This window comes from Balaenoptera musculus, chromosome 15 (assembly GCF_009873245.2).
Source record: "Balaenoptera musculus isolate JJ_BM4_2016_0621 chromosome 15, mBalMus1.pri.v3, whole genome shotgun sequence".
Lineage (NCBI taxonomy): Eukaryota > Metazoa > Chordata > Mammalia > Artiodactyla > Balaenopteridae > Balaenoptera > Balaenoptera musculus.
The window spans coordinates 49,922,414-50,063,071 of record NC_045799.1 but is presented as its reverse complement, the minus strand read 5'-3'; the positions used below and the strand labels follow the sequence as shown (position 1 = coordinate 50,063,071).

The following is a 140,658-nucleotide window of genomic DNA, read 5'->3' as shown; positions in this document are numbered from 1 at the left end:
TAGTACATGAAAAGATGCTCAACATCATCACTCATCTGGGAAATGCAAACTAAAACCACTATGAGATACCACCTCACACCCACAAGGATGGCCAGGATTAAAAAACAAAACAAACAAACCCCAGAAAATGACGAGTGTTGGGGAGGATGTGGTCGTGGAAGCTTGTGCACTGCTGGTGGGAATGGAAATGGTGCAGCCACCAGGGAAAAGAGTACGGCACTTCCTCCAAAGGTTAAACACAGGATTACCATGAGATCCAGCAATTCCACTTCCAGGTAGTCACCTGAGGTAATTGAAAACATATGTCCACACAAGAACTTGTGCACAAATGTTCATAGCATGATTCACAGCAGCCAAAAGTGGAAACAACCCAAATGTCCAACAGAGGAATGGATGAGCATAATGTGGTCTATCCACACAACGGAATACGATTTAGCCATAAAAAGGAAGTACTGACGCACACTACAACACGGATGAACCTCAAAAACATCACGCTCAGTAAAATAATCCAGATACAGAAAGACACACACTGTACGATTGTCCCTTTATGAAATGTCCAGAACAGGCAAATCCACTGGGGCAGAAAGTAGATTAGTGGTTATCTAGGGATGGGGGCTGAGGGAGGGATGGCCGAGGGGTATGGGGTTTCCTTTAGGGGGTTCCGAAACGGATTGTGATCCTGGTTGCCCAACTCCAGTATCTGTAGTGAGTATCCTAAGAACAATTGAATCCTGCACTTTAAAATGGCAAATCTTGGGACTTCCCTGGTGGTGCAGCGGATAAGACTCTGCACTCCTGATGCAGGGGGCCCGGGTTTGATCCCTGGTCAGGAAACTAGATCCCACATGCATGACACAACTAGAGTTCACATGCCACAGCTAAGAAGCCTGCTTGCCGCAACTAAGGAGCCCACCGGCCACAACTAAGACCCGGAGCAGCCAAACAAACAAATAAATAAATATTTCAAAAAATAATAATGTAATGGCAAATATTACTGCAGGTTAAGTAATCTAAGAAAAGTGATTATAAAAAAATGAATAATGAGTGAAGAAAGGAAGAAGAAGTACCAAAAGAAACCAAGATGTCCAGAAGGTGCCCAGAGCCCCCAAGGCAGTTGAGGTGGGTCACACTCTCTGCTTGGAACTTCCCAGTAGGCAGAGCAAAGATGGAAATGCACTCACAATGATGCCCTTTGCCTCCGTGATCACATTCCAGGAACTTCTCACCTGTCAGCCAAGTTCATCCCCAGCAGAAACAGGCAGGAGGCTGGCTTTACAGATGAGAGCACCGAGGCAAGGCCAAGGTCACCAACTGGCGAATGACAGAGACCAGATAGGCACCCAGGCACTCTTCACTCCCCACTGCCTCCCCACCTGCCCGTTTGTGTCCACAGAGATGTGAGCAGTCACCACCAGCAAGAGCGGCCACACATGGCCTTTCCAAAGGAGGTTCTGTAACCTGTTCTTGAAGACGGGGTGTGGGGGGGTTCACCCCCACAGGGTAACACACACCAGGACCAGCCAGGTGTCCCTTGCAGACAGAGGGCAGGATTGGGGGCAGCCCCGGGGAGCACATCCAGGGCTCATCACAGAAGGATGCTGGCCAGAGAGGCGGATCCTGGCCACCACCATGACTAAAGTTTAAAGAATGTTTGAAGCCTTGAGGATTTTATGAAAGGGCCCATTCCTGAGGGCATCTGGGAGTGTCTTGGTCCCTGGGCAGGGAGACCTTGCTTCCCGAGGTTGTCGGCCTGGCCCCCCCCCCGACGTGCACACAGAAGCACGCACGCCCGTGGATTTGAGCAACGCTCCAGACATGCCTGTCTCTCCAAGGCCCCAGGCCCTGGGGGTTCCAGGCTTGTGGTCTCGGTGGTGTCTTCCTCTTTACCACTTTTCCCTGGGGCGACATTGAGGGGGGGAGCGGGCGCCACAAGACCACAGTTCCCACGGCCAGCGGCCCCTCAGAAGACCTGGCTGGGGCCCCAACAGAGGGGGAGGCCCGGGGGTCCCTGCAGCCTGTGCCTGGCTTGCTCTTTCCTGGGACCCTCCGCACTGGGCTCTGCCCGATTCTCAAATGCCCAGCGTTGCAGTCCTGGGAGCGATGTGCCAGGCTCAGGTCTCCTGCAGAGTTCAGCTCGGGGGCTGGGAGTCTCAACCCCCGCAAATCCTGAGGCCCTTTGCCAAAGAGAACCATGTCGCTGCCTGCGCCTCACTTCCCTGTACTGGACCCCGGGAAGAGGGGGCGCCCGGCCCTGCAGTGACCCTGCCTGGAGTTTAGACAGGTGGTCGGGCCCTGCCTCTGATGTCAGAGTTCCAAAAAGGGCCCCTGGGGCGGACAGGAGTGCAGGGGGCTCCCCCGGGGGCACTGCAGGATCTGTCCCGGCCTCTATCCAGCTGCTGGCGGTTCCTGGGCGCCGGGCAACGAGTTGCCAGTCTTCACGGGCACTCTCTCTGAGTGCGCTGTGTCCACACCTTCTCTGAAGGATTCCAGTCCCATTGGGTTAGGGTCCACCCCACTCGGGAATGACCACATCTTACCTTCACTAACTATAGTTGCAATGACTCTGTTTCCAAATGAGGTCCCCCTTGGAACTACTGGGGGTCAGCACTTCAACACAGGAATTTTAGAGGGTCACAATTCAACCCTTAACATCCCCAACAGAATTCCACCATCAACACGACTCGTGTGAGGCTGAAATGTGTGCTGGGGAGTGGACCGCACTCGACAACACTGTTGGCCTGGGTGCAGGTTCTGGGTGTGGGGGCAGCTCTGCAGGGCCTGGCTGGGGGAAGGGGTGGTGGTTCCGAGGGGTTCCAAGGCCCGATGGGCTGCACTGGGAACAGAGAGCACAGAGAGTGGGGTCCCTGGGGTCCTGCCACATGGGGCCCGGGGCCGTGTTACGAATTTGCCCACCAGCTGACCTGAGATGGGATCACCCTGGGTTATCTGGGTGGGCCCAGTGTCATCCCAGGGGTCTTCAGAAGTGGACGAGGAGGCCAAGGAGATGTGAGTGAACATGGAGGAGGGGGCTGAGCCAGGGACGTGGTGCCTCCAGAAGCTGGAAAATGCAGGAAACGATTCTGCCCTGGAGCCTCTGAGGAGCCGGCCCAGCAGACACCGTGATTTCAGCCCGCGTGGGACTCCTGACCACCAGACTGTGAGAGAATAAAATGTCACTGTCTTAAGGCACTGAGTTTGTGTGATTTGTTACAGCAGCCACAGGACACCAGTACGCCCCTGTCCCTACCCCCGCCCGGAACAGGGGGTTCCAGGAACGAGGCCCAGAGCCCTGTGCCACCAGGTGGATCCAGCTAACCAGCCACAGAGGCTTTTGACTGAATGCTGGTCTAGTGCCACAGAGAGTTCCCCAGAAGGACGAGAAGGAACACAGTACGGCCACACCTGTGACAGACGCTGCACATCTGATGCCACGAAAGGCCCCGCCCTGTGAGCTCCACCTCGATGAAGGACAGCTCACTTTGATGGGCGACCAGAGCTCTGAATGTGCCTGTCCTCGTGGCCTAAGGCCTGGGGCAGCCTTGGGGGACCTGGAGCTCATGGGAGGCCTGAGGGACCCTGACAGGGCTATGTGCCCCCCGTCCCACCCCAGGCCCTGGAGGCCTCTGTCCTCTGCCAACCCCGGTCCAAGTGGCCAGCCTGTCCAGCTGCTCCGAGCAGACGCAGCCACAGAGAGTGGGCCCAGCCCCAATACACACAGCCCAGAGCCCTGGCCGAGAGCAGCCTCCCAGTGGGAGCGGCCGCCAGCTGTCCAGAGCGCCGTCTCCGTCGCTGAGACTGGTGGGGTTGTGCCACCCCCAAACACTGTCCCTAAACTTGGACAGCATGTACAGTGCTCCGTGCCACCCCACTGCTCAGACGGGGAGACTGAGGCTCAGAGGGCCAGGGGCCACCAGCTCTGAAGCCCACACCCAGACCCCCATCCTAAAGGGACAGCTCACCCATCCTATTCTGTGGACAGACCTGGGGAGGGGCCAGGAGGGGAATAGACACCCACTGGAGCTCAGGCTGCCACTGGGGTGGGGCGTCTGGACCTCAGCCCCCACCTCTCCCGGAGCTGGGAATGGTAGCCCACGAGAACTGTCAGGCCTGGAGGAACCCCAAGCCCCTGGCCCATCTCCGCCCTTGGACCACTGCATCCCCCTCCAAGAAGTGCAGCCCGGGTGGGTCTCCAGAGCCCACACCTCATCAAGTGAGTAGGAGCTCCCTTGGGGGCCCTGCAGTGTGGATGGGGTCCCTCAAGCCAGCCACTGGCCATCCCTGCAGCCCTTGCCCATCTTGCTCACCCCAGGGTCCTCCGGGGTCACGGCGCCTAGGACCTCACAGGTGCTCAGAGACAGAGCTTCACCCCAGACCCAGGGCCCCGCCTCTTGGCACAGCTGCTCAGAGCCCAGCACACAGTAGAGTCTCCCTAAACACCTGTCAGATGCAGGTGGAGTAAGGGGCTCCTGGCCGGCAGCAGCTCCCCCTGCCCCCGGCCACTAGGACTCCAGTTAGAGCTAGACCGCTGCCCTGGGCCAGGCTCGGCCCCACCAGCCTCCACTCCCCAAGCACCCGGCCGGCTCCTCCTGCAGCTCTGTGTCCCCAGCACAGCCGGGACTGCACTGGAGCCAGTGGAGGTTGGAACAGCCCACAAGGAGCCACTAGGGGTCCGGACACAGAGTGGATCCAGGGGAGGTGGGGCTTTCGAGCAGGAAGACCCCGGCACCTGCTTCACAGGCAGATGAGGGGGCAAAGAGGACATGTATGAACCTGTGCCTGCAACCTGCGTGTGTATGAGCACCACACATGTCCGCGTGCACGTCCCTGTGTGTGTACGAGCACGGCAGTGTGTGCACATGTGTGCACTTCTGTACGTGTGCATCTACCTTGTGGGGTGCTCCTGTGAGCTTTGGGAGCCATGAAGAGCCCAGCCCAACCCCAGGATCCCTGTGGGCCACGGCCATCTGTCCTCCCTGGACACTGTTGGAGCCAGGCCCTGGGCCTGGGGTGGAGCTGAGCAGGTCCCTCGGCCCTTCCCACCTCAGATGCCCACCCCCCCACCCCCCACCCCCCACTCTGTGACTGTGGGGAGGGACTGTCAGGCAGGACAATGGCGCGGACAAAGGCAGGGAGGTGGGACCCAGCGCAGCCTGTTCCCAAGACTGGGCAGCATCGGTGGAACACCCCAAGGCCGAACAGCCAGGACCAGAACGGTGGCCTGAGCGCAGGCGTCCCAGGACCCAGGGCAGCCCCTCCCAGCGCTCTGCAGTGACCCTGGGCTGCCTTCCCAAAAGTATGGATTCCAGAGCAGCTGTTCGGCTATTGAATCACCTTGGGAAATACAGACAGACACTGCCTGGCAGAGCCGGGGTAATCCACGCCTTCCTGGGGACACGGTGACCACCAGGGAGCCCTGAAGACTGATTTTCCACCCGATTTAGCCAGCTCCTCTGTCCCTCCCAGCGTGGCCCCCACCGTGCTCTGGGCAGGGCTGCCCTGGACCTCCCCCTCCCCCAGCCCCAGCCCCGCCTTCCTGTGTGGGGCTCCTGGGTGTCAGTGAGCTGAAGGGTGTGGCTCCCCCATCGCCCCCCAATGGGCCCCACACTGAGGATTCATGTGCCTTGGGTGAGAACCTTTCTTGCCGGCAGGTCTGTGCTTCTTCCAGTGTGTGTGGACCGGAAAGAGAACTCCACCAGCATCACAGACCTGCCTCAGGAAACCTCTTTTCAAACAGGCTTGAAGCTCAAGTGGATTTATTTTGAAGAAAAGTAGGTCACTAGCGGCACAGGTGGCCATGGGTCCAGCAAGGCAAACAGTGTTGACAACAACCTCCTTGAGTGCGCGCACGTCTGAACAGGTATCGGGGAGATAAATTGGGTTAACAGGTGTCTTTCAGCACCTACTATGCACCCAGCTCCACGCTACCCACCAGTTGAGTATCTTTAAGCAGAGAGAAGTGCGTCATCCCTGAGGCCCAGGAGTTGTGATCCCCGCTGAGAGTGGGCCAGGGGCAGGGGCAGGACAAGCCCTGGGGTTTCCTGACCCACGGGGGGAGGAGGGTGAGGCCACTGGCCGGAGGGGGAAGGAGCCGTGTCCCTGGCCTCATGGACACCCGGCTGGTCAATCATGGAGATGGTTTCTTCCGGCTCCCCGGGCCCGCCGGCCACCACACTCCTGCTCTCTCCATTCACCAGCTTCTCTCTCCTCCCCAGGGGGTTGTGGTCCATCAGAATCAGGACAGAGTCAACCCCTGCGGAAGCCTCCTCTACCATGTGGGACAGTCAGGTAGCCGGTGATGGACGGAGAGACCAAAGGGATGCGGCCACTAGCCAGGAACACCACAGATTGCCGGCAACCAGGAGGCTGCAGGAAACCAGTGCAGACAAGGGTCCAGGAACCCAGGACCACAAATGGGTTAAAACAACAGGAACGTAATCTCTCACAGCTCTGGAGGCCAGGTCGAAAATCAATGTGTCAACAGGGTTGAATTCTTCCTGAGGCTCCAGGGGAGGATCCTTCCTGCCTCGTCCAGCTCCTGGTGGCCCCGGGCCGTCCTGGGCTCCTGACCACGTGCCCCAGCCTCTGCCTCCGTCCTAACACAGCCGTCCTCTCCCCATGTCTTCTTAACGTCTGCCAGGGTAGGGCAACTCCGGGCCATGCCCAGTCCTGCCCACGGGACGGAGCCCGGTGCCCATGGCGCTAACCTGATTGCTCCCCAGCATTCCTGGAATCATGTCCTCCTGGAACCTTTGTCTCCGGACACGCTGGGCTCAGGCCATCTCCCTCGATACCCGGAGATCACTGAGGGGAAATGCTGGCTGCAAGACGCTCACGCGGAGAACACCTGCCTCACCTTTCTGCGTTTCTCCTCCTGTGGAGGTGAGGGTCTCCTGCCCGTGGATGGGCCACATGGACGCATAGCTGGTCACCCCGAGCAGAAGCAGCCTCGGCCTAGCAGTGTCATGGCAACCACCGCGGCTGCACACTCGCCCCCACATGCCTGGAGCCCCATCCAGCCGCGGCACTGCCGAAGGCCCTCTGGTTTCCGTGTCGTGGCTCAGGCTGCCCTGCTTGTTAACAGGCAGGTTTTAAATTCGGGGTTAATACCACGGTCCAGCACTCAGCACCTCAAATTTACAACAGGAAGTCCTCCGAGGTCCCTCTGCACCCAGCCTTATTTATGGCCTCACACTCGAGATGCCGGATGCCCCCGCCCACCCCACCCCAGGGAGGCTGGACCTGGGCACAGGATGGGGCGCAGGATGGGGCGGCGGTTGCCTAAAGAAGCATGACTCGGGCCAGGCCTTGCCGGCCAACAGCTGTGCCTGAAGCAGCTGCTGGCCAAGGCAGCCCGGTCGGGCCTGGAACAGGCGGGCCAGCCAGGTGCCCTGCAGCCAGGCCAGGGCCTCCACCTGTGCAGCCCCCACGTTCCTCCCTCCTGATGGACGAGGAGACCGGCTTGGTGGATGCTGTGCCCGCCTGTCCCTCCGTGGGTGCCCCCCAGGCCGGGTCCTTAATGTCCCAGCAGTAGGCACATAACCTGCAGGGTGTGCTAGGAGGACGGAGGCTCAGACAGCGGCCTTGAGTCTCCCTCTGCCAGCATCAAGATGGCATTTCAGTCCTGTTTCTGCAAAGCCCTTTCCGTGGACATTGTCTGAACACCTACTGTGCGTTCAGCCCACAGACCAGCCTCTGTGTTCAGCCTCAGCCCCAGAATGCCTCTGTGCCGCCCGCCGGCCTCCCATCCCCGACAGGACCTGTGACCTCCCACCCTCATCCCCAGGGAGGCTCTGTTCTCAACTACCCCCCTTCCTCTATTAAAATCACAGGCCAAATCACACCTCAGAATGGGCTCTGGGGTTGCCTTTCTGCGTGGTCTATTGGGACCCACCAGCTGCCCCGCCTCCCAGACCCCCCAGTCCCCCAGGAGGCAGGTCCCTGGACGCCTCTTTCCCTGTCTGGCAGCTCCTTGGGCACCCACCTCCAACCAGCTCATTCCCCTCAGCGCCTGGGGGTTCCTTCCCATCCACAGGCCCCTGTGCCCCCCAGAGCAGCCCCCACCACAGGAGTTGGCCTGGATCTGGGGGCTCCCCCACCTCTCTGGGCATCAACTGCCTGAGCTAAAGTAGGCGCTGCCCTGGGCGGGTAGCATCCCAAAAATTCACATCCGTCGGAACCTCAGAATGAGACCTTATTTGGAAATAGAGTCTTCACAGATGTAATTAAGTCAGAAGAGGTGGTCCTGGATTAGGGTGAGAGTTAATGGTCTGACACGTGCCCTTCTAAGCAGAGAGGACAGACAGAGGGAAGAGGGAGTTACACTGGGGTGAGGGGCTCTGACCTCAAGCTCTGGCCTCCAGAACCTGCAGACAGTGTTTGCTGCTCTTCTAAGCCGCCCAGTTTGTGGGGGGTGGTTCCCATGCCCAGGACACTGACACAGGCACCTCATCTCTGCCCCTTCTCCCATGGGGATCAAGAGCCCACCGGCCCCATGGTCCCACCCTGAAGGACAGTCTGTGAGCAACGAGGTCCTGCCTTCCCTCGGGCGGGCTGAGTCGGGGGCAAGGGCAGGACGCCAGCCATGAGGTCCCAGCCGTGGGTGGACACGGGAGCCATGGGTGGACACGGGAGCCCTGGGTGACGGGGTCTGCGGGAGCCAGGCTGGAGGTCCCTGCCGAGAGTCTGCAGGCCCAAGTCGGGGGGCCTGGGAGACCCTTGGGCCTTTGGGGAGCTGCAGGGCCTCAAGGATCCCAGGGCCCCGGGGAAGGGGGCAGTAGGGAGTTACAGGAAGTCCGGCAGAAGCTGGCCAGGTTCCCTGCCAGGGCCTGGCAGAGCCCGCAGGGGTGGGAGGAAGACGTGGAGCCTCATGGGGAGGAGTGGGGACAGCCAGCCACCCCCTGCTGTTTGCACAGGGCCAGAGGGGTGTCCCAGGCCAGGCTCTGGTTACCTGGCCTGGCAGAGCTGCCCGAAGCTCCGGGCACATTCATCCTGCTGGGCATCCACGCTCTCCTCCCTTGCTGGACGCCTCTAGGGCTATTTCAGGCGCCTGGTGAAGACACGACCCGTCTGGCCAGACAGGGGCATGGCCCCCGCCCACTGGGCCCTCCCTGCCCAGGCGCCCTGGCCCTGCATGCCGTGGTGACTCATGCCCACCATCAGGCCACCAGCCATCTCAGGGCAGGGTGGCCCCCAAGGATTCTGCTCTCCCAACCTCCACTGCAGGGAGACCACGGTGCTGCAGCCACCGGGCCTCTCCTTCCAGGTCCCAAGCCAGCCTTCTGCCCCCTGGGCACTGAGCCACTTCCCCACCTGGAAGGGGGAAATCAGAGTTCCACCGCCATCCTCACACTCCCTTGGGGTCCACACCACCCCCCACCTCACACCACACCATCCTGCTCTGGGCCAGGTCTCAAAGCCCCCACATTGCCAGGTGATTGAGCTAAGGGCCCACCGCTGAGGTCCAAGGGGCTGGGACAACCGTGGGTGACGGTTTCCCTGTGGATGGCGGCAGGAGTGACCAGCTCCCGGGCTGTGGCCACAGTGGGAGGGTCAGACGCTGAGACTGGCCCCAATGCCCTGCCACAGGGGATGAGACCAAAGACTGTCTGAGTCTACGCCCACTGGGGCCAGGGTGAGTTCACACTGGTGGTACCAAGACCCCAGCCCTCACGGGCACCTGGCTGGGTGCAGGGAGGGGGTTCTTGTCCTGAATCCAAAATGCCACTCTACATGCCAAGCCCTTCACAACGCATGTGCCTGCTCCCTGCAGAGCGACCCCAAACCTAACAGAAGCCCCATACATCATGTGCTGTGAGCACCAGCACCCCTGTTCCCGACAAGGGGGTTCAGCACACGGGGCAGAGCTGAACATGGACCCCCCCACTGCCACCTCCCCTTCGTCCCCACCATGTTTTCCAAAAATTCAAATATGCACAGAACCCAGAAAATGAAATTGCTTCTGCCCGTTTCATGCTGCAGTTCCCATTCTACCCCCTATGTACCGGTTACTGGAAAGCAAGTTTCACAAACGGCTTTCTGTAAAGGACTTGTTTTTGGAGAGTTTATACAGCTACCTTTGTTCATATAAAAATCTGGAAGCTGCCTTCTGTGAGCTGGGCCCCTCCCCCTTGGACACTTAGGGAGGTATTTCTGCATGAAATACAGTCCCTGCTCTGAGGCAAAAAACGAGCAGGCACAGTAAATTCTGAGGTGGAATTTGTTTAACCTATCACCACCCCCCCCGACAATAAGTGTGACACTGGGCGGCCTAGAGCACTGAGGTATTTTTATGACGCTTGGCAAGTCCACTTGGGAGGCTGGAGAAAACCCGCCAATAGGAGCTGCTGCAGGGGTGGGCTCACTCCCCGGCTGGCTCCTCTCTCAGAAAAGGTTCTGAAGCCTCACGGGTCTCTGCAGCAAACCATTTAATCATAAGTTCATTCGTTCATTCATTCATCCATTCACAGCCAACTTCGCTCTCTAGCCAGGCTGCCTGCTGCTGGACAGGACCATGAAGATACTGCCCCCAGCCCTGGTCTGCCCTGACATGGTGGGACAGGCCATGGGGAGCGAGGAGTTTTGTAACACTCCCAGGAGGAAGGGATGAAGGAAGAAGGAGGGTCCCAAGAAGCTTTGCTGCCCCTCGAGCAGCACATGCAGGTGGCCTTCACAGAGGGTGAGCCCCCCGGCTCTGGTCGTAAGCAAGGAGAGGCTGGGGAACCCCAGAGAGTGGGCTGGGCATCTCCAGGAACGCCCCATCTCCCTGCTTGCTCACACACAGCGTGCTCCATGGGCTTGAGTCTGCAGCCGCAGGGCAGAGCTGCTTCTTCCTGCCAATGGCAAGGATTTGGAAGGAGGTGATGGGCAGACCAGGAAGGTGGGAACTTGATCCGACACACACGACCACACTGGAGACACAGCCCCTCACCAAGAGAGGCCCAGCTCATCACCTCATGGCCCTGGGTTTTGTGAGACTCTGACTTTTCGGCCCCAAAGCGCGATTAGGGCCCGATGACCATCCCATGGAGAGACTGTCCCTCCATGGCCATCAGCCCCCAGGGGCTGCTACAGGGTCTGGGATCAGCAGGGCACTCAGGGAAATGGGGACACTTTCACTGCCCGAACGCCCTCCTGAAATTGAAGTTTCATCATCTGAGTCTTAATTGAAATAAGTTAGGAAAATTCTCCCCCACTTAGTTTTGCAAAGAAAAGGAATCGACCTATGTGAAATGGGGGGTGCCCATGCAGGTGCTGCAGCCCCCTCCCAGCTCACAGCCCCCATCTCTCCCCTCAGCCCCATCTCTGCCCACAGCCCCCTTCTCTGCCCAGCCTGAGGGCTCTGTCCAGCTCAGGCCCTGGGGCCTCAGGCAGCATCCCCACAGTCACCCTGCAGGCTCCCTCCACCCTGGAGGCGCGGCGGGTGCCACCTCTGCTCTGCATCAATATTGACCCAGCCCGGTGGGAGTGGGGGGCCCGGTGGCCCGCAGGGGGCTTGCAGAGTCAGTCATGCCTGCCGTGCTCCCCGGGCCCCTGAAATGTTTGTGGAAAGTTGGAAACCACCCTGGGCCCCACATTTACATTGGGAAAAATAACAGGTTTTTTTTTTTTTTCATGAAAAGTTCGTTAATGGCTTCTGGAGGGGAAAGAAACCTTGAAAACTTGGTATCAAACTTACCAGGAGTGTGAACCTCACCGTTGTGCCTGCCACGAGGCCCGGCAGGCGTGGAGCCAGGGCGGAACATTCCAGGGCGGCTTCTCCTCAGAGCACTGATGCCAAGGTTTGGTTTGGGGGAGGGCCAGTGCGAGACTGGGCACTGTGTGTGTCCAGGCTGTGCTTCCTGCAAAGGGGGACTTGCACAGGTAGCGTGGAACCCTGATGGGTAGACAAGATCACAGAAGCTTCTGGAACCTCTCCCAGGATGTGGACACAGCTGCCTAAGTCACACTGCACTTGACCTGCAAGTATTTCAGTGGCTTTTGTCTGCTCAGGTGGTCAGAGAACAGAGCCCCACTGACAGGGGGACTCAATAGCAGGAATGTGTCTCCTCCCAGTCCCGGTGCTGGACGTGGAGATCAGGGTGTGGGCAGGGCTGAGTCCTCTGGAGGCCTGTGTCCTCGGCGTGCACACGACCGCCTTCTCCCTGTGTCCTCCATGGTCTCCCCTGTGCGCGTCTGTGTCCTGATCTCCTAAGGACACCAGGCACGTTGATTAGGGCCCATCCTAACAACCCCATTTTACCTTCACCACTTCTGTAAAGACCCCCTCTCCAAATACAGTCACATCCTGAGGAACTGGGGGCTGGGGCTTCAACACAGGAACTTGGGGGACACATTCTGCGCATGAGAGCTTCAGTCTCTGACAATCGCCCTGGGGTGATGGTGAAAATAAAAATCACTGCCCAGACGCTCAGAGCTTTGTAGGTGCATCATCCCCCTTCAGCCCCACAGACAGGGGCACCGTGATCCCCCCATTCCCAGGCCCAGGGGTGGGGTGTGGAGATGGGGACACACTCGCTGTCCAGGGATCCCAGGCCTCTGCCATGGGAACCCCAGGGGACATGCAGGACCACAGCATTGGTGGAGAGGCTGGAGATGACTTGTAGCTCACTCTGAACAGCCCCCAGGAGTCCTGAAGCCACACCTACGCTAGGCGCATCACCTCCCTGAGCCTCAGTATCCCCATCTATAAAGTGGGTACAACCAGAGTCCCCACCTGGAGGTCACGTGTGTCAGCGCTTTGGCTGGCGCTGGAGGAGAAGGTTTCCTTTCCATGGCCACTGTCATTACCACCAACGACACCACAGATTGGGAAATCACATCCAGGTGCAAAGGTGGGCAGAGGGCACACAGCTCCTGCCAGAGGCAGCACCCAGATGGGCCTGAGCGACTGGTGCCCTGGAAAGTTTCTCCTCCCCACCTCCCCCAGGAAGGTTGCTGCCTGTGCGTACCCCTGACACACGGGCCCGGCCCCCACACGCCCGCCCCAGCAAAGGTGGGGCCTGGCCACGGAGGAGCACGGCCTCCTGAGATGCCACGGCCTCTGGGGGTACCAGGGGCCACTGCCTGGGGCCAGCACTTCCTGGGGGACCAAGGCCTTCCCGCTCCCCATGGAGATGCACCAGCCTTCCGCCTGACCGTTAATGGGGCCTGATAGCTAACAAATAATGAGAGGGGACAGTATGTAGGTGGATTTTCAGTGGGGAGTTTGCCTCGTGTGCTGTCTGGGGAGGGGGGTAAGTGGGACCCTGGGTGACCAGCGGCCACTCCAGCCCCTTCTGGGGCATGTCTGGGGTTCTAGCCCAGCTGGGCGGTGTGAGGGGCCCACCCCTGACTCCAGCCATGGGCAGCACTTTCCATGAAGCCTGGAAAATCTCCTTGGGGCCCACCCCTTCCCCAGAGAGTGGTGGGTGACTTGGGGAGGAGGGTGAGCCCCTGGGCCCCACAGGACCGCGTGGACGAGTACAGGGTATGTGTGCACGCAACCTGTGGGGCCCGGACGAGGAGCACCAGCTCCTCACTCTGAGCCACAGTCCTCGGCTCTGGGCAGGCCCCGTCCACACCCCCAGGGGGACCACATCCCCTCCTGCACCTCTGCAGTGTCTTATCCATGCCGGCTTCTCCCAGGAAGGCCAAAGGCTGTCCGGGCTCCTGGGCCCACACCCCCGGCCTGGCCCAGGCCCCCCGCGCCTCCTGCTGGGCCCAGCCCTGACAAGGACTTTCATTTCTCCAAACTCAAAGCCACTCCCTGACCTGGGAGGGCCAAGCCTGCATCCACTGCTTGCATGACATGGCACCTGAGCTTCAGTTCCCTCCTGCCTAGGAGGAAACCCAGCCACCTGGCCGGTGAGGCCCCTGCTCAGCCAGTGTGCCTCCGCCCGAGCGACCTCACTTTGGTCTTTCAGTTTTTGGAAAAGTTCGGATTTGTCTTTGAATGACCACAATACAAATGGTCTGGATGAGTCACCCCCAAACCTGGGTCATCTTGGTTGCCATGAATCTTTCTATTTTAATTTATTGAGTTGAGATTCACATAACATAAAATTAACCATTTTAAATGTACATTCTCAATGCGGTGCAGCCACCACTTCTATGGAGTTCCAGAACTTTTCTACCACCCAGAAGGAAACCCCAGCCCCATCAGTCACTCCCCATGCCCCTCCCCCAGCTCCTGGTGACCACTGATCCATTTTCTGTCTCTGTGGATTTGCCTGTTCTGGACGTTTTGCATACATGGAGTTACACACTATGTGGCCTTCTGTGTCTGGCTTCTCTCACTAGGCATCATGTTTTCAAGGTGCATCCGTGTTGTAGCAAGTGTCCGTGCTTCATTTCTTTTCATGGCTGAGTGATATTCCGAATGTGGATGGACCACACTTGTTTATCCCTTGGCCTGGCCCTTGTCACCCGTTGTCCCAGGACCACGGGAGCAAGCACTGCCAAGCCTCCACATTTGGTCCCAGCCCACATAGCCGGCCACCACACTTCAGGTGTCGGCTTTGCAGCGGTTTATCCTGGGGACAGGCTCTCCAAGGACAGGTTGGATTTCACTAATATATATATTTTTTTTAACAGTGATATTTAATTATTATTTATTTATTATTATTATTTTTTGGCTGTGTTGGGTCTTCGTTTCTGTGTGAGGGCTTCCTCTAGTTGCGGCAAGCGGGGGCCACTCTTCATCGCGGTGCACGGGCCTCTCACTATCGCGGCCTCTCTTGTTGCGGAGCACAGGCTCCAGACGCGCAGGCTCAGTAGTTGTGGCTCACGGGTCTAGTTGCTCCGCGGCATGTGGGATCTTCCCAGACCAGGGCTCGAACCCGTGTCCCCTGCATTGGCAGGCAGATTCTCAACCACTGCGCCACCAGGGAAGCCCTAGTATTTTTTTTAAGTGAGCTTTTTTTTTTTTTTTTGGCCACACCGCACGACATACGGGATCTTAGTTTTCCCTGACCAGGGATCGAACCTGTGCCCCCTGCAGTGGAAGTGCAGAGTCTTAACCACTGGACCACCAGGGAAGTCCCTGGATTTCACTCATTTTAATCAGCCCCGGTGTGGCGTATCAGGGCCCCAGGGCCGTACCAGCTGCCCCTCTGTGCAGAGACACTAATTCCCTGTTCACAGAGGTCACTCACGTCTGCCGTCCCCACCAAAGGGCAGCCCCCATCATTCCAGAAGCAGGCTCTGAGGCTGGTGTAAAGGGGCCACCTGTGTTCTGTCACCTGATCACCGCAGAGCCCCCACGTGAGGAGCAGTGCCCAGACAGGCTAAGAAGCATATCTCAGACTGCATGGCCATGGGCAGAGCGGGAAGCCAAGCCCCCCAGCCCGCCCAGGCTTCCCTCTCCACTCTCCTGAGCTCAGCTTCCAGCTGACTTTCCTGCTGGCATTCCGAGGAAAATCCAGTCCTCCTGGGTGGAAACGGCATCTGTCCAAATGAGTTTTCCGAGTCTGGTTGAAAACACTCTGGGAAGCTCCAGGAGAGAAAATGTGGTTTTGATTTTCTGGGGCAGCCAGGCCCCCAAACTCAGCCCACGTGGCCCAAGCACGAGTCTCTCCGATTCTCAGCCAGACAGCGCGTCACTGAGCAGGAGCTTGCTGACAGGTGGCCTCTCCCCGGGGCCTGGGGCTCCTGTCCTAGGGTGCTGCTCCCTCCGGCCTCACCTCAGACAAAGCCAGCGTCTGAGCTCTGACTGGTCACTTCTCAAGGTCACTAAGAAACTTGGGCAGGGAAAGAGCTGACCCCATGGGGCTTCCAGGACATCCCGACCAAGCCTGGGTTCACAGCTGCTTCCTCCTACCTGGGACTGTCCAGCTAGGTAGTGAGCTCCTCTGCGCAAGAAGGTTGCCAGGGCAACCACATGAGCTGGGCACGTGGACAGAGGCGAGGTCCTCCCAAGCGCCCATGCCCATTCTTGTCTGAGGTCAGAGGTGTTGGTTGTGTCCACCTCTGGCTGGAGGATCCCAAGCCCGTAGGCAGCAGGGAGGGTCCGGCCACCCAGAGTCCATGGAGAGGGTCTGTGGGGGGCTCCTGCTTCCTCTCCCAGGCCAGACTCTTGGAAGTCCACAGGAGCACTTTGGGGGAAACCCGTTGGCCTCCTGGGGCTGAGGTCATGGGGAAAAGGCCCTCCTGCTCCCAGGGGTCCCTGGGGTTCTACTCACTTCCCTGTACCCCACATCAGCTAGAGAGCAACTCAAGAGGCCTTACCAGTCTCTGATGCCTTGTAACACGGAGACCCCAGTTCCCCATCGGCAGAGCGGGGAGACCCCCGCCGGGCAGGGAGTCTGAGCGGTATCATGAAGGGGGTCGGCAAGTTCCAGGGCTCAGCCGGGGGATGGGACTGGGAGGTACCCGAGCGCCCCCCACCCACCCAGACTCTGCCTCCGGAGCCCCTGTCCACCCCTGATGGTCAGCTCATGTGCCTGACATGAGGCGCTGGGGTCAGCAGTGACCACAGTGGGCCTACCGCTGCCTTCTCGGGGCTCATGGTGTGTGGGCAGGAGTCCCACCTGTCGCGATGACAGCTGACGGTGACCTGGGCTACTGGGGAAATAATCAGATAGGCTCACTGTGTGGGGTAGTGCAGAAGGCTTCTCGGAGGAGGAGGCATCTGGGCCGAGGGTGACGGGGCCAGCAAGGGAGAGGCAGGGCAGGCACGTTTAGGGCTGAGGGCACCACTCCCCACTTCTCCCAGGAGGGGAGATGTCCCCTTATGGCAGCAACTTGTAGGACGGTCTGGCTGGTGCACCTTCCCCTTCCTCCCGACAGTGGAAGCAAACAGGTAACCCACTCAGTTCCCGTCAAGTCTCCTGGGAAGCGGCAATGCCCATTCCGGCCTCTCCTTCTTCCCCCATCTCTCTGTCTTTAAGTCTGGTGCAGGGACATTCTGGCAAGCCAGCCCGGCTCCCCTCGTTGAACCCTCCCTCCCTGCCCATCTCCTCCACCTCCCCTGCAGCCCCCACCCAGGGATGGCTCCTTGGAGTACTCACCAGGCCAGGCTATTTGCATCCCCGCTTGACACCCACCCAGGAGCCAGGCGCTATACCTGGTTAATTGTTTCCTACCGCTGTTGGGAGCCCCCACCCACACACCTCCCCCAGGCTGCCCCCTGCCTGCTCCAGAGCTCCCGGAGTCTGTGTGCACCCCCGAGGACCCAAGGGCAAGGTCTCTGGGGCAGCTGGGCACGCGTGTCTCCGTTTCGTGGGCCTCCTCCCCAGGGACCACCCAGCCTCGCAGCCTGGCCCCAGCACTCATGGCTCTGGCTTATCCACCCCATGGCTGCATAGGAATCTCCCAATTTAGTCCATTGCTCAGGCTCCGTGGGGCTCAAGCCTCTGCTCACTCAAGCTGACCTCCTGGCTGCCCATGGGGGAAGCTGCTCCTCTCTTTCCCCATTGGTTCCCTCGCCGCTCTGAGGTGCCCAGGCAGGTGGACTTGGGTGCCCATTTCCCAGATGGGTAAACCAAGTCTGAGCCTTCCCGATATGCCCAGCCCAGGGGAACCAGCAGGGACCATGAAGCGGCCTCTTGCTGGGGTCCCAGCACCCATCTGGGTGGCGGGGGTGGGAGGGCATTTTGCAGACTGGAGCTCCAGGGGCTCAGTATCAAGGAGGATTTGGGTGGGGCCTCTCCGGGGCTTCATGCAAATGAGCCTGCGCTGGGGCTGTTTTGTAACAGCCTCGCCCACACTCCGGATCTGCCGCGCCCGCTGCCGCCCACAGACCCTGCGGAATTAGCTCGCAAATGGGAGGAACAGGTGACAGGGAGCCCGCGTGAGGGGAGTCAGCCCCGCCAATCTCACACCCGGGTGTGCGGAGCGGGAGGCAGGCGGGGGCGAGGGCTCGCGACCCCATCAACCCATCACAATCAAGATGTAGTTTGTCTCCTTTCCAAAGGCACCGAGCTGGCTGCATCCCTGCTTTGCAAGAAAACGACTTTCCTGCCAGCTGGGAGCAGGACACCCACCTCCCCAAAGCTCCAGCTCTGTCTTCCTCCACGACAGCGCCTGCTCCATCCACACTGCGGGCATTCCCGAGGCGATGAAAACCCCCGCTCAGCCTGGCCTGTGACATCCATCTGCCCGGCGGCGGGCGGGTGGGGCTGGGGCTGGTGTTTCATGGAAGGAAACACTCCAGCCAGCGCTTCCTGCTCAGGTTGCCTTCTGTCCCTGCCTCTCCCTCTGGGCCTGGCGGTCACGGAGGCAGGGCTGGGCCAGGCTCCGCGTCCAGCAGCCCCCAGTGTGCACCCGACCCCCACCCACCACTCAAGCCAGCTCCCAAGGGTGCCTGCGGGGCCTCCCTGGCCTCAGGGCCAGCCTGAACATCCAAATGTGCTGGCCGCCCTCCTGGGGTGTCCAGAGGGGTCCAGACCTTCTCTCAGCCTTAGATCATCCTCTAACTAGGACACCCAAGAATGCTTCCCTCTGTGGGTGATGCCAGAGCATTCGGGTCCCCTGGCAGGCCAGCTTGGGGGCTGATGGGGCAGGGGCACCTCCGGCATGACCCGCCGAGGCAGAACCCAGGAGGAGCGTCTGAGCCCACAAGCCCCTTCCATCCAGCTGACAGAGTGAAGGCCCTTTCCCTTCCCAGCGAGGAAGCCCACACTGCTCAGAGGGCAGACAGGTGTAGGGTGTCCCTCTTTAGGGCAGCAGATCCTGGCGCGTCCTGCCACTGGGGCCTTGCCCCAATTTGCTCTTCTGCCCAGGGTTTGGCCTGGGGCCCCGGCCAGCAGAGTGACCACGGGAGAATCACAGACCCTTCAGGCCTTTGCTGAGATCACACTGGCTGAGCACAGGCCAGCCCAGTGCCCAGCGCACACTGTACAGTCGCCGCTGTCCTCATGACCCCTACTCTCTTCTGCACACCCGCCTGCCCCCCCAACCCCTTACGAATAGATGCCTCCCCAGGTCCTCACAGAGCATGTAGGTTTCCTCTTTTAACAGGACCACGCTCCCCCCCACCCCAGACGTTCCTCTCCAGGGACCTGGGCAGCTGTGAGGGGCTCCCGCCCGCCTTGCCCTCCTCACCCTCAGCAGGAGAAAGGCGCTCTGGACTCCCTTTTACCATTGTTGTCTTCACCATCACTTACCTGTTTCAGGATATTTTCTTTCTGTCTGCTGAATAGAGTGGAACATTCCACAATGTGGAAACGTGCGGACATGGGTCCCCTGACTCTGGGGAGAAAAGTTCCAGAGACCCCACCTTCCATAGAGTGATCAGCAGAACTTTGGGTTGATTTTGGAAGAAATCCTCCTACATGTTTTTCTCACTGCCCTACCTTAAAAAACAACAACAAAACAAAACACAAAAGCCCTTATCCTGGATGTGAATGGAATCTCCCGGGTGAATGGAATCTCATGGTGCTCCATGCCTTGGGAGGCTCCGCGATGCCTGGCTCCTTCTCCCAGCCGTGCTGGACCCCAATGTGTGTAAAGATCATAATTCACTTACTTACTCAAAGGGCACTTGGGAGGCTCCCAGTTTGCAGCCTACAGAGAACCTTCTAGTCTTGTGAGCACAAGAGCTTTTGGCTGGGTGTGCACACCCCAGGAGCGGGACTGTGGGGTTGTAGGGCACCTATGTGTCACCTGCAGACAGGACTAAAGCCGTCTGGAGAGATGAGGCCCTGGTTCCCCACATCCTTTCCAGCACTTGGTGTTTTCCCTCCTCTTAATTTTGGCCTTTCTGGCAGATGCCACCCCTTCTGGAGAAGGGAGTTCACACACGCTTCAGCTGTTTCTTGATAATTCAAGGTCTCTATCATCAATGTTACTCACGGTTCTAGATTAAATAGCTCAGAGCAGACCAGCCCTCCCCATGTTGTGTGCTTAGCACCCCCCTCACAACAGCTCACCGTGCATGGACCACCAGACTGCCAACCAGAGTGCCCGGGGCTCCCAAGGCCTCCTTTGTGCCCTGTCAGCCACCCCTTTTCACTCCCTGCCACTCCTGTACAAATATTGTCACTATCTGAGACATATTGAAAGAGAAAACAGTGAGTCCCTGGGCATCCTGCCATGCTGCTGCCCTGCCCTTCTGTGACCACTGGGCCTTCGTCCGGCTTGAGGCTTTGGAAGAACTGAGACTCACCTCATCTTCCTCTGTTCATTCACGGATTCACAGTCAGCAAATACTCCCTGAGCATCTGGTCTGTGTCCAGAACAGCCTATGTCATGGATGAGGCTCAAGCACAGCCACAGTCCTGACCCTGTTGAGCTCGTAAGGCCACCCAGGGGCACACTGCCCATGCTGGGATGGGGTTGCTGCCCCAACACTGCCCCCACCCACAACCCAAAGTGTGTGTTTTCCACAGAGAGGCGTGGGCAGTGTGGGACCTCCTACACCTGTTTATTGGGTGACCACCGTCCTGGTTCTCCAGGGACAGAGGGCCTCCCAGGATACATGACAGTCAGTGCCAAAGCTGGAAATGTCTGGAGAAATTGGGGTGAGTTGTGGGGGCCTGCACCTGGGTCCTGGCCCAGACACTCTGCCTGCCTTGGGCATGGCTCAGGTCTGCCCCTGTGTCTTCTCAGTGCTGCTGCCCACTCAGGTCCAGTGAGAAAAGAGCCAGCCAGGGCTGCCCAGATGGGCTCCTGAGGCTGAGTGAAGGAGCGAAGGATGATGCCGTTTACCAGGATCTGTACTAGGCAAGGCTGAGGTCACAGATCCCTGCTCAGAGGCAAGACCCTGTGGAGGGGATTTACCGGGTGGTGCAGTAGTTAAGACTCCGAGCTCCCAATGCAGGGGGCCCAGGTTCGATCCTGGTCAAGGAACTAGGTCCCACAAGCATGCAGCAACTAGGAGTTTGCATGCCACAACTGAGGAGTCCATGTGCCTCAACTAAGGAGCCTGCGAGCTGCAACTAAGGAGCCCACCTGCCGCAACTAAGACCCGGCGTAACCAAATAAATAAATAAATATTAAAAAAAAAAGACTCGGTGGAAACATCTCAGGGAGACGCCTCCATGACAACCCGCAGAGGAGGCTGGCCCCTGTGTAGGTTCCTACAGTCCCCTTCACTTGTCCTGTGTGACCCTTTCTTGCTGCACTGAGAGGGGGGCAGGGCTAGGTTAGTCTCCTTCTCCTTTAAAGCCCGGTACTTGGTGTCTGATGGTCATTGGATGGATGGAGGGATGGATGGGGAGCATGTTGGCCGTGTCCAGCAAGCAGGCCGACTCCTTGCTGAGGTGTGAGTCTTAACTCCAGCTCAATGACAACTTTGGGTGATGTGTATTTAGTGGCTGCTCCTAACCAAATCCTGTGCTAAGGGCTCATCTCCTATGCTTCTGAACACCGTTCCTGGGGAGGTACACACCATCCTTCCCATCTTACCGAGGGACCTCAGAAGCCAGAGAGGCCTACCAGACGCCAGGCACCGTGACCCTGCCTTGATAACCCCCTTCCTGTTTGGAAAAATGTAGAAGACTCAGGTTTCTAGAGCTAGGGTCGGTCATCCAGGCCCTCTGGCCACCTTCATCCCACCCCTCCCTCTCCCTTTAGTGAACAAGCTCCTCAGAAGACCCATGTGACCCCAGGAAACTGGGGAGAAGGAAGGGGAGGCCCCCCCTTTGGGGGTGATGCCCAGAGTGTCCAGGCCCGCCTTAGTCCCATACTTGTGTGTGAGAGGGGACGCACACACAACCATCGGGGATACAGGGTACAGAAGCATCAACAACGTTTCCCAGTGGTGTCCAGACGCCCTGCCACCGATGGGACACTTGTTATCTGGAAATGGATGTGGCCTCTGCTCCATGCAGCCCTGGCTTGATGGAGCTTCCCCCACCCAGGGACACCCAGTACTTGCCCTCTGCCTGCACGAGGGGCTGTCCTCTGGACAGAGCAGCCCCTCATCCTCCATCAGCCGGAATCTGGAGCTGGTCCAAGTGTCCCAGTGGTGGTGTCACCTGTCCCTTAACATCCAGCCCGGGAAGGGGCATTGACTGCCTGGTCACACACCCTGCTTATTCTCCCACATCCCCATCGCCCCGCGGCAGGGGGACCCCTCTCCCAACTTGTCTGGCATTTCAGCCCCCTCCCTTCCACCCCCGAGATGACACCCAGGGGGCACAAGACATGCCGTGAAGGAGCAGGAAACCAGGGAGCCAGGCACCGGCTCCTCCAGGCAGTTTCCAAATCCAGCCCCCCAGGGGGTCGCAGGGAGGAGCCGGCTGATCCTCCCCCGCGATGCACTCCTAAGTCACAGGCTCAATTTTTCTGGGTGGAAGAGCTAGATCTGTGGGTGGCACTTTTTTTCCTGGTGACGTCTAAATAACCATGACAGCAGCAGCAAAGGATGGCGGAGCCTGGCTCTCGGAAGAGTTTCTTCTGGGTCTTCCAGGTTCCCTCTGCCCTCCCCCACTCCTCTTCCCCTCTTCTCTCTTTTTTTCTCCCCTCCTTACCTCACCTGTCTCCTCTTTCCTCTCCTCTCAGTCTCTCTCCTCACCCCCCTCCCTGTCCCTGCCTTCTGCTTCTCACAATGCAGGGAGCACCCCCACTGCCGGCCTCTGTCCCCTGAGCCCAGGAAGTAGAGTCCAGGGGCCAGGATGCCCACCCGCCAAAGTCCCCTCTGTATCCAAATATTTACACTGTGTCTGCACACAAAAATTAATACATCGATTTTGTCAGCCGATTCCCACTGCCCGCTTGGCCCCTGGAGAGTCAGGCCGGCGCTGGCCCGTCCTGCCCGCCACAACAGCAGCGCCCACAATGCTGCCCAGAGGCCGGCTGGTAGCGCATACAAAGCACCCGTCCGGCCATTATCATTCCGGAGCCGAAATCCACCCCGGCGTGCATCTCATCGGTCATTCAGCAGCCCTTAATGACTTGTCAGTTCCTTGCCCTGCCATTTTCTGTCTAATTAATTCTTTTATTGTGCACCGGATAAAGCAAGACAAAGGCCTCCCCGGCAATAATGATTCATTAAAATGCAGCGCCTTCGCTGGCGCTCTTGGCCCTGCACCAGCCCGGCTGCTCTGCTTGGCCGCCTGCACTCCCGCCAGGCCTCCAGCACCTTAACCCTTTGCGGGGTCCTGCAGGTGGCACCCTGGCACAGGGAGCCGGCGAGCAGGGCTGACCTGACCCGGTTAGGGACCTCTTGGAAAGGCCCAGCAGCAGCCTCAGCAGACCGAGCCCTGCATTCTGGCCCCAGCCCCCTGGGGACGGCAGGGGCTATGGAGAGCTTGGGGGGGCGGGGGCGAGGTATCCGCTGTGCACAGGACCCTGCTGGGGACAGCCCAGCCTGGGCAGGGGAGGCAGGAAGGCTGTGCAGGCCTCCACCGCTGGCCATTCTGGGGCTGAGCTGAGGAAGTCACTATGAGGCTGGGGGAGATGAGGGGAGGGAAGACCCCAGGGGTCCGGGGACAAGTCTGCCAGCAGGATGGGGCAGGAAGGTTCCCGTCCCGTGTGTCCAAGTGCTGGTCTCAGGCTCACCAAGTAAATCCTCAAGGCACCTCGGTGAGACCATCATCACCCCATGGTCGTGGGGGGAAACTGAGGCACAGAGGGGTTGACGGGCAAGTGACAGAGCTTCTATCCACCGGCCCAGTCTGCCTTACTGCAGGGAAGCTTGGAGGACACCTCGGTGAAGCGGGAGGGGTCCCAGAGGCGGATGCTGGGAAGGGGGCATCCCAGGCCCCTGGCCTTTGAATGCACATTCTCTGCCCATTTCACTTTTACTTAATTTTCTTACCGGCAAATCCACCTTATTCTGCAGATGAGCAAGAAGCAGCATCATGTGATTGAAGGTGGTAATAATAGCACCAAGAATTCTCTCAGGCATCTGTGCAAATGCTCCATCGCGGGCAGATCCTAATCTCACTGAGTCCCCCCAATATGTCAGGGGGTCTCTTCCATCTTTCCTCCCTCCCAGAGGGAGGCCAGGTACCCCAAAGCCAGCCCGAAGAAGCAGAAGACAGGACACCCCTCACAGCCTGGTTGCCCAGGCACGCAGCCAGGGGTGCGCAGTGCTGGGCTCTCAGGGCCAGTCCTTGGCCCCACTCTCTGCTCCAGGACGTTCCTCACATGAAGGGGGGGCTGGAGCCCCATGTGCATCTCCCTCTTTTGCTCCTTCCCTCCCTGACTTTTCCCCTTGGAAGCCTCCTGCAGCCCCATCCTTGGGGACATCTGTACATCTGCTCCCTCCTGGAGGAGAAGTGCCCGGGCCAGGGGGCCCAAGTTTGGGGGCAGAGTGCGGCTACAAGTCTCCTTCCTCGAGAATGATTCCTTACCCCCAGTGCCTGGCGGAGCAGCCCATCTCCCCTGTCTTGGGGTCTATACTGTCTCTGGGGTGAGACTGGGGGATTTAGCATCACGGGCTTTGTGGCCTCCAGACTAGGTCCTGGTCAGCACAGGTTTTCCACGAAGCCTTTTGGAATGTGTCCAAGGAGGCCGTCCACACAGGGTGTGAGGGCTTGCCTAGTGTCTGGTGACCATCGAGTCACCACCTGGAAACACATCCCCCAAGCCCCACCTGATGCCATGGACCGCAGCCCCTGCAAACCTGGTCAGCCAGAGATGGCGTCCACAGAGACCCTCTGTCCTGGGCTGGGCTGGAGACCCCAGCTACACACTGGGGAGGAAAGAATGGGTTCCATACCAGGCCAGGACTCTAAGTCTGTGATGCCCATCCTGAGTGCTGTCCCCCTAAATGTGGCCCAAATTCGCAGCAGGCTGGGTGGGTCCTGAATCTGACCCTCGGGATCAGCCGGGTGAGAGGGCCTTTGGGCCTCTCCCAGGCAGCTGCTCAGAGGACACGGGCCTTCCCCGAAGCTGACAGCTACACTGGCTATGAACTCCCATTCAAACAGAAAATCCACTTCTGAAAGCCAATATCATCCCAGGAAGAGTGATTGTGAACCAGAAGGGGCCTTTCCAACCCATCAGAGCAGGGCTAGATCATAAATGCCATTTCCCCTTTCTCCCTGAACAGGGCACTCTGTTCATCTGAGATCAGAGGCAACGCTCTCTTTTCTGCATGAGGAAATGAAAAATGAGGAACTTTTCCTGCCAGCCTGGCCCTGGGATGGGCCAATGGAACAGTCTAAATGAGAACAGGACTCCGGACCAGCTTGAGCAGACGCTCTCTTAGACTTGGGGCGAGGCGGGGCGAGGCCGACCTTGGGAGTAACCTTGTCAGCTGGGCTCTCCTCAAAAATCTTTCACCAGCCTGAGGATCAGGGTAGCCCAGGGAACCCTCTCAGCAGCCCTGACCCCCCGGGGGGCCATCCCAGCTGCCTTCTCAGAGTGTCACTGAGGGACCCAGCATTTGGGGAGACAGAGTCCCCACCACTTCTAGGGTCCTTGGCTGTGGGCTCGGCCTGCGATGCCTGCCTGAGAATGCTCCCAGCGGGGAAGCCACCAGCCCAGGCCCCAAAGAGGGGAGGGGGCCCTGGAGGGGCAGGGACAAGGTGCAGGGCACTGGGTCTCCATGCCCTCGGCCAGGCAGGGTGTGGTTGCACCAGGACCATGTGGCTGTCCTTCCTCTCCCTGGAGCGTCACGAGCTCAGATGTAGGAAACCCATGGGAACCTTGCCCAGAACCCGGGGCCATGGGGGCTGTCACACAGGGTGGGTCAGCGGGAAAAGACCGGGACCTGGGGAGTTAATACGCAGGAGCCCCTCCAACTCCAAACAAAGCTGGCAGAGCCTCCAGCCCTCGGGAACCTGGCAAGGCCTGAGCGATCCCAGAACAGCAAAGGCGAGGCCTTGCTCCATCAGCAAGCTGGACGCTGGAGGCTTTCCTTGGTTTGGGGTGTCAATGCGAGGGCTTAGAGGGCCATATGGACCCGGACAGCCCTTCGCTGGATGCAGGGCAGGCTGGGTTGGCTCCTCGCAGGCGGCCGGCTGTGAAGGCCGCGGGCCTCCGTGAGCCTGGATGTCTACATCCCCCCACCCCAGACCCGCCTCACTGGGGAAGCTTGGCACACACTGGTCTCACGAACCCTCATAAATCCGGGCAGCTCTTCCCAAACGCTGCTCTTGGCAGGCCCTGGATGTGGCTCCCCAGTGCCGGGTGAGGGACGCGCCCTGGATTGCAGCCACGCGAGCGGCTGGGCAGGCGAGGGGATGGGTGCGTGGCCCCATACCCAGGCCACCCCATTAAAATTGCATAGGCAGCTGCCTTGCGTATCTGGGCTCTCTTGAGAAGCATAATCTTCCTCTCACCCCCAGATGCATCTGCACAGCTCAGAGGTGGGTGCCCCTAGGCCCGTGTGCTGGGGAGGCCCAGCCGGGAAGTGAGGCTGCCCCTCGCTTGCTGTCGCTCCCACAACCGTTTCTTCCTAGAAACCCTTTCTGCCAACCAGACAGTCCTGCCCGGGGCCTGCAGGGCGGCTTTTATCCAGCTCCCAGCCTGGCTCTGAGCCAGTGCCCGAAAAATGTCGTCAGCCACCCAGAAACCAGCTCTGGGATTCGCCTGGGAGGAAACCACGGCCCAAATCTGGCCCATCTGGACCCATTTTGCCCACTGGGGAGGTTCCCCCGCCCCGCAACACACACCAGGAGGAAGATGCATCCCCGGCTTCCTGGAGGCTTCTGAGATCTATCCTTTTCAAATTCAGATGCAGCACCCAAGAGGGAGGGTGGTCTGGCCAGCCGGCCCCTCCCCCTGGGGAGCCTGGGGTTAACCCTCACAGAGCCCACTCCTGCCTTGGCCAAGCCCCTTCAAAACAGGACCCCCATGGTCTCGGAGACCCACAGCCCCCACGCTTATGGAAAGCAACACACAAAATGCAGCCCACGTAGATAAAAAGCATTTTTTAATTTTATCAAATTGATCTGTACAAAAGTTAGCATTGCTTGGTCAGAAAGTAGCGAAACACAGCAGGTAAGTGACAGCGAAAGTCCAAACTTGACACCGAAAAATAGATTGCATAAAAATGAGTTTGCTGTAGTTCCCTGCCCCCACCCCCAGGAAGAGATATGCAAAACAAAAAAATTTTTTCTAGAAAATGGTAGGAAAAAGTAGAAAAAGTAAAAAGAAGCAACATCTCAGATGTACTTAAATTTACAAAGTTTTAAAGGCACAATTTTCCATGAAGTAGGCGGTTATCATCGCTCAGCACACAGCGGAAGCAGGACGGGGAAATCAGGTATTATTCTTCTAAAACTAAGAATCTAAAAGCGCTTAGTGGAGGTTTTAGTTTCACAGCTTGTAGGTGGCGCCTGGTTCCTAAGAGCCGAGATTAATGCATTTCTGGAGCCACCACGTCCCAGGAAATTCCCGCCTCCACCACTTGGCACGGTTGTGAGCAGGAATGAAATTCAGCGACCCTGCCTTCTAAACCTTCTTAATGCCGGGTGCCAGGGGCACCCCAAGCTGATCAGAGACACCACAAGACAAATCCCTTCTCCTGCCTCGGGGTTCCGGCCACCTCCAGGGGGCCTGGAGCTGGGGCTCTGCCTGATGCCTCCCAAACAGCCAGGCTCCCAAATGCCTGGAGCAAGGGCCCCACCCCATCTGCCTCCACCCCCGGCCTTCACCCTCAGCTCTGCGGCTTCCGTTTTGTCTTAAATTCTGCTCTCTGCACAGATTACTTCATTAATTAAAGATAAAATAATACAGAACATAAATACATTTTAACAGCTTTCAAAACAAATCAAACACATTGAAGCTTCAAAAATAAAAATTTTAAAAATAAAATAAAAAGAGAGAAGTGTTAATCACAGCCAAACCTTGCTCGGAAGAACCCTAACTACAAGGAACACCTCAGGTCTAAAGGGCTGGTCCCGAGAGGTGCTCCCGCGGACACATCCCCGCCAGGCTGTGGGTGACGGGTGATGACCGGCCTCAGGAACATCATCCATTGGTCCTGGGGAGTTCTCAGCGCCGAGGCTGGCCAGGACCTCGGAACACGGGTGGCCTGGGGACCTCACACTTCTTCCCTCCTTTTGTCCTTTGTGCTGTGGCTGCTGCTTTGCAGACACTGAGATGCAAAACCCAGACGCTGGCGTCTGCTCAGAAGAGGGACCCAGTGACTGTCCGTCAGAGTCGCAGTCCCCGCAAAAAGAGAGAGAGAAGGGAAGGAGGGCTTTGTCCATGGACGGGAGTTTGGAAGTCTGGAAGCAGAGGGGACTCGTTTACAAAGCCTGGCTTCCCGCGGACCTCAGCAGGCACTTGACGGAGCCGCGGCTCCTCCCCACGTCACACACCTTCTGGAAGCCCTCGGAGGTCTATCTTTGCCGCGATCAAGGTTGTCCTCGGCCGCAGCCCGTCCACGCGGCTGCACCCTCAGGGTCTGGTCAGGGTGGTGTACACGGGCTGCTCCCAGTTACTGGGGGGGCTGTGGGCAGGCGGCACGGAGAGGCCACTGAGCAGGGGCGAGGCGTAGGGTCGGCGGGGCGAGTGGAAGTAGGGGTACTGGTAGAGGCCAGATGGGTAGCCGGGGTAAGGGCCGTAGTAGTTGGGGGCCTGCAGGTCGGTGTAGTCGCACTGTGAGCTGGTGAAGGAGCTGGCGGCCGCGGCGGAGGCGGCCGTGGTGACACTGGCCTGAGCGCTGTAGGAGCTGTAGTCGGTGTGCCCCGGAGAGCCGTGCGACTGGTCGCCGTAGTGGCCGGGGCTCAGCTGCTCCGTCTTGATGTGCGGCCTCGGGGGCCCTGCCTCAGTGGGCGACGCAGAGGCCGACGGGGCTCCCTTGTGGGCCCACACGGGGGACGCCCCGATGCCACCCGCCCCGGAGTGTGAGTAGGAGGTGCCTCCGTAGGAGCTGGCGGCCGCGGGCTGGCCCGTCTCTGTGGGCAGGGCTGAGTGGCCGTTGAGGGGCAGGTACTGGTCGAACTCGTGGACGTCAAAGGTGTCCATGTTTCCGATGACCTCACTGCTCAGCTCAGAGATGTCCACGTTGCTGAAGTCGATGTTCTGGCGCCCGCTGTCCACCAGGCGGCGGCCTTCCAGCTTCAGCTCCTGCTTGCCCCCGTGGTGCAGGTCAGTCTTGGGGGTGGTGGGGGGGGTGGGCGGCCCATGGGTCTGCCCTGGGGACAGAGCACATTTCAGGGATGAATGCCCCTTCTGTAGGGGGCAGCCAGGCTGGTGACGTGCACACAGGAGGAAAACCAGCCCCGCTAACTGCCGCAGGTAGGAATCAACGGCTTTTTGTTCCTGTACATTTCCCAGAAATTCCAGCAAAGCCAGACCTAGACCTCACTCCTCGGCCGAGGAAATTCCGTTAAGCGCTGTTCTAGGGGAAGACCTGGGGCCAGGGAGGCCCCATGGTGAAGAGCAAGCTGGAGGGGTGGGGAGGAGAGGAAGTGCCCAGCCCCTCGCCCACGGCAACACAGTCCACACAAAACCTGTTTCCCCAGGCCCGTGGCTGTAGCCAGCGTGACTAAGACTGCTCAGCTGGCCGGGATTCCACCCGGGTCAGTCTAATCCTGAAACTGGGCTGCTAACCACCAGGCCGGTGGCATGAGTGAATCCTAGGTCAGAAGCAGCAAAAAGGCCAGCGGAGCAGAAACGCCTTCGGGAAGGACAGAAAACACCCAGGTCACAGGGCGCTGGACCAGGGCAAGCTATCAGGCCCTCAGTCTCAGAGGGGACTAAGCAGGCCCCCGTGGGCATCGGAAACAGCTGCCTTTTGGGGCTATGGGGCCTTTTCCCGGGTACCCGGGGAAGGTTTGGTTCTCTTGAGGGCGCCTGCCCTGGGAGTGAGCCCCTGCTCCCACCCCCAGGAGCCCACCTGTGTGGTCACCGTGGTGGTGTGCGTCACCGAGGCCGGCGTCAGTCTTGTAGACAGCACCGCCCGGGTGGTGGCCCAGCTCGGCGCCTGAGTCTGAGTCGCTCTGGCCAGTCTTCACGCTCTTCCTCCGGCGCGGCTGGTACTTGTAATCTGGGTGGTCCTTCTTGTGCTGGACCCGCAGCCTCTCTGCCTCCTCCACGAAGGGGCGCTTCTCACTCTCACTCAGCAAGCTGCAGGGCAAAGGGCAGGAGCAGGATGACGAGGGGGCCGGCACCACCCCAGGGGTTGGCCCGCGCATCAGGTGAGGCACTGGGGAGGACCAGGGAAGCCCGAGTGCATGCCCGCGACCTGGTGGGCACCAGGCAGGTGCTCCCCTTCTCTGAGGACAGGAGGGATCAAGCCGGGGGTGAGGGCATTAGGTGAGGTCAGAGGAACAAGCCAGAATAAGACCCAAACCTTCCGGCTTCCATCTTCCTCCTCTGACTTCCCCCCTCCCTGAACCTGTCCCCTCCCTTTGGGACTTTCTAAGGCAGGTGGGTGAAGAGGCTAGGACCCAGCTGAGAATACACTGTGGACAAAGGGAGGCTTCCGGGAACCAAGCCGGGACTCTGTGGGCAGCTGGGCTTCCCAGACTTCCAGAAACACTGGCAAAACCCAGTGGTCCTCGCTGAGGCACAGAACACACACCGGCCCCCCATACCCTTCCAGAAGCTCATGTCTGCCTGCAGGACAGGGTCTAGGGATACAGAGGCACGGGGCTGCCATGGGTCCATAGCACCCCGACTGGACAGAGGCCGGAGCACAGAAGACATAAACACAAGCTTTGAGTGCCCACTCATGAGGTGAGGAGCAGGAAAGGAGACCAGCGCCCTGGACCCAGAGCCATTCACTTTAAACCCCAGCAGAGAGCGTTTGGTGGGGATGGGCTGTCCCAAGCAGCAACCCTGTCACTGCTGCCCACTGCTTGACGTCCTACTTTCTGCAAAATGGCCAGCCTCATCACACCAAAGTGCACACCAGTGCTGAACACCCCCTCCATCCCCCTCCTTCCCTGGTGAGGGTGCAGAGGTGGCAGAGCATTGGGAGAAGCTGTGGGGAAGGTGCCGAAGGTGCCGGTGGGGCAAACACACACCGTTCCATCTGCCTTCTGGACTCCCTCCACAGGGTGGTCGGGGAGTCCTTTCCAAGGAGAGGGCACCTCCAGAGAGTTGTGTCCTGCTTCCAGAAAGAGGCCACTTTCCTCTGGGAGGGACAAGCCTCCAGGCTCTGCGGCCACTCACAGCTGGCGTCCCCAACTCGGCCTGCCATTCACTGCCTAGAGAAGGCTGCTTCTGGGCTCAGGGAATGTGCTAGGGGCTGCACACTGCTCCTGCTGCCCTCTGCGTGCCCAGGCCGTCCTGTACCCCGCGTCCCATCCGTCTGGCCAGATCGGGTTTTTCCACTACGACTCGCCCTGGGAACAGCCACTGGGAGCAGGGCCGAGGCCGGGCGCTGCGCCACCGCCCAGCTCCACGCACCCCAGGACCCGCTCCCCGCCCCGGCCTGGGGACAGTGCACTCACCGCCACAGCTTGCCCAGCGTCTTGCTGAGTTCGGCGTTGTGCAGGTGCGGGTACTGATCCGCCAGCTTGCGGCGCGCTGCTTGCGCCCACACCATGAAGGCGTTCATGGGCCGCTTCACGTGCGGCTTGGCCTTGAGCGCACCGCCGCCGCCGCCTCGCACCGGCATGGGCACCAGGCTCCAGTCGTAGCCCTTGAGCACCTGCGACACGGCGTCGCGGATGCAGGCGGGAAAGCGCTCGTCCGCCGCCTCGGCTGCGTCGCCCCGGCCGCCGCCCCCCGCGCCCGCCGCACGGCCCAGACCCTCGGAACCGGCAGGCGACGGCGGCGCGTCCGAGTCCGAGTCCTCCACGTGCGACATGGAGCTAGCAGTGCCAGATGGGCTGCAGGGCGGCTGGGCGCGGATCTCGCTCATGTCCAGCATCGGGGCCGCGCGCGGAGAAGCGCGCACCAGGGAGGTGCACCGAGTCCGATGCCCGGCTGCGCTGCAGCCTCTCTGGGACCCGAAGTTGTCGCGCGGTGGCCCGACCCGCGTCCCGCAGCCTCCCAACCCCAGCCCTCTTGCTGCCGCCGCCGCCGCCGCCGGAGCTCAGTCCCCGCTGGGCTACACCGCAACAAGTTTCTTTAAGCGGCGGCCACAAGGCTCCTCCCCCCGCCCGGCTCCCCATTGGCCGGCGCGCAACCCACTGCCACCGGGGGCGGAGCTTGGCCGCCCCCCGCCCCCTCCCCCCACCTTAAAGAAAGCGCCGCAGTTCCCCCTGCGCCCCCTCCCACCCCGCCTGGCGCCGCACCACGTGGGGCCGGCGCGCCCGGCAGCCGAGGACCGGATCCCGGGCTGTGTAGCACGCCGCGGGCCCCCCTTCCAGGAGGGGCGGGAAGGAAAAACGGGGCAGAGACGGGTAGAGGTGGGCGCTCCGGGGTGCCCTTTGCCTGCTGGGGTTCTCCGCTGCGCTCCCTCTGCTGGCTCATAGCTGCTCCTGTGCGTCCGGGCCCCGGTCCCATTACCCAGCCTCGGCCTCCCGCTGCGCAAGGAGGCGGGTCCTCAAGAGCCTCCCCCACAGCTTGCGTTGAGCCCCGATGTCTTGCCCACAGCCCAGAGGCGCCGGGGTCAACTGCTGCCAGCCTGCGGCCCAGGGCGGGGGGTCGGCTCCCCGCCCGCAGGGCCGGCGCGACGTGCAGGAGCCTCCCGCGCGCCAGTCTGCACGCCGCGCACGTCCAGGTAACGGCGCGCCCAGGGGCCACGGCTCGGAGCTGGGCGATCCCAGGACCCCGATCCCGTCCGGGCGTGGAAAGTGCGGCGGGGGCGCTGCCGCAGGAGCCGCGGCAGCCGAAGGGGGCGGGAGCGCTGGGCGGGGCCTGGGCTGACCCTAGCTGTTGAGTCCCTAGGGCGGCCCGGCGGATGGCGTGGCCGGACGCGGGGGCCCAGGGCCTTCCGGGCGTGACCCGGGGGTTGGGGGCACCGAGGCCGTCCGGCGGGGCGGTCCTGGGTGGTCTGGCGGAGGCGGAGGCCGCTCCGGGCGCCTGGAGTGGAGGAGGTGGGCGCGCCAGCCAAGGAGAGAAGGGGGCGGGGTGTGCCGCCCTGTTGGGGGCGGCGGGGTCGGAGAAGGGACATTTCCCCGGAGGCAAGCGCCGGGCCGCGGCTCCGAGTCCCCGCCCGAGGCCGCCCCCGCGAGTTGGCCGTGGGCCCGGCGGTCCCGGAGGGCGGCTCGGATTCTTTCGCCAAACCCGCCGAGAGGCGACGGCCCGGCCGCCCAGAACTTCGCCAGACTCCCCCACCACCCAAGACAGCCAACTCGGAACACGCGCGTCTCCGACCTTGTGACCCGGGTGACCCTAGTCTAGGGCGCCCAGTTCCCCAACCACGCACCTCCTGCCGAGTCATGGATTCCCGGGCGAGTGGCCACGGCAGCCTAAGGAGTAGAAGGGGCGGGTCTGTTAGCAGAAAACACCAAAGCTGAAGAGTCTCCCCTACGTGCTTTTACCAACCCAGGGGCTGCCACCAAGGCTCTGACCTCGCAGGGAGAGCCTCCTGCCCTCACCCCGCCCCCACACGTGAGACAGGGCTCCAGCCAGTTTGCAACTGAGTGCGCCATCGCCTGGGCTGTGAACTCCTTGGTTAGGCCTTGGAGCCAGTTTCTGCCCGACGTCGAGTGGGCTCTGGGGGATGCCGGGGATGCCCGGGACCCCCGCAGCCTTGCATCTGGAACAGCTGGCACAGGGCCTAAGAGGCAGGGGCCAGCGCCCAGGCTGCCCTGTTCCCCACCACCTTCGGGTGATGGAAGGGCTACCCCCCTGGCCCAGGTCAGGGAACCCAACCTCCAATCTTCCAGGAAAGCACCATGAGGAGCCTTGCTGTAAGGCGTAACAGTGTGCTGGGAGGACGCCCTGATACCAGCGGGAGAGCTGGCCTCCAGAGTGGCCTGTCCCCTTGCCTCCCCTCCTGTCATCTGCCTGCCTTTGCAAGGTCACTTGCCAGGAACATCCTTCCCGCTGGTCTGCGGTGGCTTCCCTTCGGAGGTCCTGCCCTCCTCTCGGAGTCCCACCCTGCAGTCGGAGGACACCAGGGAGGCCCAAGTGAGGGCTTCCCTAGGGGCATCCAGCGGACTTCCTGGCCCATAGGGACCCATGCAAATAAATTCAGGATTAAAGTGGGGGGAAGGAGGCAAGGATGACAGACCTGGCCCAAACTGTCCTGACTCCAACCCTGTCCTGGGGATCAGATCCCACCCCTCCCTGCACTGGGCGTGCCGTTGGGCACCAGGTCTGCGTTTCCATGAAGAGCTCTGCTTTGCCAGGGAAAATGGAGCACAGGTTGCATTGGGTACACTGGGCAGGGCAGCCTCTCCCCGCTCCCCACTGACCCATGGTGGGGCACCACACAGCTATGTCCCCTAGGACACAGTCAGGTAATCGCTGGGACCCTTGGAGGAAAAGAGGCTGAGCTAGGAGAGTCCAGTGCCAGATCCAGGTCACAGTGTGTGACATGTGTGGTCCTAGGCCCCACCTTCAGCTCTACCGGGCTGCAGTGACCACCCCAGGGACTGATGGGGTCCTGGTGGGCAGCTTCTGTCATATATGTGCAGGCCACCATTCCCAGGGGATGGGCAGGCAGATCCCTGCCAGGGCTTGGCTCAGGCTGGCTGCTGACACGGAGGGTGGCACCCAGAAGTGCCCCAAAGCTCCCTCGTGGTCTTGAAGGCTGTAAAATTTGCCATGTGCTATCCGGCCCCACCCATTAGTGCTGACCTCGATTCATATCCTCATCTGCTAGGCAGCCCCTGAGTGGACACCAGGACGTAGCCTTCAGAGGAGGTGGTGGCCACAGTTAGTTCCTGTGTTTACCAGTACTGATGAAGTGCCCACTGTGTGCCGGGGCTTTTCTGGGCAACACAGCACAGAACCACACTACACCATCCTAGCCTAGAAGATGCTGGCGTTTGAGGAGGGGGCCAAAAGTGAACACACCAAGGGGCTGAGACATTCACCATGGGCGGCAGGGGGTGGTGGTGGTGGGGTGGTCCAGGAAGGCGGCTTTGAGGAGGTGACAAGTTGGGGCCTGACACTTCTGACCAATCGAAGAGAGAGGAAAGAGCATGGCGGGGGGCGGGGGGGGGAGCATGTGCAAAGGCTCTGTGGCAGCAAAGAGCACAGGTTATCTGAGAACAGAGTGAGGCTGAGGGGCGGCTCTCAGTCCACCCCCGGCTCCCCTCTTCTCTGAGCTCTTCCTTTCTGTCCCCACCCACCCCAGTCCACATGCCTCTACCTTCATCTGTGGGCTCTGCAGTTTCAGGGAGATGATCTGATTGGCCAAGTTTGGACCAGGTACCTTCCCCGGGACTATCAGCCTGGGACGTGGGAAAGCTGATACAAGCAAGGTTTCTAGACCCACACCCCTGGCAGAGGCTCCAAGGGGACCTGCAAAGAAGGAGGTGTGGGCTGCCAGGCACCCCCCGTGCCTATGAGACCTGGCCAGTGGAGGGCTGGAGAGCTCCAGGGAAACCTCTTCCAGGTGCAGAGACACCCCCCAGCCCATCCACTTGTTGGCTTCTAGGCCGGCTCGGGAAGTCCGTGTGAAGGGGCTGCTGAGGGCCAGATCACCACGGAGAAGGACACCTGCCCATCCTCTGCCCGTCCCCTGCCTGGCTCTTCTCTCAGACAGTCAGGGCGGCCATGTCTGTAGTTGGTACAGTCTTTTAAGAGAAAGGCCTTGGGGGCAGGTCATGTGGGCCCATGAGCCCCAGGCCGATGTGTGCCCTGTGTGTCCGCAGCCCTGGCCTGGGCCTCTTGGCAAGCCAGCCTGAGGCAGTTGGCATCACATCCTGGCAACCCCGGCTCAACCTCGGGGATTAATTGGTACTTTTAATTACTGGCCGGTCTGCAGAACCAAACTTCCAGGCCAAAGATGAAGGGACAGCTCTGAGCAGAGGCCCCATAAAGGCAGCCTCGTCCTGGCCCACCAGGTCTCCAGAGAGAGAAGAGAGGGGGCTCCCAAGGGTGCCAGGGGTCCAGCATCCCCCGGTAACAGACTCTCGGGGCTCTGGGCCAAACCTTTTGCTGAAACTCCCCTCCCCAACATAGTTGCCAGCTGGTGTGGAAGCTCTGGTTTGGGTGGAAGCCGGCTCCTTGGTTGGGCTAATATCCCGTCGGGAGCTGGCCGTAGCTGTTCCTTGTCCTGTGCAGAGGACACTGGAAGATCACGCCCAGATTCCTCCCCTCTCTGCCCGCAGGACCAGGGTGTTGGGGGCCAGCCCGTGGCAGGTGCTGGTCCCATGCAGCTTGCTCCTGATCCCTGTCACCGCTTCCAGTGGACACCTCCTCAGGATGCCTCCCCACCTCCAGGTAGGGAGAACCTGCTCCAGGCTGTCCTTCTGCACCTTTTCATCAGCTCTAAGGCCTCCTGATAAGTAAACCCATACTGCCTGGGGGTGACTGCTGACTGCTGGTGGGACCCCCTGCTGTGGCTGTTCTTCTCTGGGGAGGGGGCAGTGCTTAACCCAAGGACCCCAAAGCACATTGTCTGCCCAGTGAGATGTGTGTGCACAGATGTGTCGGAACAGCTGTGGTCTCTGCTCTGGCCTCCACTCACCCCCTCCTGGTAGTGGTCCCCGAGCCTCCGGCTGTGCCCATCCATCTCTCTCCTGCCAGTGGGCTTGGAGCTGACTCCACCAGCAGCCATTAGGTCTCTTTGACTGCGGGAAGAGGGTGATTCTGCAGCCAAAAATGTCTCCAGGCAGGGTCCCGGGGGTACAGGGAGCACCAAGGGGTCCAGGCCAGGCACCAGCAGCGTCTTCCACAGAGCAACTGAGTGCTGAGGCGTTAGCATTTCGGCATCGGGGTGTGCCTTCCTCTGGCTCCCCCGTCAGCCAGTAAATTCCATTCCTTGTCCCTGCAGAAGGGCTCTGCGTGCTACCAGACTCCTGGGTCCCTGGACCCCAGCCCCATGCTGGGCCCTCACTCCCCTGGGCCCTGGACTCCACCCTCATGTTGGGTCTTCTTCAGTCTCCTGAACTCCCAGACCCCACTCTCATTCTGGGCCTTCGCCCCCTGGACCCCAGCGATGGGGCCGGGAGAGACTTTCTCAGCCCCCCTGCAGGAGGGGACCCAGGACGTTGAAGCTGACTCTCACTTCAGAAAATCAGCTTTCTGAGCCCAAACAGGCTGCCAAGAGCTATGCTTGTCCTTCCAATCTTGGCTTTCAGATTAAATGAGGCCTCTTGTCCAAGTTGAACCCCTCAAAGTGTGACTGGGACGGGCCAACATGGCTGGAAGTAGACACGTCACAGAGAAAATCCCTTTCCGAATAAGGGGCTCCGGCCGGCAGGGACCTGGCTGCCTCTACCACAATGGAAGGTTCCAGAGACCCACTAGTGTCAAAGGCAAGTTAAAACACACACTGTCAAAAGATTTCCACCCAGGTCTCCCAGGTACTTGTTTTTCTGAACACAAAGTAGGAGGTTTAATTAAGATGCTCTCAGGCGGGCACATTGGGGTTCTTCTGCAGTGAGGTGAGAGCCAGCCTGCAGGAGCTCAGACATGAGTGTGGCAAAGCTTTGCCTCTGGGGGTGATGGGCTGGGGCAGAGGTGCAGGAAACTCCTGGTCTTCTCTTCATGGGTCCCTTGGTCCCTCTGGGCCTGGCACGGGGAGCTGGAGGGGCAGCCGCTGGCAAGAGCAAACCCAGCCTCCTCGGCTGCAAACCCCAACGTCTCCTTCCTCTTGGGACATGGCGTGTGTAGAACAGGACAGTCAGCCACCTGCTCCCGAGCCCCAGGACCTGAGGACTTCAAGATATGGGCCAACTTTGCCACTCAAACTGGTGATTCCCACCCAGTCACCTGGTGTTGGTTTGAGAAGGAACGGGCTCCTTGGCCAGGTGCAAGCAGGAGCCTGGCAGGTCATCAGAGGAGGTAGCTGGCACCCCGGGGGCAGGTATATTAGAGCCTCCTGATGGCTGGGGGCCTGCTGCTCCCTCTCCGTTCCCTTGGACAGAGGGGCCCTGAGCTGGCTGTGTGGAGGTGGGTGCCGGAGTGGCCTGGATGAGCCAGCTCTGAAAGCTCTTGATCATGTGACCCCTGCGCGTTATCTGGAAGTACAGTAATGAATTAACCCGAGCGGTTAGAAGCAATTTCTGGCAGCTTTCAACATTCCCTGTGACCACGATGAGATGGAGAGCCCCCCATAGCCGCTGTGCAGGTCCATTAGACTAGATGGGTTGGGGGAAGTAAGCGTTCTGTATTCTGTAGCTCATTCTGAAAACACTTTTGGGGCTTCCAGGCCAGACCTGTGTTGGTGCTGGGACAGTGGGTGACGTTCACAGGGCCTCTGCCCTGTAGAAGCTTATGCCGGCAAAGCGTTCCAATAAAGTGTGGAAGGAGGTTTCCCAGCTGGTTTGTGAACTGGGGCTGCACGGTGGTCCCTGCCCCTGCCTCCTGCCCTTGGGCTGTGGAAAGGGGCAGGAGGGAGTTGTGGGGCTCCCCCGAGAAGGTGCTGGAGTTCTAGAAAGGAGGGCGTCTCCAGGTCACGGGTTCTGATGCCGTTCTCTGTGGCCTCTAGCTTTGGGCAAGTTACGGGGTTACTCTGGGCAGCAGAGGGTCTGGAGTACTTGTCTGTCCCGGGGGCCCCACCAGACCTGCGTGAGTTGATGTCCATAGGATTCTGGGTGTGCTGTAGACAACACCTGATGTGTCCTGCATTTTCTCAGTGACCTCACCATCATGCGAAGCTGGCAGAATTCTGAGCACATCTCCCACTGTCAGGCCCACTGGGTGTCCTACAGGAGAACCCGTAACAGCAATGCTGCCCTCTCTTTCCAGAAATGAATCGTCTGCTTTAATCACGGGTGAGTCTTAAGAAGGTAAGACCTGGTGATGGATGGCATTGGGCACAAGCTCCCTCAGCCCAGCCCTCAGCACCCCCCAGGTTTGGACCAAATCAGGGGTCTTGGATGCAGGTGCCTTCAGGAGCCAGGCAGGGCGAGGCTGTAAGGAGTGATGCGGCCTGTGGGTGGCCGGAGAGAGGCCCTAATGGCCAGCCAGGGCCCTGCTGCTACCCAGACCTCAGCTGACTGCAGAGGCATACCTGAGCCAGGCTGGATGGGAAGCACTGCCCAGCGACACAACAACTTGTGGCTTTGAGGCTGTTTCTTACGTGGCATTATCGTGGTGATTGGTAAATGATACAGTTCTGTGGGCCGAATTCACCTACAGGCCTCCTGATTGTGACCTCAGCAGTTTTCAAGACTTCTTCCAGTTCAGAATATGCTTCCATGAGAAAAACATAACTGTACACTCTTTTCCCCCATAGGGCTCTACAACCAGAGAATGTCACTGCACTGGGATTATTTGCTTTCCACTCTGCCTGGCAGTCATGGCTCACCAGCTTGCAGGTCCACACAGGGTCACATCTCCTTCTGGGGAGCAGGGGTAGGAGTGCTCGTGGCCCGGAACCGAGGTGCAGGGACAGGAGACGGGCGAGCCAAGCAGAACAGCCGTCCATGAGTCATGGTTCCAGAACAACCAGCAAATGGCCAGCACCTGCTCACCCACCCCCTCCCACACCTGCCAGCCTCACCAGGGGGTTTTGGCCGCTGGACAGTCAGGGTGGGGCCGGCCCAAACTGACCACCCCTCCAGAAGAAAGTGACAGATGTTAGCACCAGCAGGTCCTGCCCTCCCCATCAACAGATGTCAAGACATGAAAAATTGGGGTAAATGAAGGGTGCACGATTAGATTTGGGCCCAAGCTGGGTTCCTGTGGGTGCCAGAGACAGCTGCAAAGGCACGTCAGGGACAATCACCCTGATGCGGTGGGGGCTGCCAGGCCCGTGTGCCCAGGGACAGCTGGACGAGGTGCTGACACGGGGCTCCTTCCTCTGAAGCCGTCCCGCAGCTGCTGGGAGTGCCGCCAGCTGTGAGCTTGTGCGCCTCGGCTCCAGGGCCGTGCTGGGGGAGCTGCAGGCGGGCCCACCTAGGGGTTCCTGGGACACTAGCCCATCTTGAGCTGATAGCTCCTCTCAGGGGAGACCCCTTTCTCCCCTCCCCTCCCCTTCTTGGCCCTTTCTGGCTCTGTCCAGGTGGGGCTCAGCTCCAGGTCTCTTGAAACCAGCCCGGAGGGGTCAGGCCTCCTCTCAGCACCTCTGGCCTCTCCCGTGTCTTGGCTTGTTTTCATATAGTTTTTTGCTTGAAAATGTAGGTTCAGGAGCCTTCCCCAGGCTCCTGGTGTTGGTGAACAGCTGCTTCGTAGAGACCCCAGCATGCAGGCGCTGAGCGGTGGGGCGAGAGGAAAGCATCTCGGTGCCCCGACCCAGCACCAGGCCCCAGCCCTCCGGCTTGGGGTTTGCAGAAGAGGTTTGTTTTAGAGTGGGGCATCTTCGTGGGGCACAAGATGTACCCATGTCTAAATATTATTTTAAAACTGTTAGTTGGGCTTCCCTGGTGGTGCGGTGGTTGGGAATCCGCCTGCCAATGCAGGGGACACGGGTTCGAGCCCTGGCCCGGGAAGATCCCACATGCCGTGGAGCAGCTAAGCCCGTGCGCCACAACTACTGAGCCTGCGCTCTAGAGCCCACAAGCCATAACTTCTGAGCCCATGTGCCACAACTACTGAAGCCGGTGAGCCTAGAGCACGTGCTCTGCAACAAGAGAAGACACCACAATGAGAAGCCCGCGCACCGCAATGAAGAGTGGCCCCCGCTCGCCGCAACTAGAGAAAGCCCACACGCAGCAATGAAGACCCAATGCAGCCAAAAATAAATAAATAAAATAAATAAATTTTTAAAAATTAAAAAATAAAAAAATAAATAAAACTGTTAGTTGCTCTCTAGCATGGATGAAGATACAAGTTTAAATGAAGATGTAAGTATAAATGACATGACTTATTCCAACAGGTAAAAGCAATGCCTTTTTAGGTGATTCTGAAACAAGGACCAGAGCAGATTTTTTTTTTTTTAATTTTGGTGAAATTCACATAGCATAAAATTAAGTATTTTTAGGTGTACAATTCAGTAGCATTTAGTACATTCACCATGTTGTGCAAGCATCACCTCTATTTAGTTCTACAATATCTTCATCACCCCACAAGGAAACCCTGTCCCTGTAAGCAGTCACTCCTCATCCCCCTCCCCCAGCCCCTGGGAACCACTGATCTAATTTCTGTCTCTGTGGATTTGCTTATTCTGGATGCTTCATATAAATGGAATTGTACAATATGTGGCTTTGTGTGTCTGTCTGGCTTCACTCACTGAATATGTTTTCAAGGTTCATCTATGTTGTAGAATGTATCAATATGACTCTTTTTTATGACTGAACAATACACCAGTGCACTTTTGATTAAATTCAGGCTGAAACAGGCACGAACTGAGCCACTGGCCAGCCTTTCCATGGCCAAGCCCTGCTCGATGGGGTTCATTCCCGTGAAGGTTCTAGACCCTCAGATGGACTGGACCTCTGCAGTCAGCTCAAAGGAGGACCCTGGAGGAGACATGAGAACATGAGCTCCCGGTGGACCCTCTGATGGCCTCGCCCACCCTGTGCAAACCCAGGGAGGGAGCCCAGAGCCCATCGAGCTGGAGGCTGGACAAGGGGCCCCTTTCTGCTCTGCACAATGTCCCATTGTGCCCTTCTCAGGGGTGAACAATGCAGCCCCAGCCAGGGGAAGCTGAGGACAAAGGGCCCTTTGTGAAAACTGTCCCCACCTGAAAAGCAGCACCCGGGGTCACACCTGACAGCAGAGCCATCCTTCCTTGCCTCCGTCCCCTGTGCAGCTCCCACATCCAGGCGGGGACCCAGGGAAGCTCAGGCAGGCTTGGGCTGGGGGCCCTGGACTCTCCCCACTCTTCCCAAGTGGCTGTGTGGGCTCATCCCGAACGTGGCACCCGGACAACAGCGGGTATGGGGGGTAGGTGTGGGTTGTGGGTTCCTGTGGAAGGACCCAGAAGCAGGGTACGGCCAGGTCTCCCCAAGGCTTGAGCCCTCGGGCACACACTTCCTGCTAGGGGCTCTCCAGCCTACAGAAGATGCTTGCACCCTCCGTTGAAAATCTCTTATTGGTCTTAGAGATGGGGTCCGAGGGAGGGTTTTTCATGGACAAGAAAAGGGAGCTTTTAAAAAAAATCACACTATAAGATACATGTAAATGCTATTACCCCAACAATGGGAGGGTGGGGCGGCAGCTGGGGGCTGGAGGGGGGTGGTTCCAGAAGTTCCTGGTCAAGCCTAATTTGGGAGAGCCTATGTCCAGAGGCAACCCCTGCCCTCATGGGGCTCATACTACAGGTGAAGATATAATTAAACATGCCAGAAAAACTGATCATTTGACCACATAACTATTGATAATTTACATACCAAAGACTAGGAACAAGACGTAAAAACAAACAAACAAACAAAAAACCCAGAACATTTGCAATATACAGACAAGAAGAAGACCTTTCTTAACGAAATTCACCACGCACTTGTCTGGGCTTGTGTGTGGTGCATTTCACATTGTATGACTCAGTGGTTGTCTCTCCCCTGCTAGACTGTGAATTCTTTCAGGATCAAAACTATTTCATATTTACCTTTGAATTCTCAGTGGCCAACACAAATGAAAATGGTATAGTTAAAATGAAAACTATACCTCATGGACTTTTACATTTTTTTCTTTTAAACTATAAAATGAGAATGTTGATCTACTTCCACTTTGAAATGGAAAGATACTTTAAAGTAGATAAAATCCCAAGCAATATTAAAAAAAAAAGAGGATCTTTAATATGTAAAGAGCTCTAACAAATGAATAAGAAAAAACCACACCTACCTCAATCATTTCCTTCCAAGTGCCCCACAGTTTACCCAGTAACCCTTAAGTTCCACTCTCTCACACAGCTCTTCCTTCCTCTGAGGAATGCCTATCATTCCACCTGCTTAGAGACACCTCTCCTGTATCCTCAGAATGTAGAGTTGCTTGTATCCTCACTGGGGTTATGCTTGGGTCATTGGTCAGTAAGCTCTTCCCTACTCTGAATCCTCAGCCCACCACTCTCCCCTGCAGCTGGAGGTCCAGTCTTGAGGGCCAATAGGAGCGCTGACCGTCTAAGGGGACTTTGCTGTCCTGTGCAGAGATGTTGTGGGGTTGGTGGGGGGTAAAGGGGAAGAAAGCTGGAGGGTCTGAATTTTAGGGCCCAGCCGCTGCCTGCACTGTCCCTCACTAGCTGTGTGATCATCACCCCAGCACCCTCCTCAGACAGCAGAGATGGGGAGTTGGGAGGGGACACCTGTGAGGTACTGGTCCACACACCCCATTCAGGCAGTGGCAGCCTGGAGCCCTGGGGTGAAGCTGCTGCTCTGGCCTTTCCTCTGCAGGAATGCGAGTCCACACACAGCCAGGGTGTGCAGCAGGAGCGCAGTACCCTCCAGGGTCCTTGGCTGCCCACATCTCAGCCACCCTGGACGCGGAGAAGGCCTGTGGTCTGATACGTGCTTTCCAATAATCTCTTTCACATTGCATTTCTGCTTCTGAAGTGCCACCCGTCCCTCTCCAGTGTGAGGGTCCAGGAGGGTAGGCGCCTAGGTAGGGGAGTGCACTGAGGGCCTCTGCAACTTTGGCTAATTCAATGAATGAATGAGCGAGTGAATGAATGAGTGAGTAGGTCAAGCCCGCTCCAGGTGGGGCGTCGCGCCGTTCTCCACGAACCCACCCCCTTACTCTCACGGCTGCAGCGCCCCGAGCGACCTGCGGGGAGCGCGCGCGGTATCAGGACGGGTCCTCGCTCCCCGCGCATGGGCGTGGCTGGCCGGAGTTGGTCGGACCTCCAAGTGTGGGCGGGGTCTCTCGGCGTGGGCGGGGGCATTTCAGCGCGCGGCGCTCCTCGCGCATGCGCTCCGACGGCCCGGCGATGGCGGCGCCGGAGGAGCCCTTGAGGAGGCGGAAGGCCGGGGCCGCGGGCCTGGCGCCTGAATCTCCGCCAGGGCCGGGGCGCGACCCCGCGGGCTGCCCAGCCCGCCTCCGCGCGGGCACCTTCTGGCTGACCAGGATCGTGCTCCTGAAGGCCCTCGCTTTCGTTTACTGTGAGTCCGCGGGGCCAGGCGCCCCAGTGTGGCCCCTCCGCTCGCGCCCTGCCCCCCACCCTCAGGCCCACCCCCAAGCGGGTTCGCGGCCGAGCCTTGGCCCTGCGCGCCCCTCCGTCCTGGAGGTCTGGGGGGGCCCCCACGCCGACCCCGCACTGACCAGGAGCTCGTGAGGCAGTGACTCCGCTTTGCCGCCTGCAGGTTCCACGAGCTGCGGCCCCGCCGCCCTCCCCGCGGCTCCGCAGCTTTGAGGCCTGAGCAGCAGGTGCGGCCTCACCTGCGGAGTTCTGTGCGAGCCAGGTTTGACCAGGCGGAGAACCGCGCGGTCTGCCCCAGCCTCCCTCTCTTCCTCCCCTCGCCCCAGGCCGCCCCCCAGAACACCGCTGGACACCCGGACGCCCCCCCTCCGCGCGCGCGCGCGGAGTGCACACCCCCTCCACCCCGGTCCCCACGCCTGGAGGGGCGCAAACGCCCTGAGCCGAGCAGCGGTGCCTGAAGCCAAACTGGGCTTCTCAGACAAACGTGGCAGTGCGGGGGCCAGTGGGGATGGGGCACAGCCCCCGGCTGAGATGGCCTGGGGCCAGTGGGCAGTCCCCCTTCTAGAGGGTTCTGGAGGGCGCTGGTACCCGGAGGGCCGGCCGGGATTGCACGTCGCGGGCACCGGCCGTCCCGGCGTCATTTCTGCGTCTTCAGAACATGCGTTCCAAGGGGGTGGAAATGCCGCGCTTTGCACAGCGACCGTCATCAAACACCGAGCGGGGCGCCGCGGGGACCAGGGCCCAGCGCGCGGTGAGGCTTGGTGTGCGGCGCTGGGGGATTCACTTACGACTCTCGTGCGCTCTAAGTTACTATAGAAAATACTTATTGCCAGTATTGCTTTATTCTCCACGGGATTAGTCATTCTAAACGTTTGAGCTGTTATTTAGCAAAAGATGGAGTCAAGACAAAGTTAATCTGCGAGACTTTAACAGACCCTTAAACCGGCGCCATGACAGTGAAAAACCCCGGTGGCTTCACTCGCAGAGAGCACAGCTTATAAAAAACTCAGCTCGGCTTTCCAGTGTGCGGGGCTGCCTTTGATCTCCACAGGGGTTCTCAGTTGGGTTAAGAAAGAAACCGTTTTGAACCAGTGGGTCAAGAAGATATTTTAAGGCCGGTGCTGAGCACAGAATTATTTGCTTTGGCAAATGCATTCCCTGCCCCCCCCCATCTTTTCTCGCTATTTGGGGTAGAGTCAGTGTTTTTCAGCCGCACGAAGGAACCAGTTTACCATCTTCAGGGACGAGGGTCCCTGGCTGAGATGGCTCCGGCAAGTAGGCAGTCGCCCTGTACTGATTTCTTTCTGGAGGGTTCCAGATCTCCTGGGGACTGTGAGCTACCTCAGAGTCCCTTAAGTCCCAGGAATTTCCCACAATGCCACAGGCTGTCCACAGCTTTCACTTGATGTTGAGTGTTACAGTTGCCCTCATGGACTGATGACCCCACCACGAGGCTGAATAATGGACCCCTAGCCTATGCTTCCTTCACTCTCTGCACATCTAACAGAGTTCTTAGTGTCATTAGTCTACCTGTCTGTGCGACTCCGTGGGAGCTCCTTGCAGCCAGGGACGGTGTTTAATACCTCTGTCCTCTGTCTTCTAGGAGCAGCTCCTGCTCCATAAAATTTCCTTGACGTTTTGCAGTCTTTATCATTGCTCTGTGCCACCACAGGATACTTTTCCAACTGTGTCCTCCCCCCTCCCCGGCTCAGCACCCCAGGCCCTGGGTGTGACACTCAGGTCAGAGACTGCCCACCCGAGAGGCCCCTTGTTCTCTCTGAGTTGTAATTCCTCAGATCTCGTGTCTTGTTTTGGGGTTTATTCTCTCTCTTTACTGGAGCATATCCCAAAACAACTTTCCAAGAAGGGATACAGAGAAGGTGAACTTTCTGTGTCCTTCCTTGCATACATAGAAATTGTCCACTTGCCTGAGTCTGTGGCTCTCAGAGCAGTTTTCCTCAGAACTTTGTGGTGTCAAGGGGTCTTTACATAGTCTGACTCCCGCTCTTTTGCAGGTGACTAAAGGGAAACACTTTTATTTCTTCGGCTCACATGCTTCTGACACCAGATGTGGGTTTTTTCTGACACCGAGTAATCGTCTGATTGTCCAGACACCACCTGAGTGTCCTGCAAGTCAGTTCGTTCTGACCCTAACTGCCCGGTGTCCCCACAGGCTGAGGGCTCAGTCCCACGAGACACCCGCCCCGCCCCCCGCAGACGCCAATGAGAAGTCCAGGCCGTCACCTGTGCTTCTGACCAACCATATGTAAATTGGGGTTCCCACGACCCCCTCCTCAGGTTCCATAACTTGCCAGAACAGCTCACAGAACTCAGGGGAACACTTTGCTTATGTTACTGGTTTATCATAAAGGACATGACTCGGGAACAGCCAGATGGGAGAGATGCCCAGGGAAGGTGTGGGAAGGGGTGTAGACCCTCACGCCCTCCCCGGGAGCCACCCTCCCAGCACCTCCCTGAACCCCTCCATTTGGGGTTTGTGCGGAGGCTCCATTACACAGGCAGGACTGATTAAATCCCTGGCTGTTGGAGATCAGCTGCGTCTCCAGCCCCTCCCCGTCCCGGGAGGTCAGAGGTCAGGAGTGGGGCTGAAATTTCCTCTGGCAACCAGCCCCCATCCTCCAAGAATCACCTCATTGGTATAAACCCAGGTAAGGTTGAAAGGGGCTTATTATGAATAACAGATGCTCCTCTCACCCCATCACTCAGGAAATCCCCGGGGTTTTAGGAGCTTTGTGCCAGGAACCTGGACGAAGACCAAATAAATATTTCTTATGATATGACAATACCACAGGGACCTTTTTTCCTCTCTGGGAGCTTTTCAAGTCTGCTGCCTTGCCATCCTGGCCCGGGTCCTTGTCATGTGATGGCGTGGCTCTGAGCTCCCTTCCTCGTTCCTTCTCAGGGCCCAGGTGAGCTCACTCAGACTTAAGACTCCTGCCCTAGTTTTGGACAAGCTTCTCTGGCCCTGCCTAGTCTGCTGACTCCAGGCCCGTGTCTGTCCAGACACCCCAGTGGGTCCCAGATGTACCCCGTTGGGGACCACCAACGCACTGAGGCTCCCAGCTCAGACCAGAGCCTGAAGCTAAACAAGGATCTGATGGAGAAGGTGAGCTCCTCCCAGGCCCCAGGAATTGTGCCCTCATATGGGACCCACCGCCGTGATGGCCAGGACCGTCTGAGTAACCGTGTGTAGGTGACTGCCATGGTGCTCTCCAGAAGGAACTGCGAGCACTGGAGCGAATGGAGGACTTTTTGACACATCAGCAAAATTATTTATCTCCCCAGTTTCATACGGTACCTTGGAGTCCCCAGGATAATATATCTTTTAAAATCCTACTTCAAAAAGATCTCACAGCTAGTTTCAGCCCAACTCTGATTCCTGGCTTTGCCAGTTTACGGTACTATCCTTTTGGTTCAGATTTGCTGTGCAGTGTCATGCTTGTGTCTTTCCTTGTTTACGTTACGTGTAGTGGAGTTTATTAGGTCTTTCCTCCCAGCTGCCAGTCACTGTTGGAGCGTCTGAGGTGAACCTAAACTGCACCCTCTAACAGCGGCAGCTTGTCTCACTCACGGTCAAGAGGTCTCACCTGGGGTCTGGTAGCTTAGCCTTGAGGCCAGTCAGCGCCCAGGCCCAGCACTGGCGCAGCCCAGCAGAACCACACACACCTGCATTTGCTGAACTCTTAGGTGTTCTTTGGAAATTTTGAGGAAGAAAATGGAACCAAAAGAGCACTCGAATCTTGCTTCATTTTCTGTTGTTCTGAGCTTTCAGCGCTTCCAAGATTCATGGGAAGTTAGTTCTTCCCTCCAGGCCCCTCGATTGCTAATGAAATGCTCTGCTTGGTTTCACAAGCTTCTCTGTAAAATGCTTCCAGTTTGTTTAAGGAACAAACCTGCCCTACCTCTGAGCTCTCTACAGCACACGCCTTTAAAGAAAAAGTACTGGAGGTTATTTTTCTAAGGCCCAGAATTTAGCCACAGCCCATAAAACCACCCATCGGAGAGTGACATTTCGGAGATGATTCTGTTTTAATTTTATAGCACTTTATCTGAAGGGGAGAGAAAACTAAATTTTTTCTTTTTGATTTTTTAAAGAAAATATTTGCAGACATCCTTGATAATGCATATTAGGTGACCTGGTAACCTCTCCTAGGTCAGTCTGTGGGTTACCCCACCAGGGAGCAGCTGAGAGTGTCATGCCTGGGCCCTGTCTCCTTCCTTCCTAGAGCTGGGAGGGAGGGGGTGTCTCCTTCTTTCCTAGAGCTGGGCAGGGGCTGTCTCCTCCTTTCCTAGAGCTGTGGGGGGGTGTCGCCTTCCTTCCTAGAGCTGGGCAGAGGGCTGACTCTTTCCTAGAGTGGGGTGGGGGCTGACTGAGCCTTTCTAAGGTTGGTTGTTTGGTTTAGCTTTGAGATCCTATGATTTTTTGAAAATGTTTTTCTTTATTTAGCCATTTCTATAACAGGCGTGAAAATGAATAGGTTTTTTTCTTCTGAAATTTAAATCCATTCTATTTTCATTTTTTCCTGTAAGGTAGGAAGTTTCCTATGATGCTTGCCTTAGATTTACTTTTTTTTTTTTTTTTTAGTTAAGATGGTATGTTTTATGCTTTGTGTATTTTACCACAATTTAAAACTTTGAATTTTTTTAAATTAAAAATTGAAAATATCGTAAATGGGTGTTGAACTTTGTCAAAAGTTCTTTCTACATCTGTTGAGATGATCATATGGTTTTTATTCTTCAATTTGTTAATATGGTGTATCACATTGATTGATTTGCATATATTGAAGAATCCTTGCATCCCTGAGATGAATCCCACTTGATCAGGGTGTATGATCCTTTTAACGTGTTGTTGGTAGATTTACTTTTTAACTAGTGAGACCAAATCTCGTTTTTTTTTCATGGCATTGGACTGTGGTTGTGGGGAGGGAAGATGTCCAGCTGTTCAGCCATTGGTAATTAGGTCCCCATGTAGTCTGAGTCGGGAGAGACAGGCTCCACCTGGGTGCGTGTGTGTCGATGTGCACACACACACAGCCAGGGCTGGGTGGGCACCACTGTGGGGGTGGCCTCCACGTTACCAGGAAAGTCGGTGGCATGTGGACTTGGGCAGCTTTTGCCCAGTGATGGAGGCAGCAGGAGGGGTGTGAGGAGAAGACCAGGAGAGCCCTCCCTGCTGACCCTCTGGTGTCCTGTGCTCTGTCTTTATTCATGACATCCTGGACATCTGCTGTCATGGGGGGATCAGGTCTCAATTTTCTTCCTGCAGTTGCAGTGAGCCGCACGTAGTATTCAAGAAACATTTGCCTTTAAAAACAAAACAAAACTATTAACCAAGCTCCAGACCTTATTGGTTTTCCACCAGCACCCCTTCCCATCTGGTGTCCCCGCACTGCGATAGCCGTCATGGCTCCTCTGTCCCCTCTGGTCTGCAGCAGTCTCTGGACTTCCCTGGCTCTTCATGACCTTGACAGTTTTGAGCAAGTCTGGTCATGTGTTTGGTAGAATGTCCCTCAAATTGGGCTTGTCTGGTGTCTTCTCGTGACTGGACAGGTTCTGGGTTTGGGGAGAATCCCACAGAGGAGAGGTGCCCTTCACATCACGGGTGATACTGACCTGGATCACCTGGTTGAGGTGTGTCTGCCAGGTGTCTCCTCTGTCAGGTTCTCCTTTTTCCGTCTGTTCTCTGTCCTCTGGAACCCAGTCATGGGGTCCAGTCCATGCTCCAGGGACCCCCCGAGGGGGCATCTCCACATGTTATTTGAATCTCCTCTGTAAGGAATTTATTTGGCAATTGTCATATTTGTTTACACTGTGGGTTGTGGTCCAGCAGTGTTACTCGTGGTATCAAATTGTCCGGCTCTGGTCAGTGGTGGTTCTTCCCAGTTGTCTCCCGTATCCCTGTGACATGCCTCCATTCTTTATTTTTCGAGAGCTTCCTTACTTTGTGGTACTACAGGATGCTGCAGGCTCCTTTCATTTCCCAGCCCTAAAACCAGCCATTTCTCCAGGAGCCCTCGTTCCTTTTATTGGAGAGTGGTGTTAGGAACCCAGATCTGGGTGCTGTGCTGAGAGTGCCCATTGCTACTGGGGTGTCACTGCTTCCAGACTCTTAGCAAACAGAGCTATGTTACATATGTGGGTGTGCTCACTCACATATGGTCATTTCTCTGCATATCCATTTGAATGTGTATTAGGGTAAACATGAATCCTCATTGGCATCTCCGATTCTCATCCAATACGTGGGGTGTGTGTTGGCCTTCCCTTCTTGCTTATCTGGAACCTCCTTCTCCACTAGTGAGAAATCTTGCCCCACCATCCCCCATGGTTTATTTGCTAAACCCCAATGCACATGCAAAGCAGTCTTAGAATTGTTCGCCTACCCCCAATTAGACTCCGGTGTTTCTATACAGTTACTTTTGTCTTTGTCCTTAGTTTTTACTCAGAACAATTTCCAAAGTTTCTTAGGCCAGCCCTCCCTCTTTCCTTGCATTCAGTGTGAACGAGTTATACATTTGTGATAGAGTTTGATACATTTGTGATAGAGTTTGATTCATTTGTCACAGTCTGCATTCCATCCTGGCATCCCCTGACCTCCTGGCTGGGTTGTTTTGATAGTTTATATACATTAAAGTTCATTTTTTATGATGTACAATTATGGGTTTTGACAAATGCATAGTTATCCATCACTCTAGTACTGTACCAGAATAGTTACATCTCTTGAAAATTCCCCTGTGCACGTAATCAGCTTCCCCCTGCAGCCCCTGGCATGCTCTGGTCTGTGTTCTGCCCCATGGTTTTGTCTTTTCCAGTGTGTCAGATGAATGGAATCCTACAGTGTGTAGCCTTTGGGTCTGGGTTCCTTTACTTAGTAAAATGTACTTGAGGTCTTTCCATGCTGTTGAGTGAATCAACATTCCGTTGATATTCTCTCTGAATATCATACCGTTTTATGAACGCACCACAGTTTTTATCCATTCAGGCTCTGAGGGACATCTATGCTGTTTCCAGTTTTAGCAATTATGAACAAAGCTCCTGTAAACATTTGCATGCAGGCTTTTGTGTAAATGTAAGTTTTCAGTTCACTTGGGTGAACACGTTAAGAGTGTAATTGCTGGGTCATATGGTAAATCTATGTTTAACTTTATAAGAAACTGCCAAACTGTCCTCCAGAGTGACCGTACCAGTTTGCATCCCACCAGCAATGAATGAGAGTTCCTCTTTTTCTGAATCCTCTGGAGCATTCGGTATTTTCAGTGTTTTGGATTTTGGCTGTTATGATAGGTGTGTGGTGATACTGCATTGCGTTGTTTTTTTTTAAAGTTTTAAAAAATTTTTATTTATTTATTTATTTTTGACTACGTTGGGTCTTTGTTGCTGCACCTGGGCTTTCTCTAGTTGCGGTGAGCGGGGGCTACTCTTCGTTGGGGTACACAGGCTTCTCATTGCGGTGGCTTCTCTTGTTGCAGAGCACCACAGGCTCCAGGCGCGTGGGCTTCAGTAGTTGTGGCTCGCGGGCTCTAGAGCGCAGGCTCAGTAGTTGTGGCTCCCGGGCTTAGTTGCTCTGCGGCATGTGGGACTTCCCGGACCAGGGCACGAACCCATGTCCCCTGCATTGGCAGGCGGATTCTTAACCACAGCACCACCAGGGAAGCCCCTGCATTGCGGTTTTAATTGGCGTTTCCCCACTAACAAATGATATTAAGCATCTTTTATGTGCTTATTTGCCATCTGTGTATCTTCTTTGTATGAAGCAGATGACTTTCAGTATCTGTTCAGATCTTTTGCCCTTTAAAAAACTGGGTTGTTTGTTTTCTTGTTGTTGAGTTTTAATGGTACTTTATTCTGGATTCAAGTCCTTTATCAGATATGTGATTTGCAGGTATTTTTCCCAGTCTATGGCTTGTCTTTTCATTCTCTTAAAAATGTCTTTTACAGAGCAAAAGTTTTTCATTTGATAAAGTAGAATTTATCAGTTTTTTCTTTCATGGATCATGCTTTGGGTGTTGTATCTAAAAACTCATTGCCAAACCCAAGTCACGTAGATTTTCTTCTATATTTTATTTTAGAAGTTCCATACTTTTATGTTTTACATTTAGGTCTCTGGTCCTTTTTGAATAAATTTTTGTACAAAGTGTGAGTTATGTGTCAAGGTTCATTTTTTTGCATATGACGTCTAGTTGTTCCCAGCACCGCTTGTTGAAAATACTGTCTTTCTCTGTAATTGTCTTTGCACCCTTGTCAGAAATCAGTTGACTGTCTTTGTGTAGGTCTACTTCTGGGCTCTCTAGTCTCCCATTGATTTATGTGTCTGTACTTTTGCTAATACCACACTGTCTTGATTACTGTAGCTTTGTAGTAAGTCTTGAAATTGGGTAAAATGAGTCCTCTAACTTTGTTCGTTATCGGAATTATTTTGGCTATCCTAGTTCCTTTTCTCTTACATATACATTTTAGAATCAGCTTGTCAATATCTATGGAAAAGCTTACTGGATGTTTTGATTGAGATTGCATTGAATCTATAGATCAAACTGGGGAGAACTGACATCTTAATAATGCTGACTCTTCTTCCAATTCATGAACACAATGAACCTTTCCATTTATTTCGATCTTCTTTGATTTCTCCCATCATGTTTTGTAGTTTCCCACGTACGGATTCTGCATATATCTTGTTAGTTTTTTATCTAGGCACTTTTTTTGGTGGCTATTGTAATATTTAAACATTCAGCTTACAGTTGTTCATTGCTGATATATAGGAATATAATTGACTTTTGTATATTGGTCTTATATTCTGTGACCTTCTTAAACTCACTTATTAGTGCTATGAGGGCTTTTTTTTTTTTCTTCTTTCTTTTTTGTCGATTCTTTGGGATTTTCTACATAGGCAGTCTATTAGTAGAGATAGTTTCATTTCTTCCTTTCTAACCTATATACCTTTATTTCTTATACTTGCCTTATTGCACTAGCTAGGATTTCCTGTACAGTGTTGAATATGAGTAATAAGAGAAGAGATAGTCTTGCTTTGTTCCAAATATTCAGGGGAAAGTATTCAGTCATTAATCTTTAAGTACGATCTTGGCTGTAGGTTTTTCATAGTTACGTTTTATAGACTGATGAAGTACCCTTCTATTCCTAATTTGCTGGAAGTTTTTTTTTTACCATGAATGGATGAATTATTTCATGTACTTTTTTGTGGGTCTGTTGATACTATCTTATGGTTTTCTGATTTAGTTTGTTAGTATGGTGATCACATTGATTGTTCTTTTTTTAAAATTATTTATTTATTTATTTGGCTTCCTGGGTCTTAGTTGCGGCACTTGGGATGTTCCTTGCTGCGTGCGGGATATTTAGTTGCGGCATGCAGAATCTTTTAGTTGTGGCATGCGGGATCTTTTAGTTGAGGTATGCAGGATCTTTAGTTGAGGCGTGTGAACTCTTAGTTGCAGCATGTGGGATCTAGTTCCCCGACCAGGGACAGAACCCAGGCCCCCTGCATTGGGAGCGCAGAGACTTAGCCATTGGACCACCAGGGAAGTCCCCATGGATAGTTTTTTGAGGGTTGAACCAGCCTTGCATTTCTGAGATGAAGTTGGCTGGTTGTGATGTATTATCTTTATTTCTTCTTTTGTGAGTTTTGGTAGTTTGCGTCTTTCAACTAATTCGCCTATTTCATCTAAGTTGTCAAACTTAAGATCTTAGAGAGATGTATAGTATTTCTGTATTATCTTTTTACACCTGTGGGATCTGTAGCAGTGTTCTTTTTTTGATCCCTGATATTGGTGTCTTCTTTCCTTTGCTTGGTCAGTCTGACTAGAGTTCTAACAATTATATTGATTTTATCGAAGAACCAACTTTTGGTTTTATTGATTTTCTCTATTTTTTTTCCCTGTTCTCAATTTCACTGATTTCACCTCTTTTTAAAAATGTATTTTCTGGGCTTCCCTGGTGGCGCAGTGGTTGAGAATCTGCCTGCCAATGCAGGGGACACGGGTTCGAGCCCTGGTCTGGGAAGATCCCACATGCCGCGGAGCAGCTGGGCCCGTGACCCACAACTACTGAGCCTGCGCGTCTGGAGCCTGTGCTCCACAACAAGAGAGGCCGCGATAGTGAGAGGCCCGCGCACCGCAATGAAGAGTGGCCCTCGCTCGCCGCAACTAGAGAAAGCCCTCGCACAGAAACGAAGACCCAACACAGCTATAAAGAAATAAATAATTTTTTTTAAAAAAGTCTTTTCTGATGCTTGTTTTATATATAATTTACTCTTTTTTCTGATTTCCTAAAGTAGAAGTTTAGATTTGAGGCCTTTCTATTTTTCTAACATGAGTGTTTTACTGTAAATTTTCTTTAAGCAAAGTTCATTCTGGGATAGTTAACCATTTTATGTAATCAGGCACATATTTTATATAAATGTGTGTCTATTTTATATACACGTATACATTGTGTATAAGTAGATACAACACACGTAGCTATGTGTACATATACACATACACTGTGACGTCTCCAGGTTGGATCTTCTAATATCTCCCCCAAGATTTTGTGAAATACTCAGACCCCTTGAGTCCACGCTTTGATTCCAAACCACTGGTTAGACTCTACCTCATCTTCTTGCCTAGCCGAGGCCCTGCACGTCTGAAAAGTATCTACAGAGGGCTGTATTCCTGTTCATGTTCCTTTTGTCTTCTTTTCCTTCCAGTTGTGGCATTCTTGGTGGCCTTCCATCAGAACAAGCAGCTGATTGGAGACAGGGGACTGCTGCCCTGCAGAGTGTACCTGAGGAGTGTGCAGCAGCACTTCCGTGGGCAAGTCAGCTGGGAGACCGTGAGCTATGCCCCCACCGTCCTCTGGCTGCTGGACTGGTCTCACATGGACTTCAACCTGGATGCGCTGGCTCTTCTCGGGCTGGGCATCTCCTCTTTCATCCTGGTCTCCGGCTGTGCCAATATGGTTCTCATGGCTGCTCTCTGGGTCCTCTACACATCCCTGGTCAACGTGGGGCAGATCTGGTAAGAGGGAAGGACGGGGCACCTATAATGCAGGCGCGTGGTAACTCAGGGTTCTAGGGGTGTTACCCCTCAGAGCCCAACGAGGCCTCCTGGCAACAGGAGCAAGCAAGTGAGCTTCCTTCTTACGTTAATTTGGAAAATATCACCCTTTTAATTAGGCTGTGGTAGACACTGCTGGTCGCATTCAACCAAAATCCAGGAGCTTCCTTATTTGGGTGTAATTGCGATTCTGTTGGGAGTGTCATGGCCACACCTGAGATAGCATTGCCAGCCTCTTGTGCTGGGGGGCCATGAGATGGAGGTGGAAGCTGCTGGGTGGGCTGCTGGGAGCACTCTGGTGGTGGGGCTTGATTTGGAGGCTTACTCCTCTGCTCCTGCTCCCACCTGCTCCTTCCTTGTTCGAGAGGAACTGGTGCCAGCGGTCACAGTTCAGGCCAGCCCTGCTGGGGGGAATAGGCTCCAGTGCCGGACAGGTCAGAGGCAGCGTTGGGCTCCATGGAGGGAGAGTCACATGGAAACACAGACGGGGGCATCAGTGCAGCGTGTGGCTTGGATAGGGTTGGAGGAAAATTGAGGGCCATGAAGTACTGTGCCATGTTTGACAGTGGAGGAGGGGGTGCCACTCTTCTTCAAGTTCTAGGCTCTGTCCCTGGGGAAGAATCACCTACTAGAGGAAGCACAGAGGACTCTGTAAGAGAAGGTGAAGCCTTGAGAGAAAGCTCTGGGGTCGGGGCGGGTGTCTGTGTAGACATGGAGGAAGTAGACAAGGGGGTGGTGTCTGCGTGGATGAGCAGGAAGTGGAGGAGGGGTGGTGTCTGTGTAGAGGAGCAGGAGGTTAAGCACCTCTGGGGCTCCTCCTGCCATGTTCCCACTGGAGCCTTTGTTTTCTGGGAGGAAAGGTTCATTCGGTGGCCTGACATTCTTGGCTGCTGGCCCAGGTCAAAGGGGCTGGCTAGGTCCTGGACCATGACATGAATGGGTTTTAACCCAGACGCCAGACTCCTTCAGTGTCACTCACTCAGCTCATGAGCCATCAGAGGTCCCCTCCCAGCTCCTGTCGTCTGGCCCTGGTTCCCGAGCAAGTGTGAGTGACACTCAGTGTGTGAGCTGAAGGCACCTCTCCCTGTCCAGTCTACGGAAAAGAAGGCTGACGTCTCAGTCACCCTGGCTCCCCTCCCTGCTCCTGGGGCCTTCATGTTGATGTTGAACTGTTGACCAGCCAGCACCCTGGTAGTCAGAGCCAGAATTTATTCAGAGACTTTGGGAAACTTCAGTGCCCTGGTGTTGTGGCGTGAGCTGCGTGGATCAGAAGAAACAGCCATGGGCGTCGGTTACCAGGTTTTGCAGGGGTCACCAAGTGGGTGGCAACATCGTACTGTGGTGGTGCATCCTGTGTCCAGTTCCATACAGAAACTGTGTGGGTTCCTAGACAAATGATATTTACATCTGATTTATGGCACTTTCTTTTCTGAAGGCCCAAGCAGTGAGGGTGGAAATAGGGGCTGGCTCCCGGTAGGTGGAATGTGCCTCGTGCCCGTCAGGCAGCTGTGAGGCGAGGGAAGCGTCCTTCATTCCTGTCTGCTCCTCCCCACCTGGGATTCACGGGTGCTGCCACCACGGGCTGTCTGACCGCCTCGGCGGCCACAGGCATTCACTGCCCGCCTCTAGTCTCTCTGGTCAGTGGATGTTTACAGCACAAGAGGACTCTAGCTGGGGTTGTCTGTGATGTCTAAAAGGCTGCTGTTTCTTGGCACGTGTGATTTAGCGCATGTCAGAGGAGGGAGAATTCTGGGTATGTTTGTCCCGTTTTAACAGCTGGAGTTACAGAGATTGGGAGCACAATGCCCGGCTCCAGTGTCCTGCTCAGAGGACGCACCTGTCTGTAACACGGGGCTCAGGACATACTGAACCTCGCCCAGCAACCGGGAAAATCGTATCCACTGTCAGTTTGGGTTTTTCTTTTTATTTATTTTTGGTTGCGTTGGGTCTTCGTTGCTGCTTGTGGGCTTTCTCTAGTGGTGGCGAGCAGGGGCTACTCTTCGTTGCAGTGCGCAGGCTTCTCATTGCAGTGGCTTCTCTTGTTGCAGAGCATGGGCTTTAGACATGCGGGCTTCAGTAGTTGCAGCACGTGGGTTCAGTAGTTGCGGCACGTGGGCTCTAGGGTGCACGGGCTTCAGTAGTTGTGGCACACGGGCTCTGTAGTTGTGGCTCACGGGCTCTAGAGCGCAGGCTCAGTAGTTATGGCGCATGGGCTTAGTTGCTCTGCGGCATGTGGAATCTTCCCAGACCAGGGACTGAACCTGTATACCATGTGTCAGCAGACAGATTCTTAACCACCGCGCCACTAGGGAAGTCCCTCCACTGTCAGTTTTGTTTTGTTTTGTTTTTTAATAAATTTGTTTATTTTATTTTTGGCTGTGTTGGGTATTTGTTGCTGTGCACGAGCTTTCTTTAGTTGCGGCGAGTGTGGGCTACTCATCGTTGTGGTGCATGGGCTTCTCACTGCAGTGGCTTCTCTTGTTTCGGAGCACGAACTCTAGGCATGCGGGCTTCAGTAGTTGTGCTCGTGTGCTCTAGAGCGCAGGCTCAATAGTTGTGGTACACAGGCTTAGTTGCTCAGCAGCATGTGGGATCTTCCCAGAGCAGGGCTCGAACCCATGTCCCCTGCATTGGCATGCAGAATCTTAACCACCACGCCACCAGGGAAGCCCCTCCACTGTCAATTTTAAACAGTAATTTCTAGTCACATCTAGAATGTGTTGGTCAGGAAGATTTTTGAAAACTGGTCTGAGTACACATGGCCAAAAATAGTCTTGTATTTTTTCAGTGGAAAAGATGTTCTGCTCCCTTCCACTTGGATGTGTTTAAAAATGTGATTTGAATTAATTTAAGCTCACTCAAGGAAAATAAAATAAAACTGTTTTCTCAGAAATGACACATGAGGGCTTCCCTGGTGGCGCAGTGGTTAAGAATCCACCTGCCAATGCAGGGGACATAGGTTTGAGCCCTGGTCTGAGAAGATCCCACATGCCGCGGAGCAGTTAAGCCCATGCGCCACAACTACTGAGCCCGCACTCTAGAGCCCATGAGCCACAACTACTGAAGCACGCGTACCTAGAGCCTGTGCTCCACTACAAGAGAAGCCACTGCAGTGAGAAGCCCGTGCACTGCAATGAAGAGTAGCCCCAACTCACTGCAACTAGAGAAAGCCCATCCGCAGCAACAAAGACCCAACACAGCCAAAGATAAAATAAATAAAATAAATAAATTTATTTTTTTAAAAAACGACAGGAGATGTTTTAGGTGAAAAATGTAAAACGAACAAAAAAAAACCTGTCAGTGGAGACCAGTGGATTATTTACCGCGTTCTTGATGCCAAACGTCTGTGTTCTCAGCTGAACTGCAGGCTGCTTGCTGTGGCCCACGTGTGGGGCCCCAGGCGAGGCTGGGCAGGCCGCTCGATCTGGAAGGTGTCTCAGGTCACCTTGACTCGGGGCTCCCTGATGGATGATAGTTTCCAGGTTGTCAGAGTGATGCTGGAAACTTACTGGGAGAGTGAGGCCCCCTTAAGTGGAAATTGGGCTTTCCTTTTCTTGATGCCCCAGCATGAGAGTTAGACACACTCTGTTTTTTCACGTCGCATTTATTCTAAGTTGAGGGAAAAGGATATCTGTTTGGGGTGAGATCCTCAGATAATGGACACTGTTGATTGGATGTCTTTCAAGTGTCATCCAGCTTAGTGGCCTGCAGTGGGGACAGGAAGCCCCCATGGGGCGAGGAGGCACCAGGCAGGTGCACGGGGCACATCTTGGCCGGCACCGAGGCCCCTGCCCTGGGGTCCCGTGGTGGTGGCTCGGCGCCTGCCCAGCCTGGCTTGTGTGCACTATGGCCGCTGCTTCACTTGAAGCCTTGCTCACTCCCTTCTCTTAAGTGGGTGTCCCCTCTGCTCCTGCTGACCCCAACTGGCATCTGTGATGAAGCCCCAGCGTTGGAAATGAACGTTCTCAGCAGACCTGGGATGCAGCGTTGCTGCCAAGCGAAGCTGGTGGGGCCCCACGTCGGTGTCTTGGGCGGAGTCAGGCAGCCTTCCAGACAGCCTGCTTGTCCTGGGATCCTGGGACCGTGCCCGCCCTTCTCCCGCCCTCCTGACATGGTCCTAGTACATGCGCGGTGAGGCTAGCAGGAACCTGATGAATCCACTTCATGGCGGCAGTGGTCAAAGATCTTCGTTTTGGGGAGAGTGGCTTTAGTCATGCAGTTGGTGCTTTGTAGGGTGATGACCCAGGTCCTCAGACTCGGGAAGCGATGCTTTCAGAGGAGCCAGAAAAGACTGGTGTTATCAACTGCTTGTCTAGTGGTGGCAGGAGGGAGAGCAGGATCATAGTGTTCCCACCTTGCAGCAGGAACAAGGGAACCGAGACAGGGCCAGCTGGGGTGGTCTGCCCCTGGGTGAGGGTCCGGCTCTCTGGGGTGCTCTCCTGGAGCTGCACCCTGGAGGCGGCGCAGTGCATGGGTAGGCTTGGGGCCAGCCATGGCCATGCTGAGACCCAACCCTGACCCCATAGACACCCGGGCTGTGTTGTTGCCTTAGCTGTGTCCCCAGCTCCACAAATCAGCACGTCCACACTCGGCCTGTCCCCCAGGTGGGACCGTGGGGAGACCTGGGACTTGTTCGTGACTCTTCCTGCTTCCCCCGTGTTTCATCAACCTCCACATCCTCCTGATTTCACCTGCAAGGTATCTCCGGAACCTTCCTCTGCTGCCAGCACCAGTGTGGCCCTGAGTCCATGGTGGCTGTCAGCTCTGCCCCTCACACGCCCTGTGGTTTGTCAGGGACACATGTGCCAGCTTCCTCTGGGTTTCTGCTGTTCCAGGCCCGGCAGTTAGAAGGCGGTACTTTCACATGTGGGCAGATCTAAGGGGAGGACCACAACCGCCCTCCCCACCTGCCCCACCTCGTCTTGAAGAGCAGGGCAGGCATGGTTTTGGGTTTTCAGGCCTTGGAAGCTGGGCACTGTTGCCTCTAGACCAGGGCTGCTGTCAGGCTCCTTTCAGGGAATGGGAACGACTCCCACGGCCCGAAGGAGGGGACCCCGTAGGGTCAAGGTGCCACAGACTCACAAAGCGGGCCAGGCGGGTCGGAGCTATGGGGTGGGTGAGGGAGTCCTTGGACTTCGCTGGCCGGAGGGAGGAGAAGGAGGAGCGGATGCACTGCCGTCGTGGCGTTTCCTTAGGCTGTGGTTCTGTTCTGTCTGGGTTGGTTGAGAGGCTCTGAGAGAGGGTGCAGCAGGCAGCAGGGGCGCACCTTCCTGACACCTGTCGTGTCTTCCGGACATGGGAAGGAGACGACGCCAGACGGTTCTTCAAGACAGGAAGCGAGGCAGAGGCTTGGCGCCCGGGGGCTGGACATTTGGGGGCCTCCCTGAGGACAGTGCTGCCACCGAGAGCGGGCAGTAAGAAGCCCACCAGGCCAGCAGGTCCCTCAGGAGAGGTGCAGGGCCGGCCCAGGGGGCCCAGAGTTTCCAAGGACACAGGTGTGGCCGCGCCGCATGGCTTTGGGATCACACACTGCCCCCCAGAGTCTCGATCAAGCGTGGCGGGAGTAGGTTCTGATTTAATGGTGCCTGGGGACTGGGTGACAGCAGGAGTCATAGTCGTCCCCGAAGGGCAGACAGCCAGGGCCAGCTCCGTGACACGCTTGGTTCCATGTCTGGGTTTCATAGAGGAGGCCTTGCTGGCAGAGGGCGCAGCTCTGGCGGGCAGGACAGGGTGGGGGTTGGCCAGGCGCTGGGTCTGCAACAAGGAGCTTTGGGCCAGGCACATCAGGTGCAGGGCGAGTCTGTCCTTTTCTGGCCAGAACTTGAGTTCACCTCCTTTGGCCGTTGCCAGAGCCCCCGGGTGTTGCAGTCACAGGAGGGGAGCTGGGCTGGTCTCGAGGTGACGGCTGTTCTATGCGTTCTGTTTGCGGGGTTGGAGGCAGCTCTCCTGACAGGTGCAGATGTTGTTGCTGCCCAGCTACCTCGACTTTTCTTAATTTCACAGACTTCGTTTTTAGAAGAGTTTGAGACCTACTGAATTACTGCAGAAGCAGTGCGGAGTTCCTGTGTGCCCCACTCCCAGTTTCCCGTTATTATCCTCTACATTAGATGGTGCATTTGTCACACTTAACAAGCCAGTGTTGACACTGTTGTTCATTCACCTCTTCTCAGTTCTTCCTATCCCGGGACCCCATCCAGGCCCCACAGACATCTGGTTGCCGCATCTCCTTGGGCCCCCCTGGGCTGGAACCGTGGCTCAGACGCCCCTGTTCTGGACGCCTGGACGCTGTTGAGGAGGACTGGTCAGGGGTTTTGTAGAATGTCCCTCCGGCGGGATTTGTTTGATGTTTTTCTCATTGTTGACGTGGTGATGGGTTTGAGAGGAAGACCAGAGGTAAAGTGCTGTTGTCGACACATCGGATCAGGAGTCTCTGCCCTCAGCATGACCTGTCTGCTAACGTTGCCCTGACCTCTGGCCGGGGTCATGCCTATCAGGCATCTCCACTGTCCCAAGTCTCCACCTTGTCCTCATTGGAGGTCATCACAGCACAGTCCACATACGGAGGGGGTGGTGGTGTCAGCCCCTCCTTGAGGGGGGCACACACACGGTGACATGGGCTCTTCCCCACAGGTCTCTCTGGCATCCCCGTGTTTACTCAGTCATTGGCCAAGTCGCCATGGGCTGGAGCATGTTTATTGGTGCCCTGGGTGCCCGTCCTCTTGCTCTAGGCGTTGAAACATCTTGGGGTCAGTGACACTGAAGAGAGACAGAGCCAGAGCTCAGTGACTGTTGTTGCGTGAAATGTGAGTGACCTCACGGAAGACGGACCGGCCCAGTGCTGTCCTGCTCAAATGACATCGGAAGCCCGAGTAGTCCCTTCTTCAGTTTCTTCAGTTACTATCAACTTTCCCAAAAAGTTGGATTTCTGGTTCTGTTATCTGTGCTTTGCTTTGGCAGGAATCCTAAAGGGCTTCTTTGTTGCTCTTAAGGATGGCCGTGTGGCCGTCCTTTCCTCTTCCCACCTTCCCGGCCCCCACAAAGAAGAAAGGATTATCTCTAGAAACTTGGAGCGAGGTCGGGGGCTCCGGAGGTCCCTTCCTGCAGAGGAAGCCGCCTTGGCACTTTCCTCTGGCAGAAGGGACAGAGTATCAACTTCAAAGAGTGCCGGCAGCAGATGCCCGAGGGCTGCAGAGGTGTGGGGGGGACCCCTGCATAGCGGCCGCCTTCAGACTGTTGAGGATGAAAACTTTATTTTGGCCTTAAACGCAGTTGATGTCCACGGCTGCCCCTGCCCGTAGCCCCAGGTGCTTTTAAGGGTGTAGATAGATTTGATGTGTAGAAATGAATTCCTGCTACGGTTTTGCGAGGTCCGGGCAGCAGCATGGTGCCGTTTCCGCCGTGTGGCTGTGCGGCAGGGCCCTGTCCCCTGGGGAAACCCCATGTCCTTGTCGAAGGAGTGGCTCACCGCTGCCCACAGTCATCGGACACTGACACGGGCCTTCTCTGCTCTCTCAGACGGTGCCAAGACGTGGCGGGTCCCAGGACAGACCGTGTTCCTGGACTCGGGGCGGGGGGCAGTCACCCATTGGCTGCATCTGTCGGGCCGCTGCTTCACCCCCTCTGGCCTTTCTGTCCTGCCCTGCTTCTGTTCAGCCGTCTCCACGTGGCACTCATGGGCACAGCTTGGAAGAACATGCTTTATCATGAATTCCCATACACCTGCTTCCCGAGTGGGCCTTCGAGAAGCACTCTGTGCCAGGCAAGAAAGTGGGAGAATTCTACAAATTCACAGCTGCCCCTCCACAGCCAGGGGAGAGCAATCTAAAATATTTATCCAGGGCTTCCCTGGTGGCACAGTGGTTAAGAATCCGCCTGCCACTGCAGGGGACACGGGTTCGAGCCCTGGTCCGGGAAGATCCCACATGCCACGGAACAGCTAAGCCCGTGCGCCACAACTACTGAGCCTGCGCTCCAGAGCCCGCGAGCCACAACTCCTGAAGCCTGGGCACCTAGAGCCCGTGCTCTGCAACAAGAGAAGCCCGTGCACCGCAACGAAAAGTAGCCCCCGCTCACTGCAACTAGAGAAAAGCCCGTGCACAGCAACAAAGACCCAACACGGCCAAAAATAAATAAATTAAATAAATAAATCTTTTTTAAAAATTTAAAAAATAAGAATATTTATCCATGATGCCTTCTTACAAAGTGAAAAATCGCTGGGAACTGCTTTAGTTTTCTAATCAGAGGCTTTCTGTAAAACAGGAGCCTCGCATAGAGGTCGCTGGGGTGGCTCAAGGCCGAGGGCTGCAGACATGGGCGCGAGGAGGCCCGGCACACACAGCCCTCCCTTCTTGGTTCTCTGGCTTCCTTCTCGTGGAGATGAGTGGTCGGTGGGCTGTGGGCCACCTCTGAGGGGGGGAGGGCCTGTCGCTAACAGACAGTTGGAGGTAAGGCGTTAATACAGACCATTTGGGAGCAAAATCTGGAACTCTTAGACCAGGGAGGACTTGAGTTTCTTTAAAGAACAAAACAATAGACCATCCCCCAAAGTAGTTCCGTGGACGGCCATCGCTTCTAAAATAAGTTCCAGCTGTTAAAAATATAATAAAAGCTGTAAAAGTCTAATGAATACTTTTTAACTTTTCATGTAATTAGATATAACTGCCTATATTTTAAAATCTTATATCAAGCAGCCTTGAAATTTAAAATTCAAAACAGGTGAAGTTACGAGAGAACGCATTTCCAAATGCCCTCAGCAAATGTGACGGCAGTGATGCCACAAGCCCGTCGCCGGTGTCCACAGGGACACTGTTCTGGTGGCCAGGCTGTGGGCGGGAGCTGGGCCAGGCCACCTCTGTCCTGTTAGCTTTCAGTCTCTTCCAGTTGGTTCTGATGAAAATGTAAAACGTCCATTGTTTGTGAGGTTTTAAAAGTCAGCCCCTTCCCTTTTCTCTGCTCACCAAGGTTATTTATTGGGATAATTTACTGGGTAAACTTATTTCTCGCATTAGCCAGTGTGTGCACTGGCTGTTCATAGGTTTTTATTATGGAAACTCAGAATCCTGCTCAGAAGCAGAGGGAGTAACGCAGAGCGCTCAGGCCCATGTTCTATGCTCGTTCTGTCCTCGCTCCTCCGTGCAGCTTTCCCTGTAGGAAGCCAGCATCTCTCTGGGTGGGATTGTTAAAACGCCCTTACTCAGTGAGGAAGGGCCCTGGCCTCACTGTGTTCTTTATTGCCTGGCCTGCAGGGTCTGTGTCCTGCCTTCTCAGGTGGGAAATTGCTTCGTGTGGGAAACAGGCAGTCAGGGGGCCCTCCTCGCGCCCCCACACCCTGCCCTTCCCTCCCCTCACTGGGGGCTTCCAGCAAATCTCAGACTTTGTATCGTTTCATTCACACCTCCTTAATCAGACAACTTTTTTTTTTTTTAACATCTTTATTTACAAACCATAAAATGTAATCATTTAACACGTGCAAGAACAATCACCATCTGCCTCTAAAACATTTCATCAGCCTGGGCCTGCGTCCTCACCCCCTGGCACCCGCTCTTGCTTCCTGTCTGTGCCGACATGCCTGCTCCGGCTGCTTCACACGGATGGAGTCACCCCACGCGGCCTCCGTGTGCAGCTGCTGTCACCGAGGAGGCGCTGCATGGCTCATCCACAGCGTAGCTGGGACTGCTGCCTTGCTCCTTTCACTCCTCATGATCACTTGCAGAGTCAGTTAGAGACAGTTGTGTCCTTTGTATTCTGGGGTCCTCCTGGTGGGTGTTGTGTTAACTTGGGCAGAGTGACGGGCAGAGGATTCACAGGTGTGAGGAATGTGTTCTGGAGCCACTGCGATCCCAGCCAGGGCCACTTGTGTTACATTGTGGGGTTCCTTTCCATGACCCGGGGTCCATACACATGTTTGTGCTTCCCGGGAGTGCGTCCTGGAAGCCCTTGTGGGCGAAGACCCCCAACTCCCTCAGGTTCCACAGGGAAGGCATGTCTGACACATCCTCCATTTAGGGTTGCTTTTCTAATAACCTGTGCTCGTGATAATGGGGTGTCCTTTGAAATTAAAGATTCTAGGGTAGGACATTTTCATGATGTTTGAAGGAAATTATTTACTGCAGTAAAACCAAGTACAGTTGACCTCTGAATACATGGGTCAGAATTGCGTTGAGTCCACTTCTACCCAGGTTTCTCACTAAAACCTATGAGAAAACCACTCAACCTGCAGTGAGAGGGCCGATCTAAAAAAAAAACTCCACTGCAGAAGTAATAGCCCGCCTAAATGCCAAATTGTTCAAGGGTGAACAGTATTACATTTACTTTTCCAAACATGTTTATTGATACCCTGTTGTGGGCGTGGCCCTATAGTGTGATTGTACAGTGGGGCAAATAGGAAACACTCCTGTCAATGACAGTTACCTGGGTACCTAAGGCATGCACCCCAAGTTCAGTAAACTAGGACAGGTCTCCCCTCAGCTTCACCTCCACTCAGACACCTCAGAGCATGTCTCCCCTCAACTTCATCTTTACTCAGACACTTGAGGGCAGGACTCCCTTCAGCTTCACCTCCACTCAGAGAGCTGATGGCTAGTCTCCCCTCATTTTTATCTCCATTCCGATGCCTGAGAGCAGGTGCCCCCTCAGCTTCACCTCCACTCAGAAACCTCAGTGCGTATCTCCCCTCTTCTTCACCTCTACACAGACACCTCAGGACAGGTCTCCACTTTAGCTTCACTTCCACTCAGACACCTGAGTGCAGGTCTCTCCTCACCTCATCTTTACTAAGAGACCTAGGACAGGTCTCCCCTGACATTTATCTCCACTCAGACACCTGAATGCAGGTCTTCCCTCAGCTTCACCTCCACTCGCACACCTCTGCACAGGTCTACCCTCATTTTCACATCCACTCAGACACCTGTGGGAGGGTCTCCCCTCACCTTTACCTCCATTTAGACCTTAGAGGGAAGGTCTCCGTCACCTTCACCTCCACCTGGAAACCTGAGGGTGTATCTCCCCTTAGCTTTCTCTCCACTGGGTCACCTGATGGCAGGTCTCCGCTCACCTTCGTATCCACTCAGATACCTCAGGACAGGTCTCTTCTCACCTTCATCTCCACTCAGAAGCCTAAGGTCAGGTCTCCCCTCACCTTCACCTTCACTCAGACACCTGAGGGCAGGTCTCCCTGCACCTTCATGTCACTCAAACATCTGAGACCAGGTCTCCCCTCAGCTTCATCTCCACTCAGACTCCTCAGGACAGGTCACCCCTTAGCTTCACCTCTACTCTTACACCTGAGGTGGCTTTTCCCCTAACCTTCACCTCCACTCAGACACCCAAGTACAGGTCTCCTCCACTCAGTCACCTGAGGGCAGGTATCCCCTCAGCTTCCCCTCTACTCTGTCACCTGAGTGCATGTCTCCCCTCACTTTTTCCTTGTACCTCAGTAATGTGACCTCTGTAACTTGTCCCCGTTCTGTTTGGAGACAGTGTGTTAATCTTTCTTTAGTGGGGTAAAATGATGCTTAAATTAGAAGTTTTTGGTAAAGCCGTTCTAAATTAATACATTCTTCCCCTTCTGTCTTTCAGGTATTCATTTGGTAAGTGGCAGACACTTAGGATAGCCTACCATGTTAGAGGTAATCTAGGGTATGTATCTTTGCACGTGTCCTGGCTTCTCGTGCTGGCGTCTCTCATTCTCTGTGGTTGCACCGTCTCTTTCTGATAACCCATTTGCCCTTGACCTGCATCCTCAACCACGGCCTTCCACCAGATGGGGGACTAATGCCACTGTCATGCCTCCATCTGTCATGCCCTCATGTGCTGACATCTGTTTTCATACTGGTGATGGGCACCCAGCGGGGTGTCCCAGGACATTGTCATTGGTTGTACCCTTCTGGTGACGGAGGGGCTTGTGGCATGAGGACTGCAGTGTCCTGCAGGCCTGCTCTCCACTCCCAGGCGTCCCCGGGGACACCCCACGCAGCGCAAGTTTCCTGGGTGCCCCACAGGCTCGGGTTTTGCTTGGTTCTCTGCAGGGAGAGTTCAGGTCCCACCCGTGCTCTGTGGGCAGCGCCACCCCAGAGGCTCCCGAGCCGGCAGAGGCGCAGGGCTCTGGGCACGTGGCCGGGAGTGGTCAGGTGGGCTGAGCGTGCGGCTGGTCTCAACCCCGAGGCCTCTGGGCGGCCCTGGGGACATAGCGGGTTTGTCGGTTGACGCGTCTTAAGCGTCCTCCTGGGCGCAGGGAGCAGAAGCAGGGGCTCCCCGGGGCACCAAGATCCATGTTGGGTGGGATGGGAGCCCAGTGCCCTCCCACCCCTCCTGCTCCCACGCTGACCTCTCCCTCCATGCACGGTAGGCAGTCGGGGTCCAGGGCTGCCCCCCTCACTGTCTCCGCCTGGCTTCTGAGGCGCATGCCCCCTGTATCAGAGGTCACTGTCTTCGCGCTTCATTCCTTAAAGGTCATTCCCTTACCAGCTGTGCAGGGTCTCCTGTGACAAGTATGACGGGTGACTTGGAGCTTGTGGCCTAGACCAGGGGCTGGAGGCGGGATTCCTTGACTGTCTCACAGTTATTACATCAACAAGAGGCAAAGCAGTGCATAGCATTTGTTTTCAGTTCTGTTCGGAGGGGACTCTGGGTGAGGAGAGGCCGTGTGAACACAGAAGACCGTGGTGCCCACCACCATGCACTCTGCTGTGCACTTTGGAGGCCACTAGTGTTGAAACTTTTACTTTAAAAAATAGGTCTAAAATTCTGTGCCCTGTAAGTGTGGCCTGTTTCCTGCTCCCCTGGAGGAAATGTGCTTTTTGATATTTGCGAGCTTGGGGCTGGGAGCCTTTTTCAAACTTCATGCTGGTCCCTGTGTATTTGAAAACCATGCAGGAATCTGGCAGGCCCGGCTTAGCTGCGGCTTCCGGGAAGGGCTTTCTGGTCTTCTCCCCCAGGACGAGGCTGCTCTTGGCCCAAGGCTGAGTCCTGTGGGGCTCTAGGCGGGGCCATAGGGAGGGAGGCTCCAGGAAGGGATTCCCCTCTGCCCGCATGTGCTCAGGTCAGGGTGAGTGAAGGGTCACCTCAGTCGTTTTCTCCGGGCCGACCTGTGATTCCCTCCAAGTGCTTCTGCAGAGTCCATGCTCAGAGGCAGGCCCCTCCCAGGCCTGGGCAGGCAAGAGCGCCAGAGGGACAGGGCAACCCACTGGAGGACGGGTGATGCACGCTGGCCAAGCCCAGGTCGGGGTCTCCTCGGCTCCGGCTCTTGGCCATCTCCCAGGGTCCTCACGCCCAGGCAGACAGACAGACAGACAGACATGGGGATGCTGGTGCTTTCCTGAGGCCTCACTCCTTCTTTCATGGCTCCTGAGGCCTTGGGAGTGTTTTGTAACTTCTTTGATTTGATTTTATCTTGAGGGACCTCAGTGTGTGCAGATGGTGCCTCCAGGTGACCTCCAGGTGAGGACCTTCGGGTGATGACCTCCTGGCAGGTGACCTCCAGGTGGTGACCTCCTGGCAGGTGACCTCGAGGGGATGGCCTCCCGGCAGGTGACCTCCAGGCACCTCCATCCCTGTCTCCACTTTTCAGCACTGAGATTCATCTGTCAGGAGCCTTGCTGTCCCGACAGGCACAACATAAGTACGTTTGATTCACTCCTTAGGAGTTTTCTCTTAAGGGACATATTTCCCTATTTCTCAACTCTGGTTGGGAGGGAGGGGGAAGAGGGAATTTTAAGGAAGGATTCCGAAAGGCTCCATGCCCAGGATGTTCCTTTTGAGGATAAGTGTTCACTGTTTTACTGCAGGCCCGTCAGGCTAAGAATTGGACATTTAGGGATCCTTGGTTTTATTGAGAAGCTCAGTGGATGAATTTTTGATTTAGCCTAACGTGAAAACTAAGTGTCAGCTAGTGCACAGTCTTCCTTGGGACTGGGCAAGTGTTGGGGTCCCGCCTCAAACTGCAGGGTCAGGGAACAGGACCACAACAGAGACGGTGAGGGCTGACCACTCGGATTGTGCCATGTGAGCCGGGAGCACACCAGGTCCTCTCGGCAGGTGCACGGAGTGGGTCGCAGCGTTTAAAATAAACACGCCTAGGCTGCGGTGGCCCGTGTGGGTGAGGCCGGGGAGGCGGGGCAGGCGAGGCGAGCAGCATCCTGGGCAGGTAGGTGTCTGGCAGCTGAGCTGCTGTGCAGTGGGGCCACGCCTCCTGTGCGGGGCGTGGAGAGCCTGGGCTGCGGGCAGGACGTGAGCAGACAGGCTGTGTTTAGGTCTGTCACCTGCCGCCATACCTTGGTGCCGTGCTCTGCTGTGCTCTTGCCGAGTGGGCCACCCTCACTCCTGTGTGTTAAGTCTGTTTCCAGGCAGGTCGAGGGCAGGTCAGATGTTTACGCGGCCTGGACCCCCAGACCCCACGTCCCCTGTCACAGCCGCACCTCCTGCCAGCTGTTGCAAATTAAATGCTCCCTGTGACCTTTACCTCTCTTAAATTCATGCTTTGAAAACAGCTTAATGAAGGGTTTACTGGCCCAATTGGAAGTTTTTATTAAAACCCATTGGTGCTGGAGTGGAGCCTGCCTGCAGGAAGCGATTAGCCAGCCTCATGGCTCAGAGCTGCCTTGGCCACAGCAGGGCCACCAAACCATTTCCAGACCCTCACCGGCCCCGGCTCCAAGCTTTGCCTGGTTCTCATATCCTCCACTTTAATTCATGGTTCATCTAGTTCTCCCCCCAGCCCCATGTCCAATAAAGCAGTTTCTTGTGATTAAATTATTCCCGTCATCAGAGGCAGCCGCAGCCGCCCTGTCCTGTGAGCTCACCAGGCTGCAGACCCTTCCGGGGAGCCTGTCCCTGCTGACCCCTTCCCGACCCTCCAACCTACCCCCTGGAATGTGAGCTCTGCTAGGCAGTGTCGGTCTTGATCTCATGTCTTGTGTTCTTCTTAGAAAGGACAGAGAGCCTGGGTCAGGTGACTCTCAGGGCCGCCATGTGACCCAGCAGAGGTGGTCATTTCCAAAGTGAGAGAAACAGGCGCCATTAGTATTCTCACTGTGAGTGGCCCTTGGTGACCCTCCCCGCTGGGGGCTCCCGGCGCCCGCCTGCCCCCTTTGGTCTGAGTCTCCTCCTTGGTGTGGGCCGGTGTGGCCTTGCTCTTTCCTCTCCATCCCCCTCCCGGTCATGGGGAATGCAGTGCAGGAGACGTGCTGCCCAGAGGTCACTGTCCATTGCTGGAGGGGAAGGAGCAGCAGGTGAGGGGCTGGAGCCGGGGGAGACTGAAGGTGCCATCCCCACGGTAACCACCTACCTGATCATGCCTTCCTTACCCTGGAGCCCGCTCGGATCTGCACACAAGCACAGACCAGGCGTGCCGTGGCATTTCTGCCCTTCTCTTTTTTTCACTTGGTAATATCCAGTGAAAATTACTTAGTGGAACCTAAAAGAAAATATATTTTAAAGACTTTTTTCTTGTTCACATGATTATTAACACTTTGCTTGTTCTAAATTTTTCCCATCTAGTTACCCGTTTCTGCTTCGAAAACAGAATGTGCAGAATTCTAGAATACCAAAGAAGCATTTTGTGGCTGTGATTCATATTTCCAGTCCTGAATCCTTTTGGGGGTGTTTTGTCTGGAATCTTCTAAATAACCTTTTATTTTTATTAAATTGTGTAGATGTTGGACTAGCATTGCCTTTTCAGTTCACAGTATAATTAATAATGACAGCATCGCAGTTGACTGTGGAGGCTCCTGGGTGCCAGCACCCTGGCCATTGAAGGCAGGTTCATCACTACCCATTTTCCAGAGACTTGCTGTTAGTCCTGCAGCCCAGGGTCTGCCTGCTGGCCAGCCGCCCTCCTGCTCATGCCCTGGCCTCACCACTCCCCCAGCCATGGTGCTGCCTCGACTCTCCTGTGATGCCAAGTGCGTGTTTGGCTCCTCCCTCCCCCCACATCACAGTAGCCATATGGGTCCTTTCAAAGAACTGGCTTTATTTATCAGATTTTTTAAAAATGTGTTCTGGCTCATTAAATTTTACTTTTTACAAGTTGCTTCCTCCTTCTGGGAGGAAGGGGTTTAATATTTTCTAAGATCTTGAGTTGATTAACTCATTAATTGTCCATTCTTCTTACCTGCAAATGAAAGTATGGAGAGGGGTGATCACTCCCCTCTGAATGTGTCCCTGGCCACCCTGGCAGCTGACCCCAGTGTCCCCGACAGTGGCAGGTAGTGTAGTTTTATAACCTTCAGATGCTGATGCCTCTTTGTCCCAAGTGCTGTTTAGAGAAGAGTGTCAAATGCTTAAGGTTTTATAGGTTATCTTTTGTTGGTCAATTTCTGATTTTATTACACTACGGCCAGATAACATGGCCTAAAGATTGTTCTTTTTTTTTTTTTTAATTTATTTTATTTATTTATTTTTGGCTGCATTGGGTCTTCATTGCTGTGTACTGGCTTTCTCTAGTTGCGGCAAGCGGGGGCTACTCTCTGTTGCGGTTCGTAGGCTTCTCACCGTGGTGGCTTCTCTTGTTGCAGAGCACGGGCTCTAGGCGCGCGGGCTTCAGTAGTTGTGGCTCACGGGCTCTAGAGCACAGGCTCAGTAGTTGTGGCACACAGGCTTAGTTGTTCTGCGGCATGTGGGATCTTCCTGGACCAGGGCTCGAACCCGTGTCCCCTGCATTGGCAGGCGGATTCTTAACCACTGTGCCAGCAGGGAAGCCCGATTGTTCTTTTAATTATTATTTTTTTTAAGTTAGACATGAGAGTAGATTAGAAATTCAAGTTGTATTACACAGCTTCTAACAAAAACAGCTTCCCTTCTTTTACCTGCACTCACCCCATCCTGTTCTCAGGGTAACTCCTTCATCTCCTCAAGCAGTTCTGACTAACATGTTTATATAGATTATTCTTACTGTATCACCTCTAGACATTATCCGTGTACTTCCTGTTATTGCTCTCTCACACTTCCAATGCTCTTCCTCTATCTCAGTTCAGCTGTCACAAATGTAATTTTTATTAAATTAACATTCAGTCTTTACATTATTGCAACTATGTAATATTGATTGCTGAGCTGATAGTGACGTATAATGATTTTTTTCTAATAACTTTTTTTTTTTTGGCTGCGTTGGGTCTTCGTTGCTGCATGCAGACTTTTCTCTAGTTGCAGAGCACAGGCTGTAGGCACACGGGCTTCAGTAGTTGTGGCACGTGGGCTCAGTAGTTGTGGCTCGCAGCTCTAGAGCGCAGGCTCAGTGGTTGTGGTGCACGGGCTTAGTTGCTCCACAACATGTGGGATCTTCCTGGACCAGGGCTCGAACCCATGTCGCCTGCACTGGCAGGTGGATTCTTAACCACTGCGCCAGCAGGGAAGTCCCTCTAATATCTGTTTTTGGGGGAGCCATGCAGCTTACGGGATCTTAGTTCCCCAACCAGGGATCGAACCTGGGCCCCCTGCAGTGGAAGCACAGAGCCGTAACCACTGGACCACCAGGGAATTCCCTAATAACTCTTTGTTTTTCCTGGAGTTAATAGTTGCCTCCTCGTTTTTGTTTTTTTTTAAACATTTTTTCCTTGCTTTTTTTTTTTTTTGGCCATGCCACACGGCTTACGGGATCTCAGTTCCCCGACCAGGGATTAAACCCGGGCAGTGAAAGCATGGAATCCTAACCACTGGACCGCCAGGGAATTCCTTAGTTGCCTCTTCTTTTTTTGGTTTGCTTTGTTTTTCATCTCTGATCATGTTTCATTCAGCAGTTTGTTCCAAATTCAACAGCACAACTGCTTGACCCCTCCCGATAACTGTTTTTTTTTTTTTTTTTTTTACTGAATCAGACACATTAGATAATCTATCAGTGCCTTCTTCCCCTCCATAGAGATTTCTCTTTGGGTGCTGTTACCACCTGGAGTGCATGCTTTTGAGGCCTTGGATTTGGAGATGGTGGGCAGGTTAACTCTGCCAGATTAGGTACCACTGACTGACTGGTCCCTCTCCCCATCTCTGGGATCCTTGTGGTTCACAGGGCAGGTGGCTTGTTGTGCTGGGGGTAAGGCCATAGATGCATCCATGTCTCCACTGCCTTCCTCCCCGTTGTGTTCTGGAGCAGTATTCTCAGGGAGGATCATTTTTAAGCCCTTTTCTTGATCACATTTATATAAAACAGCTAAAAGCATCTGGCGAGATGGGTCCTTCTCTTTACTTCTCCAGCATTAATAGTCACCTGTCTGAGGCAAGGTGAACAGGCTGATTTTATTCATCTTGCCCCAGTGCTGCTTCCTTGCCAGGTAAACACCTGTGTGTCCTGAATCCTGAAAAGCACTGAGGAGCCAGAGAAGAGCTCTTGGTCTCACTGGACACCATCACAGCCACTGGCTGGCCTGGAACCTCCAGAGTCTGGTGTGTGTCCCTGGAGCTTCCTGGCTGCAATGCCCCATTGTCGGGTGCGGGAGGAACACAGCGTCGGCAAGCCTGACCTTTGGCAGCACAGTAACAGGGAGAGGCATTGTTAGGTTAGCTCTGGAGCAGCAGCTGTGTGCCAGTTTCTTTTGTAAATGCTTTGATATTTTAAAACAGAAATTTTAAACGAGGAAACCATGCTTTGTTGCTGTTACAATAGCAGCTCTTGTCCGTGTGGGTTCATTGAATGGAGACAGACACCGATGCAGCTTTAGTACCATTAATGGCTCCCAAGTGCATCAGACAAATCTCTTCTTGATGGCTGTGTCCTCCTCTTACCAAGAATGTTATACCTCTTTTAAAGCAGGATCCTGTACTTATTACGGACATGTTGGCTAATCTCAGATTGATGTCCGTTTGACAGGGTTTTCCATTCGTTTGCAGCCTCAATGCCTGTCGTTTGAGCATTTAGAAGACTGACATACAAACAGGATTCAGGGGTAAAATTTGTGTGATGTCCACTGACCCTTATGGGCCTCCGTACGGGCTGTTCCTGCTATGGACGTGGCCCCTGGAGCCGCATGCTCCCCTGCCGCCGGCATCCTGCACATCCCCGGGGGCTCCTCCAGCTGCCGCCCCGGCCTTGTCCTTCCCCGGCCCAAATCCCTGCCACTCCTGATGTGGATCTTCCTTGTGCACTGGTGCCCCTCCCCGCAGTGTACAGACCTGGTCCCGAGAGGAACTTGATCACGGCTCGGAGCCTGCGTGTGGGATGGGGACTCCGGGTCCCCCGACCTGGCACGGGGGCGGGCAGGCGGTCAGCCCCCTGGAGGGAAGCCTCATGCCTGCTCCGGGCACCCACTCAGGAGACCATGCTGGTGGTGCACATGCACATTGAGAAACCCGAGTCCTTGTTTCCTTTGATTGTCTGTGAAACAAGTGCGTGTGCGCCCTGGTGTCTGGGCGATCGCGGGTAGTGAGGCTCATGGGGCCTCCTCTGGCATCAGCCCACGCTCTGGGCCTTGGCGCGGACCCGGGAGAGCGCTGAGCAGAACCTCTGCAGTCAGTTCCCCCCTCCAGCAACGGCAACCGCACAGCGAGGGCCATGGGCTGCCTGGCTCTGCTCTCCTCGGCCCGGGCCCAGGCAGCGGCAGGATGGGCGGCGGCCACGGCCACGCGTTGGTCCCGGGTGGTCTGAGGCAGAGTCCCTGAGTCTGTCCTCTTCAGGCAGCTTGTCCTGGTGAAATGTGTCAACAGCACCTTGAAAAAGATCTCGACGTAGCTTCCAAGTCGGTTCAGAGCCCAGGGGGCGCTTCGCCCAGCCCCCCATAGATATCTTCCTGACCCAGCACTGGCCACCACAGCTGGACTGCAGACAAAATGGGCTTGTCTGGTGTTTTCTCAAGACTGGACAGGTTGGGTGTTGGGGGCTGGGTACCACGGGGCAGGTGAGTTGCTGCGACCTCCCTGGAGCGCAGTCACGCGCCTGCCGGCGGCCTGCTCCCCTCAGGGTTCCTACTGCAGGACCGGGAGGGTGCGGGCAGGCTGGGACAGGGCTCCTTACTGTGTTGGGGATGGAAACGGAGGTGTGTCAGAGGCTCAGGTGGGGAGCTGGTTAAGTAATGTGCATCTCTGCTCTGGGTTACTGCATGATAGAATTCAGTGACCACAGTGCTGTTTAACGAGTGAAGCCGTGTTTATGACGTGTTAAGCAGTGTGTCCTGTATTCCATTTTGCCTCTAAAAAAATCTAGCAGTTCTGTTTTGAAATCCATGACTAAGGGGTTAACCAGATTTACCTCTGGGTGAGCAGGTCACTTCCTTCTTCTCTCTGGTTCCGATTATCTTCACTAAACATTTTTGCTTTCAATTAAGGATAAATACGTTAGTTTTAATAAGTTAGTTTTAATAAAGGAAATCAAAGGTGAAGGGACGTGAACTGGGCCAGGGCACGTGGAGCCTGTGTTCACAACAGGCTTCTAAAAGCCCTGGGCTTACTGGGGCCGCGAGACTTGCCTTGTGGGAAGGCGATTCCTTCCCTGGGATGAGGTCTCAGCTAGGCAGATGTGGGTTGCAGGCAAGGTTCAGGCCCCGTCTGGGTTGGGGGCAGGGACCCAGCCTGTTGCGATTTGGGAGGGTGGAGGTCTTTGGGTCTGGGGGGGTAGCAGGGGGTCAAGCCACCAAGTAGGGACCTGTCTCTGGCCAGGCCCGAGGTTGACCTGCTCTCTGCACCGCTGCCTAGCAGGAGGCACTGGCCAGGGATGCCTGGATCCCACAGATGGTCATGGAGACAGTCCTTAAAGGAGGGCCCATCTGTGAGGTGGTGTCGAGCAGGCAGGGTGGGACGTGACGGTCTCAAGGTCTGAGCTTCAAGGACACCCAGCTGCGGGTGTGGAGGCTGAGCAGGAGGAGGAGTGTGGGTGCAAAGAGCTTCTGACCTGACCTCTTCATCTGCTGTGCCGAGTGCTTGGGTGGGTCTGCAGAACGTGGGGCAGGGGTGTCACTGGGCCCTCGCCAGGCACTTGGCGCTTCATCGGGGCCTGGCTAGTTCAATATCCTTCTACCCGTCGCCTTTGTGCTGTGTCTTGGGTTTTGTATTTTTTGATGGCAAGAAATCTCCTTTCATCTGAGGAAGAGCTGTTTGATCTGCCTCAAGAAAGGCAGGAGGCTTGAGGGATGAAAGCAGTGACACAGGAAACAAAACCCGATTCTCGTCACGCAGCGGACCTCTCCAGGCCTCGGACCTTCTGGACTCTCCGTGGTCCGGGCCCCTTCTTCCTGCGTTCCAAGCGTGCGTGTGTGGTTTAGTTGAGAGGCTTACGTGAAGGTCTTACTACGTCAGCGCGTCCCAGGCTTTAATTTGGTGAAAAGCGCTGTTCCAGGATGGAGAGAGTGGGTCTCACCCTGGTCCGTTTACGCAGGACAGTGAGGTAAGCGTCAGCCTTTCGGCTTAAACACTGTTAAGTGGTTTTCACTGGTGAAACCTTGCCCCTGCCACCACCACTTGGTCCAGGACCCAGATTTGGGACAGTTGACACCATTGAACATTTGGCTCATCTTCAGTAACCGGACAGCTCTCTTCCTTTTTTCCCCTTTTGGATTGTGCCAATATCAGCAATTTTGTCATAATTCCAATGAAAATAACAGCTGGGAAATGTCAGGGGATTTGCAGGTAGCCAGCAGGTGCACTGTGGATGGGGCGTGGCCAGCTCTCTGGTTTGGGAACAGGAGGCCTTGGGTGGGTGCCCCTTCTTTCTTTCCTGAACACTGAACTGGAGCAAAGCCCTACAGTTTTCTTAGAGAACGTGGCTGTCTGCACAGAATCCTGGGTCCTACTTTTCTTCCCTCAGGCCCTCATAAGGCCTCGCTCTGTGTGGAAAGAGCCCAGGGCATGAGCAGTTCAGCGTGCAGGGCACGTGGCTCTGCTTCCACCTTATTCCCACCTCAGGCTGCAATTGGACAACCTCGGAGTGGGAGGGAACACATTCAAAGAAGCTCCATCAATCCCATTTCAGCCTATAGCTCTTAGCCTCCTTGGGGAAATCAGTCACTCTGAAAAACACACCTCCTGTTTTGTTCTGGAAAAAAGTTTTGTTTTTAGAGTTACACCTGAATAGTTTGATCAGACTCACTACTGCAGCTCCCAAGATGATGACTTGCAGCTGTTCTGTAAAGTGAGTGCTCATTCTGCTGGGAGTTTTAAAGACTTATTCCCATACTCACTGTAAGTTTGGCTTCTAGAACAAATGGCAGTGTAAAAATAGCATTTCAGGGACTTTCCTGGTGGCACAGTGGTCAAGAGTCCGCCTGCCAATGCAGGGGACTCGGGTTCAATCCCTGGTCCGGGAAGATCCCGCATGCTGTGGAGCAACTAAGCCATGCACCACAACTACTGAGCCTGTGCTCTAGAGCCCATGAGCCACAACTACTGAGCCCACGTGCCACAACAACTGAAGCCCCTGCCCCCTAGTGCCTGCACACTGCAACTACTGAAGCCCACGTGCCTAGAGCCCATGCTCCACAACAAGAGAAGCCACTGCAGTGAGAAGCCCACGCACCGCTACAAAGAGTAGCCCCTGCTTGCTGAAACTAGAGGAAGCCCGCATGCAGCAACAAAGACCCGACACAGCCCATGTATATATATATATATATATATATATATATATATATATATATATATATATATAAAACATTTCGCAATTTGCTTGCACTCAGAGAGAATGCCAGTGATCAGTTTTAAACGTTTCTTTAATTTTTTTTTAATTTTTATTTATTTATTTATTTATTTATTATTTTTGGCTGTGTTGGGTCTTCGTTTCTGTGCGAGCGCTTTCCCTAGTTGCGGCGAGTGGGGGCCACTCTTCATCGCGGCGTGCGGGCCTCTCACTGTCGCGGCCTCTCTTGCTGTGGAGCACAAGCTCCAGACGCGCAGGCTCAGTAGTTGTGGCTCACGGACCCAGTTGCTCCGCGGCATGTGGGATCTTCCCAGACCAGGGCTCGAACCCGTGTCCCCTGCATCGGCAGGCAGATTCTCAACCACTGCGCCACCAGGGAAGCCCCTCTTTAATTTTTGAATATGAAAAACATCAAACAAATCTGAAAGTAAACAGAGTGGCCTTGTGAGCCCCGGCAAGCGTCTCAGACGCTTCAGTGCCCAAGACGCACCTGTCTTCCATGTGCGGGTGACCCCTTCCACTCTGCTATTTAAAGTAAACCGTAGACGTTGCGTTATTGCCTTTAGAAATACTTCGTCGTACACCTCTGAGAGGTGGGGTCTTTTCAAACAATGTTACTACAATACCAGCATCACACCTGAAAGCTTAGGACGAGTTCTATCAAATATGTAGTCAGCATTCCAATGTTCCTGGTTGTCTCCTAAATAATGCCCTTTCTACATTCTGTCCAAATAGGGCTCTGACACATTTCACTGATGTGCCCTTATCACCTCTCTAGAGGCTCCTCCTTTATGCTCCCGGACAAGGTGTTTCTCGCTCTGGGAGTGCCAGGCCCCCCGCCCTCACTGTGAGCTGGTAGGAGAGTTCCAGGCCGCACCAGTCAGCTTTGCTTCTGGCAAAGATGCTTCTTGGGTGCTGGGACTTTCTGTTGCCACCAATCAGGAGGCGCAGCCTGCCTTTCCCATCTCTCTCTGCAATGGTGAGATTGCTGAGGTCAGGCCTTCCCAGCCTGATCTGTCATTAGAAAGTTCTCCGCCAGCTGCACTGCTGGGCCCTAGCAGCCTCGGTGTTCATTGCCTGGACTCATCCGCTAGGGCCTGCAAGCTGGCGATGTTCTAATTCTGTTGTTCTGTTTGCATTTGTTATTGGGGATTTTTTTTAATCAAAGTAACTTTCCCTCATCAACTCTTTGGTTGCTCTAAATGCAGTTTCTCTGGGCATGTCAGAATAAACCCTTCACCCTTTCCTTTACTTCATTTTCAGAAGAACTTGATTCCCAAGCACCCCAGAGGATTCCCTTTTTTTTTTCTTTTGGCTGCGTTGGGTCGTCGTTGCTGCATGCGGGCTTTCTCTAGTTGCCGCGAACGGGGGCTACTCTTTGTTGCAGTGCATGGGCTTCTTTTTGCAGTGGCTTCTCTTGTTGCGGAGCACAGGCTCTAGGCACACGGTGTCTGGAGCGCAGGCTCAGTAGTTGTGGTGCATGGGCTTAGCTGCTCCGCGGCATGTGGGATCTTCCCGGACCAGGGATTGAATCCGTGTCCCCTGCATCGGCAGGCGGATTCTTAACCACTGCGCTACTAGGGAAGTCCGGCAGAGAATTCCTTTTAATGTCATTTCCGGTCACTCTGTTACCACCACTCAGTAGTTGAGCTCGTTTCCTGTAGATTCTCATTTTTTTTGTTTTTTTGTTTCTATATAGGCAATCATATTTTTTTCCACTTCAGACCTTAAACTTTTATTTCTTTTTCTTATTTTTGCAGTGTCTAAGAACTCCACTGCAGTGTTGAATAGACTTAAAATCATTTATGAAAAATTTCAAGCCTACAAAAAAAGTTGAATTGTATAGTAAAAAACCCATCTATGGACCACCTAGATTCTACAGTTTATATTTTACTAGTTTTTGTTGTTGTTGTTGTGGTAGCTCATGTGTTCATCTTTCTATCCACCACCAACCCTTCATGTATTTTGATGCAATCCAGAGTAAATGTCAGTTGTCAGTATCCTGCCCCTAAATACTAAAGACTCAGTGGGCAGGTCGTTAACAAGAGCTCAGCGCACGTTCAGGGTTTTGCCTTGATGAAGAATTCACACACAATGAAATGTGCAGATCATAAGTGGACGTTGTTGGTTTTGACAAATGCATACACCTGTGTAATCTAGACTCCCATCAAGACATAGAAAATTACCATCACCCCAGAAAGTTCCCTCATGCCCCCAACTAGTCACCACTCCCATTTAAGAAAAAGACTGAATCTATTCTGTTCTAAGATTGAGTCCATGTGAGAACTTACAGGACTTTTTGTCTGTTTGCACCTGATGCTCCTCATGAGGAGGGAAGGTTTGCTTCATGCCAAGCTCCTCGCCTAACTTTCCAAAGGACCTGCTCAGTTAATATCTCTCCTCAAAACCCTCATGCCCTGTCCTTTCCACACAAGAGATCCTTGGTTTCAGTGGCCGGTGGGGAAGGGCGTGGTTAGCTTTGTGAATGACAGCTGGAGGATTCTGCGTATCTGGCAAGTGAAATTAAAATGCCTGAAATGAAAGCATATCTTAGTTAATAGAGAAGTTTCACCTGCTTTCTCATTTATAGGCTATAATGTTTTTTATAAGGATGGGTAGTATTTTTTCTGTTTATTGTTATTAATGTAAGGCACTTAAGTCACAATCTTACCTCTTTGATTTATGTCCTAGAGAGAACGGCCTGTTTTTACTGAGTGCCTTCTGAGCATAGTGTGTGATGATGCATGGCTTTCCGTCTCTCCTTGCTTGGACGGACAGCCTGATAGATCCCCTGGTGGGGGTAGTGATTCCTCCCTCCACACCTACACTGCTTTATTTCCCCTTTAAATCTTTGATTATGCTCAACATTGTCCTCATGCAAGCAGTTTGAGTCTCTTGCTGTCTGAAAAGCTTCTGGATTCTTGGCTCTAATCTCGGAACAGACAGTTCCGTCAGGTGCAAGACTCTGCACTCAGTTCACTGTCTTCTCATCTCCATTGTTGCTGACGAGAACTCGGCTGCTGTTCCTCTTGTCAGTTCTCCGAACATAATGTCTTTCTTTTCTCTGACTGCTTTGGAGGTTTTGTCTTTGGTTTGCAGCAGTTTGACTATGATGTGCCTGCATGTGGCATTATCCTGCTTATGATTCCCTGAGGTTTTTGAGTCTGTAATTTATGTCTTTTACCAAACTTAGCTAATTTTTGCCAGTATTTTTTCAAAGTTTTTTATGCCCCATTTCTCTCTCCTCTCCTAAGATTCCAATTACATGTATGTTAGAGCTTTAGATGTTGTCCGACCAGTTCCTGAAAGTCTGTTCTTTTGTTATTCAATTTTTTAAGTCTCTGCCTCAGATTGAATAACTTTGATTGAGCTCCCTTCATGTTCACCACCTTTTTATTCTCTGTCATCCAATCTGCTATTAAGCTCATCTAGTAAAATTTTAATTTCAGATATTTTATTTTTCAGTTCTAGAATGTTTGTTCTTTTTTTATAGTTCTGTTTCTCTTCCAAGTTCTCTCATCTGTTTATGTCTTATGATCGATCATATTTTCATTAATGTTCTTGAGAATTCTTACTATGGATGCTTTACTTTGTCTGCTTGGAGCTTGTGTTCTGGGTGCAGAATGAGTGGAGAATGGAAATAATTGAGATGAGCAGCGTGTGGTGGGGTGAGTGTTGCAGGCTAGGCAGTGCCGTGATGGACTGAGGCCCAGGTGTAAATGTTACATCCAGGGAAGGTGTATCTGAGCAGAGACCTGACCAAAGGGCCATAGGGATGGGCACTGGGGGCAGGGACTTGACGGGCCTGGGCCGCCAGCAAGGGAGGAGACCCCTGAGCAGAGCAGAGGAATAGGTGAGGCAGTCAGGGGGGGCCCTGGTCAGCTTCATTCTCTCCCTGTGGGTCTCTCTGTGGGTTACCCATGGTGTTTTCCCATGATGACTTGCATCAGCTGACTTAGCTGAAACCTGACCTTCTGCCGTACACTGATCCTTCTAGAAGAAAGGAAATCTCTTCTAATGGCATCGAGGACATGATGCCAGAAGCTATCACTGCCCCTCCCCGAGTCCCTGAACCACCACCAGGCTCCCTTGCAAATGACCCCTGAGCAAGATTGTGGCAGCTGGCGGAGCCCACTGGGTCCTGGTTCTGTGGCCGAGACGCCCTCCCTCCCCTCCTCGTTCCGTGGGTGTACGTGCCCTCACAGAGGGTCTGTGAGGCGCCTTGCCCTCAGCCATCCTGGCCTCTGGGCCCAGGAGCTGCCCGTCACGCTGACCTCACGGAGGGCCAGAGACAGCGAGCATCCAAGAGGCATGGACAAGTAGAGGTATGGGGAGGGCAGGAAGAAGGCTGGTGTGTCCCGTGCCATGGCCCCAGCGGAGACAGTGTCCACGTGGGGCAGAGGCCTTGGGGATGGCCCGACCTCTGCCCTGACCTATACCGTGGGCGCCTGCCAGGTGGAGAAGTGTATGTGATTCCCTCCTTTCCAGAGGAGCTGACCCTCCCTGTTATTTCTGACGAGCGTGGACACACTGGCCTCTCCTCCCTCAGGTGACAGGGCCTGCCCATGGGCAGCGAGGAGGACGCCGGGAACCGTGTCCGCCAGTGTGGGGAAGCTCTTGAGGGCTGTGGGTGAGTGGGTCATCCTCCAGGATTATGTGGATGAGGGTTACCCCACTTACGTGGCAGAGGGGTGGGGGACAGGAGCTCGCCCTGCTGTGGTGCTGGGTGGGCGTGGCCGCTCTGTGCAGGACCTGTGGACACACGTGCCTCCTGGGCTGACAGAGAGCAGGTCTGCCCGACCACCGCCAGCCGCGTTTCAAGCTCAGCAGCCCCACATGGCTAGTGGGCCTGGGCTGCACAGGCAGAAGGCAGGTCAGAACCTCCCCTCATCTTGAGCAACCACAAGACAGCACTGCCCGGCATCTCGTGAGGGGTCTCAAGGCACTTTGAGACGAGCTTCAGCTAACTTTCTTTTCTTGTTTTTTTTTTTTTTTTTTTAAGATTTATTTATTATTTATTTATTTTTGGCTGTGTTGGGTCTTAGTTGTAGCACACAGGATCTTTGTTGTGGCATGCGGGATCTTTCATTGCAGCGTGCAGGCTCTTCGTTGTGGTGCGCGGGCTTCTCTCTAGTTGTGGCGTGCAGGTTTTCTCTTCTCTAGTTGTGGCATGCGGGGTTTTTTTCCTCTTCTCTAGTCGTGGCGTGCAGGTTTTCTCTCTCTAGTTGTGGCGCACAGGCTCCAGGGTGCATGGGCTCTGTAGTTTGCAGCATTGCAGACTCTGAGGTACACAAGCTCAGTAGTTTGCAGTATGCAGGCTCTGAGGTACACAAGCTCAGCGCGCGGGCTTAGTTGCCCCGTGGCATGTGGGATCTTAGTTCCCTGACCAGGGATCGAACCCACGTCCCCTGCATTGTAAGGTGGATTCTTTACCACTGGACCACCAGGGAAGTCCCATCAGCTAATTTTCACGCACAGGAAACAAAGACAAAGAAATGGTAAGGCATTGTGCCCTTCAGCCAGATATATATTAAATATTTTGAATATGTTAATCCTGAAAAATCTCTGTTGCCAAGTCTCATTTCCGTTGACAGGAAGCATTCTCATGTTTATCCCAAACCAGTAAAGCCAGCTAAGATCATTACTATGGATTTTGTTTTCAGGCTAGCTGGTGACACCTGTGTGGATCTGAGCAGCAGGGGACACCTGGGGCTCTGAAGTCTGGTTGCCACAGCAACCGAGTATGAACCAGCACCGTGACAAAGTGCAGTGGGAGGAGGGTCGCTGTGCGGGTCACACAGGTCACTTCCCGTTCTCTGCAGCGCCCAAGGACATCCGTAAAACACAGACTGGCAATTTGCTAAGCGCTTCCTAATTGAGAGCATGCAATTTAAAATGATTTTACTTAAAGCGTGAAGCATTTAACCAGGTCTTTCAAAAACGTCTTCTTGCTAGAAGACGTGTTCCATTTACCATCTGATCTCTGGCTTAAATCCTCAAATATGTGAGAAGTGTCCAGGAAGCCGGACAGACGGGGCTCCTGTCCCAAGAGACCTGCCAGCTCACACCGGTTCTGGAGGATTCCTGGGCAGACGTGGCTCTGAGCGGGTCCTGGTAGGGGGCACGGGAGGCTCTAGACCAGGCCCGGCACGAGTGGGGCTGAGGTTGGGGAGGTGAGCAGGAGCGTGGCTGCACCTCTGGGGCAGGACAGCATTAGTACCTCCTGGGCCCTGAGGACAGGCCCCAGTCTGTCCCCTTAGAGCAAGGGCAGCTCTGCCAGGTGGTTCTTATGGCCGGAAGGGGTTGGTGGACCTGGGCAAGGCCCCGTGCACCGTGGTGACTGCAGGAGGGGGTGTGAGGTGGATGTAAGGTGTGAGCAGGCTGGGCGGGGCTCTTGACCTCGCTGGACAGGTGCACGCAATCATCAGGCGCCCCGTCCAGGTGGGGAACAGACAGATAACGCATGTTCCCCGTGACGTGCTGGACAGCGGGCGGCTGTTTCTAAACACCAGCGAGAGTTTTCTTTCAAGTTTTGTTGTAGCCTCCCTTGTGTTTTTTACCTGATCTCATTTTATATCGTGTCTCAACAAAAGAGGAAAGTGTGTTAGCCAGTCATTGGGCAGGGCGTGCTCGTCTGGATGGCAGTGTTTGCAGCAGTCACCAGCAGCATGCAGCTCTCCCTAGTCCCTTCTGGGTGACGGGCGGGCAGACGGTTCAGGAACAGTGTCAGCAGGACCTCCCCCCTGATTTCCCGGCTGCCGTGCAGCCCCCACTCCCCAAGGCCCGACACCACACAGCGAGGCCTGCCCTTTGCTCAATACCCCATGGCTCCGCTCTGGTGGGCATCGGGGCTCCAGCTGGCCCGCGAGAGCCCATGCAACCCAGGAGCTCCTCCGCCTGCACCTGGCTGGCACTCTGCCCTCAAAACGCCAAATTCCTCCAGTGGAGTCTGTGTCACACATGCCAAGTGGCCGTGATAAAAACTCTCAAGCATGGCTTTGCAGATCAGAAATGTGGAGGAGAACACAGGAGTTCAGCCCCGGGCGGCCTGGACCCCTGGGCCGCCTCTGACGCTCTGCTGAGAAGAGGGGCTTTTTCTCCACCTGCTGCTCAGGCCATTCCAAGGTCACCCGCTTCTGTGAAACTCGTACTTTGCAGGCGTTGAGCACGGAAGTCACCAGAGTCAAAGACGCAGGGAGGAGCGGGGTCCGCAGGCCGTGCTCCTGGACCACGCCAGCTGGACGTGTCCCATGACCCAGGCCCCGTGTTCTGGACACAGGCCCAGGCGGCCCTCTAGCTTATTAGCCCCAGAGTCTGAGCACCTCTCCTGCTGCCTGAGGTTGGCGAGGGGGCCCAGGGCATGTGGCGAGCAGCAGCCAGTGTCACAGCAAATGGAGTCGGGGCTGCCCACCTTGTCCTGCCACCTTTCCGACCGTGGTCTCTGCCTGGGCCACCCCCCACCCAGGAGCCACTGTGCCTATCGCGAGGCCCCCAGTAGGGCTGTGGGCGAGACCCAGAACTATCCCCGTCAATGCCAAAGTGACATCCTCCCACCAGATGGGGCCAAGGACAGTGGACCAGGCACTCTCCCAGCTGGCCCATCACCCTATGTCTCGTGCTTTGGCCTCTGAACCCCACCTGCCCATCACAGCGGGCTCTGACTGCACTTGTAGGAGGTGTGGGGCTCTGTGGCAGAGCGAACATCGGCACCTGGGGGGACGGGGTGGCCCCAGAACTGTCCCCAAGGTGTAAAAACAGCCGTTCTTTGCCGTCAGTAGCTGCAGAACGGGCTGCTGTGCCCGTGAAGACTGGGAGTGACTTACAGCTCCGAGTGCTCCCAGGGTGGGCGGCTCAGGCAGGAGTGACAGCCCGTCAGGAGGGAAGCGCTTTCCCCTTCTCCCGCTTTTAACCATGAAGCTAATGGGTTTCCTACTCATAACGTGGATGGTGCTGTCATCTTTGAAGGATCCATGCCTGCGACATTTAATTACCCTAAGTAACTGTAATAGTTTCGAGGAGGGTGTGAGGCCTCAGTTGCTTTCAGAGCCATCGGGTGGCCTCTGCCACTGAAACCTTGCTTTAGGTCACATTTCCTTTCTGGTTGGTGGCTTAGCCTGTGCCATCCTGACCTTGACTCTGGGTGACCACAGTGCCTGGCGAGCCCCCTCTGAGCCCCCTTGACTGTCAGCAAGAATCCCCCACGAGGAGCCGCCCGGCCCCATCCTCGTCCATCCTGGAGTGCCATGCCCACTCTGCGGTGGCCGTGTGTTCTGCATCACCAGGCCCATGCCAGGCTGTCCAGTGGTGGATTATCCAGTCTTCGATAGAAGAGCGTCTTCGCTCTTCACAGGCCCACGGGGACAGAGCCAGAAGTCAGCACCACATCCACATCGGAGCTGTTTGGGGAGCCGGTGCACCATGTGGCGAAGGAGTGAGGGACCCACGGGTCACAGGTCGGGCCGGGAGACTGAGGGGCCGAATTCAGCATGTTGTAGGCCTTCCTCAGACTCGTGTGCAGCTCCGGCAGACACGGGCTGGGTGATTCGGAAGCACAAGTCGAGAGGAGGGGAGCATGGAGAGCATCCACTTCCTCGGACCACTTGAGTCTGCTCGGCTGCAGCCAGTCCAGCCCACAGGCGCCCAGACTGCCCAGAGCCTGCAAGGCAAGGGGCTGTGTCTGCTCTCAGACCTGGAGGCCACCGACTGCGGCCGGCCCTGAGCTCTGGTCAGGACAGGGCTGGACGACCCTGCAAGTCCCTGTCGGAGCCGTCCCCAGAGACAGTGGGCAAGCGGCTCCTTGGGAAGGCCACCCCCACCGCACCTCACCCAGCATGGAGGGTGGGCGCCGACCCTCAGTCTCACGAGGACGCCTCCCAAACGTGGCTGGACGCTGGGCCGCATTCCTGGAAACCAACCAGTAGCCGCCGAGGTGAAAGTTCTAGCAGCAGGTGGTGCAGCCCACGGAGACTCCCCTGGTCACTTGCTCACCGTCACCCCAAAGCCACTGGTGGGATGTCCCATGCCGTGGGCGAAACCTTCCAGGCCCCCGTGAAGGGGCTGTCGCCTTGCCCTCCTGAGGGGTCTGTGCATAGGCTGGGGTGCACATCTGGGAGGAGGGCTTGTCTTTCTGGGGCCGCGGAGAACAGTGGTGTTCCTTGTGCCAGCAGCGCAGCTGCTGACTGCCGGCGGGACCCCAGCAAAGGAAGCGGAGCAGGTGGGTGCAGGCCACCCTCTCCTCCTAGCGGTGCTGGCGAGCGCTAATGGCCGGAGGGGCGGCCAGCGAGCAGGCAGCCTCAGCTTCAGCTTGGAAAATGGCTATGCCGAGATGGGGGGCGGGGGTGGCCCCACGCACCCAGCAGGATGAGGGAGGTTCCGAGTTCAGGAGGAGGCAGGAGGGCCAGGTGACACGTACGTCCCTAGGGTGATAGCGGGTCCCCGTCACCTGCTTCCTGGCACTTAGGAGGGTCTCTGGGCTCTGCCATTTGCATTTCGCTTTGATTGGTGTCACTCAAACTGCACATTAAAATTCCGTTCGTCGCGTCTGTGCAGAGCGAGGTGACAGAGAAGGCAGACCCGGGCTCTGGGGACTGCTCTGCCCGCCCACGTGAGGTCTGCAAGCTGCTGAGGGGCTTCCAGGGAGCGCGAGCAAGGCCGGGTCCCCACTCCTGGGCGGGTACGTGGGCTGTTCCAGCCTTGCTTCCTCTGGGGCCTGCCCAGCTCAGCCTGGAACACCATGTCTGCCTGCCCTGCTCGCGGGGCCGCATTGAGGAGGGGGTGGGGACAAGTGGCCTTTGAGGTCCCTTCTCAGATCTGAAGCGTCTGCAGATAAGTCCTCCCAGAGCCGTGTCATCACTCCATGTTCTGCCGTCATAAAACCACACGTTTTAAAATGCCCCCATGTGGAAGGAGTCCAAGCTTAATGAAAACGACTTCTCAAGATAAAACCAGAGGTGTCACATAAGGAACAGAGTCCGCTTCTTCCTGTTGAGACAAGAAGGGGGTTTGAAGCACATTGTGAAGCAAAGGTCATCCATGTCCATGAGCAGAAGGACGAGACCTGGACCCAAAATGAGCGACGCTCAGTGTCTGGAACCTCGTAGAGCAGACGAGCACAGGGGCTTCCTGCTTTCTTCCCTTGAGGCATCTGGGGGAAGCCAGGTGTGTGCCCTGGAGGCCGGCTCAGCCCACGTGGGCATCCCACACACTGGGTCCCCAGAGGAGGGTGGCACCGATGTCCCCATCTCGGCCTTGGCCAGAGCGCCCTGTGCTCTGCCTTCCTCTCCCGTCGGTGACAGCTGTGCCGACAGGCCCACCGTCTCCATTGGTTGTGGCCTGGCCACAGCCTGGTGGCGCTCTGGGCTCCAGTCGCCCACCTCACTCGGCTCCCTCCCCCGGGCACTCCTCCCCAACTCTGTCCAGGCTTCTTTCTGCTTCTGGAATCATCTCCAGACGGTGCAGGGCGCACGCTGGTGGCCCCAGGTCCCCCAGCACAGGTGGCTCAGCCGATGCAGTGAGCCCACAGAGACCCCAGGCAGTGACGGCCCACCCGTCGGTGCCGCCCTGGTGTTGGCACTGCTGCCTTTGGGCAAACTCACCTGTTTGTCTTCCAGAGAAGAACCGATGTGGAACTGAGCTTCAGAAATCCAGAGCATATGAGAGTCAGTGGGATTTCTCCCTCCACATTTTACTATGAAAAATTTCAAGCCATAGAAAGTTTCAAACAGTTGTACAGTGAAAACCTGCAAACCCACCACCTACATTCTGCCGTGGCTGGTCCTTGGCTCTACTGGCATCATCACACATCTGTTCACACCTCATCTTAACGTTCAGTGTGTCTCAGAGTGGGGTTCAAAATTCATTTAGGTTTGTCTGTTTTTTTGAGAAAGCAGTTTACAAACATTGAAATGCACAGACCTTAAGGTGCTTTTGGTAAGTCTTGGCCAGTGCACCACCATGACCAGCACTCCCACCCCCAGGGCGCAGCCCCCCAGGCAGCCAGGTTCTAATTTCTCTCACCTGCATGGGGGCAGCTTGTTCTGGAACCTACATTAGTGGAACTGTAGAGTGTTTGCCCTTGTCTGAAGCGTCTCTGACGCAGCAGAATGTTTTTGAGGTTCGTCAGCGTGGGGTGAAAGGGAAGTCGTGCAGCCCACAAAGTGCAGCGCAGGCTCCTTTGTTGCAGCCCGAGACCAGCTCCACGTTCCGGGTGTCCCGGGGACGCAGTGTGAGGGGCCGTCTCCACAGTAGGAGCGAGAACTCAGGTGTGCTGCTCATACCTGCATTTCTCACATGGGCTCCCCAGCAGGAAAAATGACTGATGCCCCCCATCCAGCGGTGCCGGGCTGAGCCACTCAGGGCCTGTACTTGCTACTCCCCTGGCTCCCTCCCTCACCTGGGCAGATGGGACCACAGTCTGCTCTGTGCTCAGCAACTCACGTCCGGGTCGTCCAGCCTGCTCGGTGCCCGTGTCCACCCTGGTGACTCCTCAGGGGCTGCGCCGTGTCTGTGGGCGCCCTGCGAAGGGCAGGAGCCACGGCCTGAGCTGCTAGGCTCAGCCGGGTGCTGTGGCTCTGTTACTCTTTGTCCTGTTTGAAGGACCGTCTGGGTTAAGCCGGGTTTGGTGCAGTTGCTTCCTCGGAAAGTGTCCACTGCTGCTCACTCGTCCTTTGTGTTCTGCTGCCCTCATTTCAGGATGGGAGTCCCAGCTTCTGGAGACGGGCTTCCTGGGGATTTTCCTGTGCCCTCTCTGGACTCTGTCTCCATTGCCCAGGGGGACCCCCACGTCCCGGATTGTCCTGTGGGGCTATCGGTGGCTGATTTTCAGAATCATGCTCGGAGCGGTAAGTAGAACTTTTATTTGTTATACTTGGAAGGAAACGTACTAAAAACGAGTGGCTGCCTTGCTGCCTTCCCGCCAGCCAGGCCAGCCATGCCCCTTCCACCACTTTCCATGATATCCGAGGCCTGTTTCTGAGCACTCGATGCTCCACTGGCCCCTCTGGCCTGGCCATTTTCTGTGGGAAACAGCCAGGACTTGAGTCGTTCCACTGGGACACTCAGGAGAGGGCCCCCTGGTCACCCCTTCCCCCCCAGCCCTCCTGGTGTGTATGGAGCATCTGAAATGTCGGGAAACGTGTTAGCGGGTCACACGACATCGTCTGTGACCCCGGCCTCGCGCCCTCCTGTCTCTCTGCCGGTGGAGCCCCTTCTCCCGACGCCTCCCCGTGTGGTTGAGGTGGTGCTCAGCTGTCCCGCTTTCCTGCCACGTCCTCTCCCCCTCACGCCCTCCTGCTGCGCCCTGGGACCAGGCACCTTGACGCCCACCTGCCATGCAGCCATGGAAAGTGCACGTCTCAGTTCTAATTACACCTTCGAGTTTTCAGAAACTTAAAATCAGGAGTGAGGTGGTTCACCAGGCAGAGGTCTGGGCGACTTCGTGTACTTTCCCTTCCACCTCTGCCCTGCTTGTTACACTAAAATGTAAAATACCCATTTCTTTCACATCGTCCAGACAGTCTAGTGTCTGTTTGCTCTAAGTCGTTCCTCGTGGGGGAAAATACAAGCCTGCAGGGGGGTGGGGGCCAGCGCTGGTCCTCCTGCAAAGTCGCTGTCCTCCACTGTGCCATGCTGCCCCTTCCTTGTCAAATGTTCAGTTTACTCATGGGCTTCTTACGTGAGGGGGGGCCTCGTCCCCCGGGCAGCACAGCGCCATCTTGCCCTCTGCGGCTCTCTGTATTTGAAGCCCCCGTCGCCCCACGTCCTGGCTGGTGCCACAGTCTGCTGGGCAGACTGAACTCGCAAGTGACGGCATCTGCTGTCGAGGGGGACGGGCCGGTCCTCAAGCAGGACGGGTGTCCCCTCTAGGACCGTGGGTTCCCACTCCCACAGGCTCCCCTCCTGGACTCCCAGGTTGTTGGCCGTCACGCCGTGGTGGTTCAGGTAGCTGCCACGTCTGCGCCATCTGGCCAGGCTCTGGGGGCACTGCAGGCAGCTGGGTGCAGAGGAATGAGCTCTGTGGCAGGGGGGTGGGAGACAGGCCGGGGTGGTTGGCAAGGTTCCCAACCCAGCAGGGTACGAGCAGCTACAGACACTTGGAAACACCGTGTTGGGTGATTATGTGGGTCCAGATTCCGCGGCAAAGTGTGATGCTTTCCCTAAACTCATTTTTCCATTTAATTAGAAAGATGAGCGTGGTATTCATAGGTCCCTTTGATGAAACACGAAACCGTGAGCTGTCTCACCACCGCACAGGTGTTTTTAGCTTCAAGGCTGCTGTTCCTTGTCCGTCTAGGACTCAATTGTAGATTCTCTCTCAGCTGTCTTTAAAAAGCATAAAAACATATGCATTGTTTCTAAGGACTTTATCAGGACCCTCCTGGGACGGTAGCTTCGGCTGCAGAGCCCTGGGTGGCGGAGCTGTCAGGTTGCTCTGAGCACGGTTCACGGCTGCACAAACTCCCACGATGCCTCACAGGGGCGGCGAGTCATTAGCATGTTGTAAAGCACCTTTTATGGCATTTTGATTGACTGTTAGCACCAGCTGGATAAAAAATTATCAGGTGCACTAAAAGGTGTAATTACTTGATTCCGTCTGTACGTTGGATATTATTAACCTCCCTTCGTAGGAAAGCAGAACGACAGAGTTGACTTGATAAAAAGGAGTGATGGCAGCAAGTTGTCCAGTCCGTAGGAACTGAGCAGACGCTGCCCGGGATGAGCCCGGCCCCGATTGTCTGCTGCTCGATCAGAACTGGCGACTGTCCCGGACGCTCAGACCTGCTTGTGGTTCTGTAGTCTGGCCATGCTTCACATGCCCCAGAGGACAGATTGGTCCTTTCAGAGCTCAGCCTCAGAGGGGACCCCAGGTCGTGTGGGTGGGGGTGCCCGAGCAGAAGGAAGGAAACCTCTCTGCCCACTGATGGCCCAGGCCCCCCAGGTGCCCAGGGTGCAGTCGGTGCGGCCACTCCATCCTCAGGTGTCTGGAGAGGTGGCACCAGGCTACCCTTCTCTGGAAGCAGCTGGAAACTGGACACATGGTGACACAACTGTTTTCACACCCAACGACAGCCAGGTGGGCCGGGGTCCAGAGGGAAACTCTCGAGCTGAGCCCTTGACTGCCTGGCTCTTCAGGGAGGCCAGGGTCCTTTCCGCGGGGAGGCAGTGATGGCCAGAGGGCTTCCTGCTGGAGGCAGCGGCCAGGGCACAGAGGGGAGGAATCTGTGCAGAGGATGCAGCTCCAAAGACAAAGCATCACTTCTGTCCAAAATGCATCCTCTGATCTAACCATGAGGAAGCATCAGACATGCCCCAACTGCGGGACGTTCTGCACAGCTTCTGACCAGCATTTCAAGTATCCAAGTCATACCTTAGTTAAAGCCTAAGGAGCCGTCAGCCAGGACGTTAGTGGGAAACTGGTGAAGCCCAAGTAGGGTTGAAGTAGTAGTGACACGTGTTGTACAGGGTCTCCTTGTCATTTTTACAGCTTTTCTGAAATCTAAGATTTTCTTCAAAATAAAAGGTTAAAAAGAAGTAGTATGGGCAACTTAATGCACGTGAAGTGAGCAGTTAGAGGACATAGAGGTAGGTAGGTTTCTGACACTGACACGAGGGTCAGCGCAGCTGAATCATTTTATAAACTGAGTCATTAAACATACAAAAGGTGGGCTTCCCTGGTGGCGCAGTGGTTGAGAGTCTGCCTGCTAATGCAGGGGACACGGGTTCAAACCCTGGTCTGGGAAGATCCCACATGCTGTGGAGCAACTAGGCCCGTGAGCCACAACTACTGAGCCTGCGCGTCTGGAGCCTGTGCTCCGCAACAAGAGAGGCCGCGATAGTGAGAGGCCCGCGCACCGCGATGAAGAGTGGCCCCCGCTTGCCGCAACTAGAGAAAGCCCTCTCACAGAAATGAAGACACAACACAGCCAAAAAAAAAAAATTTTTAAATACATAAATAAACAGTAATTATAAAAAAAAAAAAACATACAAAAGGTACCTCCCACAGAAAACTCCAGGCCCAGATGACTCCACTGATGAGATTTATCAAATATTTAAGGAAGAAGTGATAACAAATCTACACACACTCATTCAGAAAACGGGAGAGGGGACCCTTCCCAGCTCACTCTCCTGAGGCCAGTGAAGACAAGGACATTTCAAAAAAGGGAAGTTACAGAATACTGTTCTTCAAGAGCACAAACAAAAATTATCAAGGAATTATTAGCAAATGAATCCAGAGTACGTAAAGGTGTTAAGTCCACGTGGGATTTTCCCCAGAATGCCAGGCTGGTAGGATATGAATAAATAGATGTAATTCACCAAGTTACCAGATATAAGGAAGAAAGAGATCAAATGATATGTTCATCTCATTCTAGGTAGAAAAAGCATTAGACAATGTTAAACACTTATTCACAATTAACAAAAAAAATTCTCAGCAAACTAGAAATAGAAGGAAACTTCTTCAACCTGATAAAAGATAACTGTACAAACTACCTACAGCTAACATCATACTAAATGGTGAAAGACTGAACATTTTTCCTCTAAGACTGGGAACAGGGCAGTGGTGGCCAACCTCCTCATGGCTAGTCAACAGTGTGTTGAAGATCTTAGCTTGTGCATTAAAGCAAGAAAAAGTGGTGAAGGCCCTGAAGATTGGAACAGAGGAAGTAAAATTATCTCTGTTCATCTCGTATGTGGAAGATCACAAGGGCCATAGAACTAGGGAGTGAAGTCGACCAGCGTGCAGGACTCAGAGCCAGTATTTCCATGACCTGGCAAAAACTGTCAAAAAAATGAAAGTTTAAAATATACCCCTAACATCCACAACCATAAAATACTTAGGAAGTTTTCACAGAAGTGTGACACTTGTGCTCTGAAAACCACCAAACGTCACTGAGAGGAGACTTGGGCAAGTAGATCTTCCACGTTTGTGGTCAGAAGGCTCGTTACCAGCCAAGGGTCAGTTGTCCCCAAACTGGTCGATAGATTTCGTGCAGCCCCAAACATAATCCTAGAAGGGTTTTCTTTTTAGAAAATCACGAACCAAGTCTTAGGTGTGCATGGAAATGCCCAGGACCTAGTCTTGAATGAGAGTAAAGTTGTCGGCATCACACTGCTTGTGGGTTCAGGCCTTCCCAGAGGATGTGGCCCTCGAGGCGCCAGGGGAGGTGAGAGGCCAAGAGCCGTATCGACGGGGTGGGTCAGTCTGGAAATAGTCCCACACTGAAGTCACGGTCAAGTGACCTCTGGACAAGACAGCAAGTCAGTTCAGCTGAGAAAGAAAAGTGTCTCCCCCGCCAGTGCTGGGTATCCACACGGGCACACGGACCCCACCCCCCACCACACCACACATGACAGTCGGTTTGAGGTGGACGCAAACGTAAAACCGAGACACTCCTCACAGATAACTTAGAACGTTCACAGTCTCGGAGAGGCAAAGATTGCTTACAGCATAGAAACCATTAACCATAAAAGAAAAAAATGGGTAAACTGTACGTCAAAACGATGAAAATCTTGGGTTCTTCAAAAGACACCATGGAAAAACGGCAAGCCACAGGTTGCGGGGAGCACTCACAACACACACCTGGCAGAACCTCCGTGTGGAGTATGTGAAGAACTCATGCATGTCACTAACGGACAGTTCACTCTGAAAAAGGGAGAGGTCTCGGCAGGCATGCGCGTGGGCGTCCCAGCACTTGCATGAAACACGCATGGATGGACGCTGAGGTCCCACCCGCCCACGAGGACAGAACTTAGCGGCTGACCAAACCAATACTGGCTCACTCAAGTTGCCATAACAAAATACCACAGCCCAGGTGGCTTAAACCACATTTATTTTCTCACAGTTCTAGAGGCTGGAAGTCCGGGGTCAGTGTTGCAGCCGATTCTGTTCCCGGTGAGGACTCTCCCTGGCTTTCAGATGCCACCCTCACACTGTGTCCTCACCTGTTGGGTCAGCCCCACCCCCACATGACCTCCTTGACCTTGTGTGACTCCCTTGGTCCAGATGCAGCCGCACTGGGGGTCAGGGCCTCAACATATGAATGTTGAGGGGCGCGAGCAAGAGGGACTCCCTGCGTGCCTGTGGGCGTGTAAAACAATGCAGCCGCTTGAGGCAGTTTGGCATTTACTTACTGAGTTGACCCCACGCCCACCCTGTCCCCCAGAGTTTCTACTCAATATGTAACCCAGGAGAAGTGGAAACGTGGTCACAGAGGCCTTTTACACAAACACTCGCGACAGCATTATCCACACGCACCAAGAACTGGAAACCAACCACAGGCCACCAGCAGGAGGGGGGGGGCAGCCTGGCCCAAATCCCCCAAAGGCAAACCACCCAGCCGGACAGGGACCCAGTGCCGAGCCCACAGTCATCGTGTGGCTGAGAGCAGTAGCCAGGAAGGGGTCCCGCATGAGTCCTTGTGAAGGTTCTGGAATCGGCGGAGCCAGCAGGCGGCCGCAGACCCAGAGGCTCTGTCACATCTGGGATGTGGGGTGGGGATTGATGGGTGTGCAGGAACCCTCGGGGCAATGGGGTGAGGGTCCACGGGCATGCACATCCACACAAGCCCCTCAGCCGCAGCTTCAAGACAGGACATAAGTCATTTCCTGCAACCTAACAAGAGGTCACCGTAAGGGGAGCCTCGGGAGGTGGTCAGTCAGGCCCACAAAGAGCAGAGTTGTGCACACCCCACCGAGCCAGGTTTTCCTGGGCTGAGCACCAGGTGACACAACATGCCTTCAAGCCCTGGAAAGACCATCAGCCCCGCCAGGCACTGCAGCTCGAGACAGGCTCTCAGATGCTGCTTCCTACCTGTTGCCCGAGCCAACTGCGGGCCTGGCCTGTGCGGCGTGAGTTCTCGTTATTCATTCCCGCTGATACAGAGGTGACTTGACGGCCCCAAACTGTCGCCACACGGGCCGGGGGGGGCAGGGTGGCCATCCCACATTGGTGTGATTGGAACTGGAATTCAGGCCGTCCCACGCTGGGGCTTCACAGCTGTGCGGCTATTCTGTGCGTTGGCATCCTGGGGCCAGACCGAAGCAGCAAGGAGCTGCCAGTTCCTCACAGGAGAGGGCGGACCAGGCCCAGATGCACTCCTTCCCTTTCCGTCCTCAGAGCAAAGAGTGGAGACTCTCTCACCTGCAGGAAATGGTAGCTGGTATAGGTGTCCAAGTCACTGTGGTTAAGCCCTTTAATTATGCTTTAAAGATAAAAGTTTTCACTTTTGGACTTCCCTGGTGGCGCACTGGTTAAGAATCCACCTGCCAATGCAGGGGACACGGGTTCGAGCCCTGGTCTGGGAAGATCCCACATGCCGCAGAGCAACTAAGCCCCTGCGCCACAACTAGTGAGCCTGCACTCTAGAGCCCCAGAGCCACAACTACTGAAGCCCGCGCGCCTAGAGAGCCCGTGCTCCACAACAAGAGAAGCCACCGCAATGAGAAGCCCTTGCACTGCAATGAAGAGTAGCCCCCGCTCGCCGCAACTAGAGAAAGCCTGCGCACAGAAATGAAGACCCAACAAGCCAAAAAATAAGTAAGTAAACAAACAACTATTTAAAAAAAAAAGTTTTCACTTTTATCTCAATCTGTTTTTGTAGCTGAGTTCATACTGGCCAAAGTTTTCAGCCAGAGCATGTTAAACACCTGTCATGGAAGCCAGAGTCCTTGGCTCCTGGTCCCTGTGCTTCCTCCATGGGGAGTGGGCGGGGATGTTCCACACGGGCGTCCTCAATGGTTCCAGCCCATGCTGGGCCCGAGAACTGTGCTCACTTGATGACTGACATTCTGGAAACTGAGCCAGTATCCGTGCAACTGGGAGTTCTCAGACCTGGACAACGCCAAGGGGATACCACCTGGGTCAGTCTGACCCCCAGGAAGTCGAAGAACGAAACCTGTCTCTTTTCTGCACCTCCCTCCCTTCAGCTTGGCCCCCCGGGGGTGTGTGCACGTGGCCGTCAGGTGGCAGTGGCTGGCATCTCCCTCTTCACATAGGAGCCTTGCTTGGTGTGAGGGCTGCCTCACCGGGGTGTCCTGGGCCCACGGGGAGAGTGGCAGTGAGAAGAGGCGGTGCCTGGACATTCAGAGTCATCAAACAAGGGAAGTAGGAACCTGTCCTGCTGCTAGATGTCTGGCAGCGGGAGGAACCCATCCTGCTGCTGGATGTCTGGAGTGGGGGAACCTGTCCGGCTGCTGGATGTCTCGGTGGGTAGGGAAGGCTGTCCTGCTACTGGATGTCTTGGGGGGGGACCCGTCCTGCTGCTGGATGTCTGGGGGTGGGTGGGGGTGGTAACTGTCTCCTGGACGGCTGCTTTCCCCTTGCATTAACTAAGTTGTTAGCGTGGCTTTATTTTCCTGTATATTCTCTCTGCAGTTCTTCCAATGTCTTTTACTTACTTTTCTCCTGATACTAAATTGTTTTATTTTATTGCTTCACATTTGAGTTAAGAACTTAATTCCCTAAGACGACATGATACTATACATTAGAGATCCTAAAGACGCTACCCGAAAACTACTAGAGCTAATCAATGAATATGGTACAGTAACAGGATACAAATTAATGCACAGAAATCTCTTGCGTTCCTATACAGTAGTGATGAAAAATCTGAAAGAGAAATTAAGGAAACACTCCCATTTACCACTGCAACAAAAAGAATAAAATACCTAGGAATAAACCTACCTAAGGAGACAAAAGACCTGTATGCAGAAAATTGTAAGACACTGATGAAAGAAATTAAAGATGATACAAACAGATGGAGAGATATACCACGTTCTTGGATTGGAAAAATCAACACTGTGAAAATGACTATACTACCCAAAGCAATCTACAGATTCAATGCAATCCCTATCAAACTACCAATGGCATTTTTCACAGAACCAGAACAACAACTTTCACAATTTGTATGGAAACACAAAAGACCCCAAATAGCCAAAGCAATCTTGAGAAAGAAAAACGGAGCTGGAGGAATCAGGCTCCCAGACTTCAGACTATACTACAAAGCTACAGTAATCAAGACAGTATGGTACTGGCACAAAAACAGAAATATAGATCAATGGAACAGGATAGAAAGCCCAGAGATAAACCCACGCACATATGGTCACCTTAATTTTGATAAAGGAGGCAAGAAGTAACAATGGAGAAAAGATAGCTTCTCAATAAGTGGTGCTGAGAAACTGGGCAGCTACATGTAAAAGAATGAAATTAGAACACTCCTTAAACATCATACACAAAAATAAACTAAAAAATGGATTAAAGACCTAAATGTAAGGCCAGACACTATCAACTCTTAGAGGAAAACATAGGCAGAAACACTCTATGACATAAATCACAGCAAGATCCTTTTTGACCACCTCCAAGAGAAATGGAAATAAAAACAAAAGTAAACAATGGGACCTAATGAAACTTAAAAGCTTTTGCACAGCAAAGGAAACCATAAACAAGACGAAAAGACAATCCTCAGAATGGGAGAAAATATTTGCAAATGAAGAAACTGACAGGATTAATCTCCAAAATTTACAAGCATCTCATGCAGTTCAATATCAAAGAAACAAAACACCCAATCCAAAAATGGGCAGAAGACCTAAATAGACATTTCTCCAAAGAAGATATACAGATTGCCAACAAACACATGAAAGTATGCTGAACATCCTTAATCATTAGAGAAATGCAAATTATAACTACAATGAGATATCATCTCACACCAGTCAGAATGGCATCATCAAAAAATCTAGAAACAATAAATGCTGGAGAGGGTGTGGAGAAAAGGTAACACTCTTGCAGTCTTGGTGGGAATGTAAATTGATACAGCCACTATGGAGAACAATATGGAGGTTCCTTAAAAAACTAAAAATAGAGCTACCATACGACCAGCAATCCCACTACTGGGCATATACCCTGAGAAAACCAGAATTCAAAAAGTTTCATGTACCAAAATGTTCATTACAGCTCTATTTACAATATCCAGGACATGGAAGCAACCTAAGTGTCCATCAACAGTTGAATGGATAAAGAAGATATGGCACATATATACAATGGAATATTACTCAGCCATAAAAGGAAACGAAATTGAGTTATTTGTAGTGAGGTGGATGGACCTAGAGTCTGTCATACAGAGTGAAGTAAGTCAGAAAGAGAAAAACAGATACCGTATGCTAACACATATATATGGAATCTAAGGAAAAAAAAAAAAAGTCATGAAGAACCTAGTGGCAGGACGGGAATAAAGACACAGACCTACTAGAGAATGGACTGAGGATATGGGGAGGGGGAAGGGTAAGCTGGGACAAAGTGAGAGAGTGGCATGGACATATATACACTACCAAACATAAAACAGATAGCTAGTGGGAAGCAGCCGCATAGCACAGGGAGATCAGCTCAGTGCTTTGTGACCACCTAGAGAGGTGGGATAGGGAGGGTGGGAGGGAGACACAAGAGGGAGGAGATATGGGGATATATGTATATGTATAGCTGGATTCACTTGTTATAGAGCAGAAACTAACACACCATAGTAAAGCAATTATACTCCAATAAAGATGTTAAAAAAAAGAAAACTTAATACTCTAAATTTTCATTGAGCAGAATTGCAGCTAAAATCAGCAGTTTTCATTGAGATTTGCATCTTTGCTATGGCTGGGGCAGGTCATTTTCATTTTTTTTTTTTTTTTTTTTTGGCTGCGCCGCGCAGCTTGTGGGATTTTAGCTCCCCAACCAGGGACTGAACCCAGGCCCTCAGCAGTGAAAGCGCCAAGTCCTAACCACTGGACCACCAGGGAATTCCCTGGAGCAGGTCATTTTTATGTGAAATGGAGGAGATGCAACATAAAAGGAGGCTCTGGAGAATCTGGGCATGAAGACGAGCCTGTGGGCCCTCAGAGGCGGCACGAGGATGTGCTTTCCTGTCCGTACCTGGGCAACCGCCATGTAACCTGCAGGCTGCAGACAGCGGCCTCAAGTCCCTTCTCACTAATCAGAAGGGGCTCGGTTGCTAACCACCTGTGCTGCCCACAGCTCTGTGCTCACATCTGCTGCACACCCCATGGGGCCCCGATGCTCCTTGTGTGCAGACCGTCCCTGTCTTGTTAACACACACAAAAAAGCCATAGCTAAGATGGAGAAAATAGAAGCCCACAGGACCTACCATTTCGGGGTCAGAATTCAGCAGGGCCAGGAGCCACAGCCATGCTGTGATTGAGGGATACCATGAGAAAACACTGTCTTCACATAACTGGCAGTTTTGTCTGAGATCCTGCCGTAAGGTCACCTGGAATATTATGAAAGCTTCGGGCCAATAAATTTGACACATAGGTGAAATGGGACAAATTCCTTGACAAGTGCAGCTTACCAAAACTGAGACAGAAGGAAACAGGAAATCGAAAGGGCTCCATATCTGGTAAATAAATTGAATCTGTAATCAAAAACCATTCCAGAAAGAAAGTGTAGGCCCAGTGAAATCAAACATTTGAAATAAAACATTTGAAACACCAGTGAAATCAAACATTTAAAGAGGAAATAATAGCAATCCTACACAAACTCTTGGAAAATAGCAGAGGCAGGGACACTTCCCAAATTGTTTTCTGTGACCAGCATAAGAGTGATACCAAAACCTGATGAGGACAGGACAAAAAGGAAAACAGAAGCCAGTGTCCCTCACGAACAAAGACATAGAAACCCTTAGCAAAATATTGGCAAATCAAACTCGGCAATAAAAGAGGCATGGTTTATCTCAGGAATGCAAGATTGGTTTAATATTTGAAAATCAATTAATGCAATTCACTATACAGCAGAATAAAACTGAAGAATGATTTTTTCTCCTCAACAGATGTAAAAAGTACACGATACAATGCAGTACCCACTCAAGGGCGTGTTAGACGAGGCTTCCTCAGTGGTGATAGAACGAGAGCATTCATGTGTGATTAGAAACAGGCCTGTTGTCTGTTTTTGCTGCTGCTCTTCAACACTATATTGGAAGTCCTAGTGCAATAAAACAAGAAAAAGCCATAAAGATTCCCAAAAAAGAAATGAAACTTACAGACATGATTGTACATGTACAAAACCCAGTGGAATCTTTTTTTTTTTTTTAATAGATTTATTTATTTATTTATTTTTGGCTGTGTTGGGTCTTCGCCTCTGTGCGAGGGCTCCCTCCAGTCCCGGCGAGCGGGGGCCACTCTTCATCGCGGTGCGCGGGCCTCTCACTGCCGCGGCCTCTCCCATTGCGGAGCACAGGCTCCAGACGCGCAGGCCCAGCGGCTGTGGCTCACAGGCCCAGCCGCTCCGCGGCACGTGGGATCCTCCCAGACAAGGGCTCGAACCCATGTCCCCGGCATTGGCAGGCAGACTCTCAACCACTGCGCCACCAGGGAAGCCCCCCCCCCCAGTGGAATCTTAAAAAGCAACTACTAAAGTGAATACATTAATTTAGCAGGGTTGCAGGATACAAGGTTAATGTGAAAAATAAACTGTACATCATATAGTATTACAAAGTCATTAGAGGGGACTTCCCTGGTGGCACAGTGGTTAAGAATCCGCCTGCCAATGCAGGGGACACGGGTTCGAGCCCTGTTCCGGGAAGATCCCACATGCTGCAGAGCAACTAAGCCCGCATGCCACAACTACTGAGCCTGCTCTCTAGAGCCCGCGAGCCACAACTACTGAGCCCACGTGCCACAACTACTGAAGCCCACGTGCCTAGAGCCTGCACAGCAGCGAAGAGTAGCCCCCGCTCGCCACAGCTAGAGAAAGTCCATGCACAGCAACAAAGACCCAACACAGCCATAAATAAATAAAGATGTCTTTTTTTCACCCAGATTTATATGTAGACTCAAGGTAATTCCTGTCAAATTCCCAGCGGGCTTTTTGGGAAAAGTGACATGTTGATTCTAAAATTTACATAGAAATAAAAAGAAATTTGAAAAAGAACAAAGTTGGAGGACTTATACTTCCTGATTTTAGAGCTTAATTTAAAACTGAAGTATGGGGACTTCCCTGGTGGTCCAGTGGCTAAAACTCCGTGCTCCCAATGCAGGGGGCCCTGGTTCAATCCCTGGTCAGGGAACTAGATCCCACATGCCACAACTAAGGAGGCTTTGTGCCGCAACTAAGGAGCTGGTGAGCCACAACTAAGGAGCCCACCTGCCACAACTAAGACCCAGTGCAACCAAATAAGTATTAAAAAAAAAACAACTGAAGTATGGTATTGATCTAAACTGGAAAAATAGATCAGTGGAAGAGAAGAGAGTCCAGAGATAGACCCACACCTCTGCTGTCAACTGATGTTCAACCAAGGTACCAAGTCAAGTCAATGGGAAAATGAAAGTCATTTTTTACAAATAGTGCTAAAATAATTGGAAATCTGTATAGAAGAATAAAATGAGCTTTGAGTGCTCTTTCACCTATACCGAAGTAAATTGGTATAGATGTAAATGAAGTAAATTGGTAAATTTTCATCTATACCAAAGTAAATTGGTAAAGTAAAATGAAGTAAATCATGGACCTAAACATAAAAGCAAAACCAAAAAGTCCTTAGAAGAAAACATAAAAGAATATCTCCCAGAAACAGACACGCACAGATGCAGTTGATTGATTTTCAACCAAGGCAATAAGCCAAATCAGTGGGGCAAGAAAAAATAATTTTTTTTAACAAACCTAAAAGGTAGAATCATAAAATTTTTTGAAGATAGCATAGACAGTTACCTTGGGGTAGACAGAGATTTCTTGGACAGGGCACAAAAAGCACTAACCATTAAAGAAAAATATTGATAAATTATACTTCACTGATATTAAATTTCTCCATCTTCAAAATACACCATTACGAAAATGAATAGGCAAGCCCTGCCTGGGAAACACCTGCAGTGTACAAGTCCAGCTGAAATCTAACATTCGGAACCTGCAGATCACAGTAGGAAGGTGGGTGCAGGACCTGAACATACTTCACCCTCGAAGGGATGGGAACGGCGATGAGGACGTGAAAACTGTGGGGCGGCATTTTGCACCCAGGAGGGGCTGGGTGTAAAGCACTATCAGCGCCCCAGGTCGGAGGGTCTGCGGGCCATGGGATTCCTGGTGGGAGCGTCACTTGGCTCGTAGGGGGTGCGGTGGTGCAGCCTTGCTCAGCAGCCATAGGCCAGTTTCCTACAAGGCAAGACATGGCCCCGCCTGTGAGCCCGCCTTCCGCTGCCAGGAAAGGAAACCTGTCCACACATGTCTACAGCAGCCCTGCTCGTCATGACCGCAGACCTGGGCACCAGCCCGGTGTCCATCGACGGATGGGCAGCCTGTGGTGCATCCACACAAGGGACAGCGCTCAGCTGGGAGAGGGAACCAACCCCCCGGGGCAGTGATGCAGACAGACCCGAAGTCCCTGGAGGAGCACAGCCAGCCTGAGCCCAGGGCCACGGGCCACCAGCCCCTACAAGTGTGAAACCCCGGGGGCAGGCGGAGGCGGAGGCGGCCCCCTGGCCAGTGCATGTGGAATTGCCTGGAAAGTGGTCATGAAGAATGTTCTGTGGGATGGAAGCCTGTGTCCTGTTTTGGGTGGATTCCTGATTGTGTACAATTGTCAGACACATTGAACTGGACATTTCATCTGTGTGCGTTCTGTTTCATGTGAATTGTAGCTCAACCCTTTGACTTAAGAGGCCATGTGAGTTTGCTTTTTCACGCAAGGATCCCTGTGAGATGCAACCCTATTAAAGCCACAGACCTTGGAGATTAGGGGGTCACAGCTCACCGCAGCCCTTGGGCCTCGCCCTAGAGCCCGCCGTCGAGAGTGAGCCACACCCCTTTCCGTCCAGATGGCACACATTTCTGCCTGAGCTTGCTGGCAGCGAGTCCAGGTGTGGTGACGGCCCTCTGTGTCCGCCTCCGAGCAACGCCATCGCTGCTGTAGCGTCTGCGCTGGGCCCACAGCTCCCGCTTCCCTCGCTGGCTGGGGAAGGAGGATTCCTGGAACCCAGCGAGTCTGCACTTGGGCCTGCGTGCTTTCCCTGGAGGCCCAGGACTGCTCTGAGTGGGTGAAGCAGGTCATCTGAAGCAGTTTCCGTGTTGCCGTGTGGGGTCCCAGAGATGCTCCAGCCCCACGGTGGCAGCAGCAGCGCTGAAAGGTGAGCGAGTGAGACGAGACACCAGACCCGTTAGCAAATAAGAGCAGGAGCTCGGTAGGAAAGAGCCTTCAGGTCGGGGCCTCTCTGGAAGTCAGTTCCTACAGTAAAATCTTATTAACGTAATGAAATAAACATTGGAATGTGACTCACCCCCAAGACCAAGTCAAGCGGGTATCGCTGCCACTTCCTTGACAAACCTGCCGGGTCCTGGGATCACCACTCCAAAATGAGAGCAGTTATTCTAATTTGCTTTATTGCATTAGTGTGGGCTGCTCTGTCCTCCTTCCCATGGTGCCGCTGGTGGAGGCATCCTGGGAACCTCTGGGGAGCGCCGTCCACGGGCTCTGACCTCTGCCCAGCTGCACACCCGTCACGGCTGCCCCCTGCCCAGCAGCTTAGCGCCCTCTTTGTGCTGTCTCTTGGCCACTTGTCTCTGACCAGCCTCGGCGGGAGGACGGTCATACCCAGGCCTGCAATAGCTGTGAGGACCCGAAACTGTCCCCTCCACCCGCTCCACGGCCCCTGCAGGTCTGGGCAGTTTTCACAAGCTCTCGGGGTTTGGGGAGGGGGCACAACAAGACCCCCCACCAACAGCATCCACGATTTCTCTCCCTCCCTGCACATTCGGCTCAGAGGTTCCCCCATAGCTGATGCGGTGCCTGCCATCTGCATAGATGCACTGCACTGGTGAATTCAGAGGGTGGATTTCCATCTAATCATACCCTGGAGTCTGAAGGTGCAGACACTGCCCCAGACCTGGAGAGAAGGGGCTAGGTGGCAACCCTGTGTAGTCTGGGGCCCCTTCAGATGTGGAGACAGGTCAGTCCTGAGAGACCCCAGGCCAGCCTGTGCGCACTCAGGTGAGATCTGGGCGCTAAGCCATGAGCCTCACACGCTGCGGTCGTCCACCTGCTCACAGAGCACATGGGTCCCATGGGTCCAGCTCAGCTCCCAGGGGAGATGCAGAGTGCTGCCAGGTCTGAGCAGAACCAAGGCATCCCGACCCCCACCCCCCATGGCTGTGAGCACATCCCAGACCAGCAGGCCTGCTCCAGGGAGGGAACGGCCCCTCTTCCCCTACCTGCAAACCCAGGTTGAGGATGCTTCTCCTTTGTGGGAAAGGAGCAGGTGTAGGACTGATCGCCCGTGTCTGCAGATGGAGAAAAGGATTTCCAGAGAGACAGAGACTCTGACGGTGAGAGAATGGGGTGCAGTGTACGTGCAAAATGGGGGCACTGCCGAGGGAGCTCTCTGTGCTGGCTCGGACCCAAGGGCCGTCTCCCCTCCCCTGGCTGCAGGCCTGGGAGCCCCCCACCCAGTTAGGTGTGATGGGACTTGTGCAGCGTCACAAAAATTGATGTTCTTTCTGTGGCAAAAGGCCTTGCTTTTTCCCATTTCCAAATGGGAGATTTTAAGGAGCATGTTCTTGGACCCATGAGCTTTAGAGAGGAGCCCCTGTGCATCCCCTGGGCGCCTGCCCCACCCGCTGCCCATAAGGCCTGAGGTCTCCTCGGTCGCCCCAGAATATTCCAGCATCCTGGCACTCACCCTTTCCCCAGGGAGAGCAGAGGTTGTATGGACAGCTGGAGGTCACTCGGTGTGTTACTGGTCTGTCTGTGCCATTTTTTTGGAATTAATTTTGGGCTGAAAAAGGCTCAAAGAAGGCTTTGTTCCTTTGACACTTACTCTGGAAGAAAAAAAAAATCCGTGGAAAATCTGACATCTGCATTGTAGAGAGAAATCAATAGATGGGGAGGAATATAATTATCCTCCACTCCCAAAAGAATGTTTCAGATTTTTAAGTGTCTCATACCAGCTTAGAATTTGAATGACATTTTAATTATTTTGTTTTTTTTCTTCTTTGCCTGGTTTGAATCTCCAAAGAGTGCCTCTCGGATTCCAAGGGATGTAGGGAGCAGAGCCTGCACTCACGGGGAGTGAAGTGTGACAGTGGCTGTGTTTTCCTGCCGAACGAGCAGGCACGTTGCCACAGAAACCAGCGGTTCATCCACGCCGGCAGGATACGATAGGCTTTCTGAAGCGCTGTTTCTGTACAGATGCGACCGTGTATGGCAGAGTTCACACTGGAAGTTGTCTCCGGCACTTCTGTGATCTAAGCAAACCCAGTTTCTAGAGACTTGACTAACCGCTTCTCAAGGTGACTAGTTCTGTGAGTCTGTAGACAGAGCAGGCGGGTCCTCGGAGCGCGGCTCCACGTCCGCTACACGAGCTCCCCTGACGTGGGGTCGGCCCCACTGCAGGACGCCAGGCCCCGGGGAGGTGGGTGCGGAACAGCCACCGGGTGTGGATGGCGCCCAGGACAGCTGAGAATTGTGGCCTCCGTGGGACATACTTGTAAACTCTCTGCTGGGCTGCACAGCTAGCTCATGCCTGGCCCATGTGCTCGGCCAGGACACGGTCACTCGGTCTCACTGTGGAAGCTGCCGGCATGGCCGCCACGTGGGCTCTAGCTTCCCTGTTGTTTCTTGTCCCTGCTCCTTCGGGTGTCGCTGCGTCTGTGCCGCCCACAGGGGCCCGGGCCAGGTGTCAGCTGCCCCCTCGGTCCATCCTGTGGGCTCAACGGTCCAGGCAAGTCCAGGGTGGGACACGTCTTACACCCTGGGCAGCCATCCTGCCTTGCTGGCAGCGTGGCCATCAGAGGACATGTTGACTCACACTGTCCTACCCCTGGCTCAGAGCCCTCAACTGCCCCGAAGTTCTTCCCCTATGGGAAGGTCAGTTTTATGTGCGAGTCTGGCTGCGCTGCCACCCCAGGTATTCAACCAAACCCCAGTTCGACGTGACTGCCAGGCTGTTTTGCAGACGTGATTGAAGTCCATGGTGGGTTGGCTCCAGTGAGGAAGGGTGCCCGGGACAGGCTGGGCAGGTGCGAGGATGGGCTGAGGGGACTTGCCCCCAAGCAGCTGCAGCTGCAGAGACCACCAGCCAAGAGAGCCAGGCCGCCATCCAGGCTGCTTTCTTGGCGATACAGTTTCTCACCTTCCAGTCCACCTGTCATGTGAGACAGACGTTAGGGCTGAATCTGTGCATCCAGCAACAGTTTTACTCCCTTTGGTGAGCAGTTTGCTTCTGACCGTGAAGGGATCACGTGGAGCTGTGATTCCCAAGGGCAAGTGAACGGGGGAGTGCAGCAGGCAGTGAGCTGACTGTCCTCCTGGCCACTGTGGACTGGCCATGCTGGCCGCTGCCCGGCAGGGAGACTGGCAGGGCTGCAGACAAGCTCGCCCACAGGCTGCACGGCGGAGGCCCTCTCTCCGCAGCCACTTTCCCAGCAGACTGGGCAGCACGGGAGTTCCCTGGAGCCCCTCCCGAGCCTGAGCACCGGGGTCTCCCACGTGCTGTGGTCTGAGCACTGGGGTCTCCTATGTGCTGTGGCCTGAGTACTGGGTTCTCCCTTGTACTGTGGCCTAAGCACGGGGTCTCCCGCATGCTGTGGTGGGCGGATATTCTCACCGAGGCCACCAGAGCTCCTGAATCATCGTCACCTTAGCAGTTGGGACATTGTCCCTCCCACGTCTTCCTTGGCGTCTAAGTCAGGTTGTGCTCGTGTGCTTTGCTAATTTGCCCTTTTCTAAAGCCTCACAGGTGCATTACTATGGTGATGCTCAGAGTCTAAAAACTGGGTTTTAAAGAAACACAGGAGGAACTGACTTTATAAAAAGGAAAGAGTGGGATTTCCCTGGTGGCGCAGTGGTTAAGAATCCGCCTGCCAATGCAGGGGGACACGGGTTCGAGCCCTGGTCCAGGAAGATCCCACATGCCACAGAGCAACTAAGCCCGTGCACCACAGCTACTGAGCCTGCGCTCTAGAGCCCACAAGCCACAGCTACTGAGCCCACATGCCACAACTACTGAAGCCTGCACGCCTAGAGCCTGTTCTCCGCAAGAAGAGAAGCCGCTGCAATGAGAAGCCCGCGCACCACAATGAAGAGTAGCCCCTGCTCTCCGCAACTAGAAAAAGCCCGCGCGCAGCAACGAAGACCCAACACAGCCAAAAATAAATAAATTAATCAATCAATTAATTAATTAATTTTTTTTTAAAAAAAGCGTTTCTTTTTCCCTGTGTTTGCTACTTTTAGTCCTCAGAAACCCTAAACATGTCTTTCCTGGACTTTGTTCAGATTTTCCCTTTCATGTCACTTCAGGCATCACATGAGGTCTGCCACTCCCACAGGTCCATCCGGAGGTGGCTCACATTCCTCTCTGTCTCCTCGGCAGGGCCTGATCAAGATCCGGGGGGACCAGTGCTGGCGGGACCTCACCTGCATGGACTTCCACTACGAGGTGAGCGGCGCGGCCGTGCAGCGATGTGGGGGCACAGGTGCAGGCTGGGATCGTTTCCCTGTGAATCACCCCGAGGGTGTTTGGCTTCGTGGTGTCAGCTCATCTGCATTTGCCCCGCGTGCCTGTCACTACCTGTTTTCCTCACGTGGGGCCCTGCGTTCCTGCTGAGTCTGGGGCGCCACCTGTCAAGCAGGATGTCTTCTCCCTCGTTTCCTTCCCCGGGGCAGCGGGCAGCAGTCTCTTCCCTACTGGGATCCCACTTGGGCTCCTGGAGAGGCCCTGCGGGAGGGAGGGCCCCTTGCAGACGCTTCTCTCCTGCCTGTGTCCTGAACCCGCTGGGAGCCGGAGCGAGGAGGCCAATGCTGCACCCCGACAACTGCCTCAGCCGCCCCGTCACGCCAGTGACCGTGCCAGGGAGCCCTGCCCCGTGCCTGCCTCATCCACTTGCCTGTGTCAGCCACTTCTGGGTTCCAGGGTGGAGGTCTGGGGACTCAGCCCAGCAGAAATCCCAGGAGGGGCAAAACAAGGGCCAAAGGTCTCATGGGCAGGAGACCCCACCCATCCCTGGCCACCGGGGTCCCAACCCACTGGTGCCTGGCTCTCCCACCTGGGCGTCTCCAGCACTGGGGGTCGGTGCGGGGCAGGGGGACGAACAGGAGATCCTTCGGGAGTGCTTCTGCTCTGAGTCTGCGTTGCCTGCTGGCTGCCACCCAGGCCCTCTCAGCCCCCGGGGAGCGAAGAAGGTCCCCCGGTGGGTGGGGAACCTCGGCTGGTCTGTGAAGGGGTGGGAACAGAGGAGGAAGGTCTAGCCGGCTCGCCTCCCACCTGGAGTGGCTGGTGGGCAGTGGCATGCAGTGTACGCAGTGGGCTCCTGCCTGCCTCTGGCGGGGGGGGCGGTGCAGGGAATCCCTGGCTCCCCTTTCCCTCTGTCTGGTGGGCGTAACCTGTGTTGATGAGAGGCAACGTTGGGGGCGGGTGAGGGGGGCTCCCCTCGAGGCCTCGCTCCCCCCAGCTGCCTGTGGCTGTAGGTAACGTGGGGCCTTCAGCCCTGAAGAGCGTGCAGGGTCACATGTCCCTCTGCCGCCCGAGGCTGGGCCGCCTCCAGAGCTGGGTCCTGAGATGTGACAGAGGGGCTGCTCCTGTGCTCAATCACCATTCCCAGTGCTGCGCACGGTGTGGCCCGTCCACAGCACGCACCTGTCCAGGGGCCACGGCGCCTTCTGGCAGCCTCGCTCTCACGTGCACACATCCACATACACTCGCATATACATGCGTGTACACACCGTATCCAGGAAACGCTCTGTTGTTTAAAAAAGCTGAAACATTTGGAACTGATTTGATGCTGCCTTTTTGTGTTGTTAGTGAAATTGCTGCTAACCACCAGAATATCTCCAGTTTTAGGACTGTGGTGGTTTCATTCCACTCAGGCATTAACCGTCATGTGGTGAATCTGGCGTCAGGAAACGCAGGCCTTTGAGCGGAAAGGGCCCCGACAGTTCTGCTCCCCCAACCCCGTGTCTCCCCAGGGCCCCGCCCCCACTGAGCCCCCCACCCCCCAGCCCTGCACACCCTTCCCCAAAGGGGCTGCCTCTCTCTGTCTGATCGCCCTCCACATTCACAAGGTGGGAACCTCTGCAGCCAAGACAGAGTGAGAACACAGTTAAACGCAGTTTTATGAGCCAGGCCAGCAGGGATGCGGGGCAGGGAGACAGCAATGCCCATACCAGGTTTCTAACACCCGTCTCCAACCAGAGGGACCAGGTTCCTGGAGAAGCGGCTGCCCCTGGGCTGGAGCAGGAAGGGGCTCAGGTGACCCTGAGCATCTTTAGAGCCAGATAACAGGGAGACGCTCAGGGTGGTTACAGCCCAGCAAGTACGACGGCCCATGTGTCCACACCCATGTGGGTGCGAGTGGAGAGGAGCGACCCTGTCCTCACAGCAGACACGGCGCCCTTCACGGACTCACTCTCCACAGACGGCAGAGGCACAGTTAGCCTTATGGTGGGTGCTGCGGGTCCACCGGGTCTGGGGCTGCCGCGGCCTGGTGTCCCGCCCCAGCCAGCTCAGCGTGGAGGGCCACCTGCACACAGTACCCGTCACCGATGCTGGCTGTCCACACCGGGGCCACCCCAACCCCACACAGTGTCAGCACAGCTGGCCCTTCTGAGCATGGACGGCCGCGTGAGCGGGGAAGACAGGGCCTGTGGTTGGAGGCGCAGGGCCCATCAGCTGGGCGCTAGGCGGCCAGCACCACGGCTGAGTCAACACGTGGGCCTCAGGGACCTGCTGTGCCCTCCCACCCTGCACACGTGTGGAGGCCGTTCCCAGGAACACACACGTGGGGCCGGGACCTGCTCCCCCAGCCTCCACTGTCCTCCAAGAGGAAATCCACCATGTGTGAGCGTCCCATGGTCCCACCTCTGCGCCTGTGCTCTGTCTCCTTGCGGGGGGCTTGCCGGTGCCCATGCTGCTCAGGGCTCTGACCACAGACTCTTCCCCAGCATCTGAGCTCCTGCGTTACCAGGGCCCTCAGGGTCCCCTTGAAGGGGTCAGTGTCAGAATTACAGGAAGCCAGGCGAATAGAGAAGGTTGGGACCCATGGCCCCACCATTCCCCATCCTGGTGACGTGTGAGCTGCTGGAGGGTGGGCCACGCCGCCGGTCTTCCCCGCGCCTCTCCCGGCCAGGGCGGCCCCATGTACCCCCCTTCCCCAAAAGGCCACCAGCGGGCACCACAGAGCAGGGCCAGGGAGGGCAGGTCCCCACCTCCAGGCGCAGCTCATGGGCCTCCTTTCATCCCACAGACGCAGCCGGTGCCCAACCCCGTGGCCTACTTCCTGCACCACTCCCCATGGTGGTTCCACCGCTTCGAGACCCTCAGCAACCACTTCCTGGAGCTCGTGGTGCCCTTCTTCGTCTTCCTCGGACGGCAGATGTGCATCCTCCACGGAGCCCTACAGATCCTGTTCCAGGTGAGCAGCCGCTTGTCAGTTCCCAAGGAAAACCTGAAATTTCCACGTCCTGTTCACCGCGTTTATGGAGGTTTGACCTACAGCACACTCATTGCTCTGCTAGTTTTGCCTCCATCTTTCTGTTCCTCGGTGTCCGGGGCCCATGTGCTGTGCCGCCCCAGATGATGGGTGCGGCAGCAGCAGGAGTGGGGCGTCCCACACCTGGGGGAGCCGCCTGTGGCTTGCTTGGTTGGTTGTTTATTGTGGCCATTTCTACCAAGTTCTCTTGTTTCTTCTTTACTAGGAAGTTCTGTAGGTTTTGTTTGGGGTATTTTTAGTCATGAATGGGTGTTGAAGTTTAGCAAATGGTTTTTTCTCCACCAGTTGTGAGAAGATCACTTTTTTGCCCTTAATTTGTTAGCGTGAATTACATTACCACTGCTAAAATGGAACCAATTTTACCTTCCTAGGATAAATCAACTCAGTCGGGCTGTGTATACTGTAACATGTTAGTGGGTATAACTTGCTACCATTTTGTTTGGGTTTTTCATGTTGTCAGTGAGTGAAGTTCGTGGTTTTCCATCCACACTGGCCTTGTCTGATTCTGCTCCAGGTTTTACTCTCACCCTTGTAGACAAGGTAGTTGGTTCTCCTACATCACTGCCTGGCCCGGGCTGGGGGGGTGGTCTTTGTGGCCGCTGACAACCCTTTCGTGGCTGCCAGACAGGCAGGGTCTCTGTTTTTTTCTGGAGGCAGTTGTGTTTTGTTTTGTTTAATATTTACTTATTTATTTATGTTGGCTGTACCAGGTCTTAGTTGCAGCATGCGGGATCTTTTAGTTGCGGCATGCAGGCTTCTAAGTCGCAGCATGCAGGCTTCTAAGTCGCGGCATGCGGACTTCTTAGTTGCGGCTTGCAGACTCTTAGTTGCGGCATGCGGACTCTTAGTTGCGGCATGCGGACTTCTTAGTTGCGGCTTGCAGACTCTTAGTTGTGGCTTGCGGACTCTTAGTTGCGGCTTGCAGACTTAGTTGCGGCATGCATGCAGGATCTAGTTCCCCCACCAGGGATCAAACCCAGGCCCCATGCATTGGGAGCGCAGAGTCATACCCACTGGACCACCAGAGAAGTCCCTGGAGGCAATTTTAATGGCAGACATTTTCCTGGGAATTTGTCCATTTCATCTGTTTTCAAATGTGTTGGCCAAGGATCAAGTCATAGTAATCTCCTGTTTTGCAGAGTCTGGATTTGTGTCCTTTTCTTCGATGTTGCCTCTGTGACAGCACAGAGCAGGATTCTTTTTCCAACGAGGCTCATTCTCTTTAAGTATCGTGTATCTCAGCTGGTACATTTGTATTTTATTTTATTTCCACATCTTTGTGTATTCTTTTTGCCCTTTTTAGCTTTCTTTTGAGGTTTTTCTCGTTCCATTATTCCCCCTTTCCTAATTAGCAAGTTATACACTCTGTTTCTTTCAGGCAAGTACACACTTAACTAACTGAAAGTCTAAATTTAATCCCTGTCCTCACTGCCCTTACGGCCCTGTGGCCTCGAAATGCTTTGATTGTCTCCCCCTACCTGCTCACCTGCTTTTGCTGCCAGTATTTTAAGTTGTATTTTGTTTTGTTTTTAATTAATAGACTTTTAAAGAACAATTTTAGATTCACAGAAAAACTGAGCAGAGAGTATAGAGTTCCCATATCCCCCCGCCCACAGTTTCCCCATCAGGAACATCTTGCATTAGTTAGTGTGATACATTTATTACAACTAAGGAACCAATATTGATACTTTATTGTTAACTAAAGTCCACAGCTTACATTGGGGTTCACTCTTGGTGTTGTGCATTCTATGGGTTTGGACAAATGTAAAATGACATGTATCCATCATAGTATCATACAGACTCATTTCACTGCCCTAAAAATCCTCTGTGCTCCCTGGATTCATCCTTCTCCCGCCCCTAACCCCTGGCAACCACTGATCCTTTCACTGTCTCCATAGTTTTGCCTTTTCCAGAACGTCATATAGTTGGAATCATCCAGGATATAGCCTTTTCAGACTGGCTTTTTTCCTTAGTAATATGCATTTGAGGTTCCTCGTGTCTTTCCGTGGGTTGAGAGCGCGTTTTTTATTGCTGAATGATATTCCACTGTCTGGATGCACCACAGTTTATCCGTAAACTATCCAGACTTGGCTGGAGGGCAAAATCCTGGCTGGCGGGTGACCCTTGCTCCCAACAGTCTCCAGTGAGGGACACCCCCAGGAGGTCAGGAGTGCTCTGCACTGTCCCTGCCCCGTGCACACTTCAGCCCAGTGGCTCCATCATCCTGAGCTGTGGGACGAGGCTCCAAACAGAGGCTCAAGCATCCTCGTGAGTGTCCACGAGCGTGGACACTGCCTCATACTGGACCTTCCTCCATTGTCAAAGGATGCCCAGCCATAGGCTCCCACCTTCCCCTGCTGATGGAGAACATGGGTCCAGTCCCCGAGGCAACTCGGAGGACCTGCCTGGCACACAGTCTCAGCAGGAATCCAGGTCTGCTTAGGCTGTGTGGTCACCATGGTGACCAAGAATCACTCTCAAGGCTGTGGGGCGTTAATTAGTTGCTGCTTCAGCCACTTTTACAAGCCTGGGACCACTGGGACCCTTTCAGGGCTGTAAACTCTACTGGGCCTATAGGGACCCTCCAGACATCCCTCAGGCTGTACTGACCACCTACCACTTTCTCTCCAGATAATCTGAAGCCCACCTTTGACAAGCAGTAAAGAAAAGCAAATTGTCATATCACTTAAAAAACACATTTGAAGGAAGTTTGATTTACTGTGTAGGTGAAAGGGTTCAGCTACTTGAAAATAGGATTTGGGAAGATATTTACATTGACCTTTGACCCAGCAGCCTCAAAATGCCCTTGTTTGTTCACTTGGCATGAGTCTCGTGGTGCTTCAGGACGAGGACCCGCTAACTGGACGCAGCCCAGCTGAGTCTGTGTCCCAGCCTGGGGCACCGGCGCCTCCACCATGGGGGACTGTGCAGACCGGGGGCGAGCGGGGGGGACTCAGGTATAAGATGGCTCCCAGCAGCTCAGGCCACATGGCTGGGTCTCCACCTGATTCTGGGTCTGGTGCCCGGGTGGACATCGGTGGCACAGGGACACTGGGCGGGGGAGGGCCAGAACGGGACCTTGAATGGCCTTGCCGCCAACCTGCGGCCCTGGACGTTATTCCCAAAGGCAGGCCATGCACTCGCCTTCTGTCCCCCAAGGCCTTGGGAGCCTCAGTCCAGGTGTGTCCCCAGCGTCATTCTCCCCCACCCACACCATGCCCAGGACAAGGTGGGACATGGCCCAGGGCTGTGGCTCTTCTCTGAGGCCTGGTCTGATGCCCCCCAGGGGCCAGGCCTCAGCTGTCCAGAGAAAAGAGGACAAATGGCCCCCTGGCCCAGCTGCACGTGTCCAGCCTCGCAGGCAGCGTGGGGCGCGCAGGGCAGTCTCATGGGGGCGCGTGGCCCTCTGCAGGCCACAGCGCTGGCCACCCCTGGATTTGCACGTTGCTCCCGTCTCCGCGCCCGCAACCCCGAGGGTCCCTGGTTCTGTTTGTTTCCGTTCGTTCCCCGGGAGAGGGTTGAGGATGTGAGCACACACGCACCTCCTCCCACGCTCAGTTTGCACAGCTGTTCCGGAAGGTTCTGCAAGGCCTCCAGAGGCAGCCTGTTGTCTACTTGGAGAGGCGCACCACCCCCGCTTCAGACCCCCACTCTAATGCCAAGGAGAGACGCTGGAGGGGCAGTGCTCGGCTTCCGCTGTGGGCCAGGCTGGACCTCCCATCCTGGCGTGGAGCGGGCACTCACCAGGCTAGTGGCTCCTAGTCAGTGCAAAGACGCGTCTCAGATCCCAGACTCCTCCCCAGCCTCCCACCATGTCCTGCTCTTTCTAATCTCTGTAACGTCGGCCACAGACCAGGGGACATCACTGTGGGGAACATCACTACGGCTTCGGGCGCAGAGAGCTGCCCCCACCAGCCCCTGAGTGACCCACCCGGAGCTGGGGTCACAGCATAACTGTCCCAGGGCTCCTGGCTGCAGAACATCATCTGCAAGCACACATGTCCTCTGGTAGGCAGTGGGAGTCCAGAGCCCAACAGGGGAGTCCCAGACACCAAGCCCCTTGCTTCAGGGGTGTCTCCTGGGCCCGGGGTCCCACCTCCCAGCTCGTCTTCCCACCCGGCCCCCACCATGGGGTCACAGCCAGTGTGTGCCAGACAAGGGCACGAAGACCGCATTATGAATCCTCAGGCCTCCTGCTGCTTTATTAGAAACAGGGCTCCATCTCCGAAACTGCTCTGGTGAACCCTGGTCTCTGAGTCAGGGCCCCCTAGCTGGTCTCAGGGTGGAGTGACTGGGGAGGGGTGTCTTTGGGCCCCAGTGGACCAGGGTGGTGTAGGGAAGCCGGGCATCACTCAGAGGTCATTAGGGCCCCACAGCCACTTGGTGGCCTTCAGACAAAGGCTCCTGAGTTCTCACCGGGATAGAACTGCTGGGCCTTGAGAATCCTGTTGTGCCAGAACATTCCAGGTCATGGCGTGTGGACCAGGCATCAGGGGCCTCAGCCCCATCCCAACGTGAGCTCTTCCTGCCGCATGCAGGGGGTCAGGGCCGCTCAGGTGGCTGTGCCAGGAGGATGCATCCTCAGCTCGAAAGTGGGGGAGCCCGAGCCAGGAGCTAGAGGACAGCGCCAAGGGAAGCCTGGCTAGACGCTGACCCGCAGTGGGGGCAGCTCGTGAGCCTGGCCCTCCTGTAGCTGTTTGGAGAAATGATCTTCCCTGGGGCTGGCCCCACGCTGCTCCTGCACCTGAGTCTGCAGCCAGGGCTGAAGGTCACTGGGGTCACTGGGCAAAAGGCTGAGGCCGCACCAGCACAGCCTCCTCAGGAAGCAGAACTCAAAGCCCCCGCCCGCCAAGGTCACTGTGCCAAGTGGACAGCATCGCGCCCGACCTCAGAAGGTTGACTCAGGCTGTGCCGTGTCCTCGCTCATGTGGCCCCAGGGCTACAGGGTGATGGCCTCTCTCCGGTGCTCACACTCGGCGGGGTTGGTGGGGGGCGGGGTGCTGCTTTTTCCATTTTCCTTTACAGAGGTGGGGACGCTGCCCTCTCAGGAAGGCACAGGTCCCCGAGCTGACTGCGCAGGTCCCAGCCCTGACAGTGCTGAGCCGCTGGGCCCCTCCCCTGGGGCTCTTCCTCGGCCCCCAGTGGCCCCATCAGGTCTGCCGCCCCGTTCGCTGTGGGTGGGTAGGCGGGATTGTGGTCCACCAGGGGTGGCCTGGGCGTCTGTCCCTGCAGGAGGGCTTGGACTACAGCCAGCAGGACGACAGGGTCCCAAACCAATGCCAGGGGAAGCCTGTGCAGCGTCACCGCTGTGGGAGCCATGCTGGCCGAGGCCTTGCACCCGCACCCCTGGGGTGTGGCCCTCACGGGTCCAGAGGCACCAAGAGTGCCCCCGATGGCACTCATTTTGAATGGAAAGTAACTATGGTTTGGAACAGAAACAAGGGAAGGAAAGGACCCCCATGGGTCCCTGCTGGTCATGTGTGGGGTCTTCCCTCCACGAGAGCGTGTGCCCAGCCACAACTACGTATTCTCACTCACTGTTAAATCTTTGCAGCCATCATTCCAACAACTACAACCACGACGTGTGACTCTTCATTTGAACAGCTGGTTTTCTGTGTTTAACAATCGCCCACGGGCTTACAGTTTCCAGCCCCCTGCACTCCTGCGTGTGCATCCCGGTCATTTTCCTTCTGCCTGAGGGATGTTTCATTTGGTTTTCTAACATTTCTTAGCAGAGGCTGCTGGTGGATGTCTTCCCTTCAGCTGTCCATGGTCTCTGCCCGCAGCGTCTCTGCTGGGGAGTCTGCGGGACCCTTAGCCCCGCTCCTCTGTCTGCGACTTTTCCCCTCTGACTGCTTCTACGATTTTTCCCTTTTTCAGTTTTTCAACAATTTGGTTTGATGTGCCTTAGGTGTGGCTTTCTTTGAGTTTATCCTGTTTGAGATTTCTTAGGCTTCTGTGACCTGTGCATTTATAGTTCTCTTCAATGAGGAGAATTTTCTTCATGTTGTGTCTGCCCCCTTCCCTTCCTGGGGCTTAAATCACACATCTGTCAGGCCAGTGGGTGCTGTCCCCTAGGCCCTGAGGGGCTGCCCAGGCTCTGCTCAGCTTTGCTTCTCCCTGTGCTTCACTTTGCAAAGTTCCTGTTGTCCTGAGCTCATATTCACTGACATTTTCCTTTACAGTGTCAGTTTTGTCAAAAGCCTATCCAGTAAATTATCTGTTTTGTATACAGTAAGTCCCCTACATACGAACAAGTTCCGTTTCAAGAGCACGTTCATAAGTCCAATTTGTAAGTCCAACAAAGTTAGCCTAGGTACCCAACTACCACAATCGGCTATATAGTACTGTACTGTAATAGCTTTATAATACTTTTCACACAAATAATACTTAAAAAACAAACAAAAAATAAAACAATTTTAATCTTACAGTACCTTGAAAAGTACAGTAGTACAGTACAACAGCCGGCACACAGGGGCTGGCATCGAGTGAACAGGCAAGAAGAGTTACTGACTGGAGGAGGGAGAGGAGGTGGGAGGTGGTAGAGCCGAAGGATCGTCAGCAATAGGAGATGGAGGGCAAGCTGCAATTTCACTCTCGCCTTACGTTGATGGCACAGGTTCTGGTTCCTGGCTGGATTCAATTCTGCCTACCCTCTTGAAAAAACGATAAGTGATGTCTGGGTAGTAGCTCTTTTTTTCTCATCATAGATGACACGGTAGCACTGGATTGCATTCTGAACGGCTGCTGCAACCTTCATGTACCATTCTACATTCGGGTCCTGTGCCTCAAAAACTAACAGTGCCTCCTCAAATAAAGAAAATCCCCTTGCCATTTTCTGCATCGTCCGTGAATCTCTTCGGTTCTTCAGTTACTTTTTCTTCCTCTTGTCTCTCTTCATCCTTTCTTGGCGCTTGGTGCTTCTTAGCAGTACAAGCTACATCACCACTTTTACACTTGCTTCCAGACATCCTGGGCTTGAAATAAAGCTACTGTAATACTGTACTCTATACAGCACTGTAAAGTACACAGAAGCACACCATTTGTAGAGGATGCACGCACGTGACAATGTACGCCAGACACGTGAACTAACTTACGTGATTGGACATGTGAACACATGTTCGCATCTTTGAAAGTTCACAACTTGAAGGTTCATATGTAGGGGACTGACTGACTGTATTACCTTTTTTTTTTTTTTTTTTTTTGGCTGTGTTGGGTCTTCGTTGCTGTGCGCGGGCTTTCTCTAGTTGCAGCGAGCGGGGCCCACTCTTCGTTGCGGTGCGCGGGCTTCTCATTGCAGTGGCTTCTCGTTGCGGAGCATGGGCTCTAGGTGTGCGGGCTTCAGTAGTTGCAGCACGTGGGCTCAGTCGTTGTGGCATATGGGCCCTAGAGTGTGCAGGCTTCAGTAGTTGTGGCTCTTGGGCTCTAGAGCGCAGGCTCAGTAGTTGTGGCGCACAGGCTTAGTTGCTCCGTGGCATGTGGGATCTTCCCAGACCGGGGATCGAACCTGTGTCCCCTGCATTGGCAGGCAGATTCTTAACCACTGCACCACCAGGGAAGTCCCTGTATTACCTTTTAAACTCTCAAATTATCATCTGGTTATTCTTTGGCATTTTCATATTTCTCTTACTTATGACTATGTTTTCTTTTAAACCCCTTAATTTTTGACAGTAGCTGTTTTCACATTCTTATCTACTGGCTTCAGACCGTCTCTGGTTTCTGACTCTGCCCCCAGCCTGTTTTGTCTCTGCTCTTGCCTTGCAGGCTAGTAACTACCAACCTGGAGTCTGTTAACTTTTGATTGGGTGCTGGACGCTGGTGTTGTTGATTCTCTCCTGACAGCAGCTAATTGACTTGCAAATCAGTTTCAGAGCCTCCTGGGCAGGTCTGAATGCTGTAGGGCCAGCCTAGTTCCACAGGACAGGGCCTCGGCCTGGCTCGGGTTCGCAGGACTGGAAGGTCCTCTAGACCCACGTGAGCTCAGCGATGGCACAGCCTTGGTCGTGTGCTTTCCTTGTCCTCACGGAGTCCCCACCCTGCGAGCTCAGCGGCCGCGGGTACCCAGGCAGGACCCACAGCTCCTGGCTGCTGCGCCCATGTGGCATGTGGCAAGCCAGCCCCTCGAGCTCCCCTGGCTTCAGGCTCTGCCCCCTGCCCTGCCCTCCCTCAGTGCCCAGGCCTGCATCTCAGACAGTCGCTTTGAGGGTCCAGCACCGCTACCTCCCTCTTGGCCTGAAGCAGGAGTCGCTGGTGGAGTTTTAGCCTTGAAGTCAACATGAGGCCACTGAGCGATGAGGCAGGACGGACGTGGACCTGGGCCCCAAGGGGTAGCCCTGTTTCTCCAGGGTAAAGGAGGCGGCGGTGGGGGCAGGTTGGGTCTTGGGAAACTCAGCTCAGTGGAGCAAGAGGAAGTGCATGCCTGGGAGGGGGAGACGCAGGAGGAAATGGGCGCCTGGCAGGTTGTCCCTGGGCCTCGTCCTTGGTCAGGGCAGTGGGTCCTAGGGTGACACCGGGCCTTGTGCTCAGCTCTCAGTTGGGGCCAGGCCCAGCGGCTCCATTCTGGTTGTCCTTTATGTTCCCGCTGCTGCCCACCTACTTCTCTTGTTCATGGAGGTGAGTGGTGACTACTCCAAGGGTCCCACATCCTTGGGCCACCTTCCTCACTTTTCTTTCCTTCTCATTTTTTATATTTTTTAGTCTAAATGCTTATACTGTTTTACTTATGACTCATCCTTGGAAACAAGAAATGGCCAGAACATGTGTGGGCCCAGGTCCTGCTCCGGTAACTAGTCCTGCACCCCTCATCCCCCGAGGCCCAGGCCTCCTTCCACCTCGAGAGTGCCGAGTCTATTTTTATATCATTCTCATCTGGGAAGGTCAGTTGTGTAGCCGTTGACTCTGCTGAATCTGTATTGTTGCCCTCAAAGGTTCTCCCATTTCTGCACCACATTCTGGAAGAATTTCTCAAATCAATCTTCTAAATCACTGATTCAGACTTCAGCATCATTCATTCTGCTTTTCACCTGTTAGGGTTTTAACGTTGTGCGTGTTACACATGAGGGCGTAGACGAATAGATGCCGTTTACTGATCGGGGTCCTTCAAATTAGCAGTGTCTTGTCTGGGTTTCTCTGGATGCCTCTGGGGTCTCGGGAGCCCCGAGTGGCCACAAAGCGAGGCTGTGCCTCAGCGAGGGTGTACGCTGCACCAGCTACACCTGGAGAGGTTGGTGAGTAGGCCGTCTGGGGTGAACTCGGGCAGGTGGGCCCCCCAGGAAGCCCCCGGCTGCCCTGCTTTGCAGCGTTATGGTGGCCATGTCTCCCAGCAGTTTGTCAGTGGAGAGGTGAGTGCTGATGGCTTGGGCTGGTGGCTGCAGAGGACACGGCTGCCCATCAGTTGCCTGCCGGGTTTGAGTGTGGACCAGCCCTGAGGGGCGGTGTGATGGGCGAACAAGGCGGGCTGTTCCCCGCATGCCTTCCCTAGGGCCGTGGGACATAGGCAGGAGCCCCCAGGCTAGGTGCGGAGGTGTCTTCTAGCTGGAGGCTGCCATGCGCCGGGTGCTTCTCCCAGCTTTGGCCGCTGTCTCATCCGAGAATTAGGCAGTAGAGGGCTCTTGTCACCCGTGTGGCCCTGACAGCTGCACCAGGATGGCAGGCCCTCGGGGAAGTGGCCTGTTCTCACCCTTGATCACCACTCCTGGTGGCCTTAGCTGCACAGCTGAGCCATGGAGAAAAGGGGACCCCCATGCAGCTGACCAGCCCACCCCAAAGCAAAACGCATTTGTCAGGAGGTGTCAGGAGGGGCACAGGGACCGTTCCCCTTAAGCCCCTTGCTGACACAGTGGAGGAGCTAGTGGAGCATCTGAGGTCTCGCTGGTCTGGGAGATGAGAATTGAAGGTCGGGCCCCTCCAGTGCTGTCCACGGGGGAGCTGGGCCCAGGCCACGGGACCCCCGCTGTCCCCCGCAGTGGAAGAGGGCCTGGCGGCACCACAAACCCAGACCGTCAGGAGCCAGCAGTTTTCAGCAAACTCCAGGGCGAAGCCCAGTCGGCCCAAAGCAGCTCGAGACCAGAGGCCCAGGGACCCCAACAGGCCAGGCCAGGGCTGCAGGAGAGACCACCAGCCCAGGGCGGGTGCATTTTGGGCACAGGGGTTTGTTAACATCCTAGACAGTGAAGAATAAGAAATAATTATTTTAGGGCTCAGAACCAGGAAAACTGGTTTTCCAAATTAATCCAGGAAGAGCTGTGAATCCACACCATCTCCCGTCACACACTGTAAGACCCTATCGTGAGCCATAAAACTGACCTATTGAAAGCCTAGCTCCTCTCTCTCCAGACCCTTTTGAGGCCGGCATCTGTGACCTCACATTCTCCCCAGTCACTGGGATCAAGACCTACAAATCAGAAATTGAGGAGCTGGGTGTGAGCTGAGTCTCGTCCGGCCGTGGGGCCCCCGGCCTGGGTCTTTGGTCTCACGTCCTTCCTCGATGCCCCCACGTGGCTCCGACCCGTCAGCTCCTGTGCAGGGAGGCCCACAGGGCCCCAGCAGATGCGCGTGAGTGACCTGGACAGGGACATGGCCGTTCTGCTACTCGGGGGCTATCTGCTCATTCAGGTCTTATTTTTTGCAGAAATGTGTCCATTTGGTTGGACAGTTGAAAATCTCCTATTTCTCTTGTCACTGTGGCGACTGCACCATTTTCATCGTGGGTTTATTTGCTGGTGGTGCTGGTCCCCATTTCCTTCTGCTTTGCTGACCTGTAGCTCCTGGTGTCTTGTTTCCCCTTTTCTGAGGTATGTGCTTGAGGCAGTTTGTCTCCCTGTAGACACGTCCGCCGTGGACCCGTGTGCTCTCACCTCCCAGCACCCGACACCCTGGTCATCCCAGAGGCCCTGCTCCCTCCCAAGTCTTACCCCCGCCTCCCCAGCCAGGGGCAGAGCCTGGACCAGAGCAGAGCCGGCTGGTGTGAACCTTACATCACACCTTTCATAAAAAACTAATTTGAAATGGATCCGAGACCTAAACATAATAGCCAGACCTGTAAAACTTTTAGAAGATCTTTACATCTTTGGAGGAGGAAAAGATTTCTTAGATGGGACACAAAAAGCAGAATTGTAAAGTTTTTTTAAATTGATAACTTGGACTTCCTAAAAACGTAACTTCACCTCTTTGAAAACTGCGTAATGAAAAGGCCGCAGCTGGCAGTTGTACATCTGACGGAGGACTGGCTCCGGGTTCTGCTAGGACTTCCAACTCAGGAAGGCATGGGGGTGTCCTGGGCTGCACCCCAGAAGCCCTCGGCTCTGCCTCTTGCCCTCCGCAACCTCCAGCCTGCCCTCCCACTGTGGTCACCTGGAATCTCCTCACCCGCGTTTGTGCAGCCCACAGGAAGCTCTGCGTGCAGCTGGCACTGGGGTCCCTGGGGCTCCACAATCAGAGGCGTCTGCCTAGGGGGCAAGCGGGGCTGCTCTGTTCCACCTTTGCTCTAGGAGAGCCTGGCGCCTGGTGGGGAGGGCGGGATGTGAACCCTGCAGCTTCTCCTCCCCTCAAGTGAAGACCACCCACTCCCTACTCCTGCCCGCATCCTTGACAACAGGGTCAAAATCAGGCAGAAGGTGCCATTTTCAAGTCACTAAAACAACTTATAAGCCTGTCCTAAGCGCCCCCCACCCCTGTGAGGGACACACACCACAGGTGCCGTGGGGCTGGTCCTGGCCCCGACACCTGGGTGGACCACTGAGCAGTCAGCTGGAGTCCTGGGGCTACCCCGGGCCTGTTAATTAACACTGTGACAGTTGCCACAAACACAAACTTGTCACCTCCCAGTTGTGTAACTCCAGTGGCCTCCAAGCAGGGTTAGAGGCCGGAATCACAGTGTCGGCAGGTGGGGTCCTCACCAGAGGCACTGGGTAGCATCTGCCTCTGAGATCATTTAGGATGTAGACATTGCGGGGTTGGTCTGAGGGAGGCCGGGCAAGTGGCCTGGGGGGGGCGTGGGGCCTGGGCCACGGCCTTCCGGGCACCTGGGGGTCAGCACAGGCTGCTGGGAAGGACAGGACCCCCAGCCCCCATGCCTCTGGTGTGGACTCCACGCATCACTGTGGAGCACGTGAAATGCGGTGGCTGGAGGGATCTCTCTCTCCACCCCCAGATGGTCCTCATCATCAGCGGGAATCTGAGCTTCCTGAACTGGCTGACCATCGTGCCCAGCCTCGCCTGCTTCGATGACGCCACTCTGGGCTTCCTGTTTCCCTCGCGGCCCGGCTGCCTCAAGGACCAAGTCCTGAGGATGCAGGAAGAGGAAGCTCGAGGGGCCAGGGCCCCACGGACACGCGGTGGGTGACACCTGAAGGCGGATGTGGCCGGGCAGCGTGGGTGGTCTCGAGTTGATGGCACCCAGCCCTGTGCCCACACCAGTGGCCTGGGAGACAAGGCAGCATCTCCATGCCTGGTCAGGGTCACTCTTGTCTGCTTGGTATGGACGGTGTGTCCTGGTCCTCAGGAAGGGAGGCCCGGTGACCTCAGCTGGGGGGCCTAAGAGGGAGCTGCTGTGGGCCCAAGGGGCCGAACAGAGGCCAGGCCTGGGGGCAGGAGCCCACCCACTATCCCCCCTCCCAGCAGGCAGCGTGGCACGGCACACGGTCAACCTGGCGCTGGGCGTCCTGGTCGCCTGGCTCAGCGTCCCCGTGGTCCTCAACTTGCTGAGCCCCCGGCAGGTCATGAACAGCTCCTTCAACCCTCTCCGGATCGTCAACACATATGGGGCCTTCGGCAGGTACCTCAGGGCCACCATGGCCCCAGGGGGGAGACATGCGGGTGAGGCCAGCCCCGACCTGCAGCCCCCCAGCCTCGTCCTGGTCTGCTCAGGTTGGGGGGTGGGGTCAGGGTGGGGAGGTGCAGCCCTGACTGGTCTCCCCCATGCCCAGCATCACCAAGGAGCGCACAGAGATCATCCTGCAGGGCACCGCCAGCCCCAATGCCAGCGCGCCAGACGCCAAGTGGGAGGACTACGAGTTCAAGTGCAAGCCCGGTGACCTGAGGCGGCGGCCATGCCTCATCTCCCCGTACCACCACCGCCTGGACTGGCTTATGTGGTTCGCCGCCTTCCAGGTGAGGCCCTCGGTGGGGAGGCCCCGCTGACACGGCAAGGCCCGGGAATCCTGTGCTGGGGCACAGCCCGTGGGGAACCTTCCCAGGCTCCCAGCACGGCCCTTGCACAAGGATCTGTGGGTGCCCAGGGCTGGGCCTCACAGCCAGCTTCTCAGAGCGCTTCCACCAGAGGGGCCGAGGCATGCGTGGCCAACGCTGGGGCAGCCAGTGTCCACAGAATCTTTGCTCAGGCCAGAGCGAGGCTGCAGCACTGTCGCCATCCCACCTTGCCCAGGAAGATAGCCTCCGGGGGGCTCGGTCACTTGCCCGAAATCCCTGGCCCGGCAGGTGACAAAGCTGACAGGTGAACTGGGATAGCCAGGCCCAGCCCCGCTCCATCCAGGTCCCCGCAGACAGCAGTGGCGACGGCGCCCAGGAGAGCAAGCAGGACCGGGGGCCCTGCAAGAACAGGAAGGAGGTGGTCCCAAACAAAAGAACTGCAGCATAGGCCCCCAGGGCAGCCCCCGCCCAAGAGAGGCTGGCCGCCAGCCACACTGGAGTCAGATGCCCCCAGGACAACAGCCTGAAGGCCGGCTGACCGTCACGAGGGAGGGGGCGGAAAGCATACATCCACGGGGCTCTCCAAGGGCCCGGTGGCGGTGCAGGCACCTAGCTATCTGCGCCCTGTCCTCTTCTCACCCCCAGACCTACGAGCACAACGAGTGGATCATCCACCTGGCGGGCAAGCTCCTGGCCAACGACGCCCAGGCCCTATCCCTGCTGGCCCTTAACCCCTTCGCAGGCAGGGCACCCCCCAGGTAAGATTCCCCTCCCAGAAAGGAACACACACCCCACCCCACCCCACCCCACCCCTGCCAACTGCAGCCTCAGCTGCCTTTCAGGGCTTCTCCCCAAATGCAGGGGTCTGCTCTGGGGGCTGGGCCAACCTCCTGGAAACATGCCCAGACACAACGGTCTGCGAACCTCAGGTACCACTCACCTGCTGAAAGGATGCAGGGCTCAGCCTGATTGGCTCTGAGCGCTCGGTCCTCCCAGCTCCAGAGCCCCGCCCGCCCCGCCATCATCTGGTCAGGGGCCTGGTTGTGCCGGGGACTCCTTGGGGCTCTCTGGCTTCCCCTGGGTGGCCTCTCCCTCTGAGGACTCCAGGGCTGTCTTGGGGGCGGAGGCTGACTGTGCTGCCCTCGCTCTGCAGGTGGGTCCGGGGAGAGCACTACAGGTACAAGTTCAGCCGCCCCGGGGGCACGCACGCTGCTGAGGGCAAGTGGTGGATCCGGAAGAGGCTCGGCCCCTACTTCCCCCCGCTCAGCTTCCAGGACCTGAAGGGCTACTTCAGGTCACGGGAGTGGCCGTACCCCAAACCCGAATAGAGGTGGCCCAGGGCTTGTGCCCCAAGAAATAAAGTGGGAAGACTGCGGGCTGGCTGCTCTGGGTGGGGTCTCCACAAGGACATCCAGGGAAGCCAACCCAGAGAGGAGGGGCTGCCAGAGTCCTGGGTGGTTGTCTGTGCTTTCCTGTCTCCCCACAGTCAGTCCCCATGGTTCCCAAGTCTCTTGGCTCTGGGTTCGTCAGAGGAATCCCCAGAAAGCCCCCAGCCCTGCTCCACCCAGATCACGCCCCTTGTCACCAGGCCCACCCCCCAGACACCAGCATCCCGATGTTGCACCCAGCTCTGGTCTATCCCAGGACCACCTGCCTGTGCAGCCAAGAGGAAAGCCTGCCTCTCCTCTCTGCTCCCCCAAGCGGGTCCCCACCACGTCCAGGAGGGTCCTGCGCGAGGAAGTAGTCAGGGCTCCCTCTCAGAACCCATGTGCGCCCACATGTGCTCTTCTCCACAGTGACCAGCACCCGAAGATGTGGACAGAGGGCCTCTGTCCTCCTTGGGTGGGCCACCCCCCCCCCAGCCCTGAGTGAGGCGCCTCCTCCCCTCCTTTGTGACCACGTTGCCCAGTCTCACACCTGGAGCCTCCTGCTCCCTGACCTAGGGTGGGAGGACGGGACAGCAGAGCAGTCAGCCCCAGCCTGGGCGCCGGGGTCCCCAGGGCAGCGATTCTGAGGCCCAGTCACTGTAGGTTGAACTGGATTAATGGTGTGTTGCTTGGCAACCCTACTGGGCTGTGGCCCAGAACCTCTACGGCCTGATGTCAGCGGTGAGTGGACACCCACCTGCCCCCCACCATCCGGGGTGCCTGCCGCGCTGTGGAGGGTCCCGGCGGGAACGAGGTGGTTCAGGCTAGGAGGCCAGGCTGAGGTGGGCACAAGTGTGGATCTGTGTGGAGCACCCCCACCCCCCCCCGCCTGCCTGGGGGCCCGGCCAGCCCAGGTGCCAACAAGAGAGGCTGTGTTCCTGCTCGCAGGCAAACAGGCGCCCTGTGTCTGTCGCAGGACAGACAGGGCCTCAGACAAGGAGCCTGGAGCCAGCAAGTCTGCCTGCGGCAGCCGCATAAAACTACCACCAGCCTGCCGGAATGGGCAGCCCTTACCGGGGGGCTGTCCTTGGGACCCTGCCAATGGGTAGGAGCACCAGGGGTGCCCCTGGGGGCCCAGGGTGGGTAGGGGGCCTGAGGAGATGCTGTCTTGGCTCGGGGTGGCCCTGCAGCCCCAGAACCACAGGTGGCCTCCCTGCCAGGAGCCATGGTGGGTCCCTGCCCCGCCAGCCCTTCCCACCACACTCTGGGCTCGCTGCCACCCAGGGCTCAGGCAGGGGAGGCCCCCAGCACTCCTTGGTGTGGGCTCCTCTCTGAGCCTTGGTCCAGCTGTGCCCCCCAAGGCTCCTGGGACAGCCCCCCAGACATGCATAGGAGGCTGTGCTTAGACCTGTGGGCTGGGCAGGGCCGGGGCTGGAGCCGGTGGCAGGAGTGACACAGGAGGCCCTGAGCCCATCCAGGGGGGGGCGAAGGGGGGACCAGGAACTAAGTGGCCCCACCCCTCCTGGGACAGGGCAGCATCCTCTCACCCCGGGGGATGTCCCGGGGGATATCCCAGGTGATCCCTGGTCAGGGTGGGCACATGGCCCTCTAACAAACCAAGGACTCCGCCAGACCTGCACACCCCTCCAGAGGCTCTGGTCCCCCAGGGCCCACCCATCTGCCAGAAAGGGTGCCAGCCCCACCTTCAGAGCCTGTCCTGAGACCACACCCTCCCATCAAGGACAGCCAGACTGCACCTCTCCTCCACTCAGAGCCCTCCCAGGGCCCCCACCTCACTAAGCATGAACCTGGGGTCCCTGCCTATCACCTCCGCCCACTCCCCTGCATCCTCTCCATCCCGCATGCCCACCAGCCTTGTTGGGCCCCAGGGCCTTTGCACTGGTAGCTCATGGTGCTCACCTCTCTCAGGGCCCCCTCTTCTGCCTCTGCTGGACTCCAGGCTGCTCCTGGTCACACACGGGCTGGCGGGGGGCTCATCCTGGCCCCCCAGTGCTGGATACACTGTTGACCTGATGAAAGAGAAAGGCCCAAACACTTACGTCTGCTCCACCTGATGCTGCCTCACTCTAGCTTCAGGACAGTCAGCTGTTTCGGGGGCGGGGGTGGGGCGGCGAGTGCAGGGCAGGGACACAAGGTTGGGCCTTGGCTCGCCCCTCCCGGCAGCTGTGTCCCCATGAATCGTCCACCTGGCAGCAGGGGGTGCTTGCAGGTGAGGGTCCGCCTTACTCAACAAGAGGCTCAGATGCATGTTGGAAACTGAATTTCTGTCAGGCTCAGGCCGCTGTGCCAGGGTTCTACGTTCACCTTCTAAAACTAGGAGTCAGCCTGAGGCTCCTGGGGAAGGGGCAGCAGGAGTCTTCTCAGACCACAGGAGGAGCAGCCTGCTCGCGGGAGGGGCTGCCCTGGAGAGGGGTGAGCAGGGCATGACTGGGGCACCCTGACTTCCCGAGGGACTGGGAATTTCAGATCTGTTCTTCCCACCTGCTCTCTTGAGCTGACGCCCCCTGGAAACCACTGCCTGACAAGCTGGCCCTCGCTGAGACCCCCACCCAATCTGAGGGTGTCTCCCCTGCAGAGCACTCTGCCCCCATGGCTGTCACACGTCTGAATGGGGTCTGTCTGGTGACGGCAGCAACGCCCAGGCCCAGCCGGGACCCCATAGGCTGCAGAGTGTGCCCAGCCCCCCACCCCCACCAGCTCTCCAACTGGAGGGCCCTGTGCTCAGCCCTCTTGCTCCAGGATGGGACGTGGGACTCAGGACTCCAGTCACAGGGCAGTGGCTGAGCTCAGGTGATCCACTGAGCCTGGCTGTCGGCCCATCCAAAGCTGTAGGCTCAGCCAGGGGCCTGTCTCAGGGAGGACCCACCGTCTCCCTCTTGCTCCAGGACAGGGCGAGGGGCTTGGGCGCAGGTCCTGTCCCCACGAGGAGGGTGTGTACCAGCCTCCCTCTGTCAGAGGGGCTCTGGGCATCTTCCCCTTCACCAAGAGGTTTTCACTCAGAGGTGATCAGTGCATCTTGGGTGCCTGCTGAGGCCAAGCCCACCCTCTTTGCAGCCTAGTTCAGATCAGAGCCCTCCCATGGGGCATCCCTGGGCAGGGTTCACAAGCCCTCCTCTCCCTAGGCTTCTGCATCTGCACGGGCATGGCCTGACGCTTTGCGCTCTTAGGCCACCAGCTCTGGAGGGACAGGGTCAGCAAACTCCCAGCCTGGTGGCTTTGTGGGAGCGGGAAGATCTCCACATCAATGCGTGTTGAGTTCAAGCGTGTTACCAGTTATTAGAACGGGCCCGTGAGGACACAGAAAACCTGAGCTGTCGTGGAGTGCTTCGCTGCGTTCCTCCATTGTCCCCAGCGTCCCCCACAACCTCTGGGCCCCACCGTGGAGTGAGGCCCTTCTCCCTCCTGATGTTCATCCAGGGCTTCTCTCTTGTCTCCTCGTCAGTCTTCTCACAGCTCCAGCTTTGGCTTCTTCAGTCAACTGTCCTCTTCCACTTTCTGTTTCACATACATACTTTGTTATTTCCTTGCACCTTTTTCAGGTTTGCCTTCTGTCATCTCCTCGAGTTGCAGACTTTATTTCTTTCTATCCCTCCTTCTGATTTCTAGGAAACACAGCTAAGGACCCCCAACACACACAAGTGGCTGCACCCGCAGGCTCTGTTGACCACTGTGGGCTTTGTGAATTCTAGAGACTGTGGTGTCCTATTAACACATCAAATAATAGAGGTGGGGATTTAAATGCTCAAATGAATGGATTTGGGAGGCAGTCTTTTACCTTGAATTTTATCACCATGTTTGCCACTCCCAGCACCCCTCACCCCCCCATGCCTCCAGCACCCTGGATCAACGCCCCTTTCAGAAGTGAACAAATTCTGGTGGAAAGGATACCTCCAATTTTGAGACAGCTACTTGCATTCCTCTGCTGAGGGGTTCCCTAGTTCAGTTAGCATCATGACAACCTGTCCCCTGGATCCATCCCTGCCCTGTATCCCACAGCCTGAGGATACCATGGACCTTTGTCCCCGGGGATTCAGTTCCAAAGCCACTGGGTAAGGTGGAACTCACGTGTCAGCAAACTGACCTTTAAAGCTCCTAAAGTAATCAGCAAAATTGACAGAACTGTAGCTTGACTGACAAAAAGAAGATACAAATAACTAAAATCAAAAAAGTGGGGACATTACTACCAACATTACAGACATAAAAAGGATTACAAGAGAATAGTATGAACAATTGTAGCCAACAAATCAGGTAACCTAGACAGTGGACAAATTCCTAAAGACACACAAAATGCTAGAAGTGACTCAGGAAGAAGTAGGAAATTTGAAGAGATCTATATAGCAAGTAAGGAGATTGAATCAGTAATCAAAACCTCCAGCAGAGAAAAGTACTGCATCAGATGGCTTTGTTACTGAATTCTCCCAAGAATTAAAGAAAAATTAACACCAATCCTTCCAAAACTTTTTCCAAAGAATTAGAAAAGGAGGTAGGACTTCCCTGGTGGTGCAGTAGTTAAGAATCCACCTGCCAATGCAGGGGACACAGGTTTGAGCCCTGGTCCAGGAAGATCCCCATGCCTCAGAGCAACTAAGCCTATGCGCCACAACTACTGAGCCTGCGCTCCAGAGCCCAGAAGCCACAACTACTGAAGCCTGTGCTCCGCAACAAGAGAAGCCACTGCAATGAGAAGCCTGTGCACTGCAACAAAGAGTAGATCCGGCTCGCCGCAACTAGAGAAAGCCCATGCACAGCAACGAAGACCCAACACAGCCAAAATTTAATTAATAAATTTTAAAAGAGGAGGGAACACTTCCTAACTCATCCTGTGGAGGCCAGTATTACCCCGGTTACAAGGCCAGACAAAGACACCAGTATCCTTCATGAATAGAGATACAAAAATGCTCAACAAAATACTAGCAAAACAAATCTATCAGCATATTAAGAGGATTATATGCCATGACCAAGTGGTATTTATCCTAGGAATGCCAGAGTGGTTCAACATAAGAAAATCAATGCAATACACCACATTAACAGAATACAGGGGCAGAAAGAAAAACATGATCATCTCGATGCAGAAAAATCGTGTGAAAAAAATCCAACGCACTCTCACGATAAAAACCACTCAGAAAACTAGGAATAGAAGGGAACTTCCTCAATGTAATAAAAGGCATGTATGAAAACTCCACAGCTAATATCATACTCAATGGTGAAAGACTGAAAACTTTCCCTCTATGATCAAGACCAAGACAAGGATGCCCCTTTTCACCACTGCTATTCAACACTGTACTGGAGGTCTAGCCAGAGCAATTAGTCAAGAAAAATAATTAAAAGGCTTTGAATTGGAGAGGAAGAAGTAAAACTATATTAACAGATGATGTAATCCTATATATAGAAAATTCCAGCAATCCACAAAAATATTATGGGAGCTAATAAACTAATTCAGCAAAGTTGCAGGGTATAAGATCAACACACAAAAATCAGATGTGTTTCTATCCCTGCAATGAACAGTCTGAAAAAGAAACTAAGGAAACAATACCACTTATAATAGCATCCAAAAGAATAAAATAGCCAAGAATAAATTTAACCGAGGAGGTAAATGACTTGTACACTGAAAAGTACAAAACATTGCTGAAAGAAATCAAGGAAAACAAAAATACAGTGAAAGGCATCCATATCCATGGATTTGATGACTTAATATTGTTAAGATGACAATACTAACAAAGTAGCTACAGAGCTGATGAAATCTCTGTCAAAATTCCAATGGCCTTTTTAATAAAAATATAAAGACCAATCCTCAAATCCATATGGAATTGTAAGAGGCCCTAAATAATGAAAATACTCTTGAAAAAGAAGAATAAAGCTGACGGACTCACACTTCTGATTTTAAAATAGTACAAAGTAATCAAAACTGGTCATGGCACAAGGATAGACACACAGACCAACAGAATAGAATGCTGAGCCTAGAGAGAAACCCTTGCGTGTATGGCCAAATGGCCTTTGACAAGGGTGCCAAGACCATTCAATGGAAAAAGGATAGTCTTTTCAACTGATGCTGGGAAAAATGGATCTACATGCTAAAGAGTGAGCTTGGGCCCTTACCTCACACCATATTCAAAAATTAACTCAAAATGGATGAAATACCTAAATGTAAGAGCTAACACTATTACAACTCTTGAAAGAAAACATGGTTACTCTTCATGACCTTGGATTTGGCAGTGGATTCTGAGGTATGATGCCAAAAGCAAGAGCAACAATAACCCAAGATAAATTGGACTTCATCAAATTTAAAACTTTTATGTGTCTAAAGACACTATCAAGATGTGGTACATATATACAGTGGAATATTAGCCATAAAAAGAAACGAAATTGAGCTTTTGTAGTGAGGTGGATGGACCTAGAGTCTGTCATACAGAGTGAAGTAAGTCAGAAAGAGAAAAACAAATACCTTATGCTACCACGTATATATGGAATCTTAAAAAAAAAAAAAGTTATGAAGAACCTAGGGGCAGGACGGTAATAAAGACACAGACCTACTAGAGAATGGACTTGAGGACACAGGGAGGGGGAAGGGTAAGCTGGGACAAAGAGAGTGGCATGGACTTACATATACTACCAAATGTAAAATAGATAGCTAGTGGGAAGCAGCCTCATAGCACAGGGAGATCAGCTCGGTGCTTTGTGACCACCTAGAGGGGTGGGATACGGAGGGTGGGAGGGAAGGAGACGCAAGAGGGAAGAGATCTGGGGATATATGTATATGTATAGCTGATTCACTTTGTTATAAAGCAGAAACTAACACACCATTGTAAAGCAATTATACTCCAATAAAGATGTTTTAAAAATAAATAAAAGACACTATCAAGTTTGGGGTTAGCAGATGCAAACTATTACATATAGAATGGATAAACAATAAAGTCCTACTGTATAGCACAGGGAACTATTTTCAATATCCTGAGATAAACCATAATGGAAAAGAATATAAAAGAAGAACATATATATGTATAAATGAATCACTTTGCTGTACAGCAGAAACAGCATTGTAAATCAACTATACTTCAATTTAAAAAAATAAAAACAAAGATGCCATAGAGTGAAAAGATGACCCACAGAATGAGAGAAAATATTTGCAAGTCATACATCTCATAAGACTCTAGTATCCAGAATATATAAATAACTCTTACAACTAAGCAACAAAAAGACAAACATCCCAATTCAAAATTATTTGAATGGACATTTCTCCAAGGAAGACAAATGGCCAACAAGCACATGAAAAGATGCTCAAAATCCTTAATCATAGAAATGCACATGAAAATGCACACAATGAGATACCACTTCACACCCATGAGGATGGCTATAATTTCTTTTAATGGAAAAAAGTGTTGGCAAGGATGTAGAAAAATTGGAAACTTCATACATTGCAATTGGTAACAAAATGGTGCAGCTGCTATGGAAAAGTCTAGCAGTTCCTCAAAAAGTTAAACATTGGGTCAATTACCATATGAACCAGCAATTCTACTTCTAGGTATATATCCAAAAGAACTGAAATCAGGGACTCAAACAGATACTTGTATGCCAATGTTCACAGCATCATTATTCACAATAGCCAAAAGGTGGAAACAACACAAATGTCCACCAACAGGTGAATGGATAAACAAAGCATACAAGGGGATACTATTCAGCCACAAAAAGGAATAAAGTATCAGCACACACTACAGTGTGGATAAATCTTGAAAACAGTATGCCCAGTAAAATAAGCCAGACACAAAAGGTCACCTGTAATATGATTCCATTTATAGAAATATCTAAAACAGGTAAATCTATAAAAATAGCTGACTAGTGGTTGCCAGAGGCTGGGGGGAGGGGAGAATGGGGAGTGACTGCTAATGGTACAGGGTTTCCTTTTCAGATGATAAAATATTTTGGAACTAGATAGAGGTGATAATTGCACAACACTGATATATTAAATGCTACTGACTGTTTACTGTAAAATGGTTAATGTCAATTTCTTCTCAATTTTTAAAAATAAGCCTTCTGAGTGTCCTGAGACCCTGCCCCAGGGGGCTGGGAGACCTCACACTGCCAAGATCTAGTGAGAACAGTCAGGGGCGGGGGTGGGGCGGTGAGACAGATAAAGTGCTTCATCCCTTTTTTGCTAAGCGCATAGGGCTGGATTCACTTAAGGCCAAAACATGAGGCTGTGATTAGCCAGTGGGATGGAAGGTGGGCTTCCACAGCCAGCATGTGACACATGGGCACTCTTTTAACTGATGGTCTTGGAAAGACAGTCACACATGGAACTACCAATTAGACGAGGAAAACCTGAGCAATTGAAAGGGCAGCCGTGGCTATGTGATGTTGGTGATTCTTAAACCTATGTCTGGAGGGCTTTCTGCTGAGGCCGCCTGCCCCACCCTCACCCAGATCAGCTTCTTAGCAAGGCCTTGGGACATAGCTGGGGGTCCTGACCCCTCTCCCCACAGGTGTGCGACCACCTCATCCACCAGGACTGACCTGACCGGGTGGACAGCAGCGGACCCTGCCTCTGGGCAGTGTGGTTCACTGTTCTAGGGGTCATACCTGTCTAGGTGTTCCGCATGGTCCACCTGTTACAGCTTTATCATCGATCCCGGTACCTCACGGTCTCAGCCCCAACTTCTCAAAACTGCCTTGACTGTCTCTGGCCCATTGCTCACAACAAGCTGAAGTTTCTTGTTAGTTCTAATACAGGCAGACCTCATTTTATTGCACTTCACAGAAATCAGTGTTTTTTACAAATTGAAGCAACCCTGCATCGAGTCTGTGGGCGCCATTTTTCAACAGCATTTTCTAACTTCAGGTCTCTGTGTCACATTTTAGTAATTCTCTTAAAAATAATGAAAATGTTTGAAATATTGCATTTGTGATGGTGCTATGTGATCAGTGATCTTTGATGTCACTATTGTAATTGTTTTGGGCACCATGAACTGTACCCATGTAAGATCATGAACTGAATGGATAAATGTGTGTGTTCTGACTGCTCTACCAACCAGCTGTTCCCCCCATCTGTCTCCCTCTCCTCAGGCCTCCCTGTTCCCTGAGACACAGCAAGATTGAAATTAAGCCAATTAATAACCCTACAGTGGCCTCTAAGTGTTCAAGTGAAAGGAAGAGTTGCATGTCTCTCACTTTAAATCAAAAGCTGAAGATGATTAAATTTAGTGAGAAAGGCATGTCAAAAGTCAAGGTAATCCAAAAGCTAGCCCTCTTGCACCAAACAGCCAAGTTGTGAATGCAAAGGAAAAGTTCTTGAAGAAAAAAGTGCCACTCCAGTGAACACATGAATGATAAAGTGAAACAGCTTTATTGCTGATATGGAGAAAGTTTTAGTCTAGATTGAAGATCTAACTAGCCACAACATTCCCTTAAACCAAAGTCTAATTTAGAACAAGGCTAACTCTCTTCAATTCTATGAAGGCTGAGAGAGACAAGGAAGCTGCAGAAGAAAAGCCTGAAGCTGGCAGAGGTTGGTTCGTGAGGCTGAAGGAAAGAACCCGTCTCCATAAAATAAAAGTGCAAGGTGAAGCAGCAAATGCTCATGTAGAAGCTGCAGCAAGGTAAGTTCTTATCCAGAAGATCTAGCTGAGATCATCAATGAAGGTGGCTGCACCAAACAACAGATATTCAATGTAGACGAGACAGCCTTCTATTGGAACAAGAAGCCATCTAGGACTTTCACAGCTAGAGAGAAGTCAGTGCCTGGCTTCAAAGCATCAAAGGACAAGCTGACTCTTGTTAGGGGCTAATGCAGCTGGTGACTTTAAGTTGAAGCCAATGCTTATTTACCATTCTGAAAATCCTAGAGTCCTTAAGAATTATGTTAAATCTACTCTCCTATGCTCAATAAATGGAACCACAAAACCTGGATGACACATCTGTTTACAACATGGCTTACTGAATATTATAAGCCCACTGTTGACACCTACTGCTCAGAAAAAAAGAGATTCAAAATATCACTACTCATTGACAATGCACGTGGTCACCCAAGAGCTCTGGTGGAGGTGTACAATGAGATTAATGTTATTTCCCTGTCTGCTAGCACAGCATCCATTCTGTAGCCCATGGATCAAAGAGTAATTTTTGATTTTGAAGTCTTATTATTTAAGAAATGCATATCATAAGGCTATAGCTGCCATATATAGTGATTCCTCTGATGGATCTGGGCAATGTCAACTGAAAATCTTCTGAAAAGGATTCACCATCCTGGATGCCATTATGAACTTTTATGATTCATGGGAAGAGGTCAAATTATCAACATTAACAGGAGTTTGGAAGAAGTTGACTCAAACCCTCATGGATGACTTTGAGGGGTTCAAGACTTCAGTGGAGGAAGTAATTGCAGATGTGGTAGAAATAGCAAGAGAACTAGAATTAGAAGTGGAGCCTAAAGATGTAACTGAGTTGCTTCAATCTCATGACAAAACTTTTAATGAATGAGGAGTTGCCTCTCACGGATGAGCAATAAAGTGGTTTCTTGAGATGGAATCAACTCCAGTGAAGATGCTGTGAAGACTGTTGAAATGGCAACAAAGAATTTTAAATATTACATGAACTTAGTTGATAAAGCAGCAGCAGGGTTTGAGAGGATTGACTCCAATTTTGAAAGAAGTTCTACTATGGATACAATGCTATCAAACAGCATTGCATGCTACAGAGAAATCATTCATGAAAGGAAGAGTCAATCAATGTGGCGAACTTCATTATCTTATTTTAAGAAATTGTCACAGCCACCTCAACCATCAGTAACCACCACCCTGATCAGTTAGCAGATATCAACATCAAGGCAAAACTCTCCACCAGGAAAAAGACTACAACTCACTAAGGCTCAGATGATGATTAGCATTTTTAAATTAAGGTATGTATGTACATTACTCTTTTAGACATAATGCTATTGCACACTTAATAGACAACAGTATAGTGTAAAGGTAACTTTTATATGCTCTGGGAAACCAAAAAATCATGTGATTTGCTTTATTGCGATGTTCTGGAACCAAAACCCATGGCATCTCTGAGTTGTGCCTGTAGTTTATGTGCAAATAGTGAATGGTATTGTTTCTCTTCTTCCCACCCGAGGCTCTTTGCCTTTTTGGTTTTTTGGGGGGTTTGGGGGGGTTTATTATTCGGCCACACCACATGGCTTGCAGGACTTTAGTTCCCTGACCAGGGATCGAACCTGGGCCCTCAGCAGTGACAGCACGGAGTCCTAACCACTGGACTACCAAGGGATTCCCTCTTTCTTGTCTTGTGCTAGCTTCCAGGTTGAGGCCCACCATCTCTCTTATGACCTCTTGTCTTCTTTCTAACCTAGAAGTTGTCCCTTTAAAAAATCTCACCACAGTGAGCTAGTCTACTGCAAAAACCCTTTGGCTGAAACCATGTAAAAATGCTGGGGAAAAAAATAATCAAATTTTGTTTCTGAACTCACAAAAAATATATAATGTAGTGCAAGAAGAGAAGCTGAAAGCCAGAACAGTACACCGCAGGCTGCAGGGAAGAGGCACCTTGTCCTGATGACATGGGGACTCCCAACAAAGGCCTTTCCATTAAACTAGAACCCTTTCAGGGCCAAAACATTAGACAACAAAATCAATGAAACCCAATTTGGTTCTTTGAAAATATCAGTAAAAGGGATAAACTTCTAGCTACAATGATCAAGCAAAAAGAAGACAGAACACAAATTACAACATCAAGAAGGAAAAAGGGGACATCACTACAGATCCTATAGACACTGAAAGGACAATAAGAGAATATTGTGAACATTATTCTAGTAGACTTGACATCCTAGTTGAAGTGAAAAGAATACCATGAAATAGACACATTACTAAAAGTGACTCACAAAGAAAGAGAAAACCCAAACAGCCCTATCACAATTAAAGAAATTGAATTCATAATTTAAAATCTCACAAAGAAAACTTCAGACCGAGATGGCCTGATTGGTAAGTTCTATCAACATTTAATGAAGAAATGATGTCATTCTATACAAACTTTCAGAAAATAGGGGAGGAGGAAATGCACACTACTGATCAGAATATAAAAAGGTATGGGACTTCCCTGGTGGCTCAGTGGATAAGACTCCGTGCTCCCAATGCAGGGGGGCCGGGTTCAATCCCTGGTCAGGGAGCTAGATCCCACATGCATGCCGCAACTAAGAGTTCGCATGCCGCAACTAAGGAGCCAGCGAGCTGCAACTAAGGAGCCCACGTCCCGCAACTAAGGAGCTAGCGCAACCAAAGAAAGAAAGACTATAAAAAGGTACAATCACATGAAAAACAGTTTGGCATTTTGAAAACATTAAACATGTACTACCATATGACCCAGCCATTCCTCTCCTAGGTATGAAAACACAGAGACCTTTAAGCACTGTTCTTAGCAGACTTATTCATAATAACCAAAGAGCTGGGAGCAGCCCAGGGGTCCATCAGTAGGCGAGTGGATGAACCCATTGTGTTGTAAACATGCATGTAAACATGCAAATATTTGCATGTAAACATGCAAATAATTCTTAGCAATAAACAGATCAAATTATTGCTACACATTTGAACCTCAAAAACATGCTGAGCTAACGAATCCAGAAACAAAAGAATATACACCATATGATTCCATTTCTATAGGACTCTAACGAATCCAGAAACAAAAGAATATACACCATATGATTCCATTTATATAGGACTCTAGGGAGGAAAAAAGTCCCAGTCAATCCCTCCCCAACTCTGCCCCGGCTAACCATTGACCTGTTCTCTGTGCCTGGGAAGTGGAACAAGGGAATATCTGCGGGGGCTGGAAATGTTCTATATCTTAATTGTGTGGTAGGTACCTCAGTGTACACATTTGTCAAAAACCATCAAGCTGTACACTTAAAATAGGTGCATTTTGTTTCATGTAAATTACGACTGACTCTCTGCATAAAGCCCTGATTTGTAGTATTTTTTAATTTCCATGATCTAAACACTCCCACCACATCACTCAGCACAGAGCTGGGAAGGGGTGTGCATGGTCAGTCTCGTGCGGCGGTACAAGCCAGCTCCGGCACAATACCACTTGTCCCTCAGTCAAGTTGGTCTTGAAAAGAAAACAAAGAAACCCTGAAATATCATTACGGCAGGCTAAAATAAGACTTTCAATGCCAAGTGTTGATGAAGGCACAGAGCAGTGGAAATGCTGGTAAAAGCATAGATTGGCGATATGTATTAAAAGTTGACGCTGTACACACCCAGGACCCAGCTGCGCCATGCCTGGGGCGTCCACAACAGAAGCGTGCACTACAGGTCACAGCAGCACTGTTCACTAAAGACCAAACACCCATCAGGAGTGAAGAGGTGGACGGGGGTCGTGCACTCACACGACGGGACACTTTACTGCACTTGGATACATGCCTCGTGACTTCACTTACAATACGACGCTCACAGGCAAGTGGTGCTAAGTGGAGGGTTGTGGTCACATTGGGGGACACCGACATTCCATCTCTGAACATTTTCTGAGCTCACATTTTGTGGACTTCTGTATGTGTTCCAATCCACAATTAAAACGTTTTTGACAGAAAAATCTGTTTTCATCGTTGAGTGTCAGACCCTTTACACTGTATTTATTATATGAGCCCAGAGCTGGGTGTTTGTCTTTTCATAGACACGCGTAAGAAGGTGCTGTGCCCACTTGACTCCGGGTGGAGTTCCTGCGCATCTTGTCTTGCGCTGTGACTGACACACTTTCCCTTTGCTGGCTGCCCATCGTGGAAGGGCTTTCTGTTCCCTGAGTTTGTAAACCTGCTGTGTGAGACTCAAAAGCCCCAGACAGTCCTCCCTCCCGCCCAGGGCGGTTTGGTTCTTTTCTAAAGTCAACACTTGAACCCTGAGGGACCAGAGCAAGTTCACAAAGCCTCCCGAGATAAGAGCTGGCGGCGCCCCGGTTGGCCCACGTCTACCTTCAAGGACACCTTGCTCTGGGGCTGAAAGTCAGGAGAGCGGTGACGTGAAGCCGGCAGAACCAGATGACGCCTCTTACCTGCCTTTCCTCCTGCACGGGGTCCACGGTTCCATTTGTCCTGGGAGGGTCATCTGCGTCACTGCCCCCGCTGGCGCTGGCTCGGTAGGGCTGCACCTGGGGCGAGGGCCTCAGCGCCAGCCAGCAGCTGCGCTCCCCGCGGGCACACATTTGCATCTCAATAACCGGGGCTGAAGCTGAAGGAGCCAGCTGTCGGAGCCTAGGGAGAAACGCGCCTTGTTCCTTTAAGGGGTGGGCTCAAGGCTCTTCATCAAGTGGCCTCCATCTCCCCGCTGGTCTTCACACTCACACAATTCTTCTAGACGAAAAAAATACGAAGCACCATTAGCGAGCGAGTTATCAGGGGCCAACTGTGTCCCCATCAATGCCCCTCAGTCCATTGTGGCCGTCGTGCAGCTGCAGGGCTGGCGCCGAGCAAGCCGCCGGCTGGGCTGTCCCTCCATCCCGTCTGACCATCCCCACTGGGTGCTGCGTCCATCGAGCCCTTTCACTGTCGTGTCCAGTGGAAGTGGATGGCACGTTCAGAGCTCATGCACTGTCCTGGGGGGACCAGGCCCAGCCAACGCCCCCCAGACGATGGCTCAGCCCCAGTGGATCCCATCCTCCCCTCACCCGCCGGCTGTTCTTGTCGACCCAGTGCCATAAGCCCACCCCTTGCTGACCAATGCCCCTGGCTGCCCACTGCCCCAGGGTCTCGGCACACAGGTCCGCCCCAGAGGCCTTCCCTGGCCCACCCCAACGCGTCCCTCACTGGGAGTCTCGGAACAGGTGTCCCTGGGCCTGGTGTTCCATACTCCTCAGTCCCCACACAAGGGCGTCACTTCCACCAGTGAGGGCCTGCAGGTCAGCGGTGGTGGGTTGAATAGTGTCCCCAAAATTCACATCCACCCAGAACCGCAGAACATGACCTTAGAAATAGGGTCTTTACAGATGTGATCAGTTAAGAGGAGGTGATGCTGGGTTAGGCTGGGACTAAACCAATGTCCAGTGTCCTCACACCAGGAGGAGCCACAGACACAGGGGAGGCCATGTGACCACAGAGGCAGAGACAGTGATGCGGCCACAACCCAGGGATGCCAGAGCCCCCAGAATCAGGACGAGGCGGGAAGGATCCTCCCCTGGAGTCTCGGACTTCTGGCCTCAGACCGGGAGATGGGACATTCCTTTCTTCCTGAACCCCCCAGGTTATGGCCCTGTGCTGCGAGGACCCCCAGAGACCCACACACCGGAGGAGGAGGCAG

At 54.4% G+C, this 140,658-nt stretch overlaps 2 protein-coding genes and 2 non-coding genes across 8 annotated transcripts; 1 reads left to right on the top strand and 3 right to left on the bottom strand.

The window, feature by feature from the left end:
• Nucleotides 1-14,941: 14,941 nt before the first annotated feature.
• Nucleotides 14,942-15,014, bottom strand: TRNAG-UCC. The gene has a single exon. It is a non-coding gene; the product is annotated as a tRNA-Gly (tRNA).
• Nucleotides 15,015-26,750: 11,736 nt separating this feature from the next.
• SOX8 (SRY-box transcription factor 8) lies at nucleotides 26,751-31,790 on the bottom strand. Its single transcript, XM_036825997.1, has 3 exons — nucleotides 31,224-31,790; nucleotides 29,663-29,892; nucleotides 26,751-28,958 (listed from the first exon to the last, which is right to left on the bottom strand). The coding sequence occupies exons 1-3, from the start codon at nucleotides 31,643-31,645 to the stop codon at nucleotides 28,219-28,221; spliced, it is 1,392 nt and encodes a 463-aa protein (XP_036681892.1). The 5' UTR covers nucleotides 31,646-31,790; the 3' UTR covers nucleotides 26,751-28,218.
• An 11,774-nt stretch (nucleotides 31,791-43,564) lies between these two features.
• Nucleotides 43,565-135,148, top strand: LMF1 (lipase maturation factor 1). 5 transcript variants are annotated; one of them, XM_036824811.1, is made up of 12 exons: nucleotides 43,565-43,757; nucleotides 54,507-54,816; nucleotides 66,433-66,443; nucleotides 89,090-89,238; nucleotides 107,735-107,800; nucleotides 110,604-110,771; nucleotides 123,001-123,184; nucleotides 123,468-123,624; nucleotides 123,776-123,959; nucleotides 124,644-124,756; nucleotides 124,860-124,927; nucleotides 125,152-125,371. In XM_036824811.1, the coding sequence occupies exons 1-12, from the start codon at nucleotides 43,565-43,567 to the stop codon at nucleotides 125,277-125,279; spliced, it is 1,731 nt and encodes a 576-aa protein (XP_036680706.1). In that variant the 3' UTR covers nucleotides 125,280-125,371. The 5 variants fall into 5 exon arrangements, with proteins under 5 accessions (XP_036680706.1, XP_036680704.1, XP_036680705.1 ...); XM_036824809.1 differs by having other exon boundaries at nucleotides 124,841-124,927; XM_036824810.1 differs by lacking the exons at nucleotides 124,860-124,927; nucleotides 125,152-125,371 and adding an exon at nucleotides 134,444-135,148.
• Nucleotides 135,149-136,571: 1,423 nt separating this feature from the next.
• Nucleotides 136,572-136,645, bottom strand: TRNAD-GUC. The gene has a single exon. It is a non-coding gene; the product is annotated as a tRNA-Asp (tRNA).
• Nucleotides 136,646-140,658: the final 4,013 nt, after the last annotated feature.

Bases quoted from the DNA above. Each gene is read 5' to 3' on its own strand.
- SOX8 (XM_036825997.1), bottom strand. From the start codon at position 31,645: ATGCTGGACATGAGCGAGATCCGCGCCCAGCCGCCCTGCAGCCCATCT. The intron at 29,893-31,223 runs GTGAGTGCACTG...TTTGCCCTGCAG, and splicing joins ACGCTGGGCAAGCTGTGGCG to CTTGCTGAGTGAGAGTGAGA. The intron at 28,959-29,662 runs GTGGGCTCCTGG...CTCTGTCCCCAG, and splicing joins CCACCACGGTGACCACACAG to GGCAGACCCATGGGCCGCCC.
- LMF1 (XM_036824809.1), top strand. From the start codon at position 43,565: ATGCGCTCCGACGGCCCGGCGATGGCGGCGCCGGAGGAGCCCTTGAGG. The intron at 107,801-110,603 runs GTGAGCGGCGCG...TTCATCCCACAG, and splicing joins GCATGGACTTCCACTACGAG to ACGCAGCCGGTGCCCAACCC. The intron at 124,928-125,151 runs GTACCACTCACC...CTCGCTCTGCAG, and splicing joins CAACGGTCTGCGAACCTCAG to GTGGGTCCGGGGAGAGCACT.